The 144,179-nt window shown below is 42.5% G+C and overlaps 4 protein-coding genes across 11 annotated transcripts; 2 read left to right on the forward strand and 2 right to left on the reverse strand.

Annotated features, from left to right (window-relative positions):
- Positions 1-1,085: 1,085 nt before the first annotated feature.
- On the reverse strand, positions 1,086-15,775 carry mbtps2 (membrane-bound transcription factor peptidase, site 2). Its single transcript, XM_084340960.1, has 11 exons — positions 15,476-15,775; positions 13,865-14,013; positions 12,829-12,967; positions 11,997-12,100; positions 10,439-10,566; positions 7,306-7,424; positions 6,686-6,866; positions 5,923-6,029; positions 4,751-4,949; positions 4,224-4,299; positions 1,086-2,995 (listed from the first exon to the last, which is right to left on the reverse strand). Exons 1-11 carry the CDS (start codon positions 15,548-15,550, stop codon positions 2,773-2,775), a joined length of 1,500 nt encoding a protein of 499 aa, XP_084197086.1. The 5' UTR covers positions 15,551-15,775; the 3' UTR covers positions 1,086-2,772.
- A 2,808-nt stretch (positions 15,776-18,583) lies between these two features.
- On the forward strand, positions 18,584-33,246 carry smpx (small muscle protein X-linked). Of its 3 annotated transcripts, none has more exons than XM_084341307.1 (5): positions 18,584-18,690; positions 23,723-23,782; positions 27,894-27,980; positions 28,122-28,274; positions 32,556-33,246. In XM_084341307.1, exons 2-4 carry the CDS (start codon positions 23,747-23,749, stop codon positions 28,269-28,271), a joined length of 273 nt encoding a protein of 90 aa, XP_084197433.1. In that variant the 5' UTR covers positions 18,584-18,690; positions 23,723-23,746; the 3' UTR covers positions 28,272-28,274; positions 32,556-33,246. The 3 variants fall into 3 exon arrangements, with proteins under 3 accessions (XP_084197433.1, XP_084197434.1, XP_084197432.1); XM_084341308.1 differs by lacking the exon at positions 18,584-18,690 and adding an exon at positions 18,969-19,115; XM_084341306.1 differs by lacking the exon at positions 18,584-18,690 and adding an exon at positions 20,275-20,394.
- cnksr2a (connector enhancer of kinase suppressor of Ras 2a) lies at positions 23,905-95,259 on the reverse strand. 6 transcript variants are annotated; one of them, XM_084341305.1, is made up of 25 exons: positions 95,130-95,259; positions 81,084-81,247; positions 79,158-79,360; positions 72,338-72,425; positions 71,901-71,942; positions 69,836-69,955; positions 67,652-67,711; positions 67,335-67,403; positions 65,099-65,245; positions 64,102-64,214; positions 63,827-63,981; positions 62,371-62,460; positions 60,603-60,817; positions 57,522-57,573; positions 53,064-53,239; positions 52,711-52,784; positions 52,514-52,585; positions 50,525-50,592; positions 50,327-50,424; positions 49,564-49,782; positions 49,044-49,185; positions 48,528-48,755; positions 47,573-47,760; positions 45,110-45,160; positions 23,905-27,942 (listed from the first exon to the last, which is right to left on the reverse strand). In XM_084341305.1, the coding sequence occupies exons 1-24, from the start codon at positions 95,191-95,193 to the stop codon at positions 45,143-45,145; spliced, it is 2,865 nt and encodes a 954-aa protein (XP_084197431.1). In that variant the 5' UTR covers positions 95,194-95,259; the 3' UTR covers positions 23,905-27,942; positions 45,110-45,142. The 6 variants fall into 6 exon arrangements, with proteins under 6 accessions (XP_084197431.1, XP_084197429.1, XP_084197428.1 ...); XM_084341304.1 differs by lacking the exon at positions 23,905-27,942 and adding an exon at positions 43,582-43,719; XM_084341303.1 differs by lacking the exon at positions 45,110-45,160.
- klhl34 (kelch-like family member 34) lies at positions 36,466-38,265 on the forward strand (the record flags this gene model as incomplete). Its single annotated transcript, XM_084339953.1, has 1 exon — positions 36,466-38,265. The coding sequence occupies one exon, from the start codon at positions 36,466-36,468 to the stop codon at positions 38,263-38,265; it is 1,800 nt and encodes a 599-aa protein (XP_084196079.1).
- Positions 95,260-144,179: the final 48,920 nt, after the last annotated feature.

The raw sequence follows: 144,179 nt of genomic DNA on the forward strand, positions 1-144,179 counted from the left end.
AACACAAAAAGGCTCCATACAGCTCGTCATGTATGGCACAAGTCTCCAGAAGCCTCAAGATCTCAAACTGATTTCAGAGGATGTTATCTAAAGCGTTAACATGCATCCCCACTCAAGTGGGTGCACAAGCTCTACCGCGTGTTGCGGGTGTAAATAATGACTTTACAATTAAATTTGGGATCTCTGGTTTCCTGGAGACTTGGATTTTGCTGGACGAGCTGAACAGTATGGATCCATTTTATGTTTTTTTCAGTTGTTTTCTACTAAAGCAGGTCGTCATCTACATCGCTGTGAAGCTCCAGAAATATTTTTGTGGACTACGAAACCTCCCTCGACTTCCCATCAGCATGAGGGTCAGTGGATGACGACTAAATATTCACTTTTGGGTGAACTGTGAACTTATTTTTGTAATTTTACTACATAAATTCAATGTAAAGTCTCACATTTATGCAAAGATTAAATAAAAAAATGAATGCAGACTTTTTTCCATTATCACATATAAAGTTAAAGGTAATTTCTACATTGTTGTTCTACGTAAGTGTTTTCAGGTGTTTAATATTCAGTTATTATACGTTATGCATTTCAAATGGGTTATTCTGTCTGAGATCAATCACACGTCCAGTCATTTAATTTATTCATACTGACTCAACATGACAGAAAAATGTGCCCTCTTACATTGAATTAGATGCAAAAACATGTATTTAAAGTATTTAAAGTCACAGTTCTAGGGCTTATTAACAACATTTGATATGTCATTGATTATATCTTCCCCCTTGAAAGACATATTTGACATCATGATAACAGTAACAGTGTGAATCCTCTTTCTGTTTGCAGGCTCGCCTGCTCGAGGCGCCCTTTAAGGAACAAAGAATGTATTTTGTATTGAACTGAGCTGAGGTGTGACTGTTTGTCTAACAACATGTGTTACTGTTGATCTGTCCAGGATGTATCCTATGTCTTGGGTAACGTGAGCTGGGATAGGTATGTGAAAATCCCCACAGTGACCTTTTCAGTCCCGCCTGTTGCTGTAGGTGAGGTCGTTTTCTGCTCCAGTGCCTCAACAATACTGAAATATGACGATTCAGTTAATGAGACAAGAACAAAGTGTTTTATTAAGAGCTCCTCAATTAAATTAGACCTTTTATTCCACAGCTTTGACAAAACCACAGACAGTGACAGGCCGAGAGAAATAAAAAATGAAATTTACACTTTGAGAAAAGGTGAGAAAACGTTTCATTTTCTCACTACAATACCCGAGGAAGAGAAAAGACACTTGACTTGACTGAATAATGTGCAGGACACCGACCGAGGCAGTTTCTCTTTAAACATGAATGTTAGGTAGGTAGTTAAGTTTTTTTTTTCCAACGTAGATGTGGAGTCCAAGATCAAAGTATTGCCATGCATTTGCTGATAAATTGAAGGCTTATTTTTAGTCCAAACATGGCTTGGATTCATTTTGTTCCCTCTGCAACACGACAAAAGCCAAAACAGACACAAAACCTGACCGTTGATCCATCAAACCCTTCAAAACGCTTTATCGCCAACTTCAAACACGAACACAGTAATACGGAGGACCACATCTGCCAGAATCAAGAATCAAGTAGTTATATGATTCAAAAAATACATTAAAATGCACCAAAAATACTATTAAAAGTAAATGTAGGTATTCATTTATTCATAAAATGTGACATAAATTGATATTTGTGTAAATTTGCTTCTGTATTTAATTCCCTTATTTACTTACTTTTCCATTTTATTTATTAATTTATTGATGATTTATTGTTTGTGTATTGAGCCTGAGAGTTGATCCATCTACTCTGATGTCGATCAACCAATAGGCGACTTTGAATGACAGCCCCATCGTTTCCATAATGAAGCAGGAATGTTAAAAGAAAGTGAAGAAATAAATACATTTTGGGAAATGAATAAAAGGGATAAACACAAACAAACACTTTTTTTTTACGACTGTAAAGTAGAAAAAGTTGCTCATATTTGCTAATTATTAAATTCCCGCAAAGTTTGCCGTTACAGTGCACTGACGTGATTTTGGACGATAAAGTTTATTGCTTAACTGTAAAATATCATGCCTGTGTTACATTTCTTTGTTTTATAACCACATTAAAAGGGATTTAACGAAAAAATTGTGTGTATATCTGCTGATATATCAATACTGAAAGAGTCTTCTGGCCTATAAAAATAACACATAATTAATAAATACACAAATATACAGTTAAAAACGAACAGATTAATAAATAAAATGGAAAATTAAATGGCTATTTTTGTCACATTCTACAACTTAATTTTTTTCAATATTATTTCTTTGTGCATTTAATTTAATTTTTATTTATTGAGTCATTTATTCAGTTGTGTGTTTACTGTGTTTGGTGTTGGCAGTCTTGGTCCTCCGTACATTACAGGTATTAAGATTTGTAAAGATTGTGCAGTCTTTGTAAACAGTCACATGGGACGGTGCTTTACAGCAAGTGCATTCTTGTATATTGTATATGTGCTTTTGTGTGTATGGTGGCAACAAGGTGGAAGTCAGTTGTTTATTTATTTTTTTCCCCTGGTGGTCCAGTAAAGCCTTAAAAGCAGAGTAACATTCTGCTCAACAGTTTCCAGAAACAGGGCAGCACTTCTGGGTAATGTAGTCCTTTTTTCCTGCATGTTCACAGTTTAGTGGTCCACGCGTGTCAGACAGAGAACGACTCTCGGTCCACACGAGGATTTATTCATTCAGTGTTTTGTTTCCGGAGCGGCAGAGCGCTGAGGCTACCGCGCCGTGACCATCCACAGGCCCAGAGCCACATTCGCTGCCAGCAGGGCGCTGCCGCCCAGCAGCAGGAAGAAACCAATCAGCTCGCGCTTCTGTCGGTCCGTTACCACAGTGACGAGCGTGGCCTCCAGCAGGGCGTTCAGCATCCACTGACCGTCGAGAGCGAAGCACGGCACTGAGTTTACTACTGCCAACGCCCCGGAGAGGGACACCACATATCTGAGAGGCCGGAGGTTAAAGACAACATTGATTACACACATCACACACACACTTTACTGATCGCCCACCAAGTTACAGCTCATTCACACACATTTTATGCTTTTATATTGATATTAACATGATTATTATCATCTTTGTATTTTGTTATTATTACTTTACCATCACTTGTATGTAGTCCTGTTAGTTTCTGTGTGTTAATTTAGTGTTTTCTATAACTTCACCTCCTCTTCCTGCACTGTTTATTATTTCCATCTGCCAAGGAGATCAGTTTTCACCCATGTTCTTTTCTTTGATGATTTGTTAGCAGGATTACACAAAAACTGCACAGATCCAAGAATTATTTTTCTTTAACATTGTTTGATAGGGTGGTTTTTTAAATACATTTTGGGGGTTATTTTTGAATAATGCATGGATCTAGATAAAATAAAATCAGGCAGATTTATGTGGCTGGTATCTGTGAGTGAGTAAAATTTGATTGCCTAAATTATGGGTAAGCAGTAATGGGTTGAAAGAGACTGTATAATAAAAAACAACTACTCAGCGACTAGTAAAAAGACCAACAGATGAACTCAAACACAAAATGCACTAAGACGAACACCCTCTCTGGATTATTCAGACGATGATATCATGTGTATATCATTCACACAATATCAATATTTAATATCACGTTTATCGTGATTATCATGATTCTGCGACGCCCCGTAGTAAAAAAGTATTGAAGCTATAAAAAACAGATTTTATTGCCTTACAGTCTAACATACTGCTTTTGTCACAATCCTCAGTAAACCGTTAATTGTTTGGACCAGCCGATCACAAAATCCCCAAATCTTTTAATCACAACTCTGACCCCGTCACTGATGCAACGTAAGATGTGTGCCCCTGTTGTGTCAAAGTCGCTCTCCTGTTAGTATTGTGTCTCCTGCAATGCCGCCCGCTAACCTTTAACTACACCACAGGACGCAGGTGAAGGTCAGTATAGTTCCCATGTCAAACTGTCAACACAACACCAGAAAACAAACAGGTCGGACGAAAAGACAAACACAAAATAAAACGTTGTTTCATCAGTTCTGATCACGAGTTGAGTGTAAATATTTAATCATGAATATTTTATGTTGGTTTCATCTCAGCTGACTCGTTGGGTTGATGCCTGCACCTTTGGGAATCATTGATTTTGACAGTAGTGCTTCGTCAGCTGAGGACACACAGTCTTTTAACCATGAAAGGATACTTGCAGAAGGTCTCTAAGAAGATGGGCAGATCCAGGTGGAGGAAACCAAAACGGGGCACAAAGTTGGTGATACTCACTGGGAGAGAACAAAACACGGGAGGTGTCAGAGTCGCACTGCAGGGATTTATGCAAACACTGTGTGGTTGCGGAGTTCATCATTACAGAAAGATAACACTTTTGCAACTGTCTGAATCAGCAGCAGACACGACGACAAGCCTCTTCCTGCATATTTACTGTACGTCAATGAGGACTGGAGAGTCAGCTCGATGTCGACACTGTAAACAGTAATTATATGAATAATACAGACACAAGACGTCTTCCAGGGGGCAGCTGTGCTGCAGCTCACTGAATTATATGCAGTTTTTGCTTTAAAAGACCATTATTTCTGACTTTATAGGAAAAATTAAGATACTTTTACAATCACTCAGTTATTTTGTGCATCAAATTTACCTGGAAACACCTGATAACTTTTCAAAAACAACACTAAACAGTGAGAAGAACACAGAAGCACGACATCCCGTACGTACCAGAGTACTGAAGGTGAGGCGGATAACCCACAAACAGCATGTGTGTGTTGGGCGGGTGCGTGACGCGGATGAAGCGAGTCTGGTTCTCCAGAGACGGCGTGACGCAAACGCTGGGAGCGTTGGAGTGTGCGGCGCAGTCGGCGTCGCCACGACACACTCGCGTCCCCGTCACCATCTTACGCACCGGCATGCAGGCGTACTGCAGGCGACAAGGTCACAGAGGGAAGGACAGTGAGTAACAGGGAGGAGTTTATAGCTTTAGACTTCATTTATCTTTATCTGTCTTCATTTTTGTTTTCTTGTCCGTCTCTTTGTTCCTTGGCGATGTGCGCCATCTTGTTTTCTTTTTCGTGTATCTTCATTCATGATAAACCACTTTTAATGTCACACTTCTTACTCTTGTGTCCAGTTGTGACGTTGGTTATGTTCTTCTACGACCTTGAGCTGTTATTTTGCAGCCAACATACCGGAGGTGGAGTCATAGGAGCGCAATAAAAACTAATAAAGCTATAAAAGAATAACAAAATAAATGAGCCAATATAAAGAGAAATCAATAAAAGTACATAATTAAATAAGAAATGTGGAGATTTTAGGAGAAATTAATTAATAATAAATAAAAAGCGAAAAGCAAAAGAACGAGAAAAAAATAAGGGAAAAAATATTTGATTGTATTTTCGATGTAAAATATAAATAACCATGTTTTTAGAAAACATTAACAAACGGAAATATATAAATAAATGCAAAAAAAAAGGGAAATGCATTCAATTATTACTTATTATTATTTAGGCATTTGTCTTCATATTTCAACATTTTTTATTCCATTTATTTCTTTCTTTTTATATTTCATCATTTTCTCATTTACTTCCTGTACAATTTTTGTATGATGAGCAAAACATCAGTAAAACAAGGAGTACGTGTGCATTAAACTCATGTAGCTGCAAAACTAAGCAGCTCAAAAAAGATAAAAGGAAGTGAATGGAATAAAGGAAGAAGAAATATAAAAATGCTCGACGGTCTAAAAGGGTTGGAAAACTGCTCACATGCTGGAGCAGTCATTAAAAGTCCCAGCCGGCCTGTTACTGTGTCTGTGTTTGTATTCGTGTGTGTGTGTTTGTGTGTGTGTGTGTGTGTGTGTGTGTGTGTGTGTGTGTGTGTGTGTGTGTGTGCGTCACCTCTCTCTCTTTGCTGTTCCTGCCCTGTGGTTTGATGTAGGAGAAGCAGAGGTCTGTCAGGCTGTTGTTGCTGCAGCAGTCCATCGTTCCGTCCAGACGCTTGAAAGCTTGAAAGATAAGTAAAAAGGACAGAGAGTCACTGGGTGATTAGATTTTCTGTGTCAGGCTGGAACAAAGAGTCTCACAAAAACAACTTGTGTCACATCGGACACATGAAGATGGATGACGCTGAGGTTTAAAATCGCTTGACTCTCAGTTGGTGAATCTACTCGCATGATTAGACAAGAACAGCGTGTCAGACACTTTATGACATAACGGAGACGATTCCTGCCGACTCCTCGTACGTCACCGGGACCTCCGGCTGTGGAAACGTTAATAAAATGATATAAATTTAGTTCTCGCTGTGGTGAAAGTGTTTTTCTGTGTGAAGCTTTACGTGGTGAGGTAATGGAGGGAAGATGAGAAATTCTGTCTTTAATTTAGCTCAGCAAAATATATCATTTCTACCACTCGGGGTCTTGGAAACATTCAGGATAATGCAGGCACACAAATCAACAATATATAAAACAATGGTGTGGTCGTTTAAGACATTTTAATGCAGAAATTATACGTATTATACCTTTAAGATCAAATTAAATCCCTTTTCTCCTTATTCCTTAATATTCAAATTATTCTCAGACGCACACGACTGAGTCTTTACTGAACTACGATCAGCCACTACAGTCCGACCGATCCTTTGTGCGTGTCAATAAAGCACCCTCACCTCGCCCGTGGGCCCAGCTGGGCTGCAGGCTGGACACGGGGACGCAGTAACCCGTCTGTGGGGCGTGAGACAGGCGAGACATGCAGCTGCTCCAGTCCTCCACCCCCCAGACCGGACAGTCCTCCAGCCCCGTCACTATGTCCCCGACTGACAGACCCCGGGGACCGTCGGCCGCTGAGCCCTGCGCCAAAGACAAAGATATTAGAGACAAAGATATTTAAAACAAAAAATTGGTCTAATGCAAGACCAACTGCAGGAGTTCAGACCAAACTACTCCAGCGGCCGACTGTAGCTGATTTACTACGACGATGTGACGAATCATTTCCTGCTCTGTCAAACCAGCGCGGATTAATAAAGTTATTATTTATCGTGACATTGGAAAAAATGCTGCAGTGACTTCCATAATGACACACAAGCGTTAACACCCATCATGCATTATTACATTTTGTTGCATGAAGGTCAATCTGAAAATAAAATGTTCCTCCACAAACACATGAAGTACGGCTGAACAATATGCAAAACAAACTCACACTGGGATTATTTGAATAATGCACTTGGCAGTGATTATAATGATTTTAAGATTAATAGTTCAGCCGGACGTAAACACCTGCTGCGCTCACCTGGATGACCTCGGTCACCAGCGCTCCGGCACCGGTGTAGTAAACAGGAAACAGCAGGATGGGCAGCAGGAAGAGGAACGCCAACGCCGCCACACACAGAACGAAGTTGTGCCACACGCCTACAGAGAGGAAACACAAACATTTCTTCCTTTTACATTTTATTGATTTAGTTTACGCTCATGATCTGAATTAACTTAATGAACTTAAGACTTTTTAAGACAATAATTTGGGTGAAATAAAAACACTTACACTTATTGTTCAGTGAGTATTAAAGTGGGACTGATGCTTATCTAGTCCGTACACCCTCAATAGTACGTTAAGAATACGTACGAAAAATATTAATTAATGTCATTAAATGCACCTCGAATACAAAAAACTAAATGTTACATTAATTATTTCTATAAAATATGACATAAATTGGTATTTGTTTTAATCTGCGTCTGTATTTATTCCCCTTTTTTTGTATTTGCCACTTAATTTTCCATCTTATTTAGTACATGTATTCACTTCTTAATGTATTTATTATTTCTGAATTAATTTCTGTATTATTTTATCTTTGCATTTTTCTCCGTACTTATTTATATCTTTTTACATTTCACATCATGTTTCCTACCTACTGCTGTAACATGACAGCTACAGGTACAGTTATTTATGAGGCCTGGTGGTGTCACGATGCTCCGGTATTGACAGTAACTGTGATACTAAAATAAAACACTGATAATGTGATTTTAATACATCCTCACTTAAATTATTTCTGTCTTTCTGTTCTTTCTTGCTTTGTCATAGTAGGCCGCAATAACGCACGTTAATGCTGGTTGCCAACCGCCATAAAACAGAAAAATTCATTAAGTGTAATTGTTTTTTTTTATGTTTTTGTGCGTGATGGTTACAGACTCTCTCCACCTCCCTACACTAATAGTTTGAGTGTAAATAATTTGCCAAAAAAGAGACAAAACAAACAATAAACAAAGTTAAAGATGAGTTTGACTGAGCTTTATTTTTTCTATTAAATATCGACTTCATGAAAGCGCAGAACAAAGGCTTCGAATGTCACAAATATAACTTTGAAAACTTCAGAGATCATGACCCTTCAAACATGTGAGACTGAATCAACTGAAACAACCTTGTTTTCCACATGTAGTACGACTGTAGGATGTCGTGGCAGAGCAGAAACCACGGCTGACTAAAAATAACCCTCTATACCATCCGTCTCACAAAACCACATGAGGAAAAATGTCTCATTGCCTGATGAGGCCACGGCTCAACTTTTAGCTCTTATTTTTCCTGAAACTTAAAAAAAACAAGCCGCCATCAGTCAAACGTGGCGACAGCAGCATCAAGAGACAGGAAACACGAAGTCTCTGAGAAGAGGAAAATGAATAGCTGAAGGTTTGAGGAAACTCTTTTCTCTTGGGAAAAAAATGTAACGTCTGAAAAGTGTCGGCATTACTGGTTACTACATCCAAATTAAAGCGAAATAGTCTCTAATTTTAGGCCTAACGGGTGCATGTATTTCCCATTCTGACTTCATACAGTAAACAAACTATTAAAGTTGCATCACTTCCCTCTCCAGGAATAAATAATAAACATGTTATGTGCGAGAAACCTGCTGCGATCTCCACTGTGGAGCGAGAGAGACGCAGATAAATAAACACAGCATGCTCTTATGTCACCTCTCCCCTGATGGGAACAGCATCCCTCCCTCTCCAGTTTGTCACAGGAGTTGATTGGACGTCTCAGTTCGCTGCCTTCAGTCGCCCACTCCCGTAATTTTCTTGTCACATTGAGAAGAAGAGGGATTTTTTTTAACCTGGTCATAGATACTGTATATGTTTTTTTTTTTTACAGCAGCTCTTCACTGCCCTCTAAAGGCTCCCAGAGGAAGTACCACTCAGTGTTTGTTCATGCTCTCACACACTTTGACAGCTGATGAACACATTAGTACGTGTCGGGAGTTTAGCCAGCAAATCGTCCTGACGTCCGCTCCCCCTGTTTTTGGAGGATTAGCCCTGCAAGGAGCAGGAAGCAGTGAACTCCCTCATAGCTGTTTCCCAGCTTCTCATCAACAGGGACATTAATAGACCAAAATTAGCAGCTTAATGAAGATTTTTTTTAAAACAGTTTTTTATATCTTTTATTTTAGTCTCTCTTCAAACTCAACTCCTACTGAACGATGTCTGAGTGCTGCTTGAACGGAGACGGATACAAAACTATTTGCGCGTCGATGTCCAGAAAGAGGCAAAAATTATCTTTTCCATCTGAGTGTTGCGTTTCAAAACATGACTACTGAAGAGTCATTTGACCTGGGAATGAATGCCCAATCGTACCTTTTCCCACTGAAGGCGAAGCCAGATGTTAGTTTGTTGACAGGTGTGAAAGGGGTAACGTTAGCTTACTGGTCTCTGGTTAGCACAAAATAGGTATGGAAGAAGTGGATATCATCAACTGATTACAAGAGCAGCCCACTGAACGTCATTAGCAACAGTAAAACTGATTGAAATCAGTAAAAAGCAGAAACACCAACTAAAAATATCTTTAGGAATCTTTTGCTTTTTGATCTGAAGTCTACGCAGCATGTTGCTTCTTGTCAGGGTTCATTTTACGACACTGTTACACCAAACCTCAGCACATAAACGCTAAATTGCACCTGCTGTGATTAATTAATTCCTCTGTAATTAGTCAGAGAAAGAAGAAACCGTCCCTTTTCCTCCAACTGATCTTTTACCACTTGAGTGTTGACATTGTTTTCAGCAGTAACTCATATCATGAAGATTTTCTCTGCTGCCCTCTTGACCGCTTTCTCGTCAAAAACGGCAACATTCTTCTTGCACGGACCGCACTGAAAATAATCAGGCTTAAACTGGCTCCCTACGGTGGCTCGTAGGAGACATCAGTCACATTCATGCGTGAGTTACTGCCGGCTCCACCATCAATTCATTAAAATCTAATTTTCTTAATTGCAGAGTGAAATGATTTGATGTGAAGCAGCTGTCTGGTGTTCAGATATGAAAGACCTCAGGGTGACCTTTACTGGCAAAACACAAACCAGTATTTAACAAAAAATGCTTGAAATAACTGTGATTAATAGCTGTGATTACATTAGCCGGCAAAATAATCAGGATTATGATCTTACCGGCGCAGAAGATGCGGAGCTGCTGAGTGGGTGAAATGAGGTTGAGGTGTGTGGTGAAGAGGTCCACGAACGCCCCGGGATACACCACGAACACAAACATGCCGAAGCCGTTCACTCTCACCTGCTCCCTGCCAGGAGTAGAAAAGTACGACACGTTCAAAGAGGTCAGAGAAAGAGATATTAAAAACTTATTTTCTCTATCAGCTTCTTGCTGTTGGGGTCCTACATGAACACATCATGCTCTGTACTGCAGGAGTGAGTCCTCAAACCCAGAAATCAGTTTGCCATTTTTGCACATCCGGTTCCCTCGTCTCAAAGTCAATTAGTTTTTTTAATAGATTTTTTCGGTTGAGTGCCTGGAATAAGGTCTGTGGTTACCACAGGCTTAAGAGATTTTCACATTTTGTTCTACGGCATAAAATACGTCATTAAATGTCCCACAGTTCAATGATTGAGCACCTACATGTCTTAAAAAGGGTGGTTGCTAACAAGTGTCTAAATGAGACGACAGACGTTGTCACAGACATTAAACATCACCTACTCACTAGTCTGACTTTCATTACAAACTGTTCTAACTAACTTTACAACTTGTACATTGATCAATTCATAGTTAAGTGTAAATAGTAGGCTAAAATGTAGTAAGACACTTAGTGGTGGTGACGTTGAAGTCATGCGACATGCACAGTTTAGTCTGTTTATAGCCTAACGTTAGCTCTTTACTTCTTGTGATTTAATTTACGCTTCGAAAATCACAAAAGTTGTGTTGATCTGTGAAGATTACCAAAATCCAGTCCAAAGATCACGTTGTCGTTTTGTCGAGGGAACCAGGGCGATGCTAACTTCCAGGATAGCATCCAAAAATACGTCAGCTCTACACCACTATATAAGGATTTTTTTCCCTGTGCTCTTCTAAAAAGGTTCATAGTGTAGTTAATGTTACAGAGAGATTAGAAGCTGTGTGTACTGTTTAAGGGCCCAAACCAAAGATTACTCTCATTGTGGATTAATTAATTATTTCCACGGTTAATCAATCTGTTGTTTGGTCTATAAAGTGTCAGAATATGTAATTCAAGAAGCTGAAGTCAGAGAAGTTTGACTTTTTTCTTTAAAAAAATACTCTATACACTGTGCTGTTGTCACTGGTTTGTAGTGTAGTTAATGTTACAGACAGATTGGAAGCCACCTTTCTGGTCAGACACAGCCACTCAAACTCAGATAAAACACCTGTGTACAGCTACATGTACTAGTGTAACAAATAGGTTTGTGACTCTCGAGCCCTTAAAGCTGTATGTTATAAAACTGGTCAGATATTTGCAATTAAATCGATCAATACTGAGCCCTTATTGTATATCATTTAATAAAGAAAGAACAGGAGGAGCGAGATGAGGTAAAAACTTGTTGCTGAAAACACCCTTTAACCTCCTTGTGTCTCTACATGAGCTCACATTGGTCACCTCCCCATTTTCCCCCCTGTCTGAATAGCCATTGGATGCTCTTGGCTCTGCAGGTTGTCATGGTAACAGATGTGTGTGTTATGGCAACGTGCGTTCTGTCTCACCTCAATGCTGCCACGGCGTGGCCCAGCTCATGTATAACTCCGCTGAGCAGCAGGGCGATGAAGAAGTAGGCCAGCTGACTGGTGGGCAGATTGACACCAGGGACCTGAAGACGAAAAAAGAAGAAGAGCAACCACTGAAACAGAAACACAACAGGGTGTGAAATCAACTTGTATCTTTCATATTTAACCCTTTTTTAGGTGGTAATGTCGTTAAACTGTGGTGTAATAAATCTGTACCTCACATTTCTCACTGAGAAGTATCCAAACCTCCTCCCTGCTCTTTCTTTGTGTCCCTCTCCGTGTTAACTGCTTCATGTTCTGCTGAGGCTGTGCTTTTCTGTGTGGTCCGTTTGCTGTGTGATGCATTTTGTGCCGCTCCGGGCTGAATACGCAGTTATAAATGGCCTCCTAATAGCTTCCCATGAATCACCTGCAGTGGTCCACTGGGGATAGCGCTCACATTAATGCACGGCTATGTGACACCTCAATGAATAAAAAAGGAACAGGAGAAAAATGCTAAATAGGAGCCCTTCTCATAATGAGGGGCGTTTGTTGACCCTCATTTGAATAACACAGGCTTTGTGTGAACTTTCAAGGACATTTATGCTCCGAACTCGATTTAATCTCCGACCCTGTGTAACAACAAGAGATACACAATGCTTTTAATCTAATCTAAGTGAATATTTAAGTGAATACTACTGTCCTACTACTTGAGGACACTGAAACTTGGAGAAAAATCATCCATTTTCTGTGTACTGTGTTTAAATTTTAACTCCCCCTGGTGTGAACTACTTATAAAAGCTCACACATGTCCAGTTCAGTGTGTACATACCACCACCTGCAGGGCCTGCTGACCTCCCATCCGAGGGTTGTCCGTGGTCATCTGCGCGAGCGTCTGCTGCAGCGTCTTGATAAGCAGCACCACTGATCCCAGCATGGCGACTATACCGAACACCAGGCCACTGCTGAACCTGGGAGACATCGCGTCAATACAACAGAGAAATCATTTCAAGCGAAGCAATTTGGCTGCACAGTGTGAAAGCTGAACTGTGGTTAAAGGACAGATCAAGATTTTGGACGACTTGCCCACTTGTCCATTAGGTAATGAGAACGGACCCACAAAAAATCATCACTTCAGCAAACATTATGTTGAGCGATGGCTGAACACTGACATATTTGTCATAGTTGAGTGCTGAGTGATATTTCAACAAGTGGAATTTTAATGGGGAAATTGTCTTTTACAACTGGGAACCAATCAAATAATGCCAGTACAGGTACTTTTGGCATTGATACTGGGTCTGAAGTAATACTTATATCAATATTTTGTTTATTTTAATACAGAAAGTCATGTTTTTTGTTATGACTGTGAGCAAAATACATCTGAAGAGAACTATAAGCAGCCTCAGATGGATACAACAAACTTTAAGCTAATATTTTATATCCTGAAAGTGTGGACACGTTGACATTTGGCACATTAATATGAAACAAAATAATAAAACATCAACAAAGGCGGGCTGTACCAAAAAATCGTGTACAAAATGTTTTTAAAAATGATCTGCTAATGCTAAAAAAAAATCTATGCGTAGGTCAGTCACTTGCTTACATATCATATTTTTGTCTTAAGACTAACAACTGTTTGAGCCTACAGCTTCTTGACATCTCCTGTTTTATTTTTATTATCCGTTCAAATTCTGTTTGTATGAGAAAATAATAATAAAAACAAAATACAATCCAATAGCTTCAGTTGACCAAGTGCATTAACCTTTAAGAGCAGGATCATGAAGGCTGAGTGAGGAAAGTACAGAAATGATGCAGGAACAGAATAAGTGGTTAGTTAGTTAGTTAATGAATATAACATTAGTCCTCACCACAGGTAGAGGGCTCGGGGGTTGATGCGGGCGCAGTATGCAAACAGTCGGTTGAACATGGTGGTCTGCCATCTCAAGTGGAAAGGAGACAACATTAGCCCTCGACTCGCCAGCCATGACTCGTAGCTGATCCGATGTGTCGCTGATGTCTGCGGGAGACAATGGAAGAGTATAGGCAGTCATATCCCTTGATAATTTAACGAGCTGCGAGTGACATGCAAACAGCCAATCACTTAACAGATGTGTAGTTCAGTTGCACCATCGCTATGTGACAGATCACAACAGAGGAGCATGTCAGAGGTGTTATTATGGATCCCACCACAGTGCAGACCAGCTCTACTCTGCCTGTTAAACTGTTATATCACTCAGTGGCTGCGGCAATGTCTGCTTTTCTTGCGGTCTGCTACAGCGGCCTGCAAGCCGCAGCATCGTCAGCAAACACAATGACCCCTTCGGCCTCTTTCCCCGTCTTCTGCTGCTCGTTTCAGTGTTCGCCAAAGTGTCTCCGGGCTCGTAAGGTAGAGCAAACATGCCTATGAGCCCAGAGACATCGCAGCTGCGAAAGCCATCTCCATTTTCTTTTGAGTCAACTGTCAAACTTGACCAAACACTAATTTCTAGACTAACAGGTCATAGCCCATTACTCAATACAAAATGAATTGTGGAGACCTGGCTGAGTCAGGGCCTTTCTTTGCAGAGTTGTCATGTTCTCCCCGGGCTTCCTCCCACAATCCAAAGACATGCAGAAAAGTTAGGTTAATCAGTTACTCTAAATTGTCCATAGGTGTAAATGTGAGCGTGAATGGTTGTTTGTCTCTACATGTCAGCCCTGTGATGAACTGGTGACTTATCCAGGGTGTACGCTGCTGTCGCCCATTATCAGCTGGGATCAGCTACAGCCCCCAGTGACCCTGAAAAGAGTAAGTGGTTTCAGATAGTGGATGGATGCGTAGATTTATACTATAGTCTTCAAAATGTTCTCGATGGATGGCTGGGGGTGGGGGTGGGGGCGTGACCTCAGTATTTCTAAAATCCTGGCTACGGCCCTGGTTTGGTATTTAATATATTGATTACTGTGGTAAACTTTTCATGGGAACTTGGTGTTGATCTTTCACGAGTGATATTTTGTTTCTTCCATTTATTTTGCCATTAAAGACAATGTCACTAACTGGACAGTTAAGCTAGGCTAATTATACTTTTTTGAATCCAATATCTTTAACCAACTTTAATCTATTTTACATTATAACTAGTTTTTATCTTATTTCTTATCCAATACTGTTGCACAGTTTCACACCTACTACTATGGTCTTTTACAGATGTGTTAAGCTAGCTACACAGCTAAACACGTCCTGTGGTGTTTAGCTGTGTAGCTAGCTGTAGTTTTTTGCCTCTCATTTCAGTGCACAATGGCCACCGACACCGTCATTATGGTGAACCACAACAATAGCAGGAAGAAAGTGGGAGTTACAGCCTTAATCAACACGTCGTGAGGTTGTTGTGGTGTCCTGAGCTAACTGCTAGCTAGCTCCTTGTGCCTCTGCTAACGTTCATTTATCCCTACATGTTAGCCGATATCTGACTGAACACCAAGTGAAAAGAGTTTATATTTACCCTGAGCAGTGTGTCGGCGAGATAGACAGCGCACCAGGCTGCCATCACACACACCAGAAGAGGCACAGGGATCATAGTGCTGCATCAACAGACCCACCGGGGACAGGATGAAGCTAACTGCGCCGCCTCCATCACTCCGTCCGCCCGCTGTTTATCACGCAGCTAACCGCAGGTACAACACATGAGCGACACTATAAAAATGACACGTTTCCTGTAAAATATGAAGGGATAACGGGTTTGTTTCAGAGATGCTGTGGATGAAACGAATCGTCAGCACTGTGCGACAAACTTCCGGGTTGCTCTTCTTCGTCGGCTTTATTTAAGGTCAGCCAAACGGAGCACTACCGCCGCCACCTGGTGAACTTGAGAACTGCATTCATTTGGCTGGCTCAGAAAATGTTTTAAAGTAATCCTTTTTAATTTATTTACTTATTTACTCAAGCAGTCAGATAAAATACATACAAATATATTAGATATATTTCTAATTTCAATTTCAAAAAGCTTTATTAGCATAGGAAAGATGTTTACATTGTCAAACAGGTGAAAGAAACAATAACAAAGAAAAAAGTACACTGCCAAAATAAGTTAAATGAGAAATAAAAAATGTGTATTGCCAAATATAAGTATAAAATATAAGATAAAAAATGTATGTTGCCAAATATAAGTGTAAAATAAAAAACACAAAATATACATAAACAGAAGAAATGTTGTTTTGTTCTTAGAAAAATGTGCAGCCTATACGCCAGACATAACAATTTGCATTAATGCTTTCCCATTTAAATAAATACAAATTTACATTTATGTTATTAATCAGGCATAATCTGCTGCACCAGAGCTGTCAAGTATGCTGCGTTCAAGTGCTATGGGAAATGTGATAACTACGAGTTGAAAGCTGAATCATTTGAAAATGTTGTTCTTCTTCTGCAATATAATGTCCCCATGATGCATTTGATATAAAGCAAAATCATCAAAGTGCAATCCAAATATAGAATACAAGAATGCTAAGTTGATTTATTTGCCTTTGTGGGGAGATATCTCTCTGGGCTGTGCATTCAAAATGTCAAGTTTGGTAACGTTACATTACATTAAACACCATTTTAGTGGTCGTGTGAAGCTGTGAAGACGATGCTCGTACAATATGTGCAAGAAGAAAATCGCCTAAGTGAAAAGGAGAATCTCAGACACAGAGTGTGAGTGAAATAGTTAAAATATAGGAATCAAATTTATAAAATGAGAAAGAAAGAAATCTTTGCAACAGGACTTCCAGTGAGCACATTAAAGCAGCACCAGCCCCGTAAATGGAGCACTGAGAAATCGATTACGGCTCGTAGAGCTACTTTAGATGAGCTGCGGCAATAAAAAATGAAAGTGTGAGTCTGGGTATTGGATTTCCTCCTGCCGAAAGGTTAGGAAAGTAAATGGACACCAATAAATGTCGATGGTCTGACTCAGATGCAACAAGGAAACAAGCTCCCAGTCTGACTCATTAAGCCATAAATGTGGCCGAGGGAACATAAAAGTACTTGTGGATGAAGCCTTGTGTGAGGATGCTTCTCACGTCGATATCGCCACAATTCAGAGCCTCCAGCTCCTCAGTATGTTTTATTTCAGTTATGTGAAGGAAGAATAGATGAGACACCAAAACCAAGCTACCCATTGTCCGTCAATCAGGCAACTGCTCTCAACAAAAGTGAAATATTTTTGTCTGTTCTCTGGTGCTGTGACAACATGAGCAGCTCAAGCAGACAGACAGGACAGATGCCCTGATCTACATCCGGCCTTCATCCTGCCAACTCAAAAGCTGCTTGTGAACAAGAGGAGTGACGTGTTAGACGGTGAAAAGTATTATCTGTTCGCTCATCACACATCAGAGGGAGGGCCCGTCGGTCAGCTGACCTCATTCATCACTTTTCTGACTGAAACATCCAAAACTAAAACTTAACTAAAGTCTTACAAACACAAATTGTGAAAAGAAACTGGTTAAAATGGCCTCAGGAAGGTGAAGTCTATGTAGAAAATGAAAAGATAAAAAGAAATGAGGACAACAAATGTCTAAAAAATGAGAATAAATCCATCTAAAATGGAAATATATAAGATTAAAAATATATTTTCAATTAAAAGCACAGCACTCTTACGTTTTCTAACTTCATATATATATATATATATATATATATATACACATATATATAATATAAATATGTAATCTCTCTTCTGTTCGGGGAGCCACCTCACTTTATTGGACTGTACCATCTTGGACCGAGGGGAGGCCTCCATCTAGTGTGAGTTTCAATAGATTTAGTTTTGCTTTTTTACTTATTTTGGGGCTGATGTTGCAGTTTCATTATTTATACATTGTAAAGTTTGATCTTACAGAACTTTCACATCATTTTTGTTGTTGTTTTGTTTTGTTTTTGTGTTATTTTGAGTCAGTTTGGGCCGATTCTGCCTTTCATTTCACAGATCTTTACACCTCAGTGTCACTAGGATCTTTACATCCCCCTCAGTCTCTTTCTGTTTGTACCCAGGTCTCATGTACAGACTGCACGTGTGCTTCATTATACTCTGTCCTGATCCTTCCCTATAGGTTCGCTGCCAGCTCACACCTGTGCATATTGAGGAAGCACACATAAAAACATCACCCACACACCTGCCTTTACATTTCAACACAGCCTCGTCTTTATATCTATGAAGTTTGGCTCTTTTTACTGCAAAACATCTGCATGATATTCATCCTATATCATGTTGTTAACCACAATAAACACATTCAGCGATGAAGGCGTTTATCAGTGATAGGTAAGGGCTGCCCTCGCTAACAGGTGAGACCAGTGTGTGCCTGTGGGTTGTATTTGCATAGTCTGAATATATCAAACAAGCCCACAGTTCGAGCCTGTTCATTTTACTACCTGCACCCAAAGTAGATTAGTTTCACAGGTGAGGCCGGGTGCTGGAGGTGGACGACTCCATGTGAGGAGGAGCTGAGTGAATCCTGAGAGGAAAGGTGAGTGGAAACACACGAAAACACATCTATAGACAGAAACACACACACACACACAGGCTGAAAACTCATTCGACTTCTCTCATGATGGGTCGGGTTCCGCCAGGGGAGGAGTTTCGTGTGTCTCCGAGCCAATCAGGACGAGCGGAAACAGGTCAGGTAGCCGAAGAGGACCTCAGAGAGAGCGCAGGCAGGGCAGAGCAGCCACGCACGGCAGGAGGTAAGACAGCACACACACATTTACACACTTACACACTTACACACACACACACACACACACACACACACACACACACACACACACACACACCTTTAACTCTGTGAGATCACACTTCCCCTCAGGGCCTGTGGATGTGCATCAGCGTATAAATGTAGATATACCAGCATAACGACTGTGTGTGTGTGTGTGTGAGGGTGTATGAGTCTGAGTGAGTGTCAGAGCAGAAATAGGCCAGTGCCATTTTAGTCACTAAGATTAGAAGGAGTGTTTTGAGGACTCAAGTGTCAGAGTTTGATGAAGATGCACCAAAACTGACCTTATTTGGCTTCCTCAACATCTGTGAATGTCATATACGCAAGACAGGCTTCAGCTGGAAGGTGTCATGCTTAAATGTTCAACTTTTTGAATGAAGTTTGGTCTTGCAGGTAAATTATTTCCTTTGCTGAAATATTTTACTATAATTATAGACGAAAAACTTTAATAATATGTTGAAATTCAGGGGCATGCTTATTATTATAAACAATTGTGAATTTCATATGTGCAGACAGTTTTATGCTTAAATGTTCAATTTTTTGAATGAAGTTTGGTCTGCAGGTAAATTGTTTACTGGAACATTACTTTAATACTTTAATTATAGCTGACAAACCTTAAAATATGTTTAAATCAGGGACCGTACTTATCATTATAAATATTTGCAATTATCATATATGCAGACGGTTTACAGTTAAGTGTGCAGTGTGTTTCATGCTTAAATGTTCAATTTTTTTAATGAAGTTTAGTGTTGCAGGTAAATGATTTTCCCTAACATTTTACTGTAGTTATAGCCTAAAAACCTTTAAAAAGATGTTTAAATAAGGGAAACATACTGCAGACAGTTTTGTGTTTGAGTAGGTCATGCTTAAATGCTCATTTTTCTGAATGAAGTTTGGTCTGGCACGTAAGTTATTTTCCTTAATGGAGCATTTAACTGTTATTATAGCCTAAAAACCTTAAAACCATGTTTAAATAAGAGACCACACACATTATTATAATTTTTTTGTGAATTAATATAAGCAGACTGTTTTGAGCAGGACCGTTTCGTGCTTAAATGGTGAGATTTTTGAATGAAGTTTGGTGCTTCAAGTAAATGATTTCACTCACTTGAACATTTTACTGTAATTATAGCTGAAAAAATTTAAAATTAACCTGTCATCATGTACATTTGTCAATATTATATATGTGGACATTTTGGTGTTCCATGCTTAAACGTTCCATTTTTTTAATGAAGTCTGGTCTTGCAACATTTCGCTGTATTTCTAGAGTACAAATCTTAAAAAGATGTTCAAATCAAAGAGATTTAAGTCGTCGACGCTGCTGTTTGACAATGTTTTGGTCGGTCACTGTGTGTGTGTCCATGTGCTTCTATAAGAGTGTGTGTGAGTGTGTGTGGATAGAAAGCAGGTCCCTTCTGTGTATCACTCTTCTATTTATAGTGAGAACAAATCCCAGATATGAGAGGAATCCTTCTACCACTTACGAGGCGAGAGAGAGAAAGAAAGAGGGCGGAGAGGAGAGGAGAGGGAAAGAGAAAGAAAAAGAAAAGAGATGGACAGTCGTGAGTAAAACAAGTGTGTGAGAGATGGACAGAAAGTGTAACTGAACCAGCGACAGACGTCCAAGTTTAAAACCAACCATTAGTGATAAACAGGAGCGTGTCATCAACAGGTACGTTATGTCTGATTTATGTTTGCATAGGTGTGTTTTTAATGGCAGGTATCTGAAGCGTTACTGTAGTTTTAGTCCTCTTTGTACAAAAAGTAACTTTTATTCTTGAAGTGTGAGGCTGGAAATGTTTTTCTTCTCTTTTTAATACCTCTTTGAAATGTCCTCCCCCCGTCTGTGTCACTGGTTCATACTGAAGAGTAAATCTTTTCAGGAAAAGTTCATTAGTTTCTCCGAGAGTCATTCGAGAAGACTGCCACCGTATGCTAACTGTGAGGCTAAAGCTAAGACATGATTAGCTTAGCTTAGCAAACAGTGGCACTGCTTGACGTCCAGGACAAAAACTTTGTAAAACCACAACTTGTTTTTAGTATTTGTACAGACTGAACTAAGGAGATATAATGTGTTAAAAAGTAATCTTGGGGCTTCGAGGTTGGTTCAGTCCTGTCACCTTTGGACAGAGCCAGGCTAGCTGTTTCTCTCTGCTTCCATTCTTTATACTAAGCTAAGCTAATCGTCTGTTGTATCAATCATTTCATCTAAAATCTCGGCAAGCAAGAGAAAATGTGTCGCAAAATGTTGGACTATTCCTTCTGAAATAAGTCACAAATGTATATGTTGGCTTTTTAAACAAAATGGAGGTCATAAACGAACGAGGTTAATAAGGCTTCAGCTACACAATTAGCATTGCATCTTTGATTTTAGCAATTATAGCAGTAAAACAACAAGATTTACAGTGTACAGACTTGCTAGCTGCTCTGCTAACTTGTTAACATGCTCATGTTTAGCAGATTATATTAATATTTCTACCATCATTCTTTAGCCTGTTAGCATGCTAACATTTACTTATTGGCAATAAAACCAAAAAGTAGGCTACAGCTGGGGCTAAGTGTTTTTAGTTTACCAAAACAAATCGAAACATTGACCGAATAATGGTGCTGGATAAAAAGTTAAAGCTAGTGTTGTCGTTGTTTTAGCTAACTTCATGTCTGTTTTGCAGTAAGCAGTCCCTGATCTCTGTCCTGGTTGGATAAAGTGAGCTCTTAAACACTTATTTAATAAAAATATATCACTTACAGCAGCTTTAAGTGGAGATGTTTCACTCCAAAACCAAGAATATCCACCTCATGGTGGCGCCAGAGATGAGATCATGGGATCACCAGAGTCAGAAGGTTTCACTCTCTGAGGACCATCAGTGTGAAAACAATCCCTCCAACAGATTATGAGATATTCTGAGCGGACAGCTGCCTATCTTTTTTAGATTCATGCTACTGAACATGCAGCTGCAGCTCTCTAAACATCCCTCTGTCAGGAGTACAGTAATAATTAACACACACACACACACACACACACACACACACACACACACGCACAGTGTGCACCTCAAAGGCCCTTTTTGTCAGGTGTCTGCCCTGAGTGTTGCAATGTTTCAAGATTTGAATTATTTAAAGTATGAGGAATAATTGTACCTGTGGTTATAACCTGCGGTTATGTGTGTGTGTGTGTGTGTGTGTGTGTGTGTGTGTCTGTGTGTGTGAGTGCATATGTGTGTGTGTATGTGTGTGTGTGTGTGTGTGTGTGTGTGTGTGTGTGTGTGTGTGTGTGAGTGCAGAATGTGTGAAAGTGAAAGGGCTCGTCAGGCTTTGCAGCGTGGCGTCAGGGCAGCTGCTACTCGTGGGCCAACATAAATATCATCCCCTTGTGTAAGCACGAGTGTGTGTGTGTGTGTGTGTGTGTGTGGCTGTGTATTTTAGGGTGTCCAGGCTTTTGCTCTTATGTCAAGGACAGCAGAGCTCTCAGTGTGTGTTGTTGCACAAACAGCACCCTGGAAACGGTGCGTAAGCGCTGCATCGATGGCAGCAGCAGCAGCAGCAGCAGCAGGCGGAGGGCCGGGGGACTCTCTCTCTGGTCCTCTGCTCTGAGCCACTCGTAGATAAGATAAATAGGCCATGGAAACTTCTACGATTAGTAACCACTTGGGTCAGTGTTGATCTGCGAAACGGCAAAAAGGGGAGCGAGGAAGTTGAAAATTAAACACAACGGGCTGAGATGGAAAAACACTGCAGATACTCAACTTAACGTTATTTATCATTTTTGGAAAAATGACTTGTTGAAGGACAAAATCAGACTTCATGTCCAGCTGGCAACCATTGATTTTCTCTGGCTGACGTTTACTATCCCCTTCAGCCCCTTTTTAAAACAAGAATCTTGTATAATTGGTCTTAAATATGCTCTTAATGGTCACATTCATGATAACATGATGAAGCTTCATGTCCCATGTGAAGAGTCTGACATTCACATGACAACATTTATACAGAAATTATGTTTTTTGTTTATCTAATTAGGTTGTGGTGACTCATGTAATCGCTGCGTGAAAGCAAATGAAATATGTTGTTGTTGAACATTTTACTGATCTGTCCCGGGAGAAGGATCCATCCCTGTGGCTCTGACAAGCTTCTTACATTTATTTCCCTGTTAATGTCTAATTAAACTCAAGTTCGGTTCAATATGAACGTTTTTCATCGTGGACAAAACATTATTTAACGTTTCCTCATTTATATTGATTTAAAAATGAACTCCAGTTGCATTTCCAAAACATATTTGCTGTTACAGATTAGTTGTATGTGAACATTGATATTTTTCTTATTGTCAACAGATACCATTACAGGTGCTATTTGTAAGAAAAATAGATTTTTGAGTTTCGTACGCAACCACCGACAGTTTTTGACGAGTTGGAAGCATAACAATCGATGTTTCTTACAAATAGCACCTTTAAAGGACTAAATCAAATTTATACTGTAGTGCCCCAACAAAGGTGTTATTTACCTTCTGTTTGATGATTTTTAAATGAAACTATATATTTGTGACCCAGTTTTGAAAGGTTTTGGTCTTAAGGTGGGATCATTGAGCTTCGGGCTGGTTGTCACAGACAGGGAGATGGAAGATGGAAAGTATTAAAGACTCAACAACACATTATTGTCAATTGTTGAGATTCAAATTGAAGGTGAAATGCATTAAAATTCACATTTCCTTCCAGCTTCACAAACATCACTACTCCCAGACTCTCTCACACACTTTACTGAAATTACGGCGCTTTTATTTTGACATTCCCGGCCCGCCGTCTCCCTGCCTCCCTCTCATGAATGATTCAGAGCTCAGTCCCTCTACCTGCTTCTCTCTGTGAGAGTCGCTAAGCAACTGAAATGCTATCCCGGGCCTTTAAAACCACAGAAACAGAGTCCCAATGCCCCCAACATGCACACACACACAATGAAACACACTGAAACACACACACACAGCTGAATGTGTGTGTGATCTGTGCTTCCTGCAGGTCAGTGGACTCACCGGGGGGATTATGTCCAAACCTTCGTCCAACGTGAAGGCCCTTCAGGTAAAAAACTTTTTTAAGTTAACTTCTTGTTGCTACAATAACACTGCCAAGAGTTTGATTTCTACCCCGACAACCGTATTAACAAGAATAAATGTAACAATGACTCCAGATTACAGGCGACAGGTGTTTCCACATTTAAGTATTTATTGGCAAAGGCAAATACAGACTGTGCATATACAGTATCAAGGCTTTTTGTTAGTGCAGAGTTGTAGCGAGGCAAAGGATGAGGAGTCGTCTGTATCATTGTGTGTGTGTGTGTGTGTGTGTGTGTGTGTGTGTGTGTGTTTCAGTTATAATGGCTTCGTGAGTGCATGTCAGAGAGGGTTTCCTCCTTCGTCTCTCTCTCTCTTCTCATTGTGCTCATTGTCATGTCTAACCATGGGGTAGGCATCTGGACGGAGGAGTTTTTTTAAAACACCAGTACAGTACAAACGTGAGGTTCATCATTTCGTCTCCGTCTCAACACTTTAAATAATCACAAACGAAGAACAGCAGCGCGGCTTTACATCATAAATAATCTACATTTTCATTTAAAAAACAAAAACAAATCAGTTTCATGTCAGCAGGCCGATTTGTATTTGATCCACATATTCAAAAGCATATCATATCTTTCTTTCAGGCCATCGTCAGCACAAAAACAACCACACAGGCCGACTGTGAAAGCAGCTTATTACGACCCATATTTACGTTTCTTGTTAGGCAGCGACCTCTAGTGGCTGTGGTGATTATTACAGCAGCAAAGGAGGAAGTCAGGTGGAATAATATAAACGTCCGCATCGAGAGAAGGTCAGAGTTCGTGTCCAGTGTGCAACCAAAAATAACTAATGTAGGGAACTGAAGTTACGTAGGTAAAGTAGTTATTCTAACTCGAACCTCATTGTTTTTCTAAACTTAACCACTTTGATTTCTCGCCTAAACCCTAACCAAACTGCAAGTGTTTCGACGAAAGGTATCTCGTTTTGGAAATCCCTGTTAATTGACCTATTCTGTCATTTAGGTGTAAGAATGTGTTGCTCTGCTGAGGTTGAATTTTTATTATCCATTCAGCTGTAGACTCCCATTTAATTATGACTGTTTCAGGTGATGTAAACCCTCCATGTCTGTGTTTAACGTTGCTGCAAAATCCAATTTTTAACAATAATAAATAGAAATATAATCTTTTTATCGTGCAACCATAAACAGCTGTTTCTGTCGTCTTTGCAAGGAGATTATAACGACCCATTTTTAAGTTTATTGTTGGGCAGCGACCTCTTGTGGCTGTAGTAATTATGACGGTAGCAAAGGAGGAAGTCAGGTGACGTAGCATAAAAAGTGTCTTCATATGGAGGTAAGGTCAAACACACAGACTTTCATCCAGGAGACCAATGTTTGTGTGTGTTAACTTAAAATTACGTAACTTATTTAACTTAGAGTAAATCAGGGACATAACTTAGCTGATGTTAGCATGAGTATTTATCTTTTCCAAGTTACGTTTGCTCCTAAATTGCGACCATTTTACAAGTTTAACCACATGATTATGAAGGTCCGGTACGCCTGTCACTGGACTTCCTGTAACCGCCATTTTGGGAGTCTGCAATCAATTTATTAAGTCGTTCAGGTGTGAGGACGTTGTGGTTTTGTATTAGGGTTTGGCTGATGTTCAAATACTGGATGTTGCAGTGTTCGTAAAAGCATCATCAAGTGCACCACGCAGCGATAATTGGACAAAATGTATATGCTATACACCAGGAATGTGAATGTTACCACAGTTTTGCTTTGTGAGGCAGAATAGTACAACATTAGCTCTAGTGGGTAGAAGTACAGGTACTGATAAGAGACATTAAACATGAATATTACATTTTTCAAGAAATGCCTGTCTAAACTAATTAAAAACTGTCGTTATGCTTTCGACAATGGTGAGAAGACACAGAGATTATTTCTGACTTGTGGTTAAAGAACTAAACTTTGCACAAACACCAACATGGACCTTTAAAACAAATGATCTGTGCAGAGCTTATCTCTCTTCTGGCCACAGAGGATAATTGCTCCCATGATACAGGACGTTGTGTTTTATACCCAACAACTATAAAATACAAAACCACAACCAAACAGTGCCGGGTCGCTGCTGCTGTAATGGCTTCAGTCGACAAATGCACTAAACCAACACAGTTAATGATCGAAGGTGTTCGGTGTCTCACGTCTCAGACAAAAAGTGATCAACATATCAACACAGTTAGACCCTGTTGTTCCATCTCCTCCAAGAAGCAAATACAAATGTCTCCAAACAGCTTGTGCAGCTCAACTGAATCATTTTGAGTCCAAATGTTTCCTGTATGGGTCCAATATTTACGTCTCTAACTGATATCGTTCACTAACATTGCTCTGGCTGCATACTGTATGCACTCAGTGTGGAAAGCAGAATATAAAGATAATAAATAGTTAAATGTTTGGCCCTCCATGCAGATGTTTGTGCTGCACGGGCTGTTTGGAGAAGATTTAGTAGACTTCACTGTGCGCGACACATTTAAATGTTGATTTTTCTACTGTTTCATCCATTTGTTTCCATTCATGTCAGACCACTGGAGCCTGCTAAATGACTTATTCATCACAGTCTGCAAACATTTTCGTCAAAGTTACTTTCACTTTGCATTTAAAGGGGCTCTTGGTAACCATTTGTAGTAACTGTAGCTGCAGCAGCAGCTAACGACCGACTTCCACCACAACGCAGAAGTTTGCACAGAGCCCCTTTAAACTGCATGAACAACAACATATTTTCTTTGGACAGAGTTAAAGGAAGAGTTCAGCATTTTAGGAAACATGCTAATTCACTTTCCTGCCAAGACTTAAATGAAATGAGTGATACCAGTACGCAGGTATTAGCGATAAGCTTAGCTTAGCATAATGACTGAAAGTAGGCGGAAACAGCTCACTTGTCGAAGTCCGATTGAACACACAAGTAGAATTTATAAAGCTTTGGATGGATCCAGGCTAGCTGCTTCCTCTTGCTAACAGCCTTCACGCTTCACTTAAAGGTGCATTACGTAGTTTTGGGGAAGAGAAAGACCTTCATTGACTGATATTTTATGCCTAAACAAACAAAATAAACAAGCTGTGTTGGTTATCATGACTGAACAAACTGACCTTAAAGGACAACGCAGTTTCATACTGTTTTACTTTGTTTATATGTGGCGGACCCTGCCAGCTTTCTAGCTTCAAACAGTGTTCTGGGACCTTATTTTCCTCTGAGAGCAGCTTCTTTATTCAGTTATGGAAAAAATAAATATTTTTATATTGTAAACATTAAAATTATGAGCTTGAATCTGCAGTAATTTCTTCTGCAGTACCACACAGTGCCCCTTTAACAGACGGATGTGAGATCGGTATCAGTCTTTTCATCTTACTGACACTAAAGCGAGTTAGCCTGTTCCCTAAAAATGTCAAACAATGATTGAATTTTCAATTTAAAAATGAAATATTCCTTTAACCTTTGGTGGAATGTCAGAAGATGATTGCTAACAGCACGCTAAGCATAAGACAGTAAACAACAATCCCAGCCAAAGCAACAGTACAGTGATACAAATCGGAGCAAACATGCTGCGAATGAGGCGATTTATTTTACTTTCCAGAACTTTTCCGTCCCGTCTTTTAACCCTTCATCTGCGGGGAAAATAAATAAATAAATAAAACCAATCTTCTGTGACACACACACCACACTCCCTCTCTGTACAGCTGTACAATATGAGCGTATATACAAAACATTACAGTACGGGACAATGCAAAAAACACATCAAATCCAAGTGACAGGACGTCAGGGCAGGCAGCAGGAGAACATCGAGTTAGCAGGCAGATCTCTGGGCTCTGCATGTGTGTGTGTGTGCGCGTGTGTGTGTGTGTGCGTCCCAATTTTCATAAAGACGCACCGCTCTCTTAGGGAAGTGAAGATAACCAGGAAGTAGTGGTCATAATCAAAACGAGGGGATTTTGAGGAAACATGAGTAAACACAGACCAACACACACACACACACACACCCACACACACGCACACACACGTGTAGAGACACAGAGAGAGATGAAACTTAATTTGTTTTGAGTGTTGAAAGTGATCTGATTGGCTGTTCTCGCTGTCCGTCAGGCTAATTTGAACATCCCGATGGGAGCTCTGCGTCCAGGGGCGGGACATCCTGTCAAGAGGAGAGAGGAGACAGTAGAAACAGAAGAGGTAAGACACAAACCAACAAGCACATGTAGCAGGTGTAGCTAGCAGCTTAGAAGGAACATAAGGAAGTTTTTGGTCAAAGAAGATCAATCCCCACGTAGCTCACTCGCAGCTTCTACCTCTGTTCGTATTATTGTTTCTCAGGCTCTTTCACCGGACCAGCCGAGCGCCGCGGCCCAGACGCCGGAGGAGAAGAAGGCGTTGCCGGGTGCGGTGAAGCTGCCCGGTCCTGCTGTTAACCTATCAGAGCTGCAGAACGTCAAGAGCGAACTACGATGGGTCACCAAGGATTAACATGTAGGTGACCACCAGTCGAATAACCACCCCAGAATATCTTCTTCCTCGTTGTTTTGGGGCCCTTCCCTTCCCTCGGCTACAAACTGAGCTTGCACGTTTGACAAAAGTGATCATAAAGCATCGTCATTTCACATTTAATAAGTAGATATTTGAATAAATGTCTGATATGTTGTTCTATGTAGGACCTTTATTTATATTCCAGGCCAGTTGGACCCCACAGAGGTCTACATCTCTGTTAGAGGTCTTATGAACACCACTACCAGACACCAGAACATTTTAACCGTCACTAAGGTTTTATTTCCTGATGCGCTGCTGTATTTCACAGGTGTGTCTACTCAGCAGGTAATTTGAAACTCTTATTTGACTGTCGTGCAGCGCAGATGTGGTCGGGAATTAAAGGGTCCAGAGAGAAAATTCAAATCAGAACCAAAGTATGATGAGAAAGCACAAAGATGATATTACAAACCGAGTCACCAGTTTCTTTGTGAACGATGCAAATCCAGCCGGTGAGTCCGAGAAAACAGTAAACAACTATTTATATCTATAATTATAGGTCGGCGTATACAAATGAGGCAGCGTTTGTGCAGCGGTGGAGGAGGTACAGGTGAAATGCATCAGTGTGTAAGCAGCGTTTTACGGTTGTAGTTGTAGTTTTGGAGTTTTTGTTGTATGGACACATCTCGAGAAACGATTAACTGGTAAATACGTTGATAATCGTCAATGGTTGAATCAATTTTTCCAAATAAAAAGCCAAATATTTGAAGGCTCCAGCTTCTCAAACGTCAGGATTTGGTGGTTTTCTTCCACGAATGTGATAGAAGACTGACGATCTTTAGGGTTTTGGACTGTTGGTGGGATTAAAGTTATCAAAACAGATCCACTTGGGCTGTTCTGATATGTAACGGACAAAACAATGAATGGATTAATGGAGAAGTTGTTAGTTGCCGTACCAGATTAATCAGCTACATGTTTTCTTTGATCAATACATCATACGTCATTCAGAGCGAAACAAGCTTGTATTTTGAGTTTTGGTGGAGTGAGAACAGAAAGATCTGAGAGGTCCTACTGTTCAAGAATACAAGACGTTATATATTCTTAAAACTGTTGAAAAAAACATTTAGCAGTGACTTTTACTTTGTGTTTTCAGAAGCAAATTTAGTCCAAATATGTCTCAAATCATTTGTGTTACTTTGCTAAAAACATGCAGAAGAGTTGTTTATCTCATCCCCAAAAATCTCCACCTGACTCTGGGTACCTTGTATGTTGCCTGACAGTCAAAACTCACGGCTACTAGAAAGTCACGAACACTCGCTGCTGCTCGGTGAAAGCAACTCAGAGAGTGTGTCGACATTTTTACAGCCTTTGTCATGTGAACTCTTTACACTCATTTATCTCTTCTAGTTTCAAGTTCTCAGATGTGAGTCACCTTCACTTATTACACAAAGCAATGAGCCAACACGCAGGGCTGAAAACAGGTTCACCAAGTCTGTATCTTTATTTAAAGTTAATAATCTCTATCAAGAATCAATCAAAGACAAAAGGTCAAACAGCGATGCTTTAGCAGTAAAGATGCAAACACATTAAATCATCAAGTATCAGGTAACTTAAAAAAAGGAAACTAAAATACTCAGCTTCACATTATCATGAGCACAATAACGAATTTCATCCTAATTTTCTCATTTTCCAGATTGCCTGGAGTAAAAGTATTAATATTGCTATTAGTGTGCAACAAAAATCGAAAAAGCAAAAAAATCGAAAAAGCATCAAAAATGGAAATCTGTTGACCTGCACTGAATTGGGGTGGCAGCAGAAATCTTAATCCTGTGGTGTTTTTATTTGTGCCTCAATCCTGAGGCAAACTCGATTTTTAAATGAGTCTCTGCATGATGATAACATCTCTCAAAGCTTTAATTTATGTACTTGGAAAAAGTATTTTTCTGTGTTCGAAATGTGCCCATGGTTGAGACACAAACTTCATAAAAACCTGGACAAATTAGACCAAAATTGGTCTAAAATTCATGGTGTCCTGATCCATAATGTGTCCAAACCAGACAGTAATTATTAGACAGCAATGGCAGTTTAATTACGTCTTCGTAACAGTGAGATAAACCCTGACATCCTCCATGTAATCACTGATGAGACTGCAGTGTTGGGATCTCACCACCGGGGGTCAGTGTGTGCTGCACGGTCTCTGTTTGGGTCAAGCGGCGTGTGTGTTGATGCCTCTGTGTGTGTGTGGGCTGGAGAGGTTGAGTCAGGCTCTATATTTATACTTTCTGAAAGTGTGTGTGTGTTGTAGAAAGTGTGTGTGAGCACTGAGGGGCAGTCTGTGCTGTGACTTTCTCAGCGGGACACAGAAACCATGAAATCCAAACACTGTGAAACGCTGCTCCGCCCTGCCCGAAACCATGTGGGTGAGCTGTGGAGGAGATAAAACGAGAGCGAGGAGGAGAAGAAGAAGAAGAAGCTGGTTCGAGGTTCGGGTTACAAACACGTTTCTGTAATACTACGTGCTATTTATGAGCAGTGTTCAGAGTGTTTACGCCGGGAAAGTGACAACATAACTCTAATAAAACAGCAGCAGCCGACTGCATCCGTAGACACTCTTGTTCCCACAATGCAATGCACAAAGAAAACAAAAAACAGCTGCAAAAAAACAAACGATGTCTGAAGAAAGATCTCAGAACGCAGAAAATCAAGTGTGAAATGTTAGAAAATCATTTTGGTTTGAGTTTAACTAATGGTATGCAGCTTGATTGACACTACATGGCCAAAAGTAAGTGGACACCCAACACTAGGACCACTGCAGGGGACCAAGGTCTAAGTTTAGTTCCTAGGACCCCTCAAAAGTCCCTGCTCAGGTGGTTGTACTCTCCAAAAGTACAGGAACTTTGGGGGTGGGGCTTGCAGAAGGTTTTTCTGCCGCCATTTGAAAATCTTGTTCACTGTGCTTCAAAACATCAACATGGAGTTACAGAAGAAAACATAAGACAGACGGACCAAGAACTAAGTCCAGGCAGTTGGCGCCAAAATGACGCATTAAAACAGTCGTCACATCTCATTCGTCAGCGGACTGATTTGGTTAATCTTTACGAATCTTTACGCCGTGGTTGAATACGCAGACAGCAAAGGGCTGAAAAAATATTTTAGTTTCTTAGAAGCAGTTCAAACTAAAGCTGCATTTCCACTTAAGAAAACCTCTGTTAACTGTACCTAAAGGTCAGATCTGCTTTGCTTTTCCACTGCGGACAGAACTCTTAAATGTAGATGAGGTTGGTACCGGTTGGCTTTGGAAAAAACAACGGGAGAGACTGGTCTTAACTCTTAACAACACACATGTGTAGTAGTTTATTACAATGAGGAAATAAGCTTTTCTTTAAAAAAAGGCTGCAGGTAGTGAGACAGGAACCTGCTGAAAAAACAGGAAGTGAAATCCTACTTCTGAGCAGAGGACGAGACCACTCTGGTTGTTCAGACTGGCCAATCAGTGGGCTGCAGCGTTGAACTACTGGATCAGTGGTACCTCAACAGAAGGGTGACTTAAAAACTCCCTCACAGACTTGATGCCACCAGATGTTTGGAAGATTTAGTGAGGTCCAACACTGATGTTGGTTCATCCCAAATATGCTGAACGGAGTTGAGGTTCGGGCCCCGAAGTCCTTCACCAACAAACTGGGAAACATTTATTACTATAATTAATTCATGGAGTCTGTGCACGCTCGTCTCATAAATCATTCTTTGTCGTAGCATTAATAGATCATAAAGAGGTTCAGCCCAAACAATGACGAAGATAAAAAAGTGCCTGAAGGTAAAGTATGAGAGCAGAGTACAGTGATTTGTGCAACAAGATGCAAGTCCAATTCCTCATTTTATTAGCTTCTCTCTAATCTCTTTTACTTTTGGGCTTCAGTGTAACATCAGTTATACAACAACACTGCAGCTCCGTGGCTCCATCCACTGATGGTTAACCCGAAGCCTGAAGAGAAGTGCTTGTATGACTAAAAAGTCTTTGAGTCTTTGAGATGGAAATAAACAGAAAAAAAAAATGTGTCAGGCTGTGAAGAAGATCAAGACACAGAGAGAAGCAGAAATGGGAAAAGGTCAAGAGAGAGATAAGTACGTGGAGGAAGCAGGTGACGGATCAATCACGGCTGATATTTCCTCACGATGAACACGCCGACCCGGCCTTCTCCTCGTCGTCCCGGCCCCCTCCTGAGCGCTGATAGCACACGGTGAAAATCCCTCACAGTGTCTTTATCTGTCTTTTTCTTTTCCCTGCAGGATCCCGAGCCAGACGGAGAGGAAGGCAGATAATCTTCATACACACAGACTTGCCCACTGCCGATCACAACTCGCGAAAACAACAGTCCAGTCCCAACACGTTCAGAGACATTAACAGCTTTCTGTGACGCCAACGTCTGACCAACAGGAAACAGGCGACCATAAACTCTCTCTCGGTCAGAACTCTAATAGAAACACTAGTAATATCTGTATTTATCTTGCCATGTCAGTCCAGATTGATTTGTCTTTAGATCCAAATCATAATTTGTACAAAAAAAGTTAAGTGCTGTCGAGATAATGTGAGATATTCTGACTTGTTTCTGCTGCAGATAAGACTCAGCTTTACTTGGACTTTTAGAAGTAAACGAGTTGTGTTTTATTTTGCTTTCTGTTGTTTTAAGTCTGAAATAGCTGGTTCAGAAGGATTTTTTTCGTTGACGACTCTCCATCGTGACCAACTTGAAGACACGTCTTTTCCATTCTGTCAAAACTCGGAACGATTGAGCACTGATTTATACCGATGCTTTCTATTTAATGATTTGTTTTATCGATAGTGTCTACGTTCAACTGTATGAACCTTTTCTTCTTTGGGTGGGGTGGGGGCTTGTAATGTTTTTGTTGTTTCATTGTTTTAATTCCCAGAAACTCTTCAGAAAAATGTTGCAATAAATCAAGATGGTTATAAAAACGACAGACTGCTGTATTTATTACTGAATGCTGTTATAGTAACAGAGATTAGGGGTTGGGTTTCTTTTAAATTGGACTGAATCATCCACCCGCTGTACAAAAATGGCTGCCTGCCAATAGCGCTGCCATCTTGGCGTGGGGTTCAGCGAGGGTATCAAGTTCTCGCCCAAACACGCGCCTGATTCAATGACTAGCAGCTCATGTCTCTGTCTGTTTGTCACACAACCTTTTTATAGCAGCAAAAAACATTTAGCAGTGTGATGGCAGCTACCTCAAATATCAGAAGCCATCTTTGGGAGAAATGTATTTGACGTGTGCTGGGTTTTTTGTTTGGCCCGTGTAAATGTGTAATTACATTGTCACGTGAAGCACTGCGGCCAAAAAAAGACCTTTTCCTGTAAGCTAACAGTGTGAAATAATTGTTTTTGAGCATCACAAGGCCCCCAAATGACTTATTTGACTGACATAAATCAAACCATTCGGTCCAATAAAGTCTAAAAGAGCTGCAAGATTAAATCCTTTTATTCCCGTTCAAGTTAGCCGGGCGATAAACCTGAAGTTAGCCGTCTCGGTCGTGCACTCGCTCTATGGGCCTCACAACGCGGATCTTAGAGCTATTTTGGCTTCAAATGCCACTGAGCAGCTTTGAACCAACATTGAATCCAGATTTAATGTGACGTCTTTGGCTTCACTCTTGAGAAACTGTTGGTTCGTCCATCTTTAGATACAGTCAATGAGACAGTCATGCTGTTTGGTTGGTTGGTTGGTCCACCACTTTGGTCCAGACTGAAATATCTCAACAATAATGGAAGGGAGTACAATTAAAATTAGGACCATTGTCAATGGTTAGGTCAAACGGCACCAAAAGGTCAAATTTTCCACATATCCAGTGGAATATCTCAACATCTACAAGATAATCTTGTGCAGAGATTCATAGTTCCTAAATGATGTATCCCGTATTTTGAATTTGATATAGTGCTGGATCGGGCGCCACTCAGCATTACTTCCAAATTTGCTCAGTGAAACATGCCTCAACAACAAGGGGATGGATGGATTGCCATTACATTTTAGGACAGATATTGAAGGATAAATCTTACTAAATCCGGTGATCAGGTGAACCAGCAGGTCAAATTTTACACTTATTCAATGAAATAACAACAAGATAGAAAGGTACAAAGTTTTGTGCAGACATTCATGGTTCCCAGATGATGTCACTACAATTGGCGGTTGATTTGCAATGTGAAATTGGGAAACTTTATACATCTGTTGTTATTTTTAGCCATAACTGTAACATTTAAAGATATATAGTGAAATACAGTGGTCTGACCTATATTTCATGTAGCATGTTGCTTTGCTAGCATCTTTGATATCAACCCAACAGCGACATCTTGGACTAACTGGTACTCCAGTGAATGTGTTGTTCATCAAAACATGCTTTAATTAGATGCATGTAAATTGTATGGAAGCATCAACAGTCGGCTGTGTCAGCTAACAAAGACTCCCCGAATTAGACGACAGGGCGAGACTGTTCGGTTTTTGAGGTGACATGTTTAAAACGCAGAGACTTTCCTCCTCTCCTGAGGGTGTCGGGAGACTGACAGGAAACAGAGCGCGACATAATGTATGCGCTTATCGAAAAAAAACCACACTCCTGAATACTCTGACAAAAAGCTAATTAAAAGTGTGTGTTCACTGTGATGGAAAACGTAGCTCGGAGACTCATTTAGTGTCAGTCCTCACACGACTGATCCCCGATCGATCCAGCTGCTAATATTCTTGTATTATGTGCATATTTAATGACAATCGCTGTCGGTGTTAGGTGGTGAGTCAGGGGGCATCACTTTGATCCATACCCCTTCTTCATTACAACACACATCCATCACATCACCGCATCACATGTCTTCTTACACACAGAGCAGCTGTAGCTAAGTTTAGCCTCCATCAGGTCACGGTGGAATATTCAGCCGGGAGAGAAACACTGCTGGTGTTTTAACAACCATACGGGAGGATTTGACATCGTGTGGGTTCAGATTAAAAACACTCTCCGGTTTCAAAAAAAGGCGTGAGTCTGTTTTCTTTTTGCGAGTAGCCTGTGCGATGAATCCTGAACTAGTGTAACTCTAAAACAAACACACCCACACACACACACACACGAACACACACTTATCTCTGAGTGCGAGCCAGCATCCACTCGGAAAAGATCATAACTCACTGCAAAATGCGGAGAATGCTGCAAGAACTTGTAAGGGTGCAATAAAGCGGTGTTGTTTGCATATTGATGCGTGTGTGTGTCAGGCAGACAGTAGCGCACACACTCAGGCAGTGGGCTCGACATTAATCAGACGCCTGTAAACACGTCCGACAACTCGGAGCCTGATATCGAAAACAAATCCTTTTCCTTTTATTATTTCTCTCTCGCCCACGCCTCCTCCTCCTCCTCCTATCTCTGCATAAAAATAATAACGTGACATCAATCCGCGTGATTTTCAAGCAGGTCGTTATGAGGTTAACCGCCTTCCCCAAAAAGGCCACGGCTCACTGCTTTGCTCCCACTTTTGACACTCGTAACATCTTTGACAGCTTGGCAAAACTTCCTCGGGTTTGACATGAACCTCCGCCGTCTGTGTTTCTATTCTCGGGCACAGATAGGTGCCCTGGAATCTTGGTTCGCAGACTATAGCAGCTGTATTTACCCATGAGTTCATCCGCCGGGATAGACACTGAAAGCCCTGCCAGGCGTCCCGGTCGGTGTGTGTGTGCATGTCGGATGCATATACTTGGGTGATACTCCCTCCCGGACGAAAAGGAAAGGGCAGCCGACGATCACAAAGCCAGGACATCATAGGAACAGACAGGAGGCTTGGATGGAGCAAGGGCCAAAAAAAAATAGGAGGGGGGGAGGTACAGGGGATTGTGTGTGTGGATGTCGGGGGTAGTTGTTAACCTTCCTATCACGGTGTCACATGCAGACAGAGCAGGACAACAACACAGATGGAGAGACCACGACTAAGGACGTACTTTACTCTTCTTCTCCCTTCATTTCCTGCTTCTGTCATCCTTGTCTCTGGCTGACGTCTGACTCTCTTTTTGTCAAACGTTCTCTTGTGCATCTTGTCTGTTTCATCTTACTTCCTACCTCGTACCTTCCTGACAAAGCTTTTTTCTCTGCAGCTAATCCTCTTTCTTTTTCTCTCCAACCTCTGGTCTTCCTCTTATCTCTTGGATGGATACCTACTCCCTCCTCTACAGTTCCTCCCAAAGAACCGGACTTCTCTCCGGCTTCCAGCGGCTTCGCTCCCAGAGAAAGATGTGTGATGTCGTCCTCGAGGCCGGCGGTGTGTCCTTCCCGTGTCATCGCGCCCTTTTGGCCAGCTCCAGCGAGTATTTTTGGGCTTTGTTTGGAGAGAATACCTCGGAGAGATTAGCAGGCTCCATTAGCCTTCCGGTGCTAACATCTGAGGGTTTAGACGCCATTCTGGACTTCCTGTATTCGGGCTGGCTCAGCGTGTCACCGCCGACACTTCCTGTTGTCTTGGAGGCAGCGAGGTACTTGCAGGTTGAGTCGGCTGTGTCGATATGCGAGCAGTTTATCACTGATGGTTTGAGCACCGATAACTGTTGTTGCTACGCTAACATAGCCGAGCATCACTCCCTCGCTGATGCACTTGAAGCTGCCAATCAAACCATCGCCATGGAGATGGGGACACTACTACAGGAGAGCAGGGACGACCTCCTCAGGCTGAATATCCAATCACTGATGGCGGTGCTCGATGCTGACGAGATACCAGGTATCAAGGAGGTGGAGCTCATAAAGCTGGCTCTGGATTGGCTGAACGAGAACGGGCCCCTCCCTCTCCTGAAGTCAAATCTTCTACTGAGTCGCCTGCGCTTCGGATTGGTCGCCCCGTCTGACCTCACCGATCTCAGCCGTGCCCACAAAGCCATGGCCACGCCTCTGATCAGAAGTCAGCTGACACGAGCGCTGGAGTACCACGTATTGGGTTCAGCTCAGCCAATCAGACAGAGCAGACAGAACACGCTCAGGGCGTCGCCCAATCGTGTGCTGCTTGTCGGCGGAGGATCCAGCCCTGATTGGCCAGAACAGCAGATGCTGGCGTTTGATCCTCGAAGCAGGAAGTTTTCATCTCTGTGCTCCAGCCTCCCGCTGCGACTGAGAAATCACTGCGTGTGCTCGGTGGGAGGTTTCCTCTTTGTGATCGGGGGCGAAGAAGTAAAAGAGGGAGAGGATGATGGGAAAAAGTCTGTCACCGTGGAAACATCTAACCAGGTGTGGCGGTACGATCCTCGCTTCAACTGCTGGGTGAAGGTGGAGTCCATGCTGGAGAGGAGGGCGCAGTTCACCTGCTGCGTGGTGGAGGACGTGATTTACGCCATCGGGGGTCGACACACACGTAAAGACACCAACGCACACGTCTCTGTAGCTTCTGTTGAGTTTTATGACATGGCGACAGTGGCGTGGAGAAGAGGAGCGACGATGCCTCGCTCTCTTTACGGCCACGCTTCTGCCGTGCTCGACGACAACATCTATGTGTCGGGAGGTCTGCCAGGAAACATCCATGATAGTCACCACAGTGAAAACCAGGGCGACCACAGAGAAAGCAGCAGAGAAGTCATATCCTGGGACCTGAAGGGCAGAGCGTGGGAAAAGCGAGCGTCCATGTCCATCGCCAGGTTCAGCCACCGCCTCGCAACCGTCCACGGACACATCTACGCCCTGTTGGGGATGTACGAGCCCTTCTGCGACATCGAACGGTACGATTCACAGGCGGACCACTGGACCCGCCTTCGACCCCTTCTCATCGGCTCCTTCAACTACGGGATGGCGTCGACGCCGTCCGGCAATCTGCTGGTGTTCGGAGGGAGGAGATGGAGCGACGGACAGGAAGTGATAGTGAAGAGCGTGTTGGAGTACGATACGAAGCGAGATCGCTGGAGAGAGATCTGTCAGCTTCCCAGACCTCTCACCGGGACGGAGTGCACTCTGCTGCCTCTGCCCGACTAAAGGGCACAAGAGTGAGACAATTTCACAACCCTCACAGTCGAAGGCTTCACTCCCAGTGTTGGGAAATGAAAGTAGGGTGTCAAGGATTAGATATTCACCACCATCCCAACCTCAACAATATTATTTTCCACGTTACAGTGGTCCTGCCTCATTTGATGAGAACAGTTTCAGGATATTTGCAAAATTTTTCCAGTACATAAATTCAAAACAAGTGAAAATGTTAAATATAGTTGGACATTATGCAAAATACATTTATTCTTCCTCACTGAGAAATAGAAGATTGATAGCAGGTTATACTATCAAGCTAATAGCAGGAGATGGTTGGCTTTGCTTAGCATGAAAAAACAGCCCATAACTTGACATTTTTAGACGTTGGTTATTGTATGCATTACAAATCACATAAACCTCATTCTGGTGCTAGGAGTTAGATGTTAAATGTTAGCCCATTAGCTTAAATTAGCATACAGCATTACCTCAAGTAAAACCCTGATTTGTCAGTTTAAACTGTTTTTGATAGGATAAAACAAACAACATATCATATGTTAAAAGTGAGCCAAGCTAGCTGGTTTCCCTTATTACCAGTCTTTATGCTAAGCTAAACTACTCTACTACATCTCATTGTAGTAGTTAATCATTTTGGGACATAGCCTACACTTATTCTTGTTGTTGCGGAGAGTTAGATGAGCAGATCAATATCAGTCTCGTGTCTGGGCGCTGAATTATTACGACATAACAGTAGAAAAATCTTAAAGTCCCTTTACCACTTGCGAGAGGTGAGATACATTGTGTTTTGTGATTGGTATTCCTGTGACTGAATGTGGCAAAAAAGGAGAAATCAGACAAGAGCTAAGGACGGAGATAAAAAGGGGGATTTTGAGAACAAGTAGAGGCGAGGTAAAGAGATTTAGTGGGGGAGAAGGTAATTCCTGCGCAGATTAAATTTCGTGAAGAGGCTGAGCCAGACTGTGGAGGAGGCTATCACACATAAGAGGGAACAGAGAAGAGGTCGAAACAGGAGATAAGGTGGAGGAAGGTGGAGGAGGACATCTTTGAAATAAAAACAACAGAAAAAGCCAAGTTTAATATTTTATAGAAGTTGTAGATATGCATGTGACATTCCTGTTGATCGACTAGCGATGAATAATTTAAGTTTTCTAAAAGACAGATAGAGAAATAGAGGCAAACCAAAGATATTGAGTGACCTTTTTTCTGTCTTGTTTTCTTGTTTCATCCATTTTCCATCAGCGCTGACAACCAAAATGGACAAAATAGGTTTAGAGCTGCATAGTAGAAGAAGCATTATCAGGAAATCATATGCATGATTTGTGTGTAATAGCTAGGTAACCTGCGAGGAGTTCATTATTCATGGACTACTTCCATTTAATCCTGAATGCCTCCTTGTGCTGTTGGCATAAACATTATTTATTTAACAGGTTTGGAGCTGATGTCGGATTCAAAATTAATTGGGTGTCTCACTGTAACCGGTAGTGATTTCCTGTTCTGGGCTAACAAAAGTTATACAGTACATACAGTTCAGACACCTTCAAATAGTTTATATACAAATATATAAAAAGGTTGTTTCAGTCATCTATTATTGTCGAAACATTGATTTTTTTTGCAGCAGTTTACAATTAAACATTCCTATTGGTATGTAAGTATCACAAATTTTGATCATGAACCACTGAAAATAAATCTGATTGTGCATTTATTCAATTACTATTAGGAACCAATAAACTGAATTGTAAAAGTGATTAGCTCTGGTGTCTTTTTACTTTATCTAGCTAGAGTTTTCTACGTTAGCTGCTTTATCATAGAAACTGAATTTGGTTAGCTAACGTTAACTAACGTTTCTGAAGAACCAGATTAGCTAAGACGAGGTAACCGTAACAAGTAGGCCTGTGTGTTTTGATAACAATGTAAGTCTTTAATATTACTTTTAATTAATCACTATTGAATCTCTAAACTTTTAATTTAACCCCTTTCTACATGAACACTTCTATAGCTCTACAGAAGCTACAAGTTTAACTGACGTTATGGTAACCATTTTGTATTTGTATTCGTATGGTAGTGAATGGAGACATATGTTTTCTCAATTTCTAAGATAATTTTCCAAGTTGAGAAAGTCACAATTTGTCGTAATCAAAGGTAAAATATGATCCAGTTTGGTGTTAAACGTCAACAACATCAACATGGCCGCCAACTCGGCAAAGAAAAGGTACTAAAAAAAGATAAAAATCACAATAAATCTGCTCACATTGACAACTGCAGTTATGTGAAAGGGTAGTTTGTCAGTTTTGTGAGCTGCTAATATACAGGAGCAGCTCTACTAGGATTAAATAAAGGGTTTGGTGACAGTTGACGTCACTAGCACGACTATCGGCTGTATAGTTTTTATATTTACGCACGTTCACTGATGATATTCCACTGTGCTGATTCATTTTTATATTTGTTTACAGTCTCTCATCTCCTGACTTGTACCCTGACCTCTAGCATAGAGTTTGTTGTACAATACCTGCTGTAGAGTAGCCAGGTTCTCATCCATATGTAATTCAAATTTTAACCAAATCAGCAAAAGAAAATGCAAATCAATGTGCATCTACTACTACAATTACTACTACTATGTTATGTAAAGGAGTTGGTCCATCAAGATAAACAGTTGGTGACGATAATTCTCCAGTTAGTTACATTACATCAGTGAGGGGAAACATGATGAAAATATGCCCTTTCTTTGTGTTTCATGTATTAATTTAGGGGAACGATATGGTCTCCTTTAGGTCTCCAGTTATTCAGCAAATCTGTTTGCATCGTCATGTTTTTGTTTTTAACCACCGCAGCCGAGTGGAAACAACAAATTTAAAGTTTTTCTGAATTTACAGTGTTTCCAATCTGCTGTTCTTTCAAGTGCGAATTAAAAAAGTGCATAAAACAGGTGGCTGGAAACACCGAATGTAACAACGCTGCAACTGAAAACCCCAACTGCTGTTGTCAGATTATCCTCCTGCAGGAGAGTTGTTTGAGTTTTTCCTCAGATGCGATTGTAGCACGAAGGCACACGGGCAGGGATTAGGACCGGTCAGCTGGGAGAAGGAACGTGGACTCTCTCCGGCTGCCTCCTCATGTTGACAAGAGCCGGTGCAGCAGCTGTTACCGGTGCTCATCATCCCGTCGGCCTCGTCCCCTCTCTTTCCTCAACCGTGAAAACAAAACCACAAACACACCTTCATCCAAATGACCACACTTTATTGATCCAACCCTCTTCTTCCGAAACAGAACACGCAAGAATGATCACGTAAAATAAATACTGTTATTTTTTTAACCATAATTTAATAGATTGAACATTAAACAATCTTTACTCAAAAAACCTGATAGAATTAGAGAACATTATCCGAGACACTTAGTATGCACTCTATAAAGAGAGATCTACTGTATCTAGAGATTTCAAACACAAAAACAGGAAAAAGGAATATTGTGTTTATCTACAACAAAGACATGCTACTACAACCAACCACGGGCGGCAGCATAGAAAGAGCATTCAAAACTGTTGTTTATTGTGTCCGTGTGTGTGTATCTGTGTGTACGATTGCTTTCATAGATTTGTGCAGTGTCTCTGAGTATTAAGTCATTTGCCAGCAGCGTACAAATAACAAACTAATATATCTTTATTAGATCCATATTTCAAATCTTATGTAAATATTTCCTCATATCTTCTATGTGGCATGCAGGATACAGAGAGCCTCAGAGGAAGAATCCACCCCTGAGAAACTTTTAACACCGTTTTATAAAAGATAATCAATCAAGGACGTTTGAGTTATTTTGCGATTATGTGAAGCCTCTCTGTGAGGACCAGAACAACCTTTATTACAGTTGCCATGGTGACCAGGTGACTGTATCTCAGGTACTTACGTAAGGACGAACTATGAGTAAAAGTCAAAGGGGGAAAAAAAGGAAAACAGGTGAAGACAAGGCAATAGAAAAAGATGTATGGAGGACCGTAAGTGCCAAAATTAAGAATAAATGAATAAATAATTAAGTGAATAAATTGCTCAATAAATAAATGATATGCTATTAAAAGCACAAAACATTATACTCATAGTAAATATAGGCATAAGTTAATTTATAAAACGTGACATTACTTGATATTTCTGTACAATCTATACATTTTCCTGTTTAATTTCCCATTTTATTCATACATTTATCCATTTATTTACTCATGTATTCATTTCTATTTATTTCTGTATTCTTTTCAATGTAATACGTAAGTAAATATGTAAATACATACATAAATAGATGAATTAATTAACAAATAAATATATTGTAAAACAAATTAAATAAACGGGGGGAATGAAACAAGGTAAACAAATACAGAAGCAAATTAAAAAACAGAAATATGAATTAATGCAACATTTTTTTAATGCCTATATTTATTTTCAGTATTCTTTGGTGCATTTAATGGCTTTTAAACTGCGAGACTTGACAGGGAAACTGGCATCATCTCAGTTTTGTGCAAATACAACAAAAAATACAACAACCTGGGCTCGCTAGCTGTTTGAAAACAGTGTTAAAGTGTTTTTTCAGGGTGGACTTTTCCTTTAAACCGGTCCTATATTCCAGGAGTGTGCATGCTTCAGGTCCAGCCCAGCACAGTACGTAATTCTACCAAACCAGCACGAACAAAAAGTCTCTAAAACTAGATAGAAACTGAGACTAGTTGAGTTAAAAAAAGACTTGTGCTAATTGTTCTCTGCTGTAACACCAACTGTACAGAAAATATCATCATAGACATCAAGTATAAGGCTTGATAGGATACAATATGTTGGCTATTAGGCTGTCTATGAGACACTGTGCAGTCAGTATAAACATGGCACAACAAGCAGGATGAAATGCTGTTAATGAAGATACTATTCTGAGACCTCTGTCCACGTGAGGAGGAGCACACTGATGTCCAACGGGAGTTTTGTGGCGTATCAAAGAGCACAAAAGCTGACATGTAATACTTAAGAATCAGAGCATCGTCCGCCCCCGAGCCAGCTGGAGTGGCATAACCAATCAGCTCGTAGATCGATGTGACGTGATAGCCACACGGGCGTCTCCTCAGAAAGCTGTCATGTTGCACTTGTACACAGCGGCTGCCGAAAGCGTATCGGGATGAGAAGTCAAGTTGTCCATCACTGATCGCAACCAAAACCTCTTGTTCGACTCTTTCCAGAACCAGGAGAGCAACTTAAGCGTGCATGAGTGTGAGCGTTGTACTCGTCAGACGTGGGTCTCGATGTAGGAGTGTGTGTGAGAGAGCGAGGGGGTGAGAGGGGGCGGGCCCGGGTCGGGTTCAGCGGTCGAGTCTGGCTCCTGAGAGAACAGCTCCTGATAGGCTCTTTTCCACTCCTGGAAGTCTGCCGACGACAGCTGGGGATTGGCCAACAGCCTGTCAATCAACGCTAGCTCCCCCTCCCTGTCCTATGAGGGATGCAGAAACACAGGAGGGTCTCCGTCACTTCTTTAGATTTTTTAGAAATTTAAACGACTAAGCTTTTATAACGCAGACACACGAGAAGCAAGACACACACTTAAGGGGATACACTAAGTTTGGGGGAGGTTTCACACTTTTTATTGTTCTTGGTGGATTATTTGTTCTGGTTTTTAAGACTCTTACTCTCACAGCTACTCTAAAACCCCATGGTAAGTAAGGACACTTTTAAAAAGGGCTCAGATGTAGTAGCAAATGGCATTATGAAGATATGAAGCAGTAATAGGAACAATGTTGGGTTGCCAGGTTGTAAAAAATGCCCTTGGGTAGTGTTCGAGCAAAGACTGTTTGATCTCATTCTGGAAAAGGGCCAAAGCCATTAAAATGGTAAATGGACGGCATTTATGTAGCACTTTCCTCGTCTTATCGACCACTCAGAGTGCTTTACAACACAACACAATTGTTAACAACACACGAATATTTAGAAATAAGAAGAAAATGTGATTGACTTAATTGATTGAAGGGGACTTACTGAACCTGTTTGTTAAGAAATGTAACACCGTGTCCACTAATAAACTCTAAAAACATCCAAATTTGGGGATTTGGATTCTTTTTTTTAATAATAAAAAGTTATTTTATGTGTTGAGAAACTTCTCAGACTTCCTAAATGTACTGAACTATTTAAAATTGAAGCTAAAACAGGCTGTTTTCTGGAACATGACATGCTGACATTTTAGTTACATACATAGTTTTCACAGGACAGCAGTTAGTGCAGACTTATAAAAGCCCATTTTCACCAATGTGATAAAAAAAAAGAAAGAATATCCCATAAGTCACAGATAGCATCATTAAAGACTATATCTTAGACATGGATTCACAAATCGTGATATTGTAGTGGTTTTTGGAGGAAGTGCATGATATCAAACTATGTTTCTCATTATTTTGAGATACTAAGTCATCTTAACTTGAGATACTAAGTCATTACTTTGGATACTAAGTCATTACTTTGGGTAACTAAGTCATTCATTTGAGATACTAAGTCATTATTTTGGGATAATAAGTCATTAATTTGGGATACTAAGTCAATAATTTGGGGATACCAAGTCATTATTTTGGGATATGAAGTCATTATTTTGAGATACGAAGTCATTATTTTGGGATATGAAGTCATTATTTTGGGATAATAAGTCATTAATTTGGGATACTAAGTCATTGTTTTAAAATACTAAGTCATTATTTTAAAATACTAAGTGATTAACTTTCTCATCCTAATGACTTACAAGATATTTTTTGTCATCACATTGGCACAAATGGGCTTCCATACAGATCGTATGGTTTGTTAGGTAGTAAGAAACACATGACTGTTAATTAATAACTTACTATAAGTGCAGACTTGATGGCTTGAGTTGTTCTTCATGGCTTATAATTGATCTATGAAGCATAAGTAAGAATTAGCAAATTATAAATTGACCATTAATAATTATAAACAGTGTCTTAACAGTGAAGTTTAGATGAAATATTTCCTTTATTTTCACAGGAACTGAGTGTTAATGTGACATTGTGACAGTCAGATTTACACTATTGATATTTCAAGGCTGCATTATGTGAACAATCAATACATTTTGATCACTAAAAAGTAAGTTCTTACTTTAAGAAGCTAATTGGTCTTATTGGATTGACCAGAATAAAATGATTTAATATGCTGCATCAGACAAATTCTGCATCACCACTGCTATAAAGAGCAAACGTGCTCATCTTCATTTGTCATCTAGACTGTAGCTAGTTTCAGTACAATTCTGATGCATAAAGATACAGAGGAAATATCAATGTCTTTGTTGTTTCCACAGCAACCACTGCAGATGAGTCGATGCTGCCTGAACACACAAATACAACCTGATTTAAGGTCCACCTGGGTCACAAGGATGACTTTGATGTCTACTGAATGCTCTCATTCTTTGACAAGAGGTACATTTCATCCAAACTCCCCCCCAGAAAAACCTGGTGTATTCCTTTAAGAGACGCCAGACAGAGAAACAAACATGAAAGCTCCTCCACCCAACCTGTAACCAGCAGACACGGGCAGCCAAAGCCACAGACCTGCGATAACAAGCTACTGTAGCGACACGCAGAAGCACCCCGACGCCCTCGCCGACCATCCCCGCCCACGAACACGGAGGAAGCAACAAAGATACAAACTCCAGAGACAGAAAAAAAACAAAAACAGCCACAGCAAAAGAGCCATTCACAGAGGCGCCCAGCCCAGAGACATAACCACTGCTCATACAGCATACAGCCACAGATGGCTGCTTAACAAAGCTCAAACCAAAACCGAGGAGACAGACTGGGACAGATGACGGCACTCAAACTAACAAGACAGAGACAGTTTCCAGCGTAGATGTGTTTATGTTTGTGTTTTCAAGGTGTATTAGAGTATAAAATTGCACATGAGCGGTTCCAAGTCTCCCTCCAGAAAAATAATTAGCAGTAACGTTTTATCCATTTCACCCCGCTCACATTTAATGTGGTGAGAGGGCATTCATGTGTGGATGTGATTATTGTAACCCAATGGGCCAAGACAAAAAAATAGACTGTGAGAAAGGTCATTCTTTCAGTCCACAGCGGACGAGAAGAAATAGAGGATTTTCATCTGAAAATGGTGTTCGGCAAACGTTAGCAACACCAAGTGAGTTGTATGAGAAAATGCCAACCTTTAACCAGACTAAAGCATTTATAACTCTAAAGGTTGGAAGGATGGCTTGTGAACAAGAAGAGAGATGGTCTACAAGGGTGGGTACAGAGGAGTGGGACCAGAGTTATGACTGAGGTATACTGCAGTTTAAAGTTACAATCCTTAATATTTTCATGAAATCAAGTCCTGTTTTTGTTATCAACGGTAGACGTCAACCAACATTGCTTTATTATTAGAAATCTAGGCGACTGTGAACAGATATTTGGGATCGATATTCATTTGCAGTAAAAATTAAAATCTTGGTGTTAAAGTACCGTTCGTAGTACACTTTTCAGATACTTGAGTACCACTACTCTACTTTCTCTCTCTCAACCTGACCAGTCGAGGCAGATATTGTGTGAGAAGATGCTGCATCAGAGCCTCCGCTGATCGGTGCTGCAGTCAGGTTGATAAACAGGAGTGAAGATAAATCCACATTCAATCCAGAAAGTTAAAAACTAATCTCTGAGCTCTCCTCCCGTCGGTAAACGGCTCCATATCCGAGCAGGATCTGATGTGACTGTGTTTTGTTTTGTTTGGTTAGAGAGCCCCCTGGAGGCAGAAGTTAGATATTGTAAATCTAAATAAATAGGCGATCTAAAAGCGTTAAAAAAATAAGGCCTTTTTCATTTCATCTCGATTTTATAAGTGTCAAACTGGTGAAACATGATTGTTTTCTTTCCAAAGAACTCAGGAATTGCTTTATATTCGTTGCCAAGATTGGCGCTGACAGCAATTGTTCATCCAAAAATGTGTCTACAAAGCGAGACAACTATGATTTACAGCTCAGCTTTGGATATAAAAGCAGGTAATGAAAGAAGAAGGAGCAGCCACTTCCAACTCTTCCTCCTGCTACCTTCTCCTGCGTTTATCAGGGATTTTGACCGACTTCTTTATGAAAACAAAGTGAAGTAGTTTTAAACCGCACTTGGTGTCACCAAATCATCCAGGACGAAAATGTTAAGGATTATAACTTTTACAAAAAACAAATAGTGATGTGCTGACATATCTTTTAATCCTCTATATGTGTGCATGATATGGATGTGTATATGCATTTGTGTGTTCACATTTATGCCTACATTTTTTCCTGAATGTCCGTCTTTGTGTGAACCAACCTTCAGCGTGGACGTCAGTATGCGGAGGCGGTGCAGTCGGTCGTTGAGCTGAGGGTCGGCGGCCCGTCGCAGGAAGGACTGCCTGAACTCGGACTGATCTTTCCCCTCCGACCCGCGGCCGAGAGGACACACCCCGCCCTGCTCGCAGGCACGAAACAGGTCGCCCAGGGAGGCACCCTCGCTGCCGCCTTCACACAGCCGGAGAGAAATACAGTCGCACAGTTAATGATGATTTAAACCCTTGTTCGCTCTCCAGATATGAAGTAAAAGAGCTGTCAGACACTTGAGTTACCACTGGAGGACAGCAGCACACACCTCAACACGTGTACGATACAGGATAATGACTCCTATTAGTCATAGGGAGATTATTAATGATGATAAAGTCCTGTTCTCTCTTTCCTGTCAGCCGCAGGGATATTTCTCCACTCTGGCAGTTTTATTTCCTCCGACGAAATTAAAAGAGAATTGACGTGATGATTATTCTTACATCTCATTGTTGATGTCTTTGTTTCTCTCTCTCTTGTTTACTATTTCAGTTTGTCACTTTTGTGTCTGGACACCGCTGGGCTCACCTTGGCAACCGGCGCACCATTGTCTCATTAGCCTCATTAGATGGCTGTTAGACTGGAGTGTGTGTGTGTGAGACTTAAACGCTGATGATTTAAATGGAAATGTGTCTGCCTGAGAGCGTTTTTTATTTCTGGCACATGTACTGACGTCAACGTCTTCACCTCGGAAAGAAACAATCTTCTTTTTTTTTTTTTTCCCGGTCTCTGGTGGCTGTCATTCAATGTGAGCCACAGTTTTTCCTCCCTGCTCTTACCTAACATCCAACATCCGCCCACACACACACACACACACATTACAATACAACATGTATCTGTTGCTCGGTGCAGCTTCACCTCTCGCCCGTGTCCACGTGTTTTGTGCACGCATGTTCCTGGCTGAAACTCACCGTTGCGTGTTTGCTGTTCTTCTTTCGCAGGGGGCGTGAGGAGTGTGTGTAGGTTGCTGTCTCGTGGCAGCGTGAAGCTGCGGGGTTTCCCTCCCTGGGTTGCCATAGGAATCAGCCTCTGCATCGCCATGGGCAACGGGACATTCCTCTGTGCAGGAAGAGTGTAAACGGCTCCGGCCATCATGGTCCCGCCGCCGCCTGGACCGGGCTCGGCGAAGACGGCGTCCTCTGTAGCAATAAGAGCACAAGACGAGGGAGAACAAACATCATGTGGTGGCTTTAAAAATCAATATGTTACTCAGTTTAACAGAACATAAAGATGTTCAGTGTCCAACCTAAACCTCTCCAGCAACTATGATTGGTCTTCAATTATTATTATTATTATTTTGATGTTCGACTCATATTTCCTTCTAAAATGTAAAGAATTGTTTTTCTTTGTCATTTATAAATATAAATGAACAATCTGAGTATTTATGCAAAAAACTGGGGCTGTGTATCTGATTCACTGTGTGTTACCGAGCGGTCCGGTTTGAAGGTAGTGCAGTCCGGCCTCGGTCAGCGGTGTCTCGATCAGGTCCTGCCAGGAACGTCTCTGCGACGAGGAGGAGCGGCCCGGAGACCCCGTCTCACTGCTGCCCCCCGCCGGACTGGACCGGTACTACAGGTAACAACAAAAGACAAAACAGAAGTATTTTTCAGCAACATTACTCATTCATTTATGTTTTTGGAGAGTTTTCCCATCGACCAGAGGTGAGAAGAGCCTTAGCCATCCTCGGAAAGGAAATACATCTACTGGCTTGACAGATATGAGTCGTAAATCTCTAGAAGAAATAAGATAAACATCCAACTAGAGGGTGTCATTTCACTTTTGGATTTTAAAGCAGGTCTAATTGCTTGTTTACACTGCTCAGGCTTGTGACCGCTGACCAATCAGAGCAGACTGGGCTTTTCGAAAGGGGGTCTTAAAGAGACAGGCAAAATTAACATTATACGGGACCTTAGTTTGTTAGATATCTTGCTTTGAACTGACACTTACCTCCACAGGATCACATCTGTACTGCACGTCGCTGCTGCTGCTGCCCCCCGGCTTCCTCCCGCTGTGCGTGGTGCCTCCCCCTAGAGGACCGGGGTGGTACTGAGGCTCTGCAGCCACCATGGGGGGATCGCCGCAGAGGAAGTCCTCCTGGGAAGAGCGAGAGCGAGACGTCTCCGTGGATGACAGACGAGTGGTCCGGCCTTCCATGTAGGCACTCATCTGACAGAGAGAGGAAAGAGTGAAAAACCCTGGCAGACGTGGAACCGATCGACCGGCCTCATTCAAAACGTAATGACACACTTCAAAACAAGATTCGATCCAGAGAGGCAGCCAGATGTCTTCCAAGGGTGCAGGGTGATTGTTGAATAAAGATGTGAGAGAAAGGAAGAAGGAGAGTGTTCGGCAGCGAGGAGAAACGAGTGTTTGTCGAAACACAGGAGACTCTTCATTACGAGGATTATTATCTTAACAAGTTAGCAGCCTGAGAAAAGGTGTTGTAAAAGCTGTTGTTGTTCTCGCTTTTTCATTTTATCACGGGCTAAAAAAACACACACGCCCAAAGACAAAGACATTTAATGTGGAGCAAAGCAGCATGAGGGACAATTATAGCATCAATTATACCAATTTTAGCCCGACTGCTCCCTGTAGGCTAAATTGGCGATAACTTTAACTGTTGAGATGGACTGCGGAGGAGCACCCAGCGTGATTTTTTTGCCTTCATGAGTGTGTGATACAGTCATGTGAGTGTGTGTGTGTGACTCACTGATGGAGGCCGTGGGTAGGTATCGTATGGAGGTGGGGGACTGTCCTGTTTGGGGCTGGAGGTGGTGTCATCCTCATGCTCACTCTCACTCCAGTAATCTGCAGGAAACCCACACAAACACAGTCAGAAACACTGAATCCATCTATGATCACAAAAGGAGTATCAGCGAGAATATTAATCTTCCAGCGAACGCCTCACCTTGCTCCTGGCGTATCCTCTCTCGCTCGGCGTAGCCCACGGCGGCCATGTTGAGACGACTCAGCCATCTAGCAGAAAGGGAGGACCGTATTTATGGATTCATGACATTAAACAAAAAAGAAGGAATAAAGAGAGAAATGAAGACACACAGCAAGACAAATGAACCACGCACACCCTCCAGATATCACGACCGACCCAAAGGAAATACATAATGAAAAACAGCACGACATCACCGCTGAGCACATTAAGAGAAAATGTCTCAAATTCACAGATTTGATTTCACTCCTACGACATCGTCAGTCACCACAGACAGATAAAAAAAATAAATTAATGAAAATTAATGCAGAGGAAGCAGAGATACCATTTATTATTATTATTATTCGCATTTTTCCTCCCTGTCAAAACCCAGTGCCTACATTACCCACAATGCACCTCACCCCACAACAGTTCCATTGGAGATTTAGGGTAGCAGAGATGAGGCATCAGCTCGGGGAGGTCTTGTTAGGTTACTTAACGCCAGATGTTTTTCATTTTAAACTTGTAATCCTCAGATGCAGAGTGATGTCACCTAATGCTAAGCTAACACAGCTTCCAGTGGCTGTGTCTGTTACCAGCATACAAGCAGGCAGTTTCACATTATCAGTACAAGAATACTCCTCGCTGCCCACGGATCACAATCCGCTCTCTCACCCTTTCGTTGTAAATCAGCGCACAAACAACCTGGACCGTTTGGATCACATGATGTGTCACATCTCGTGTGTGTGTGTGATCCCGTAATGTGTGACCCCCTGCCGCTGATCAGCCATGTAGTGCGAAAACCATGACAGCAAGACTCACGAATACAAGACAGGAAGTTGAGATGCCTGAGCGGTACAGCGATCTGACAACTCTGAAAGTCGTGTAGTGTGACCGAGGCACAAGGCTTTGTGTTTCACGAAATTTGGGAAAACTAGTTTATTTGCTTTCTTGCAAAGAGTCAGATGATACCACTGATATCTGTCTAGTTTAGCTTAGCTTAGCATTAATGCTAGAAAACATGTGCTAGCCTGCTCTGTCTGAAGGTAATATCTTGTTTATCATCTCTGCAGAGGAGGTTATATTTCTACCCGTGTCTGTTGGTTTGTCAGCAGGATTACACAAAAACTATTGAAAAGATTTCCATGAAACTTTGATGGACGATCAGTCCAGAATAGACCCATTAACTTTCTGTGTGGGTCCAGATCCAGAAATGTGTTCTCACTTTCTTTAACAATGCTTAATAGGATTTTTCCCCCAACATTTTCATTAATTTTGGGAATCTTGATGAAAAAAATCAGGTGTATTTAGGCTGGTATCTATGAGTGGCTACAGTTTGATGTGGATCCAGATAAAAATCCAGATGTAGCAGATTTAAATATGTTTTATTTGATACTTGATTAGGCTTGATTGAATTAAAGTGGACTGCTGTGCTGTGGAGGATGCATGCTATTCTAGTTTAATCTGTAAACAAGAAGTTGAGCCTGGCTAGCTGTCAGTCTTCATGCTAAGCTAAGCTAACTGGCTGCGTCTTCGCATTCAACTCTTGGCAAGAAAGTGAACTTTTCCCAGAAATCTCAAACATACTCATAAAGTAACTCACAAATAAGTTTTTAAGAAAGGTCTTAAGGACTTATTACTTCCTTTTGCCACTGCAATTCAACCAATTACAGGATATTTTGTTAATATTTTCATTATTTATACTCACTGGAAACCAGTGAAACCAACTGTATTAAGGGATGATTATATAAAGAACAACAAAGCTTGGAGAGCCTCTGCACAGAAATATCTCACAAACGATGTTCTTCCTTCGCATCACTTGGCAGATAAAAGCATCTTTCTTTGTTTTATCAAATAAAAACATATTTGTTTTGTGCCTGGGGACAGTAAACAGGAAGCTGCACTCTCGCCACCCAACAGGGAGTCTGCCCTCACTGCATAACCTTCATCAGTGTGGAGCACACGCTGCTTTACCTGTTCATGTCATCCACTCCATCTGCCGCGAAGTAGAAACTCTTGACCTTGGGGTGACATGCTTTGAAAGCACTACAGAGACACGAGGGGAAACAGAGGGAGTTATTTTTGCAGCCAAACATTTATTCGCAAGAGCATGTACGCTGCACATGCACGAGTTTACACGCTTAAAAGTTAAAAGGCTGTCGTGCACTTACTACTTCTTGCGACATTCACTGGCCCGGTCGATCTTAAACTCTGGAAGACTGACGAATCCCTCCGCCTTCTCATCCTGAACAGGAACAGAAATAATATCATGAGCTAATGAAATCTGCTGGAATGGAAAATGTTGGTTTATGTCAGTCTGGTGTATTTCCCACAAATGTGGCTACTGCGACTCCGTGGACCTCCAAATATACAGAATCATTTCAAACCATTAAGTCAAATTTCATCATTTGTTTCTGGCCTCTACTTTCCGGCTTCTTAAACACTATGAAACACGTTACACATGTTGGGAAACTGCCACTTGAAATACTGGAAAAGGAGAGGACGAGTATAGAAAGAGACTCGCCTCCTCGTTGATGTACCAGTACAGGCAGTTGTCCTTCAGAACAAACCAGTACTTCTTCCACTTCTGAGAAAAGTAACCCTTCGCATCTCTCTTTCTCCACAGCCAGCCCTCGCAGTCTCCTCTGCCCAACGCCTTGCAGGAAACACGCCTCCGACTCAGGGAGGCCAAACTTCGTCCTGGAACGACACGAAAGAAACATGAAGGCGGTGTTGACAAACAGAGAATATAAATCAGAAAAACTGAGGGAAAGTTGGGTCGAATACAAGAAGAACTGTCAGTCAAACGGCAGAGCGTCGTACTAATGCTGCTTGTAAGCGCTCACTCTTTCATCGTAGTGTGAAGTAAGAGCATTCACAAAGTGCCACATCCTGATGTAGCAATAATTCCTGGCAGGAGTTCAGCCTCCGGATTTGACAGAACGCTGCTGCACTGCAGTAAAAGTAAGAGGTGTTTAATAAGAATTGCCTTTTTTTTTTTCTTCCTTCTGGCATAAAAAGCCCCGTAACATTTTTCACAGCGGGCTCCTCATTAGAGATTACCAGGCAAACTTTAGCTCCCAGTCGAGGGGGACGCCAAGAAACTTCTTTTTGTGCTGTATCAAAGGTCTCACAACTTTAAACAGGAGGGATACAATTCAATATTCTCTTCAAAGTGCAGCGTTCAGCGTGTCTTTACACAAAACAACTTCCTCCACTGTGATATAAACAAGAAAACTACAGTTCAAACATGCAGCGTGAAAAGGTTTGAAGGTTCAGAGAGACTTTGCAGGTAATCAAACCTTTAAACTCTCCGATAGAAATGGCCCGCCTGTGCGTACGTTGGTATTTTTGCTTCATGGATTATCTTTAAATATCCCAAAAATCTGTAAAACCTGAGCTCAAATGCTATATAAGTTAATGACCAATTATTATTTAGAAAAGTATTGTGATTGTGATTGTGTTTGATTGTGAACACAGCTTATTACGACCCACCTTCACGTTTCTCTTTAGGTGGTGACCTCTAGTGGCCGTAGCGATTATTACATCCGCAAAGGAGGAAGTCAGGTTGAGAGATATATAGAGCAACAAAGTCAGCATAAGGAAGAAGCGGAGGTGAACGGTTGGGTTCAACATACACAGGACTTTCACGCAAGCCTGGGCGATAAAACGATAGCAATATGTATCGGCGATAGACACGTCGTCGATAGAAAAATGGAAATAGTTTGATACATTTAGTTACTACTTACTTTGCAGATTCAGATTCAGTGTTAACAGGCTGTTAATTCTGACCAATCAGATGTTGTTGTGGGCGGGACATGCAGTGAGATGACTTTGCACATGTTTAATTTAGTTAATTTTATCGTCAGTCTGACAGAAGTGTCACCGATACAGATGCTGAAATATTGGCCGCATAGTAGATAGCATATATAACTCCATTTATTCATGTTGAATTAAACAAGAATAAGAGTCTGAAACCACGCTAGCTGCTTTGTTCTTGATGCTAATGACACCATACACCGTACAGACTTGTTCATATCCCTAAATCTGCACAACCGAAGCTAAAAAGCTGTTAAAGTCAATAAATTATTAGAACTGTTTGAATGTGTCACTCTCTGCTCTCGTAACGTAACGTAACTTAATGTGGCGTAACGTAGGACAGGATGAGACAGAAGACAAGAGCCTCAGCTATATAGTTATACACTCAGACAGAGAGGACACTGAACATCCTAATAATGTACAGAAGTTCACATCTTTAACTTTTAATTTAATTTCTGAGCAGCAGCTCCACTGAAGCTCTGGCCTGATACCATCACCAATTTGAGTTCTGGCTTCAGGACAGACCAGAGTCAGTAACTAATATTTCATAACGTGTCTGATGAGGGCGCAGCGCTTTTTAAAAAATCATTAAATGATTTTACTACAGAAATAATTCTTGAGTCTGCTTCTTTACCTGCTATTGATTAAGGAGATGAAGGCAGATTAAAATTAAAAATCATTATCATCGCATCCATTTTCAGACTTTGGTTTAATTGCTGTAAACAAACAAAGCCTGAGAGAAAGTGCAGACGGAGCTTAAGCTTTTCAGAGCCTTCTCGCGATGGCAGATGGTGAAAGGAGCGACAGAATCACTTCCAACATGTTGATCCTCGTTAGTGTGGTGAGAGGAAGAGAAAGCTTCGGTCAGAGAGAAGAAACCGATACCAGAGAGCTGGAGAGAGGACGACGAGGGAGAGAAATCATCTGAACTACAGGAAACGAAAGGATTTTTAAGGATATATCACCTGGCTTTTTTACTTTATGTTACACTCTTAATGCCATTAAAAGTAGTTTTCAGCTCTACTATCCTGCCCTATATGAAGAAGTGCTGAATCACTGCATTTTCATATGTAAATGTTGATGTGGACTAAGTGCAGAGTGTATAGCTAACAGACTGGAAACTGCCTCGCCTGCAGTCCAGTCTGAAAATCTGCAAAATCATCATGATGTGTTAAAATGCAAATACAGTCGTCTCTCTGCAACAAGAAGGGAGGAAAAATGTTTTTTTCTCCAGACTCTAAACCGACTCTGTTGTGGGGACTCAACTTCAAGCAGCTGTTAATTTGGCAACTCCAGTCGGATAAATCCCAAACTTACAGGATAGTTGAGTTATATATTTATATCTGAGCAGATGAAACAAACAAGAAGATGCGGGTTTGCTTTGGCATCTTTTCACCAGCACAGTATAAATATTAATAAATGACCAATACAGCATAAATCATTAATCATTAAAGCCTTTAATTAAGCAAATGTGTCACATACTGGCAGGTTGCACCTTCTCAAATGTGAAGATTAATGACTTTAATGTGTTTTATATCTATGTAAATTGATTTTTTTGTACGTTTTTGATTGATTTTTATAGCCATTTATCACTTGTGTGGGCTGATTTAGAGAAAGGCTAATCAATTCATCAAAAATCAATTAAAAGAAATCATTAGTTTCAGGCCGAATCCTGAGAATACATGACAAAGACAATCATCACTTACTTAAGTAATAAGTTTAAGTAAATATCCAACTTATTTTCAGCCATTGTTTTTGAGCAAACTGTCAGATCAGCAAGTGGAGGGGATGTTGGATGAGTTTTGCGACTGCGTGTTGACATTTGTAAGCGTGAAACAACTGGATAAAACTCGGGTCAGTTTATTACCATGTTTGTGGCAAGAAAACCAGGTGTTCATCGTGCAACCTTGTGACATTTTTAGCCCCGTTTAAGGTGTTTTAAGACAAATCAAGATCTTTTCCTGAACCTAACCAAGTGAATTTTGTGCCAAAAACCTAACCAGAGCATCAGCACAGCGTTCTCACAACATAAATAGAAAACAGAGCATAAAGAAATGTTAAGTTTCAACATATTCTGTGCTTTTCCAGGATTCTGGGTTTGGGTTGATAGTTTCCCAGAACTGAAGTGTTATCAAGCTGTAAATTCATAGCAAAGTTCCTGGAAAGGAAACTGCAGACGCTGTGTTCAGTGATGCCTTTCTAATTATTTGCTCCCTAATTAGCTGCTACCATTAGAGAGCCTTCTAGTAAGTGCACAGCAGCTGCTAATACAAAAATATTGCAGTTTCTTGCTACTTCACTCAGATGTTTGAGCTTCACTGTGCAGAGTTTCACACTGATGTTGATGCTAATTCTGATTACGCTGCTGTGGCTGGACGATTTCAGTGATGTGTTTTAAATTCAGATTGTCTTGCTGGTCATACTTTATTCAGGGTGATGGCAGGATATACAGTATTGGATTGTTTGTATTTATGTCCTGATGGTTATGCTTGTTCAAACAATATCTGCTTATATTTGAGCATAGAAACCATATTGGACTCAAAATTATGACGCAAAGGAGAATATTGTTTTGTCTTGAATCATTTCTATGAGGGAAATACGTCCACAGGTGAGCATACAATTGATTATTACATTTTAATTGATTAAATGGCCGTGTGTTTGTGTTGTTATTTCATTAATTTCCTGATCTTTCTGTACTGGTCTTGTTTAAATTAGATTTTTTGTTTGTGACTGACTGTGAATAAGCACCCCGGGAAGACTATCAACCGCTCTGTGAAACCTAGTTCAGTTCCATTAAAGATTCATTTGGGTGGAAATTGATGGAAATCGCTCTGCAAATGACAAACTGTTTGTAAACACAGTCTAACTAATTAAAGTCTCGGTATTTTGTCTCTATTCAAACGAAAAATTGGTTCCCAAAATACATATTTTTTGCCCAAATTTCAGGGAAATTATTAGCCAATTACAGACCTGCGAATTAAAGTGTTACTGAGATAATTGGTTCAATGGAAGCAGCAGCTGTTCTCACATTTTTTGTTCACCGTCCATTAGCTCGACGTCCCTCAGAGAGAGAGTGAACGAATGAACGACCACGGCGGGGCGAGTGTCGGACTGTGACGGCGGCTCCTGCCTGAAAAACCGAACAGGTGGCGTCTCTGCTTACCTCGATTCTTCTTCCTGGTCTTTGACTGCAGAGAGGAGGACTGTTGGTATGTCTGAGAGCATGTTGGAAAAGGAAGAGAGAGGAGAGGGAGCGTGAGCAGGCTGTCAGGATGAATCAGTGGCCTTTGTTTGCTGCAAAGAATCCTGGGATATAAAAGATGACAGATCACAGGGAGCAGAGCAGAGGAGGCAGTAGGCGCACAGATTCGGAGGGAAGCTCGCTCATTATCTCTTTCTCACACACCGGGTGGAAAAGTCAACCTCATGGAGGACTTCAGCAGCGCTCACACCTCTAAACATAGAACAGAGGGACAGGATGGGAGGGGAGGCGAGCGGCAGCACAATAGGATGTCCAGGTGACGAGGAAATGAGGGAAAATAGAGCGCAGGGGCCTCGTGGGATTACACTGAAATATCAGTAAGCAAAACATGAAGGACAAACATCTAGAAGAGAGGCTTCAAGGTCTGATACTGAGTCTGTTCGTTAGCTGTGAACCACAAAGCCTGTGTTTGTTAACTGGCTCCTTTGAAAGTCATGCCGAATTAATTATTAGCTCTTCCTGTTGGCAGCGTACTCACTGATGTACAGACGACTGTCACTGGATCGCTTTGATGCTGAGGAAAACTTAAAAACGTGACTATTCTAAGGCAAGTTCTGCAGTCGTGAGAAGCATCTTTTCTTCTATGGTTTCCAGTAGTGGAATAAAGCTAATCACACCCTTTGAAGGGTTGTTTGACTATTCAGAGCCACCGTAGTTTAATAAAACAGTGTGATAAAAACAGACTGATCACAAGACGACTATTGACCATGAGCTTGTCTGAATATCTGCAGATCCAGGTGAAACTAGCACATTTTAACATGCAATATGTAAGAACACACTTATATCATGTTGTATGTGTATATGGGCAATGTCTACTGAAGTTAGCATCCTAACCAGTTAGCCCCAGCCTGTACCGGTCACTAACACTCCTCTAATGCTCCGAGTTCACAGTCCGGACCGCTGGCTAGCTAACTCAGTTAACTATGACTATGAAGTGGCCAATTCCTAGATATTGCACCTTGCTCAAGTAATTATACATCAATAAAAACACAATAATGATTTTTGAATTTCATTCCTGCCAATAAGTCCCCTACATCCCACAGACTGGTCCTGTAATTTAGAAAATAAATCAGCCGCTCAATCCATTATAACATTAATCATTAGTTGCGGTCCAAAAACATGCAAATAGTTCAAAATCATCTCCACTTCCACCAACTTCAACCATAAAATCCTGCTTTTACATTAATGCATGAGTAATAAAAACCTAATGATATACTATAAATACTATAACAGTCACACAAGACCTTTTTCTGCATTGGAAACTTTTACTTTTACTACTTTAAGCACATTTTCCTAACTGAATTAGCATATTTTGACTTAAAGCTGGAATAAGGAACTCAGAGGATATTTGCTGTAGTTGATTTTGGCGACCCCTGTGGACAAAAGTGATTGTGTTTCCACCGTTACAACCCAAAATATGATTGTTAATCTACTCACTCGCATTCTTATTTGCTTATGTAGGTCATGAGAGGCATCGTTATTCAATCGAGGGAAGGATCTGAATACTTCCTCTCGCACTAATGATTTCTAAGCTGATTCATGGATGTTTATTTCAAGATCGCAGTACTTTCACCTTGTGTATCTCCACCTTAAACCTCACACAAAACCTCTGATCTACAACATTCACCTCCAGCTGGCATATATCTGAGATGTGACCTCTCTCGACAGGTCAGCCGGGGCGACACACACCGGCTCTGATGTCACTATATTACACATGTCAGAGCCTGGAGCTCGGCCACTCACGGCCCCACGCTCAGCAAGACAGATGACATGGTCCCGCCCACACCCACTGACACGCCATCTGCCATCGCAGCAGCCATGCACACTGTAAACACTCACGCAAAACACGGGCACGCACACACACACACACACATGCAAACACATTTAATTTACAAAGAGATGCTGTCAGGACGTATAAGGTCGCCGCCGGCCAGGCTGACTGTCTGGACGTGGGAGCGGCGAGCTCAGACGGACAGGCAGGGCAGACAGATGTCATGGAAGTGACAGGGGGGTAATAAGGAGTCAGCATTCGCTCGGATCACACTCCACTGCTGCGCTTTTTCACCGCAGGGGGAAAAGCTTGAATGTTTTCTCTTTTCCCCTCAAACGTCTGAGTATCAAAACAAATCAGAGAGGAGACACATCGTTACGTCATTCAACTTGTCTTTACTCTGAGGAGGCAACTGAGGGGAGAAGACAAGAAGACAAGTTTCATGACCTGGTTTGATCACAGTTATGCAACTACATAACGCAATGTGCAAGCTACAACCTGCAACTCCAGGTAGAAATAACTTTATTTCTAACCTTTCAAATGCTGGTACTTCTGTCTTTATCAGCTTTAGCAACATGGATGCTAAGACTTCTCTTAAAAAAAGTTTGACAGTTTGCTTTCTTGACGTCAGTTAGATGAAAAGATTGATACCACTCTTACATTTATACTGCAGCAATGAACCTGGAAAAAGCAGCCGTTAGCTTAGCTTACCTTAGCTTAGCTTAATGACTAGGAATAGAGAGGAACAGCTAGCTTAGGGAAACAGCTAGTTTGGCATTTTGGAATATACACTTTTTAGCTTTTTGTGCTGATAGTTAGATAAGTAGATTGCTACCAATATTACATCTGTGTTCTATGAAGATGGAAAAGCAGCTGTTAGCTCAGCTTAGCTTAGCTTGGCCTAAAGACTGAAAATAGGGAAGAACAGCTTTCCCTACTGCACTTAACGTGTTTAATCTGACAAATAATGATCAAATCACAACATCTGCTAACGTTAGCTGTTGTTTAACCGTAACTGCAGTCATCAAATACATGGTTTTATGTTAGCATACATTAGCTAATGATAGCTAATCAATCAGGATGCTGTGAAATGATGATTTGTCAGATTAAATACATACACTATTAGCTATTAGTTTACCCACCCTGAGCGTTACATCAGAAGAAAATGGCCGCCGTGTGAATGTGGTCTACAGATAAATTAACTGACTCACGTGATAAATGGAGGCGGGGTCTCTCGGCGGAGAATCTCTCTGACTAGTCTGGAGGACGTAGTGGGAGGGGCTTTGGCTGTGGTGGCTCCGCCTCTTGGCGCGTTTGGCCGTCTCATTGGACCGTTTGCCCGGACGAGCTGTGTGGGAGGAGTAGTCGTCAGGGCCGGTCCTGTCGTCGATGCTGGACAGTCCCACGTAACGCATCAGTGTTGCTTCTGTGGAATTAACCAAAGTCAAATGCATCAAATTCACATGCAAACACATTTTTCTCTACAGTATTGATCTTCACCTGCTACAGAAGAATTAATCTTAATTAATCTCAGTGAGGTTTTTCTACGTTAATTTGAGACTAAAATTAAGAAATATTTATATAAAACACAATGCAAAAATGGTCACATCACTCAAAGATTCATTAAAATCAGACTAGTGTTTAAAATAATAAATAATTATTCAGTTACAGACTTTGACCTTTAATCACAGCATCATTATTGAGCTAATCAGTCATTAGGAGCAAGTAAACATGATGCAATCACTACATAATTCAAAATATTTTGAAAATCATCATCATAATAAATGTTTTTAATATAACTTTTTTTTGTGAAACAACAACACACTCCACACACACACACACACACACACACACACACACACACTTATATGGAAAGTATGCTGCTAGCTAGCCCCAGTTTGTGTCGGTAACCATCTGTTTCAACCAGCAACGTTCTGAAAGTATTTCCTGAATTCTCAAAGATAACATGAAACCGCTATTTTTTTAAAGATGTTAGGTGAATTAAAAGACGCCATAAGCTAATGTGTACATGCCATAAACCTTCATTTATTTCTAATGGCCTAAAGGGGGGGACTCCACTGCTTGTCTACAAAAAGAAGTCAGCTTGTATGTAAGCTTATGAGAAAACGGCCCTTCTTCTCATGGTCTCAATCTCTAGTTTCAAGTCGTCTTCAACACAGCATGATGTTCGTTTAGTAAGTTATGGTCTAAAGCATGGTATACTTTAGGGCGTGGCTACCATTATGCCAAACTCACAACCGACGTGTGACGGCATGTCAGCTCCATCCAGTATTTACCACACAGTCTCTAAGTTGACGATGAAGCCGTATTCCAGCACCTTCTGTTACAGCGTGCGGGACAATAACGCCGTTGTGTGTTTATCGGATTAGTTCAGGGGTTCGCGTTCTCTACATCTCTTCCCCACCAACTTCCTCCTCACCTCGGGGAGGAAAACTCAGGTCTCACTCCCTCTCCTCCCGCCCGCCCTGTCCTCCCCCTGGTTGCTAGGCAGCGGCCGGAGGAAAGTGAGACACCGAGAAGAGCTGCTGTCAGCGTCGCCATGGCAACTGCGTGAGTGATTCAGGTGGAGGTCAGGGAGAATAGTCTTTTTTTTTTTTTTTCTCTCCCTGTTCCTCCCTCCTCCTCCTCCTCACTCCCTCCTCTCTTCCTCTCGCTTTTTATTCTTCCTCCCTTTCATTTTCTCTGCCTTTGTGCCAACTGTCTACCTTTTTTTTCCCCTCTCTCTCACCCCCTCTCATCCCCTCTTATTTCGTTTCTCTGTGATGCTAATCAGAGGGGGAATTAGAGAAAGGAATGGAGGCGCATTGATCTCACACACACACACACACACACACACACACACGCACACACACACTGATCTGGTCTTAATACAGAGCGAAGGGAACATTAAACTGAATCTAACAGGCTCTTCAGGAGGTGCACACACACACATATGCACTCCACACGCCGGCAACTCACCTCTGCGGCTCTCTCTGTTAAGCTTGGCTGGGTCTTCATAGTCGCCCACCCAGTTACACTCCACAGGCATGGAGATGGGCCTCAGCCTGCCTACAAGTACACACACACACACACACATACACAATTATAAAACTTAATATTCTCCTTGGAGAGGATTAGGTTTCTGGCTCCATTTTTAGACTCTGAAATGTGAAGATTTAGGGATTGTTGCAAAGTTTTTGTTTACTTCATCCACGATTTATACGAGGTCCATTAATAGCAATAACAAAACTGCGCATCGGTTTCACTTTATTGCGTTAAATGAACACCATGAAGGCACTTAACGGACACACGCTGGCTTTCAAACAGCCTATCAAATCTAGAGCTGCAACAATTAATAAATTATTAAATGAATCTACAACTATTTTATTTCTTTGGATTCAACAGGAAAAAAGAGCTTAGGTGGAAAAACGGACAGTGGGTCTCATGCCTACGAGATCACTTGTTGGCTGTTGTAGGCTCTAGGGCGGGCATAGAAGCTCATATCTGTTGAAATGAGGTGTCAATCTATAGGTCACAGGTTGGCGATCGTCTTAGTATTCATTAAAGCTGCATTAATATCAATTGTTCATTAGTTTTACTTTATTGTGTTTAATGAACACCATGACCGCACATAACAGACCCACATAAAAAGCCTATAAAATCCAGAGCCGCAAAAATTAATCAATAAGTAGTCAACAATTAAATTAATCTCCAACAATCAAATTTCTCTGATTCCAGCTTGTGCCATGAGAAAATGAGCGCACAACTGTGGGTGATCTTGAGCAACCAGTTCATGATGTCTGCAAAGAGACACTGCTGTCGAGTTTTTCCAAATGTTTTCTTTGAAACTCTGAGCACCACAAGCCGAGAGCCATCCAGCTCCATTATATTCAAGAGAAGGCAGACATCTCCACGGCTGATATCTCCAAAACCCGACAACTCACACCAAAACAGTCTGGAGGCATAAATAGCACAACAGGAGAGAGGTAGAATATGTTGATTTTGGGGTGAACTCGCACTTATTTTATCCCTTCAGGCGCTTCCACCCGCCAGAGGCTTGCCACATGACGTCAGTCACGACCTACATCTGCTACATCTCAAGAAACAACTCGCAAACAGTCCATGACAGAGAGGTTAAATTATTACCTGTGTGTTTTAATACATAAAGTTGTTAAAGTCTTAATAAAAGCAGGTCGTTAAACTTATTAAAACGGACTCAAATGAAACATTTTATCTGTATACATTCTTCAGCTCTATCTCCCAGCCCTCCTCGCTCACTTCACAAACTTTTCTATCAACAGCCTCGGGGTGGCAGGTGGACTCTCGGCCCCATGATTGTTTCTTGTGAAGTGGTTCAATACAACAGAATGAGACTGAACCCAGTAATCTCTCTCATTTTCTCTCTCACACACACACTTTCATCACAAGAGCGTACCATATGTAGGCGTGGTGCAGTACACGGGCTCCTCCTCTTCTCGCCGGCGAGACTCTTGATCCAGGAAGGAGTTTGGTGACTCAGAGCGCTTAGCGACGCTGACGCCACCGTGGTTGCGTGATGCCTCATCTCCAGACAAGGCTCCTGTCTCATCCCTATGGCAACAGCAGAGGTGGCAAACGAATGGTCGTCAGAGTCAGAGCCCCTCTCTGCTGTCACCGGTTTTACTTTCTTATCAGCTGAATTTTTTTTCCCCCCAGACAAAGACACTGTACCTGGGTGCGTATGGCTCAGCAGGTGGAGGGGGGATGTGGAGGTCCTGGAGGGCGGAGTTCTTGGTGGGTGTGCCTGAGGGTGTGGCCGAACCGCTGCCAGGACTTCTGGTTGGCTGAAGAAAGGAAAAGTGGATCAGGTTTCTCAAATATTTTACATGTAAATATCTGTAAAGTCACTATCTATCGCTGAATGAGGTAACACAATGTAGACTGAGCCTCTGATCCATTGATGGAATTTCTTGCACTTGTAGTATTACGAACTGTTTGTGACGCATTTTCTATCGACAGACATCGGTTGGACCACCGTATGTGGTCCAACCGATGTCTGGTTGGTCCACCGGAAAGAGTAGGTGGAACGGACACAACAGACGAAGCAGCTCTATTTTCCATGTTCAAGGGTTATATCCCAATATCCCGCCATTACATGAGACCAAGCTGTCGTTTGAGGAAATATTCACTCTCTTTTAGCTCGCCTTTGGTCTCCACCAACTCCGACAAAATCTATGCAAAGATGTGACTGGAAAATCTGTTGCTGGTCAACATATTTGCAGGCAGGAATTACATTTCCAAAGACAATTAAAAGCAAATTAGTAATATAGCCTGTAGACATGATGTCCAGGAGACAAGAGATGTGAAAAATTATCCTTTAGAAGTCATAACTGAAGTGTTCCCACAAAACAAAACAGCGATGGAGGGAAAGGAAAACTGTTTTGCTTCGTGCTTCCTCCTGATTGTGTAGATAATCAGTGTTAATTAGGGAGATGTATTTCATAATTTGCTGGAGCAGTGGGAATGTGGGTGGATGGTGCCATCAATTCTCCCTTCCAGTCATTCCAGTTTGTCTCAGCTGGCAAACAAAACCCTGCTGAGCCACAGTACCCTGACCTAATTACGCGCTTTGGCTGCAGTCGTAGAGGGAGTGTGGGAATGCCGTGGGGAATTATGTGGGCCAGTGCGGTGTTTTAATAAAGTCTATAAAAGGTAGAGCCGGTCCCACCTGCAGAGCGAGGGGTTTCCAGCGCATGTTCTTCAGCAGAGCGGGGGCGGAGCTGAGCGTGCTCTGGGGACGCTTCTTCAGGGTCAGGGACACGACGCCTTTATCGGCCCTCAGCGAGCCGACCAGGTTACGTAACTGCCAGCCCACCTGTGGACGAGAGACGCCAGAGGGTCAGAGCACTCGCTGTCCTGCTGGTGAGTTATCATCATCTGGATAATGAACAATCACGGCATTACATTTATATTCAGCATGTAGTTTGAATTCGGTCCACGTCGTGATTGGACCTCGCTTGTTGAGCCTTCTGTGCAAAGGCAAGTGGGTGTGGAGGTGGTAAGTCTATCTATAGAGCTTTCATGTGATGTAACCTGCCCTCAATTTCAAAACAAATGCATCTTATCATACATCTCTCTACATTTTTAGCTACTGTTTTTCACAAAACTCTGCCAGGACATTTGTGAACAAAAAACAGCTACTATTTGCTCACCAGAACTTTATTTTTTCTCGCTGTTCGTGCCTCTTTCGTCTGTGCTCATTTTCTAATTAAGGCGAACACACTATCTTAATTGCATTTAGTGGATTGACCTGAGATCTGATCGTAATGCAAGAGGAGGTGCAGGATCTGATTACACTAATTGCAATGCAAGCTGCGTTCATTTGCACCTTGTAAAAGTGTGGTACAGTCTGCAGTAAAGCTGTAAACAGACGGGTCGTCCTGCTACCAAAATTCAAGACGCATAATTACAACTGGCTTGAACTCCTAATTCGATTGAGAGGTCTTAATATAATATCAGACCACACCCAGTGAAAACAAGATGCTGAATCTCACTGGGTTTCTCCTGATGTCAAGTCAAGTCAATGCAGTTTTAATTATAAATCCCTAAACCACAAATTACATTGCTTCAGTGAGCTTTGTAATCTGTATAGTGTACAACACCTTCTGTCCTCAGACCCACGATTAAAGTGAGGAAAAACAAGACACAACAAATTGGACATAAGATAACAACAAAATCTTACTGAAAAGTTACTGTTCATATCATTTTTTTGGCCGCTTGGGGCCAGCCGTGAACACAACACTGTTATATTTTCAGTTGTTAAGTTGATATGGCAAACTTGTTGCCGACGTAACAAATGTTTTTGCTCTGTTTTTGGTCTCCACCACCTCATCCACAAACTTCGGAGAGATATACACAGTATATCTGTCTCTTTAGCTATTAAATACTCCACTATGTTCACCAGCTAGATACTGTCTGGTGTTTGGTGCTGGGCAGGTAGAGTACCGTGGGTTTTCCCAGCTGTTTTTGTATTTTTTTGCTAAAAACAGCAGCAAATGTTGCAGCATAATGAGTGGTGAGACGGGACCAAAACAGTAAAGTTGCAAGCCAATTACTGGAGTAAAAGTTTGCAATGTAAGTTCTGCAAACTACAGATAAGTTGAGACTTTTCTTGAACATTTTTTCATGTTGCATCTTCCAGCCTTTTTGGGTTTGTTTAGGTACAAAACCCACTTGGTTAGGATTCGGAAAAGATGTTGTTATTGTTTTAAATACCTGCTTTGGTAACCAAAACACAGCTGGAAAATGTTCCCAACTTCTTGTAAAGAAAACAAAAAAAAAACTGTTGTTGCCACAAACAAAGCTGGATATTGTCCCAAGATCTCCTTAAAAATATCCAGCTGTTTCACACTTACAAATACTGAAACACCTGGGTGCAACGCTAGCTAATACCTTTTAATGTAAACCTGGCGACTGGATTTGGGCCTGACAACCAAAACAATGAGCTGAAAGATCCTGAAATAATCCGAAGAGCTGATCTTTGGATTCATCACTACGAGTATACCCTTTAACATTACACACTGTCATTTGATTTATTTTTATCACAATAATTTTCATTATAGCTGCTTTAAATGTTTGTTTACATCTGCAATATCTGTAAAAACAGGCATCTTCATAGTCATACTATTAAATCATTTTAGAAACGTACAAAATTACAATTCTTCAATTATATAAGGTGGATACACAGGGTTTAAAAAAGACGAAATGGTCCTTTAACATGCTTTTTACCCAATCCAGTTGAGATATTTGGATTCACTCTTAATTTAAGCTAATTTCAAGAAGATTTAAGTGTATTTTCCTGCTCTCATATAGAAAACCTATAAATAAACACCTGCATAAACACAAGACGATATATTTAGCACATATAGACACACACACACACGCAGACAGAATAACAAACCCACCACAGTCTGGTGATTGACTTGAATGACTTCATCTCCTGCATGGATCTTCTTACAGCGGTCAGCTGGAGACTACAGACACAGAGAAGAGAGACAGAAAGAAAAACAGAAGACTATGAATTGATCTGAGTTTATTGATCGTCTGTACACCGATGCGGGCAAGTGGTCCAACGTACTGTACTCGAATACAGAGGGAGAGCCGTGCAGAGTCATTCCCTATGGAAGCTGATATTCTGCTATAGATCTGTTATGTTCTGAGTAAGGGCTTTCACCGCTCGGCTGAAGTTTGGTGTGTGTGAATGTGTGGAAATGATTTTTACCCCTTCAGTAGTTCCTGTGATCACATGGAGGCCGTCGTAGGTCGACTTGATGTACATTCCCTGATGGAGAGAGGAAAAAAGTCAGTTTCAAATCCTAAAAACTACAACTCCCATGAGCCTTATCACCTTTTTTTTTGCTGGTAAGTCAGACACACTACAGTTTTCAGTGGCAGCCTAATTAATGTTGATAACCCGAAAATGAGATGAGCAGCAGAATATGTGAAATGTTCATTAAATTAAATCTGCCACTTTAATGTAACAGCTGTAGTCTTCTGTATATCAGGAGCTACTCACTCCCTCATTCAGAAAAATGAAGATAATGTTAAAAAATGACTCGAGGTCACTAAAATCTTTTGGCAGAGCACAGACACCAGCTGCAGCGAGCACAATAACCAGACAGCAGCCAAACTTTTCTTGAGACAGTCTAAAAAATGTTAATGTCATAATTCTGGTCGCTTCCAGCAGCCTGACAGGAGCGAGCGAGAGCGTGACTGATAGACGAGCTCCAGTAATGTGGCTTTTTGAATTCTGTTTAAATGGTTTTCACTTTAACGAGACAAAAGGCTTCAGGGATGAAGACTCTCTTCTCTTTAAATTGTCTAAAAACTTTCCCTTCATGATTGATGAAATGTGTGAAGTGTCTTCAAAGAGTCCTTTTCCCAAAACAGCTGAAGAAGAAAAGAGACTCGTTTTACATTTAGGCTGATGGGATATTTCAAACCCTGCTGATATGCATGTAATCATTATGAGTAGAAGACGAGCTCAGATCTTTTATTTACGTATCGGGTGCAGAGTCAGACCTTCTGGAGGAATGAACACCCGGAGTCACACTGGATCTTCAGAGAGAGGTCGGACATTACTTTTAATCTTTAGGGATTAAAACAGTGGATTTATCTTCACTCCTGTTTATCAACCTGACTGCAGCAGCCATTTTTTTGTTCGTGTTAAGTTTAGTCTCGTTCGCCGACTTCCTGAAGTAGCAACGGGCGACCAAATGAGATGAACCATTAGCTTCAGAAAACGTGGATTTCTCTGGTTTGAACATTGTTGGAAACATCTGGGATAATGTATTCACACAACTCAACAACATATATAACAAAGACCTGGCCGCATATATTTAAGTAAAAGTATTAGCATCAAAATCTACTTAAAGTACCAAAAGTGGGTTCTCACTACACAAAATGCAAAGATAGTGATTTTTTATGGATTAATGTTGCAGCTGGCTTATTTTTAATTATACTTCTTGTGAATTTCATGTAAGAATCAATAAAGTTTTAACGTTGTCTATAATAAGTCATCATGATTTATTTGTTCATTATATTGTTGTTTGTTTCCAAGGAACTTATCAACACACAGCAGAGCAAGAAATACACTTTTTATGAAATAGTGGAGTAATAGTACTGCGGAAGCCCTGAGGGGCCAATGAGAAATATTTTTTTCTGCTGATCCATTCGTCTGATTGATGACAAGATCCAAGTCTGATCTAAATGGGTTTTTTCTCCTGTTTTATGACTTGTGAACTGTTAGGAAAAAAAGTTTGTTCAGTATAATTTAGTTAAACACGTGAATTTGTATTTTATTTTCCAGAAGATTACATTTTGAAATGTGAAACTATGCATTTATTTTTGTTTTTTAAAACATTTTTCAGGAGTAATTTGGGAATTATCATCGCCAAAAAACACAAATTAAAAAAAATTCTGCTTGAAAAATGTTTTTTCCTCTCAGTTTCACACACACACACAATAAAAACTCCTGGAATTTTTTTTTTTCACTTGGTTTCACACATGAAAAAACATTGTTTTCTTCTGCAAAACAACAAACAAACAAAAAATAATTTGTTTTCACAGATTAAATAAAAAAATTGAGGAACTTAAAAAGTCAAAGTCATTAACACAGAAGAGTAAACAACTTAGATCAGATGTCATTTGTCATTTGTCCCTCTGGGCTTCCGTATTTTACTGCATAGAGCAGCATAACATCAGTACCTCAAAATTGTGCTTAAGCGCAGTACTTGAGTAAATGTACTGAGCTACAGATCATGCTGTTGTACATGTTGAAAGATTTGTTGACACTTCAACCTCAAATACACCCATGCACACAAACAAAAAACAGGTACCAGTTAATAACTACACACAAAAGCCCAGCACACACACACACACACACACACACACACACACTCATTACCAGGCCTTCAGAGGGTTTGATGTTGGTGAGGTGAACCAGCTCGAGGTGGGCCGACTGAGATACCAGCGGGTCCGATGACACACAAACAATGTGCTCACACACCTCCGACAGAGTTTTGCACTACAGAGAGAAACAAGAGAGAACGAATAATAACACACACACAGCTTTTACAGAACAGCTTCACCTGTGGAAACACTGAAAACAGGTGAAAACAGAAGAGAAAACAACCTGCGCGCCGTGTTTGTCAGCTTCGTGTTGCTGCTTTTGTCTTTTATTAGAGCTTTTTTCTGAGAAAACAAACAGATTTCCGGTCCAAATGTTTAATAGAACGGTTTAGAATGGACGTTGTAAGAGGCTGCAGACATTAACACACCTCTGTGGCTTCCTGTCTCACTTTAAAGGGTCAGTTCACATAAGTGACTATTAGAGAACATATTTTCTCTCTCACCTCAGGGAGCATCCATGCAGATCATTTTTGGTTTATTTGTCCAGGGTCTCTAAAATGATCTGCCTCCACATTGATATAATGGAGGTGAATTTAATTTTCTGGGTCCACGGCGTTCACAAATTACATTAAAAAGCGAATGCAGGGCAAGAAGAACAGAAGACTCCAGACAACATGCCAGACAGAGGACATTTCCACTTGTCATAGCAGGTAAAGCACAGGTGGAACTAATAACATTAATGTCATTGAAAGCTGCGTTCCAGCAATTACTGCGATGGCGTGCCGCAATTAGCACATGTATTAGTAACACTCGTGTTTGACAAGTCAAAACGCCTGCTGGGAAAAACGGTCAATTAAACTGTAGCAGCCCCTCAGTTTGGGAGCAGCTGATCCAGATCTTGTTTTTTCTGGAAGGAGATGTTGCTGCTGAATTATTTATTTTTTTTCGATGCTGTGAGCACCTCGGGAGTAAGTTGGACCAAAACCTTTTGAAGGATCTTGCCAAGAGTTGGATGAAAAGATTAAATCTACTCTCGTGCCTGTGACCTCAGCGAACCACGGTGACGAGCAACCAATTCGAAAAAAACCCATTAACATCAAACTCCGAGTTGTAATTAAGAGTCAGAGAGTCTCTGACAGACGTCGACATCACTGGAGCTGAAGCTGCATTTAAATTCATGTTTAAATGTTTTCATTAGGAGTATTTGAGAGTTTGAAACTTCTCAGAGAACGATATAAATTGTTGATGACTCATCCTGTACTCGGAGGCGTATGATAATTTTTTCTCCAATAAATGTTTTTTTAATCTTTGTAACGCTGCCGTGGATGAATAAAGAGAAGGACACGGAGTGTTTCTGGGGTTCATGCCATGGATTACTATGCAAAAGTACAATCAACTTGTACAAAGTCGAGCTGTGGTGTTGAACAATAGGCCAGAATTTTTTTTGCAGGATATCATGATGTCACAGTGGATTAAACCTCTGACCTTTTAGATTTAAAATATCATAACTTCATCATTTTATCATAGTAGACATTTATACATGCAGCTAGCCTAGCTTAGCATGAAGACCGGAATCAGAGGGAATCCAAAGATCAAATATACAACTACCAGCACCTGTAAAGGTTTGAAATGGACACATATTTTGTATTTACACTAACAAAAAAGTAAAAACAATAGTTTTTGGTTTTCATCACATCCTCACTGATGGCCTAGCAAGTTACGGCTACGTAACGGTTACGGTTGGGAAGTTACTGTGCTTTGCTGTAATTGGTGTGTTTTTAAACTTTGGACAGAGCCAGGCGAGTTGTTTCATTTGCTTCCTGTCTTTATGCTAAGCTAAGCTAATCACTTCTTGGCTGGCAGCCTTGTATTCAACAGACAGATGAGCTTTTCATCCATCTCTTGGCAAGAACGCAACAATGCACGCTTCCCAAAACGTCTCCAAAATACTGCAGGATGCGCTGTTGTGATTTAGTCACATATCCAGCTGGAGCTGGAGTTTTCTGTGTTTGTGGAGCAGCGTGTGAGCCTGTATGAAGGGATAAAGACACACAAAAAAAGGACGCTACCCATCAACACAGAGCAAATACGCGACAGCTGGACGAGGAAGCAAGACTCACCACATGAAGGATTTTGTTCTCCGTCTCAAACACCGTACAGTCCTGAGGGAGAAGCAGAATTTAATGTAGCGCGAGCAGAACATCCTGTCTTGCAAAAAAAAACCTCAAGAAACACACACAGCATTCCCGGTGTCTGGGCCTCACGTTACTGAACCCGGCACCTGCACAGCGTATATACCCTCGCAGATAGGAAGCACGCCCACGCAAGCAGGCACATTTATCTTTTATTTACACACACATCAGTCATACAAAAGACAGACTGTAAGGACGTAAATAGCAAAGAAATCGAGTCTCGCTCAAGGATGCAGAGAGCAGAGTCTGCTGCATCCCACCCACACACACACACACTGTTTCTTAGGGGGATATGACAACCGCGGCAGAATACGATCTTTCAGCCTCACATAAACACACACACACTCACAAACAATTCAACACACCTGCTGTACAATGGTGGTGAGCTCCAGGCAGAGCTGAATGACATTATTTCGGGTTACTGAGTAGTCTGCCACTGCAGCAAAGGGAGACCTGGGAGGAACAGATAACACACAGCGGCACGTCTTAAAAATGTTTCTGCTGCATTAGATAATGTACAGAGGAGACGGACGGGAGCATTGTTACAGACACAGACACTGTGTGTGCGTGTGCGTGTGTGTGTGTGTGTGTGTGTGTGTGCGTATACAGGTAAAAACATTTACAAGAAGCAGGTTCAGGACTTAATCTGCAGTATATACTGTATGTAAAGTGACAAATGAGTCGCTCAAAAAATGATGCTGATGTCATTTCTCTTCAGATTTGTTTGTGTTTCCTTGTATTGTTTTTGCTATAGCCACATAAAACAAGTTAGATAATCAGAATATCTATTTCCAAAACTTTATTTTTATCTCAAAAGACCACTGAGGAGATATCCAGACAAAAACAAAACAGCCAACAATACAAACTACAATGTTTGACAGCTGAAAGTTAAAGAACAGAATAAAAAACATGCTATGAAGTGGAGAAATGTGATTAAAACAACTATATTCATATGGTTAATGAAGTGGGTGATCCATACAGAGCTGCGACTAGTGACTGTTCACATTATCTATCAATCATTATTGGATTGATTTATGTTTACTCTGTTAAATGTCAGAAAATGGTGAAAATACTTGTCAGATTTTCCCAGTAGCGTCTTTGAATTGTTTGTTTTGTCCATCAAACGGTTGTCACAGCAACAGGTTGTTGATTGTCAATGATTGGTTGCAAAACGTCAAGAAGGCGGGTCTTATCTTACAGATCATTACCCTGTTCCCTGAAGTATTTTTGGTTTAGTTTCTTGGGAAAGATCCATGTATATCACAGTGTGTATGTTCCCTTATCAATGCCATTGATTAAAAGTGTTATTATAAAAAATAAAGCATTTGTTCAACCAATCTATCTGTGAACATAAATCAATTAAAAATCAACGCCAATCTTTTCTTGTTGCCACCCGAAGCGTTTAGATGTACTCTTCCTGTGATGTGAAATCGAGGGTATTCAATTTCCAGACGAAGCCCATTTCACACATGCACTGCAGCTCTGGGTTCATCCAGAGTTTACCCAGAGGAGCTGTATGTGTGAAAACAAACGTCTGCATTATTTCCCCTGGACTTTATCCTGCCAGCTCCCAAGTGCTATATCCAAGTGAGCCACATGTGTGAATAGAGCAGACAACTGTCTCAGTGCAGGTTTCATCAGCTGTAACACAAACGAAAACGGCGTTTAAACTGCTCATCGTCAAAGATCTGAGAAATATCTGCCCAGAAGATTTCCCCCGGCTCTGGTGGGATCTTCGTTCGAGGATAGCATATTGCGGATACGTCGAAATACTTTGATATCAACGCAAAAACAATCTGTAGCCTCCTACCCTACCCTGCCCTAACCATATGGATTATTTCCATCATGTGTGAACACGGACAATCTCCTATTGGGTTCTGCATGTGTGAACAAGCAAATGTGGACGTTATCCTGATCTGATTCTTTATATATTGTCCGGAGTTCATGTTAAACAGATAAAAGCAGCAAATCCTCACATTGAGGAAGTTGGAAACGCAATATAACCCCTAAATTCCACCAGGTCCATGTTCGGTCCGTCTCTGATCCACCACAGCAGTCCAGACCCTTCTGTAGCAGATATGCATGGCTTCTTTTTCTACAGGATGCCGGAGCACGGTGCCGCAATTCAGCCGAATTCAGAACAGAGCCGACAGGAAGTCGGACACTGAAACATCAACATTTTCATAATACATTTTCATAATACTAATTATCGCGGGAACTCCTCGGTTCGTAGCAAAACTGTAGCGGAGCCGTTCCGCGACGTACATGCAACCAGTGGATTTCCCGGGTAAGTGTGTGGCCTTTCTGCTTGACAAATTACTTCAACGATTAACTGATTCAAAGTTTTTTGTGACGATGATCAACTGTGATAGAAAAGAACACAAACACCCCTCGAAACCAGGCATAAATGCATCCTGTAGTTAATTTTGCAGAGAGAGAACGAGCTCAAAACTAAGACAACATCGTGCACGAACACAAACTAGCTCAGAAATCCAAACCAGTACAGGTGCGTTCAGGGGACACTGGAGAAAACAGCCCATGACGTCTGGCTTCCTTAATATACATCTCCACAGAGAAACGAGCACACAGCTCCAGTGGACAGATGAATGAAGCTGCATCAGAGAACAAGGTAAATAGGCCATTGTGCTCTGAGTGCACCAGTTTACACACCTCACACCGACTACTTGTCATTTCGGTCCAGGCTTCAGAAACAGACGAAGAAAAAAGGCAGTTTAAAGCCGGTTGTTCTTTTTAAAATAAAAAAACAGCTGTGTGAGGAGGGTTATTAGACCACTGTGGGTTTACTATGCCACCACAATCAAGTCTCCCACATGTTTTTATGCATAATCAGAGTTTCCAGAGAAGTGAGCTCATTCTGCTGTCAAGTTTGTTTTACCGAAAAGCCTTTATTTTCAGTGAGAAGAGGGTCTTTAAAGCCCCTTTTGCGCAAACACAATGTTTATAAAATGAGGCCCGAGGTGTGCTGCAACATAACGGACTGTTCAGGTGTGAACGAGGTGTTGAGGATGAGGAACATGCTGCAGCTAATGGGGTGCTAATGACCGCAGACAGACACAAAGAGAGAACCAGAACTACCGCTGATATACAGCAAAGTCATTATAATAACACACACACCATTACTTTGCTTCATTGTTCTAAAGACCCAGATTAAAATCCGGCCACAGCCTCTAGTGGATGATGTATCTGTGGTGTGTGTGTGTGTGTGTGTGTGATTTGGGTCATCAGTATTGAGGCTGTGTGCTATATATACGCAGGACCTAAGGCTACACAGACTGTTTGCTAACCGTCAGCCTCCAACACTCAAACAACGCTCACAAAACACTTTTTTTTTTCGAGCTCAGAGTCAGATTGCGGCAATTAAGGAAGTTTAAGGCGCTAACAACTTCTCAGAGTTATAACTCAGTCAGATGTGACGGCACAGACCTGATACAGATATTTTTGGATTCAGTCTGACTTAGACTTTCTTAAGGAACACCAACGTCACACGATAACTCAAACAAACTAACAGATCGAGGCCATGGTGGACCGCCAAATGTTCTGCGAGGTAAAATTGCTGTTTTTGTCAATGGAGTCTGGTGGATTGGAACAGAGCGACGTAACGGCTGTTTCTGGTTAAACAAATACAAAGATACGCAGATATGTCTCTGTGGGATCCTTTCTGTAATGTTATGAGACAATGGCCAGCAGGGGCCGACTCCACTGGTTGCAAAAAGATCCGAATGTACGTAAGCTTATGAGAAAATGACCCTACTTCTCACTCGCTTTACCACCACAGTTAAGTTAGTAAAGATGAGTTCATGGTCTCAATCTGTAGATTAAAGTCTTCTTCAACTCAGCATGATGTTCATTTAGTAAATTATGGTTCAATAGAGTAAAATAGACGAGAATGAGGGGGATGCTTTAGGGCACGGCTACCAAAACTAAGCGCCCGAGGCAGCTGGAGACCAGCAACAAGTGGTCTCGTCGGTAAACGTCTACTCATTCACTCCTTTGGTTAAAAATAGAAATACAACAAAAGGAAAGACCCACTGCTGCATTTTTAGGCTATCAGCAAAACACATCACATAAACTGTAGTCTCTGAGGCCATGTTATTAATTCATGGTAAGGTGCTTCCAAATGTGCATATAAAGAGGAAATGAGGAGTTCAAAGAGAGAGAAATACTGCAAATTTCAGTTACCGTTGGATAATAATTTCACTTTTTCTCCCTGACAGATTCAAAGGGGAATAGCTTGGCTCCTGCACTCTCTGTCAGTTTGATGAAAATGGTGTTTGTCGCCACAGACAAAGAGAAAAGTGTTATCGGAGGAAGGAGAAAAAAAAGATGATCCGTGTCGAACCCACGCTGTTATTTCATCCACGGAAAAGGTTGCGAGAGTGTCTTCACAAGTCATTTACAGAGAAACTACAAAGTGCTTTACATTCGCTGCCTGAGCGCTGAACCGATGTTGCACTTCTCCTCCGTCCCCTGAGAGGTCTAATAACTCACAATCAGGGAGAAGATGAAAGTTCAGTTTTAACACGATTTATGCTAATTTGGAAACCCTTTTAGGAAAAGAGTCATCTGTCGGGTACGAGTACAAGACAGAGCGTAGCCAAACATGCTCGGGAATCGTAACCTTTTCCAGATCGTTAGGGTCTACTAATGAATTCAACACATCAACCCACCACGCAGCCTGTTTTTACTCGCTCATTTGTTATTCGGTGGAAATCAATTTTTAGAAATAAAAGCTCCACTGGGATCATATGCATGTCAAATCTATCAGCGTGGCCTCACACAGCTGGAAAATGCTCTTTCTTTCACGTTAGCTGTGCAGGATAAAGGCATAAAAAGGAGTGTTTGACAACGCCTGAACACCGAGTTATGTCTCCGAGACGGGGGAATAGAGAGCGTGAAGCGCCGGCTCTGCTGAGTCTATCCCTTTCTCAATGTCGCTTTGCCATTTACAGTTGCATCACCGTGCGTGGGCGAACGCGTGCGCGCTTGCATAAGTGTGTGTGTGTGTCGGTGCGTGCGGACGTGGGTGTGTGTCTGCCAGTTGTGTGTTTGTGCGTGGGCGTTCTCCACGGGTCTGTGTTTCTATATGCTTCTGCGTGTCTGGATGGCCTCGGGACAGATGTGGGTGGGTGGCCGGCATTTTCAAGACGCGGATGTCAAAGACCTTTAGTTGTGTTTTGTGATGTGTGTGTGTCGTGTGCGGGGAGATCGAGTCGAGTCATGAATAAATGAAGTGACAGGGAGGACAAGAGAGCGAGGGAGAGACGGCGAGACGTTGGTGAGAAAAAAGGTCTGACATTATCCCGTTGGATGGAAAAGAAACAGATTTCTGAAAAGATGTCAACGACCGATGGTTGCAGCAGAGAGAATGTTTTGCAGATTGGAGCTTTAGTTCTGCAAAATGGAGAAAAGTAGAAAACTTCAAAGACTTCAACTTCAGGGGACGATCTATAACTGAAGGCCGCAAATTGTGTTTATTTTATTATCTAACTTTGATTGTGTCTTTAAAATGTCAGAATCATTTTCTTTGAGCACAAGAAGGTGAGATATTCAGCTGTCTTGTTTTCTAAAGACGGTGGTCTCACCTGTCTGATGCGTCTGCTGTGCTTGTCTTCTGTGCTTTTGTTGCTTTCCTAACATCTTTGTTATCTAAACTATGGCGACGTCTCGGTCTGACAGCTAGTTTCGGGGTAAACTCTTGTTTGTCTTCATGTCGAATGTTTCTCGTTATATTTTATCTGAGGTGCACTAAAGTTGATCCCTGTAAATCTTCTCCTCAAGTGTTAAATGTTTTAAAACATTTAGAGAAGAGGCTGTTTGTACCTTTGCTCAGACTAAACCTCTTAAAAAGTGTCTGCTGTTTCATGTTTTGTAGTAGTCTTATTTCAGGTTAATAAAACTTTCTTCCTGAAGTTATTGTCTTCTACTTCCCAATCATTATCTGCTGAATGTATTCTCTTTCTTGTTATTGATGTATTGTGTATTTTTTTTTCCTTTATGTGCAATAAAAAGAAGTAAATAAAAGGTCATTGCTGTCCTTTTCTTCACTCTGTGGCCCAACAGGTACATTCAGCCTCCGAAATAACGTTAGTGAATCAGAGAGAAAAGCATCAAACATGTATTTCAGATCGATTAGATGTATACAACAGATAAATATCATGGAAAAACAACCATTAAAATGCATGTAAGCTCTGTAAGCATGATGGTTATTGAGTTATTGTAAGCGACAGTGTTTCCCACACATATACTTCACTTGGTGCAGTCCGCCTCGGTATATTCACGGCCAAGTACATTTGGCAAACCCATTTTAGCACTTTGTACTTATACCGAGAGGAAGATGCCGTCCACAGTCGACTGACTAGGTGACAGACTGTCCTCGCTCTCCCCCCCATCACCTGTCAATCACACATGCGCTGCAGAGGTAGACTCACTCTCAGGTGTGACATCCTTCCTGTTAACACACTGATCGTGATGCGACCTCTCTTATTTAACGGAGGCCTACTTATGTCGTTATAAGTGGTTGTTTCAATGTCGTTTGTTGCAGAACCAGTTAATTTTAGGCCTTTTTTGCTTAAAAAATGACTTGAATGACGTCATTATGTCACAGTACGTCACTATTAAGTTGATTTTATGTTAATTTTGCATTTAATTGCTTTTGTACAGTTTCGTTTTCTATTTCTCTTTATTATTTTTCTTTTCATGTACTTCTAACTTTTCTTTCTTCATCTGTATTGATTTCTGTCCTTGTGAGTGAAGCCTTATCGTATCTTCAGTGATCAATTAACGATTTAAAATTGTTGCCAGAACATTTCACTATTCATGTTGACACGTAATTTTCTCAATGGACTGTAATTATTCTGACGCAAACATAATAAAAATATGTATTATATTTATATAAAATCAAATATTAAGACTAATACAACTAATTCAGCTCATTTAAAAGAAGCTACCAACTGTTTGTCTCTGGTATATATTCTGATATGACCAAAATAACCCATGTCAAACTAACGGGAGGTCTTTCTGTTCCTTGTTTCTGGATGCAGCTGATGATTTCTCTATTACTTGTGGAGGACATTTTGACATGTCAGAGTCACACAGTCACATCTGTGTACAAGAGAAACAGAGCGTATCTCAGAGAAAGAGTCAGAGAGGTGAACTCATCATTACCTGTCCAGCCAGGCTAGCAGGCTCTTGGCGGCGGTGATGAGGTCGACCACGGAGGTCAGCAGGTCGTTGGGGAGCCGCCGCGAGGACCTGCTCTCCGATTGGCTGCTGCGACGGCGGCCGGAAATGAAGTTCTGCAGGTTCTTGGCCGAGGCACCGAGTTTGTGCGCCAGAGTCCTGACACTCTCCGTCTCCAGACCCGAGTTCTGCACACACACACACACACACACACACACACGTAAACAAAGATTAGCCCACAGACGGTGAAACACCATGAATACTAAACAGCATCTTAATTGTCAACATGTTTATCAGATTTTCGCGAAGGAGCCTGGTGTATAGTAATGACTCACGTTACATGGTCTGTTGAGAGAAGGTCATCAAAATGTTTGAACACCTCAGATCTTCATTATTTATTCATAATTAAATACATTTTGAGGAAAAATTAAAGCTAAACCTCTAGTGGCCGAAGTCATAATTACGGTAGCAAAGGAGGAAGTCAGGTAAAGTAGTATAAAGAGCGAAGATGTTTTGGTAAGACAAGCACACAACTTTCATCCAGGAAACTTTCCAACTTTTCATGCTGCTTTCTTTGATTTAACTGTCTCAAATGCAATTAATTACAAATCTCTAACTATTAATTGCGTATTTTTGCTTTTTGTTTTTCTTGCCTGCCTTGTGTCTGAATGGTGCTTCATAAATAAACTTGCATGGCCAAACCACAATGTCTTCCTAAACCTAACCATGTGGTTTCATTGCCTGAATCCAACCAACCGATTTTTTGAACAGACAATAATGACCCAAAAAAAGACAGATAGAAGGGAGAAATTCTTCAAGAAGGCACCTAGTTGACATGTCACATTCGGCTAATCAGAATTAAATAACACAGTTAATTTCCTTACTAGTTTAGCCATTGAAATAAAACTTAAAGGTCTGGTTTGTAGGATTGAGTGGCATGTCGCGGTGAGGCTGTAGACTCGCTCCCTCAGTAGATTTAAACAGACTAGAGCCCGACTGATACTGTGTATCAGTTGGCCAATATCATAGATATTGCAGTATCAGCTAATATTTTGCCTGATGTGTCGATATGAAAACCTTATTTTACAGAACATGATGCAGGAAAACATGCATAGGGAAATGTATAATTATTACATTTCCAATTAAGTTTGATGTCATTTTGGACGATTAAGTTTATTGTTGAACTCCAGTACATACGTACCTTCGTCCTAGGTGTTCGATAACCACATTTATGTGTATTTGTTTATGTTTTCTGTGAATATCCACTATCGGTCGTGCTCTATTAAAGACTCTAACATAACAAAAACACAACCATTTTCAGTTCAGGCCATTATACTCTGATGAAAATACAATTAGTTATATTAAATTAAATTTCTGCCCCTACATCCTTCACACTGGACCTCTTAGGAAGAACTGTTTCCTAATCGAGGCCTTTAATTTCCTTTGTTTACTTTTCTTATATTCTCCAGAGTTACATGCAATTAAGACTTTATTCAATTATTTTTAATCCCAAACCAATTGCTTGTGTTTTATGAGCAGGGAATAAGATTCAACTTCAACTTTATCCGATGGGGTGTAGTTTGTTTACTCTCCCTCAGTCGGCAATAATTCCTCTCCTGTCTCCCCACAGACCATTTAGTCAGTTCGACTTTATGGTGTCGGGCCACTTAAGGAATTTAAGAAGCGTATTTCATAATACTTCTGTTATTACAACTGGAAAAAAAGAGATTTAAGGTGCCATTTTGAAACTACTTTCTCAGTTTGTGATTGTGACAATGCCAGGAGATGAAATGCAACGATGTGATGCAGTGACGATTTACTGCATATCTATTATATTGTGCGTCGGAGCAGAACATGAATACATTAACAGCTGCAGTCTGTAACGACGGCTGATGAAGGTCCAGGACTCACCAGAGCGCAGAGCAAGTCCACGGCCTCCAGAATGAGCTCCTGGTGCCCGATGCGAGAAACTCCCAGCTCCTCCAGCTCGGCGTGGCTAATCCTCAGCAGCCTCTCGCCGCACACACCTCCGCGCTCAAACACACACACGTATTGCTGCAAGCAGTCGTCCAGACCTGCGGCAAACACACACACATATTACGAGGGTTACTCACAGTAAATAATCTCACAATGAAAAATCATTTTTTCTTCTTCTTCGCCGGGACTGAGAACAAAACGTGATGTTTGTGTGAACAGTAAACTGGGTAGACTTTATTAAATCTACACCGCAAACATTTAACAAGTCGGTCCATCTATAATTTAGTTAACAAAAACATATTTCAACGTGTTTCAAGAGATGTTGAATCTTTGGCTGCTGATTTAGAATCAAAAAAATACTTTGAAACACCTTTTTTCTTTGGGATGCCATCCTTAACTGGCAGATCTCAAGAAAATAACACTTTAAATCTGCTAAAACCTGTGATTTCTGCCAATCTGGGGAGGGAGGAACACAACACTGGGCTGCCATCACCTTTTACTGTAAGTTAACTTGGTGTTTACACATCCAGCAGTTATGGAGCAACATTAGCATTCATTTGGCATTTGGTTTGTGTCCACCGGTTGAATATAAGTCCAGTATTCACTCTCTTTTAGCTCTGGTTTTGGTCTCCACCAACTCCTGACATCCCATTTTCCCGTGAAGGACAGCAAAGATCCTCTCCGTGACACTTCTGCAACGTAATCTTTGTATTTACATAGTGTAATTATTGCTACGCGACAAACCAAACAGAGCGCTAACCACAACTTACTCTTATCATGCTGTTATCATAGTTATGCTCACTGGCTGGCTACTAGCAAGAACTAGCTTACAAAATGTTTAACGTGCCTGTTCCTTGATAATGCTACATTGTGAACAACAAATCCGTGTTTGAATCAATAGGAGGAGAGCTAGTTAGCTGTTCGTAGCCAGCTGGCAGCAGAGTCGTGTGGTTCGTTTGGCTAACGGAGCTAACAGGTAGCAGGAACTACCTTACAGCAGAGCTAAAAATAGAGGCCATGTTGTTTTATGAACGGTGATGTCATTGGCAATCAACCTACTCAATCGTTTCGGTACAAAGATATGACATATTTATACTCTCTTTCGTCCGATTGTTGAACAACATACAATAATGGCAAATAGTCATGCAGTGTGTTTGGCTAATGGAGCTAACAGCTAACGGAGCTAACAGCTAACAGAACTACCTTTGTTGTTCTGGGAACGGTGAGGTAGCCACTGGCAATTGACCTAAGAGAGCTTGTTTGATATTCGCAGCTAGTAGGCAGCATAGTCCTGTGGTGTGTTTGGCTAACAGAACTAGCAGCTAACGTAACAATCTTACAGCGGAGCTAAAAAACGTAAAAAACGACCAATTCAGACATCTCGGTATGCAGATGTGTTGATATTTTATCTATTTTGTCCGATTGTTGAACAACATACAAAAAGTCAAAAAGTCCTGCGGTGTGTTTGGCTAACTGAGCTAACAGCTAACAGAACATTGCATGTAGTCATTTGAATTATCGCTGACGTAGAAATATTAAGCAGTGCAGCTTTAAGGACAATAACAAATGACTTAGGAAGGAAATGAACTGCAGCAAACTTATTTATCAGCAAACTTTATCTCATAACAGTCTTTCAGTACCATGAGGGATTTTCTTTTAGCCTTCTGAAACATTATTACACCGCTAAATCAAGGTAAACTGTTGGTGGAAGGTGTTCATCTTTATACTGCCTGTAATCATATCTGTTTTATGGCAGCTATGAAAGCACACATAAGGTAGATAGAAATAATAGACCCTGGGCACAGGAGGAGGATTTCATCCCAACAACACCATCACTCCTGCTGACCTGTCCACCGCCAAGACTCTCTTCAACACATTCGGTCTCCTGATCGATGACCGCAAACGACCCTACTCGAAAATTATAGGTATCGGGCTGCACTCCAGAAGAACTAATCAGCTTTCCTTGCCATACTTTTTCACCGGCGGTTTCCCTCTTCAAAGTCAGCCTATAGGGAGGACAGATTTCTTTTCAGTCTGCACAGGAAAATGCAAGACACGTTTTTACTTATTCCTGTTTGTCTCGGATAATACCACAGCTGCTGGGTCGTGTTTTGCAGACGTTTGAGCTTGTTTTGCAGTTTTGTAGACGCTGTTTCAAAACCTCGGTAGCACACGAGTATAAAATACAGCTTGTTTTGAGAGACGACTGAGGCATAAGGTAGAAAACATTTTGTTCCTGTCCATTTATGAGCTAAATGTTCGACACCGTGACCCGTTTCAGCATAAAATGAGGGTGAACAGAGAGGGAAAAAAAAGAAAAAGACAGACTGTTTTTCTCTCTCCTACAGTGTGAAAGGGAGAGATGATCAACAATATCTGGACTTGTATCGTGGCCAGAAAACGCTTCAACCCACAAGTGTAACAAAGCTCTCAACAGCACTTCAGAGCAGCGTGCCAGTGTGTTTGCGAATTTTAGCACATAGCTGCAAATCGTGTGTTCTCGACACCATTTTTTCCAAATGGTTTACATGGTGGACGGATTCATTTCTCTGCAGCGTGGAAATCAACTTGTAGGCTCTTGTAAATCCATCGCAGTAAACATCTATACTGCAGTAAACATGTCAAGCTTTTATTGTCATTGCATGCTAAGTGAGAGCTCTGCATTGCATTACCTTCGGACAACGATGTAAATACACTGTGGTGGATTACACATGCTAATTATTCTTTATTCTGGAGACAAGTGAACGCAACAAGTCCAGTTGTCAATTTAAAAGATACATTTCCAAGTCAATAAAGTCGCAGTTTGTCGTAAAACTAACGAAATATAAGTGAATGTACGTAAATATAAAGACTTCACAGCCAACAGTCGCGTTGGTGACATCGTCTCGTTAAACGGTCGCCAAAACCCGTAAATTAAACCTTGTAGAGCTGCTCACAAAACTGACAAACTCTCCTTTCACATAACTGCAGTTGTCAATATGAGCAGATTTATTGTGATCTTCATCTTTTTTGTACCTTTTCTGAGGCGAGTTGGCGGCCATGTTGGTGTTGGTGACGTATGCTGAGCGAGACGATGTAGTTCACTGAACGTTTAACACAAAACTAGATGATATTTTAAAAAATTCTCTTTGAAATTGACAAACATATGTGTGAATCACGGCACAATTCAACTGTGATCATAAAAATCATTCTCCCTTACCAAAGGTTTTCTAAAAATAAGGTCCCATGGGCTCTTTATAAGGTACGTTAGCTGCCTCCATCAGAGGTCGGCACTGTCAAGACAGCCTGCTGCTGGTAAACGGCCCAAATTCGTGGGTCGCAGTCGGACCACAGCAGAACTCAGCATGAAAAATTAGTGCAAATTTACTCTCCGAAGGACCAAATATAAACTCTGTTACCTGAAACAAGAGTCAAGAGACTGGAATGAAGGAGGTAATGGATGGGCAATCAGGCAGCCACCCAGGTAAGACTTCAGTCTCTGCTGGATTGTGTAACGTCTGTGTTGTGAGTGGGACGGTCTCTCTAGATCTGAGTGTGTGAGCGTACAAGTGGGTGGGTGTGTTGTTAATGTGTGTGTGTGTGCGTGTGTGTGTGTACTGTCTGGCCTGGCCGGGTTTGCTGAGTCAAAGGAAAGCAGATCAAGACAGAGCAGCTCAGCTGCAGCCCCTGGCTCCCAAAACAATGAATGTATCCAGCTCCTAACCTCTTAACAAACAGCCGACCGGCAAACACACACACACACACACACCTCTGAGGAATGAGCATTGATTTCCCCCGCTTCAAGTCCCAGCGTTATAATACACTCATCTATCATAACCACACTAACAAAGATGGGGGGAAAAAAAAAACTGGGAAGAGTGCGGAGGAAGAGTCTGGGAGGAAAGAGGAAGAATAAGGCAAAAGGAAGCTCGTGAGCCAGCTGCTAAATTGCATTCGAACTATTTAACACACACACACACACACACACACACACACACACACACACACACACATTCCTTCTCTCATCAGCGGCGAGCAAACAGCATTTGTGGCTTTCTGCACCCTCGCATTGCTTCCTCCCCTCCCCTCAGCCGCCACATCTGAAGTCTAAATGAAGCGTTCGGCTCCAAAATGCCAGAACATCCAGACATCGGAGGCTGAAATGCACAAAAAACACATCAATTAATCCTTTAAAACTTAAATAAACAAGTCTTAAAAATGAAATACTCATGCTCGAAGCGTCGCCTGTTGCACCATTATCTGATCCAGACGAATTGATTTCACTATCTGGACCCCGAAACACTTCAAGTCGATGAGCGATATATCTTCGGCTCGCAGCTTCCACTGACGAGCATGAAAGGACCTGATAAGAACAAAGATGTCAACGCGCTCTGATGTGATTTGTGTGGATATTCCCAGTTTTTAAGGTCTTGTGGGGACACGGGACGGATTTTGACGAGAGGTTGCTGAGGACATACGTGTCCATTGTGTTTAAAGCAATGTGGAGGAAGCTGACAGGCCCTGACTTCAACCCCCATCACACACCGACTGTGAGGCTTATCGCCCAGCATCAATGGCCGACTTCCCCTCTAATGCTCTTACGGCTGAACGGGATCAAGTCCCAGCAGCCAGGTTACAAAATTTTATCGCCGAGATCCTTCCTAGAAGAGTCGGGGCAGCAGATAATACTCACAGTTTTGGAGTAAGACGTCCAGCGGTCACATTTTCAGTGTATTTTTTACTCACATAAGGCGTCTGAGCACCCGTTCTCAGTGAAACTTGTCTGTGTGTTTTTTTTAATGAGTGTTAATAGCAGCTGATTTTCTAATAGACGTGAAGCTGATTAAAACAATGTTGGCTCTCGCAGGCAAAGTGTTACTATCGCTGAGAGAGCTGAGAGCGAGGCACAGAAGCAGAAGGGGGAAGATGAACGCTGTGCAGCGAAAGTTCACTGATAATCAGCGCCGCTTATCACTGGCAGTGAGGGAGAGCGTGAATGCCCTGAATACTGATGAGTCAAATTGTTAGTGACATCAGTGAGCGAGCACACACACCCCCGCAGACTGAACAAGAAACTAAAACAGTGTTATGCAGTTCATATGTATGTGCAGTTTAATGACTGCAGCACTGGATTCACTCTTTTTCCCAAACTTTTCTGTAAAACATGCCTGTACCGCCTCGTTAGCTGCCACTTAGCTAATAATTTCAACCAATTACCCCAAGCTAACCAGCGTTTAGGTTATTAATTTCATTTAGTTAACGTTTCCAACTATTAGCTAGCTATTAAACAATGTTCAGCTGTTTCATTTCTAGCTTTAGTTATTTAAACCATTTATCCACTACTTTAAAATAACTATTTGAACTGTAAATCTAATACTTTTAACAGTTTCAACTGTTTATCTTTCAGCTAACTATCAACTATCTGTTAAGCTACTTTTTATCCACTATTATCTAACTAATTGAACAGTTTATCCATTAATTAGCAAACTAGCCTGAAGTTTCAACCATTTATCTTTTAGCTAACTACCATTTATCTATTAGGCTACTTTATCTATTACTTATAGCTAGCTATTTTGTTTATCCATTACTTAGCTAGCCCACAACTAAGTTTTAACTGTTTATCCATCACTTTTAGCTAACTATTTAGTTCATCCATTACTTAGCGAACTAGCCTTATGTTTCAACAGTTTATCTTTAAGCTACCTAGTGTTTATCCATTACAATATGCTAAGTATTAACGGTATATCTATTAGGCTACTTTATCCATTATTTAGCTAACTAGCCTACAGTTTTAACTGTAGTACTTTTAGCTAACTATCATTATTCGGTTACTTAAAGCTAAGTAGTAACCATTTATCCATTTCTTTAAGCTAACTACTTACCATTAATTAGCAAACTAGCCTTAAGTTTAAACCATTTATCTTTTAAGTAACTACTATTTATCTACTAGGCTACTTTATCCATTACTTAGCTAACTAGCCTTAAGTTTAAACCATTTATCTTTAAGCTAACTACCTTTTATCGATTACATTATGCTAAGTATTAACAGTTTATCCATTACTTTCAACTATTTAAACCATTTATCTGCTAATCAGCTAACTAGCCTTAAGTTTCACCCATTTATCTTTTAACTTATTACGGATTACTAATTAATTTTAGAAAACTGTTTCCACATAAGGCTTCTTACACTACTTAGATATGCTAACCAACAGTGTATCTGTTGCTTCTAGCTATTTTTTAAAACTGTTTTTCAATGACCTTCAGGTAACTTTTCAAGCTCTCTCCTTGCTTGCAACCTGATTTTCACCCATTCTCAACTGCTCACAGTGTTTTCTTTTCAAACTAAAGATAATTTCTTTTTTTTTTTTAATTATAGTCCTACCCCTAGCAGCTACCCTGTGTGCAGAAGTGCCGTCTTGGGAAACAGGCACCCCTGTTTTGTATTCAGGTTTCTCCTGCATATCCAATAAAAATGCTAAAATGTACCTTGCTCACGTTTTTTTTTTCTATAAATTGACTATCATCTCGGTATATCTCGGTGTATATCTCTCTATATCTCGGTGTAAATGCCCGTGTGGGTTTGTTGTATAATGGTGTCTAATCTGTATAATCATGCACTCATATCTCTGCGTACAGTATGTGCTCATGTGCGATGGAGAGCTTGTGTGTGCGCATGTGTTCGACTGATACAGAAAAAGTGTGATTCATAGCTGACTCACACACTTAACTCCCACAGAGGCACACTTTTCACAACAGCAGGCGAGCCAAAACTCCCACAAACACCTTCTTTCTCTCTGTCGCACACACACGTCTAATAAAACGAGATTTTGCGGGTGACTACTGGGATGTTTGAGAGTCCTATAAAAGATCCGGCCCTCCCGGTCCAGTTATGTGTCATCTGTGCCAAGAACTGTGCAGCGTCGGTAACAATAAAAAAGTTAGAGGGAACGTTCGCTGTGTTTCCTGGGATTTGTAAATGCAGAATGTTTTTTCGAAGCCCAGCGGTTATCAGAAGTGAGTTTATGGCCGGTGGGGTTGCCGGTGTAAATCCCAGTGTCGTCTGGGAGGATTTTGCATGGGAGGAATAAAATGGGAAAACTATATTCCTGCATTAAAAACAGTTATTTGAGCTTTTTATCTGTCTTTTCTAAACTAAAAGGTCGTATATTTCTTTCCTCTCCCTGACAGTCTAATTCTGATATAATTAGGTGAGCTAAAAACAAAAAACAGAAAAAGTCAGAAGAAATATTGGCCCCAGGGGACTGCAAAGAAATGTACAACTGAGTTTTCATCTTGGAGTTCAGATATGTCAATTAGTCATAAAAAACAATTTATGTCAGGAAAGATTAAACCCTGGTGGCTGTAAATCTCCGCTCCCGTCTGGTATTTAACTGGAAAAATGTACGTTACATTTCTACCAAAGCCACAGACACACAAGCCTGTTAATGGATCTAATAACAGAATACAATATCATGTTTTTTAAACCCTGAAATGGCAAAAACATTGATATCTCTCAGTTTATTTGAATAAAAACAAATATAAATATTGGTTGACTAATTGTAACATGAACGTGATGAACGCACACAGAATAATCAGCCAATTCTGCAGTTCCTCTCAACTATATTGTGTTTTAGCGACTTTAAGCTAATTGTTTTGGGGTCACAATTTTACTGTTTTGGTTTAGTCTCACTGTTCTTTTAATCATATTTTGTTTTGCTACAGCAGGAAGCAACAAGACAGCAGACAGTAACAGTTAGCATCTAGTTGAGTGGAGAATTTAGCAACTAAAGAGCCAGATGTGTCCGTCAGAAGTTGGTGGAGACCAAAAACTGAGTTAAAATAATGTGAATAATGGTCTGAATGTCATGAGGGAACCGGAAACATGACTTCAAATGAATGTTTCTTGCTTTCAGTCTGCTTTTTAATTACTCAAGCTGACTTGTTTAAAAACAAAACCCTGTAAAAGGCATCTTGCTGATAACCTACATTGTGCTAGAAGACTGATGCTAAAGCTAACAGGTACCAGGCAACAAGTTAGCATCCTCACGAGTTGATGATCCATGTAGGAGACATCTTGTGTTGCAGTTAAAGCTGTATGAACCTGGACTGGACAACGTCATCTCTGAGAGGGCAGTAAGCTACTGATGTGGTGTTGGTGGCTTAGACCGCTAGCTAGCAAACGCTAACTACACCACAGTTAGTGCTTACTTTAGCATCAAACCTACTTGTATCTGTCAATAAATCACCCCAGTACTGTCACTACCCTCCATCATCATTTTCAGAGGCTGTATACGTCCCCAGCTGCTGCTAGCAAATTAGCTAACAGCAGTTACAATTAGCAGCACTTAGCACTTACGTTAGTAACAAAGCTACCAGTAGAAGTCCATCAGAAAAGTCTATAAATCATCTAGATACTGTAACTGGCCTCTGTCGTCATTTTTGGAAGGCTGCTCATTTGGAGGCAGGTGGTTAGCACTAGTTAGCAGTTGCTTTAGCAACAAGTAAAGCTAACTGTCCAGGCTTGCAGCAGACCAGCGAGGACATCGAAGCAGAATCCAGCAAATACTTCATACATTCATGGCAGTGTCATAAAAGTTAGGAGAGTTTTTATTGGATGAAAAATGAATACACGCCTCCAAGTGCAGGATGAGTCATCAACATTTTCAGCATTTTCCAGGAAGTTACACACTAAAATGCCACTGAGAATATCTACAAAATGACTTTTTTTTGCCATTTTTGTGCCTGAAACTGTCGTGTAGGTGAAATATGGAGTAATAAAAAACATTTAAACGTCATTTTGACTTCATGGGAACTTTAATAGCCTAATTGAATCCACTTGTCTGTAATAAGAAGACTTTTTAAGCCTCTTACCTCGACTCTAATAATTCTTCCTGTTATATAAGTGTCGTGTTGGACATTAACTGATGCATTTAAAAAACGCTGAGCTTTATCACTGCAGTATGTAAATGCCTTAAGCCGGAGCTCAACACGCTGGAGTGACTTTTACAGGCCTCGCTTGGACTCTTTGGCCTCCGAATGACCGAACCTAATTCCCTTATGCGCCACTTGTTTGCTCGGTGCACGCAAATCTGACATTTCTGATGCAAACTGGTGAATATTTTAAGTAATCTCAACCCTCACGAGCCTAAAAAAAGAAAGAGTCTAAACAGATCAAGCACCCCAAATCCTCTGATCCTAAAGGCTGTGACTATCACCCCGGCAGTGTTGTCATCAGATGTTGCTCCTATGCCTGGCGCGCCAATTTCCCTGCTGATTTTTCCAGCCTAGCAATCAAGTTCATGCAAGGGAAATGAGGCACAATTATGCCCTTTCTGCAATCGAAAATATGACAAGAGGCTGCAAAAATTCACCTCATTCCCAGCGACGCACGGTAAAGTTCTCACATTACCACTGAAGTGCACCGCTCCCCATATTGTTTTAGCCTCAGGCGTGCCAACGCAACGCTGTCGCCAAGTCAACAAAGCCGAGACCTTTTGGCCCTCGAACGCCTGTGGGCATATGTGATGTGTATATATTATTGTACACACACACAGACACACAAATACAGTATATCATGTTGCCCTCTGTCGCCACCGACACGCCCAAGAGACCCAGCGTGAGCGGAATACCACACTAAGGCATGCCACGTGCGTTGTGTGTGTGTGTGTTTTTCTGTGTGTGTGTGTGTGTGCACAAATGTCCGAGGGCCCGGGTGGAGCCTTCTGTTCAGAGCCGGTGTGTGTGCATGTGTGTGTGTGTGTGTGTGTGTGTGTGTCTGTCAGCTGTTCTGCACAGACGGTCTGAGACGAACAAGTCACCATCCACCCACACACACACACACACACACCGACTACACACACACATAGACACACGCCATATGCACACAACCCAGTCCAACGACGAGGCTCTGAGAAAACCGACACTGTGCATCATGTAAATAAAATCTCATGTCACGATTTTTCTATTTTGCATTTTTATCGAAGCGCGTGAGTCAATAAAAATTCCCTGACCTGCTTTTTATGCATCAAACAGACAGAGAGAATAACAAAGATCGCTAATATCAGAATATCAGTGTTTGTGAGTCACGTTCCTCTGGTTGATGAAACACGGAGCGATGATGCATCTTCGGGCGCCGCGATCCAGTACGAGGAAAAAAATGTAATTGATTGTGTTAAAGGGCAAAAACTCGTCACTTAGTCGTTGGCAGAGGTGGAAATGACGTCACAATAAACACAAAGACGAGATGTTTTTCTACAGTTTCGGAGGAAGACGAGATGATTGCGAGAGAGAAAACACATTCAGAGTGTTTCTGGTACTTCTTCTTTGCTCATGACGCCTTTCTTACCTTGTTACCTTTCAAATTAAAGATTTTACACATCAAATGATCCGTTGATAAAATATGATCCAGGCCGTCTTCATCAGAAAAATTATCATATCAGTCATAAGTAGCTTATACGACCCGTTATGTTTCTTCTTAGGCGGCGACCTCTAGTGGCCATATTGATTATTATAACAGCAAAGGAAGAAGGTCCTGCCGCTGAGCTTTAAGGTCATTTATAAGGTTTTTACTGCTAAAACAACTGGTCAGAAATAGCTGAACCTCTTGAAACTAGTTAAATATCCTTCCGAAATTGTAGTTTTACCCTGATTTTATGACACTACGAGATAAACATCATTTGTAAAGTGACAGTTTTAGCATGATATTAGCGATATGTTCGTCTGGACTTGGTTTACTCAATTAGTTTAAAGGCCACAGCTACAACAAACTATGTCAGGAATGTGAGAAGCAACAGCAGAACACAATGTTTTCATCCTCTCCGGCGTCCAGTCGAGCAGGTGGAGCGCCAGAAATGCCGTGAAGGGGAGAGTTCAACAGCTGATGTGAAGTCGGAAACAAACCACACAAGCTGCGCTATGAAATGACTGACACATTTTTCAGTGTATCGTACTCTCATGAATATATTTTAAATAAAGAACATGTCTCTGAGTCTATAATCTCACACAGGAGGGAATAATTTTCTGTTTTCTTTCACCTCAGTTCTCCAAAAACTATAAACTTTTCACGACCACCCATTTGTCCCGTAAGCGACCGAGCGTTTATTGCTAAAAATAGAGATTCTGGGGGGTGTAAAACTTTATTGTTTTCAATTCCTCACGTTGTTTTTGTTGTCCAATAACGCCTCCAAATCCAATAAAATGTACTTGAAACTCAACTGTGAGGTGTGCTGAGATTCAAAAACACCAAACAGCTGGAGAACTGAGAGGAAAAGTCACTGAAAATCAAGATTATTATATTTATTTAAGCCCAAAATAATGTTTCAAACTGGAATATTGAATATAAAGTTCCTCATGACCTTCACTTCGTCCCTTTTTTTGGCCAAACTACACATATATATCCTTTTTAATGTATCTTGCACTCTTGCCAGATTTGGCATCATAGCTTAAAACTCTCGCTGCTAATTTCGTCTAAATTAGGTTTGATAATAAATCTGATTAATAGACCCGTCTTTCCCGTGGCAGTTCTCAGTTTTGGCAGGTGGTTTCTGGGGAAGGCCTGAGCCAAAAACGAGCCGTTACCAACCAGAAATGTGTCGGCCAGCAACTCATATCGAATGTTTGCTGTGCTTAGAAAAAGGTAAATAAGATGGCAATCGAGCAAAATGCAGGAGAACATCATGATCGTCAACACCGGCTCGTTATAGAGCAGAAAATCTCTGCCAAACATCAGTGTGGAAGCCGGAGAGCACGACGTATCTGCGAGGGCTGTTTCTTTTTTTAATGTGTGAGAGAGTTTTACAGTGTTCACACAGGCTCCTGGGTACAGACCTAATCAGCCTGCCTCCTGAATTATGCATGACTGTAATCTCCAGTCTGATCACTGCAACGTCTCACAAGCATTCATGTAAACAAAACTCAATTACATTTTCAGATAAACACTCATTTAGGTGTTTTTGTGTGTGTCTTTTCTTTAAAGGCTCCGGTGGAGTGGCTCCTCAATCCCCCAGATCTCCGTCTGACAGCGCTTCAGATGACATTATTTGACATCTTTTAAGACTATTGTCAAACTGAAAAGGACGAGTGATTTGAGCTTAATCCTGTCGGTTAGTCCTCAGATGTCAAGAGTCTCTCTAAGAGCCACCGGCGTGGTCGGCCTCCCAGGAATCTGATTACCTCCCCGCATAATGAACACCAAGAGAGACAACCTCACAGCCGGGCAGCCAGAATAAAACGATGGCATTGTATCAGCATTTCTTCAGATTATATGTTTATGAGCTGAGTTTTGCATGGTGAGGAGCAGGGGATGGAGGTGTGACAGGTAGCAGATCGCCATTCAAGGCCGACTAACAGCTGGATATGTTTTAAGGAGATGTGTTTTTGTTTTTTTAAGCCAAAACATGGTCGTTTTTGTACCTCAACCTAACCAGACTATAAGCACAGGGGTTTTCATGACATAAACTTTAAATGTAAAGAAATGTACAAATGTAATATATCTATGGTTTGAATAAATACAGTACAATGCCAAAATAACAACCATAAAACTGGCCACTAAAGGCCCGAGTTGGCCAACGTTGGGGCGGTCAGTAAGCGTCAGCGGCTCTAGCTGTTGCATGTGTCGACTAGGGCTGCACGATATCGGAAAAACGTGACATTTTTTAGTCATGAAAAATGAGAACTGTGGCAATTTTGTTTGGTGTCAAGCAGCGAAAAAGCTGAAGCACGTTGTGTTTGAGTAAACCTGCATCGATGCTGAAACGATACATTGTTCCCTGTAGTCTGCGAGTTTTGGGCCGTTTGAGCGAGTATTCTGATCAGTATCAGTGAGCAAGAAGGGAAACTAAAAGAAAAGGGAAAGCCTCTCGAGCCTGTTGCTGTAGTTTCCATGATTACAACCATTTAGCGCAGTTTCTCCTTATTTTGCCTTCGTCTTCTCGTCATTTTCAACTTTTTATCAGACATATTCTCTATTATAAGACGTTATTTTAGCAAGAGTGGTGTGAAAAGGGGAACGTACAAGCCAATTAGTCAGCGGTAGTCCTTAAGTGTGTTAAAGTGCACTTTTTTGGCCGAGACACAAGCGACTCAAGGCCAAACAACAACCCGGCTTTGTTGCAGCTACTTCTTTTGGTATCAGTTTGGTGTGTCAGGGCCAAGGACGTTATATTAAATCTTGACTCCCGCAGACCGAGTCGGCTAACTTAAATGGGGATAAAATAAGTTAATCGTGCAGCTCTTCTAGACTTTCCGAATGTTATTGGACTGAATGGCTCAAATAATGACAGTGAAACAAGTTGTGACGCTCAGAAACATTCACACTGTTAGCTTATGGAAAAAAGTCTTTTTGGGCTCCTTTGCATCACGTGACGATGTAATTACACTGTCTGACCACTATGAAAACAGACTTCACAGCCCGGCGCTCTTCCTGGGGGCTTGTTCTGGACCACAAGAGACATAAAATGACCCAAGACGATTCAATCGTGTCACTGAGAAACACAAGATGTTTCCTGTCTCTTTCAGTCTGGACATCTTCCTCATATGTTGGAGAGGGTTCGTTGCCTTATGTCTGTTGATCCGACTATAGCTGTAGGATGCTTGAAGTCACAATTAACTAAAATTAACGTCACTCTCTAACGTTCCCCCAGGGGCACCCTCACATCCCCCCGGTCCATAAAGTTTCTCAGCCCGGCCCTGCTGAAGTTCTCCTCCTGTCACTCACACATTACATCATCTCCCACTGATCATCAGGTGCCAGGATGATGCATGAACACACACACGCGCGCGCGCACACACACACACACACACACACACACACACACACACACCTCCCACGCATCATCATCACATCTCTCCAGCCTCTGTCTCCCCCTGCACCGATCACACCAGTCGTGATCACTCACCGTGCGTGTGTGTGTGTGTGTGTGTGTGTGTGCGTGTGTGCGCATCCAGGGGAGATTTTTGTCGTCTATAAACTGATCAGGTGTTGAAGTCAGTGTGTCCTCTTACCTTTCATCCAGTCCACCACCTGGCTCGTGCTCCATTTGCTCACCGGCTCCATCACCAGCGCCATCGAGGAAACTTTGCGCCGACTCTCCGTTGCGCGCAAGCGGTGTTGTCACCAAAACAAAAGATCTGCTCCCCCCCCCTGCGACCCTCCCGCCCTCCTCCCTCCCTCCTTCCTTCCTTCCTTCCTTCCCTTCCGCGCAGCCAGGTGACTCCTCTCCTCTTCACACTATCCCGGTCCGGTGCTCCAGCCCGGTGTCGCGTCCCGTTAACGCAGCGCAGCCCTCAGTGCGGGGCAGCACTGATCCGGTACATTCCCCTGCGCGATCCGGTCTGACATGCGTCTCTTTCTCCTCTCTTCCCTCCCTTCTTCTTCTTCTTCTTCCTCTTCCTCTTCTTCTTCTTCTTCTTCCCAGTGCGCCACTCCGGTCCTCCTGGTGTGCGTGTGTGTGTGTGCGTGTGAGTGAGAGAGGAGTGTGTGTAGGTGTGTGCGCAGCCGGTCCGTTACCGACAGCAGCAAAGTAGGATAGATAAGTCACACCGGACTCAACACCCGACAGCATCTCTCTCTCTCTCTCTCTCTCTCTCCCTCTCTTTCTCTCTCTCTCTCTCTCTCTCTCCACAGATATGATTAACCCGTGCACGCGCTCCGTGGGTGGCTCCGCGCGCACATGTCGGCGTATTTCCCTGCGGAGCGACAGAAACATGCAGCGATGATGGGGGGGATATAGTCCCAGAGGATGTTTAATCAGGCCGTGCGTGCGTGCGTGTGTGTGTGTGCGCGTGTGTGTCCTCTGCCTACAGAGAAACATGGGGTACCCTTCCCCCCCCCCCCCCCCCCCCCACACACACACACACACACACACAAACACACACACACACTGTGCCTCCTCCACCATGTGAGGAAACTTAATGAATCCTCAGTCCACCTCTCCACCTCTTCTCCACCCTCAAACCATTTCTTTCCTTCACTGTTGCCTCATTAGTCAGCTCATTTAGAAGCTCTACCTGTTTTCCTATAATGCAACCTTGTTTTTCCACTTTTGGCCACTTGGGGGCAGCAACATTGACGCATGTGCATATGCAGGTTACGGCACAGGGGCGCAGAGCCATTATCCGAGTGCTGCCATTCATCCAACAACCGAGCGGTGCAGTTTGTGGTCCTAAGGTCAGAAATCAATTAGCTTTTTAGCACATCCCTCGTCTCAAAGTCTTTTAATTGGTTTTCGGTTAAATGCCCAAAATGACATGAAACACATCATTAAATATCCCACGTGTCTTAAAAACAGCGGTTGCTACAGTAACAAGTGGCTAAATGAGACTAATGATTCGACACTTTCGACCCTGAGTGTGATGTCAGAGGAAAATGGCTGCCTTGTGAATATGGTCTACTGGCGACAAAGGCCAGATGTTAGTGGGTTTTCTTGAAAGGAGTTTTCATCCATTATTCCCTCTCTTTTAGCTCTATTTTTTCTCTCCACCACACTCTTTAGCAGCTAAATGCTCCACAGTGTCCACCAGCTAGTCTCTTACCGTGTCTGTCTGCTGTGTGGTGATAAGCAGGCAGTGTACTGTTGGATTTTAAGAGCTTATTTGCTGGAAAAAACAGCTGCCTGCTGTGGCCGATCACGACGTTAGGAGATCAGCGAGAAAGTTGTGGACCAGACGGATAAACAATGAGCTGAAACCCACTTTAAAGCTCTGCAAAGCTGAGGGGAGAGCTGCTGATTCAGGTGATAACAATATTCACTCTGCTGCAAATGTATGTTCATATACAACTGCTGGAAAGTCCAGACTGAAACTATTAAATGAATTGCTATAAAATAAAAACACATCCATCTGTAAGTCCACCCGACACTGAGCTTAACGGCCTCACAGAGCCACTAATGCGGCTGCAGACGAGTCTCATCAGATTACCTTTTCAGCATTCTGTCTCAGGCCGGAGACGTTATAGTTACACTCAACCGAGACGAACACCGCTTTCCCTTGCTTTTCATTTGTAATATTGTGTTGTTTGTCTTGTTTCTTTCTGGCTCGCACTAACGAACAAACTTGGACAGATTCGTGCCCCGCCAAGCCAAACAAGTGCTCCGACTGTGAGTCACATAAATTGTCTGTGCAGAAAATAACTCCCTGTCAACTCAGAAGACAAAGTTCAGAAACGTATGGCAGTTGAGTGAGACGCACGGTCGATGCAACAGGCCTTTTCTTGACAGCAGACATTTTGACGTGTTATAATAGGAAAAGGCACAGGTGTTCCCAGTGTGACAGCTTGACAGCAGGCTGAAAGTGAAGCGGCCAAATGAATTCCACCATTGTGCATTTCATTATTTACACTTTTCCCCCGACTGCGACGTGTCAAAATACAGCTAATCCATAAGGAGTTATTTGATCTGTAAAGGAGCTGATTGGCTGCAGGGTGTCGGAAAAAAACCTCTGGACACGGTCTGTTCACTGTTCTGAATCAATGAGCTATAGCCTGAATTTAAAATGACTGGCAGTGGCATCAGCTGGCTGCAGACACCTCAACAGAAGAAATACATTAAACATGGATATCTTACTTACAGCACTAAATGTAGTCCTTCAGTACAACATCCTCTGAACAACACAAGATGGCAGCCGCAAGACACAAGCTGACTTTATGTGTTTACCCCTTGTACTGTCCTACAGCTCACTGCTATCAAGCGATTATCTCACACCCTGTCTGCTGCCGCTGACGGCACACCCTAACCCTAACCTCAGCCTTAAGCCAGCCTCATGAAACATTGTCCCTTTTCACTAAAATATTCACAAAAAATACAAATTCCACCCGAATCCAATGGGGACTGCTGTGTCTCGTTCAGCCAGTATAGGGCCACATCTGGGAGAAATTTCGAGTCAATTGGTGTAAAGACCTGGAAGCTATTGAAAAAATCGGCCGACGTTTTCATGAAAAAGGCAACTTTTTTCATTAAAAAAATCACCAAAAATACAAATTTCACTTAAATCCAATAAAAACTGCTGGACTTTCTTTTGCCAGTATGGACAACATGTGTGTGTAATTTCGAGTCAATCGGTCAAAAGACGACCGTAGCCCTAACCCTAGCCCCATAACCCTAACCGTAACCCCAGCCTTAAGCCAGCCTCATGAAACATTGCACCTCTCACTAAAATATTCACCAAAAATACAAATTCCACCCGATTCTAATGGGGACTGCTGTGTCTCGTTCAGCCAGTATAGGGCCACATCTGGGAGAAATTTAGAGTCAATTGGTGCAAAGACCTGGAAGCTATTGAAAAAATCGGCCGACGTTTTCATGAAAAAGGCAAGTTTTTTCATTAAAAATTCACCAAAAATACAAATTCCACCCGATTCCAATGGGGACTGCTGTGTCTCGTTCAGCCACTATAGGGCCACATCTGGGAGAAATTTCGATTCAATCGGTCCAAAGACCTGGAAGCTATTGAAAAAATCGGCCGAAGTTTTCATGAAAAAGGCAACTTTTTTCATTAAAAAATTCGCCAAAAATACAAATTTCACTAAAATCCAATAAAAACTGCTGGCCTTTCTTTCGCCAGTATGGACAACATTTGTGTGCAATTTCGAGTCAATCGGTCAAAAGACGACCGTAACCCTAACCCTAGCCCCATAACCCTAACCCTAGCCCCATAACCCTAACCCTAGCCTCAGCCTTAAGCCAGCCTCATGAAACATTGTCCCTCTCACTAAAATATTCGCCAAAAATACAAATTTCACCCGAATCCAATGCGGACTGCTGTGTCTCGTTCAGCCAGTATAGGACCACGTCTGGGAGAAATTTCGAGTCAATCGGTCCAAAGACCTGGAAGCTATTGAAAAAATCGGCCGACGTTTCCATGAAAAAGGCGACTTTTCTTTAAAATATTCACCAAAAAGACAAATTCCACCAGAATCCCATAAAAACTGCTGTTCTTTCTTTCCCCAGCATGGTCAACATTTGTGATCAATTTCGAGTCAATCGGCCAAAAGACGACCGTAATCCGAAACCCTAGCCCCATAACCCTAACCCTAGCCCCATAACCCTAACCCCAGCCTTAAGCCAGCCTCACTAAAATATTCACCAAAAATACAAATTCCACCCGAATCGAAAGGGGACCGCTGCGTCTCGTTCAGCCACTATAGGACCACGTTTGGGAGAAATTTGGAGTCAATCGGCCCAAAGACCTGAAAGCCGTTTTTTTGAAATATTCATAAAAAATACAAATTGCGCCGGAATCCAACCAAACCGGCGAGCCTCATTTCCACCGGTGAGGAGGACATGCGTGATCGATTTCGAGTCAATCGGTTGAGCCGAATCCGTAACCCTAACCCTAACCCTAACCCCAGCCTTAAGCCAGCCTCAGGAAACATTGTCCCTCTCACTAAAATATTCACCAAAAATACAAATTCCACCCGAATCCAATCAAACCGGCGAGCTTCATTTCCACCGGTGAGGAGGACATGCGTGATCGATTTCGAGTCAATCGGTCCAGCCAAATCCGTAACCCTAACCCTAACCCTAACCCTAGCCTCAGCCTTAAGCCAGCCTCATGAAACATTGTCCCTCTCACTAAAATATTCGCCAAAAATACAAATTTCACCCGAATCCAATGGGGACTGCTGTGTCTCGTTCAGCCAGTATAGGACCACGTCTGGGAGACATTTCGAGTCAATCGGTCCAAAGACCTGGAAGCTATTGAAAAAATCAGCCGACGTTTTCATGTAAAAGGCCATTTTTTCTTTAAAATATTCGCCAAAAATACAAATTTCACCCGAATCCAATGGGGACTGCTGTGTCTCGTTCAGCCAGTATAGGACCACGTCTGGGAGAAATTTCGAGTCAATCGGTCCAAAGACCTGGAAGCTATTGAAAAAATCAGCCGACGTTTTCATGAAAAAGGCCATTTTTTCTTTAAAATATTCGCCAAAAATACAAATTTCACCCGAATCCAATGGGGACTGCTGTGTCTCGTTCAGCCAGTATAGGACCACGTCTGGGAGAAATTTTGAGTCAATCGGTCCAAAGACCTGGAAGCTATTGAAAAAATCGGCCGACGTTTTCATGAAAAAGGCCATTTTTTTCTTTAAAATATTCACCAAAAATACAAATTCCACCAGAATCCAACCAAAACCGGCGAGCCTCATTCCACCAGTGAGGAGGACATGCGTGTGCAATTTCGAGTCAATCGGTCAAAAGACGACCGTAACCCTAACCCTAGCCCCATAACCCTAACCCTAGCCCCATAACCCTAACCCTAACCCTAACCCTAGCCTCAGCCTTGAGCCAGCCTCATGAAACATTGTCCCTCTCACTAAAATATTCGCCAAAAATACAAATTTCACCCGAATCCAATGGGGACTGCTGTGTCTCGTTCAGCCAGTATAGGACCACGTCTGGGAGAAATTTCGAGTCAATCGGTCCAAAGACCTGGAAGGTATTGAAAAAATCGGCCGACGTTTTCATGAAAAAGGCATTTTTTTCTTTAAAATATTCGCCAAAAATACAAATTTCACCCGAATCCAATGGGGACTGCTGTGTCTCGTTCAGCCAGTATAGGACCACGTCTGGGAGAAATTTCGAGTCAATCGGTCCAAAGACCTGGAAGCTATTGAAAAAATCGGCCGACGTTTTCATGAAAAAGGTCATTTTTTCTGTAAAATATTCGCCAAAAGTACAAATTTCACCTGAATCCAACCAAAACCGGCGAGCCTCATTCCACCAGTGAGGAGGACATGCGTGTGCAATTTCGAGTCAATCGGTCAAAAGACGACCGTAACCCTAACCCTAACCCCATAGCCCTAACCCTAGCCCCATAACCCTAACCCTAACCCTAACCCTAGCCTCAGCCTTAAGCCAGCCTCATGAAACATTGTCCCTCTCACTAAAATATTCGCCAAAAATACAAATTTCACCCGAATCCAATGCGGACTGCTGTGTCTTGTTCAGCCAGTATAGGACCACGTCTGGGAGAAATTTCAAGTCAATCGGTCCAAAGACCTGGAAGCTATTGAAAAAATCGGCCGACGTTTTCATGAAAAAGGCAATTTTTTCTGTAAAATATTCGCCAAAAATACAAATTTCACCCGAATCCAACCAAAACCGGCGAGCCTCATTCCACCTGTGAGGAGGACATGCGTGTGCAATTTCGAGTCAATCGGTCAAAAGACGACCGTAACCCTAACTCTAGCCCCATAACCCTAACCCTAACCCTAACCCTAGCCTCAGCCTTAAGCCAGCCTCATGAAACATTGTCCCTCTCACTAAAATTTTCGCCAAAAATACAAATTTCACCCGAATCCAATGCGGACTGCTGTGTCTCGTTCAGCCAGTATAGGACCACGTCTGGGAGAAATTTCGAGTCAATCGGTCCAAAGACCTGGAAGCTATTGAAAAAACCGGCCGACGTTTTCATGAAAAAGGCAATTTTTTCTTTAAAATATTCGCCAAAAATACAAATTTCACCCGAATCCAATGCGGACTGCTGTGTCTCGTTCAGCCAGTATAGGACCACGTCTGGGAGAAATTTCGAGTCAATCGGTCCAAAGACCTGGAAGCTATTGAAAAAACCGCCCGACGTTTTCATGAAAAAGGCAATTTTTTCTTTAAAATATTCGCCAAAAATACAAATTTCACCCGAATCCACTGGGGACTGCTGTGTCTCGTTCAGCCAGTATAGGACCACGTCTGGGAGAAATTTCGAGTCAATCGGTCAAAAGACCTGGAAGCTATTGAAAAAATCGGCCGACGTTTTCATGAAAAAGGCCATTTTTTCTGTAAAATATTCGCCAAAAATACAAATTTCACACGAATCCAACCAAAACCGGCGAGCCTCATTCCACCAGTGAGGAGGACATGCGTGTGCAATTTCGAGTCAATCGGTCAAAAGACGACCGTAACCCTAACCCTAGCCCCATAACCCTAACCCTAGCCCCATAACCCTAACCCTAACCCTAACCCTAGCCTCAGCCTTAAGCCAGCCTCATGAAACATTGTCCCTCTCACTAAAATATTCGCCAAAAATACAAATTTCACCCGAATCCAACCAAAACCGGCGAGCCTCATTCCACCTGTGAGGAGGACATGCGTGTGCAATTTCGAGTCAATCGGTCAAAAGACGACCGTAACCCTAACCCTAGCCCCATAACCCTAACCCTAACCCTAACCCTAGCCTCAGCCTTAAGCCAGCCTCATGAAACATTGTCCCTCTCACTAAAATTTTCGCCAAAAATACAAATTTCACCCGAATCCAATGCGGACTGCTGTGTCTCGTTCAGCCAGTATAGGACCACGTCTGGGAGAAATTTCGAGTCAATCGGTCCAAAGACCTGGAAGCTATTGAAAAAACCGGCCGACGTTTTCATGAAAAAGGCAATTTTTTCTTTAAAATATTCGCCAAAAATACAAATTTCACCCGAATCCAATGCGGACTCCTGTGTCTCGTTCAGCCAGTATAGGACCACGTCTGGGAGAAATTTCGAGTCAATCGGTCCAAAGACCTGGAAGCTATTGAAAAAACCGCCCGACGTTTTCATGAAAAAGGCAATTTTTTCTTTAAAATATTCGCCAAAAATACAAATTTCACCCGAATCCACTGGGGACTGCTGTGTCTCGTTCAGCCAGTATAGGACCACGTCTGGGAGAAATTTCAAGTCAATCGGTCAAAAGACCTGGAAGCTATTGAAAAAATCGGCCGACGTTTTCATGAAAAAGGCCATTTTTTCTGTAAAATATTCGCCAAAAATACAAATTTCACACGAATCCAACCAAAACCGGCGAGCCTCATTCCACCAGTGAGGAGGACATGCGTGTGCAATTTCGAGTCAATCGGTCAAAAGACGACCGTAACCCTAACCCTAGCCCCATAACCCTAACCCTAGCCCCATAACCCTAACCCTAACCCTAACCCTAGCCTCAGCCTTAAGCCAGCCTCATGAAACATTGTCCCTCTCACTAAAATATTCGCCAAAAATACAAATTTCACCCGAATCCAATGCGGACTGCTGTGTCTCGTTCAGCCAGTATAGGACCACGTCTGGGAGAAATTTCGAGTCAATCGGTCCAAAGACCTGGAAGCTATTGAAAAAATCGGCCGAAGTTTTCATGAAAAAGGCAACTTTTTTCATTAAAAAATTCGCCAAAAATACAAATTTCACTAAAATCCAATAAAAACTGCTGGCCTTTCTTTCGCCAGTATGGACAACATTTGTGTGCAATTTCGAGTCAATCGGTCAAAAGACGACCGTAACCCTAACCCTAGCCCCATAACCCTAACCCTAGCCCCATAACCCTAACCCTAGCCTCAGCCTTAAGCCAGCCTCATGAAACATTGTCCCTCTCACTAAAATATTCGCCAAAAATACAAATTTCACCCGAATCCAATGCGGACTGCTGTGTCTCGTTCAGCCAGTATAGGACCACGTCTGGGAGAAATTTCGAGTCAATCGGTCCAAAGACCTGGAAGCTATTGAAAAAATCGGCCGACGTTTCCATGAAAAAGGCGACTTTTCTTTAAAATATTCACCAAAAAGACAAATTCCACCAGAATCCCATAAAAACTGCTGTTCTTTCTTTCCCCAGCATGGTCAACATTTGTGATCAATTTCGAGTCAATCGGCCAAAAGACGACCGTAATCCGAAACCCTAGCCCCATAACCCTAACCCTAGCCCCATAACCCTAACCCCAGCCTTAAGCCAGCCTCACTAAAATATTCACCAAAAATACAAATTCCACCCGAATCGAAAGGGGACCGCTGCGTCTCGTTCAGCCACTATAGGACCACGTTTGGGAGAAATTTGGAGTCAATCGGCCCAAAGACCTGAAAGCCGTTTTTTTGAAATATTCATAAAAAATACAAATTGCGCCGGAATCCAACCAAACCGGCGAGCCTCATTTCCACCGGTGAGGAGGACATGCGTGATCGATTTCGAGTCAATCGGTTGAGCCGAATCCGTAACCCTAACCCTAACCCTAACCCCAGCCTTAAGCCAGCCTCAGGAAACATTGTCCCTCTCACTAAAATATTCACCAAAAATACAAATTCCACCCGAATCCAATCAAACCGGCGAGCTTCATTTCCACCGGTGAGGAGGACATGCGTGATCGATTTCGAGTCAATTGGTCCAGCCAAATCCGTAACCCTAACCCTAACCCTAACCCTAGCCTCAGCCTTAAGCCAGCCTCATGAAACATTGTCCCTCTCACTAAAATATTCGCCAAAAATACAAATTTCACCCGAATCCAATGGGGACTGCTGTGTCTCGTTCAGCCAGTATAGGACCACGTCTGGGAGACATTTCGAGTCAATCGGTCCAAAGACCTGGAAGCTATTGAAAAAATCAGCCGACGTTTTCATGTAAAAGGCCATTTTTTCTTTAAAATATTCGCCAAAAATACAAATTTCACCCGAATCCAATGGGGACTGCTGTGTCTCGTTCAGCCAGTATAGGACCACGTCTGGGAGAAATTTCGAGTCAATCGGTCCAAAGACCTGGAAGCTATTGAAAAAATCAGCCGACGTTTTCATGAAAAAGGCCATTTTTTCTTTAAAATATTCGCCAAAAATACAAATTTCACCCAAATCCAATGGGGACTGCTGTGTCTCGTTCAGCCAGTATAGGACCACGTCTGGGAGAAATTTTGAGTCAATCGGTCCAAAGACCTGGAAGCTATTGAAAAAATCGGCCGACGTTTTCATGAAAAAGGCCATTTTTTTCTTTAAAATATTCACCAAAAATACAAATTCCACCAGAATCCAACCAAAACCGGCGAGCCTCATTCCACCAGTGAGGAGGACATGCGTGTGCAATTTCGAGTCAATCGGTCAAAAGACGACCGTAACCCTAACCCTAGCCCCATAACCCTAACCCTAGCCCCATAACCCTAACCCTAACCCTAACCCTAGCCTCAGCCTTAAGCCAGCCTCATGAAACATTGTCCCTCTCACTAAAATATTCGCCAAAAATACAAATTTCACCCGAATCCAATGGGGACTGCTGTGTCTCGTTCAGCCAGTATAGGACCACGTCTGGGAGAAATTTCGAGTCAATCGGTCCAAAGACCTGGAAGGTATTGAAAAAATCGGCCGACGTTTTCATGAAAAAGGCATTTTTTTCTTTAAAATATTCGCCAAAAATACAAATTTCACCCGAATCCAATGGGGACTGCTGTGTCTCGTTCAGCCAGTATAGGACCACGTCTGGGAGAAATTTCGAGTCAATCGGTCCAAAGACCTGGAAGCTATTGAAAAAATCGGCCGACGTTTTCATGAAAAAGGTCATTTTTTCTGTAAAATATTCGCCAAAAGTACAAATTTCACCTGAATCCAACCAAAACCGGCGAGCCTCATTCCACCAGTGAGGAGGACATGCGTGTGCAATTTCGAGTCAATCGGTCAAAAGACGACCGTAACCCTAACCCTAACCCCATAGCCCTAACCCTAGCCCCATAACCCTAACCCTAACCCTAACCCTAGCCTCAGCCTTAAGCCAGCCTCATGAAACATTGTCCCTCTCACTAAAATATTCGCCAAAAATACAAATTTCACCCGAATCCAATGCGGACTGCTGTGTCTTGTTCAGCCAGTATAGGACCACGTCTGGGAGAAATTTCAAGTCAATCGGTCCAAAGACCTGGAAGCTATTGAAAAAATCGGCCGACGTTTTCATGAAAAAGGCAATTTTTTCTGTAAAATATTCGCCAAAAATACAAATTTCACCCGAATCCAACCAAAACCGGCGAGCCTCATTCCACCTGTGAGGAGGACATGCGTGTGCAATTTCGAGTCAATCGGTCAAAAGACGACCGTAACCCTAACTCTAGCCCCATAACCCTAACCCTAACCCTAACCCTAGCCTCAGCCTTAAGCCAGCCTCATGAAACATTGTCCCTCTCACTAAAATTTTCGCCAAAAATACAAATTTCACCCGAATCCAATGCGGACTGCTGTGTCTCGTTCAGCCAGTATAGGACCACGTCTGGGAGAAATTTCGAGTCAATCGGTCCAAAGACCTGGAAGCTATTGAAAAAACCGGCCGACGTTTTCATGAAAAAGGCAATTTTTTCTTTAAAATATTCGCCAAAAATACAAATTTCACCCGAATCCAATGCGGACTGCTGTGTCTCGTTCAGCCAGTATAGGACCACGTCTGGGAGAAATTTCGAGTCAATCGGTCCAAAGACCTGGAAGCTATTGAAAAAACCGGCCGACGTTTTCATGAAAAAGGCAATTTTTTCTTTAAAATATTCGCCAAAAATACAAATTTCACCCGAATCCACTGGGGACTGCTGTGTCTCGTTCAGCCAGTATAGGACCACGTCTGGGAGAAATTTCGAGTCAATCGGTCAAAAGACCTGGAAGCTATTGAAAAAATCGGCCGACGTTTTCATGAAAAAGGCCATTTTTTCTGTAAAATATTCGCCAAAAATACAAATTTCACACGAATCCAACCAAAACCGGCGAGCCTCATTCCACCAGTGAGGAGGACATGCGTGTGCAATTTCGAGTCAATCGGTCAAAAGACGACCGTAACCCTAACCCTAGCCCCATAACCCTAACCCTAGCCCCATAACCCTAACCCTAACCCTAACCCTAGCCTCAGCCTTAAGCCAGCCTCATGAAACATTGTCCCTCTCACTAAAATATTCGCCAAAAATACAAATTTCACCCGAATCCAACCAAAACCGGCGAGCCTCATTCCACCTGTGAGGAGGACATGCGTGTGCAATTTCGAGTCAATCGGTCAAAAGACGACCGTAACCCTAACCCTAGCCCCATAACCCTAACCCTAACCCTAACCCTAACCCTAGCCTCAGCCTTAAGCCAGCCTCATGAAACATTGTCCCTCTCACTAAAATTTTCGCCAAAAATACAAATTTCACCCGAATCCAATGCGGACTGCTGTGTCTCGTTCAGCCAGTATAGGACCACGTCTGGGAGAAATTTCGAGTCAATCGGTCCAAAGACCTGGAAGCTATTGAAAAAACCGGCCGACGTTTTCATGAAAAAGGCAATTTTTTCTTTAAAATATTCGCCAAAAATACAAATTTCACCCGAATCCAATGCGGACTCCTGTGTCTCGTTCAGCCAGTATAGGACCACGTCTGGGAGAAATTTCGAGTCAATCGGTCCAAAGACCTGGAAGCTATTGAAAAAACCGCCCGACGTTTTCATGAAAAAGGCAATTTTTTCTTTAAAATATTCGCCAAAAATACAAATTTCACCCGAATCCACTGGGGACTGCTGTGTCTCGTTCAGCCAGTATAGGACCACGTCTGGGAGAAATTTCGAGTCAATCGGTCAAAAGACCTGGAAGCTATTGAAAAAATCGGCCGACGTTTTCATGAAAAAGGCCATTTTTTCTGTAAAATATTCGCCAAAAATACAAATTTCACACGAATCCAACCAAAACCGGCGAGCCTCATTCCACCAGTGAGGAGGACATGCGTGTGCAATTTCGAGTCAATCGGTCAAAAGACGACCGTAACCCTAACCCTAGCCCCATAACCCTAACCCTAGCCCCATAACCCTAACCCTAACCCTAACCCTAGCCTCAGCCTTAAGCCAGCCTCATGAAACATTGTCCCTCTCACTAAAATATTCGCCAAAAATACAAATTTCACCCGAATCCAATGCGGACTGCTGTGTCTCGTTCAGCCAGTATAGGACCACGTCTGGGAGAAATTTCGAGTCAATCGGTCCAAAGACCTGGAAGCTATTGAAAAAACCGCCCGACGTTTTCATGAAAAAGGCAATTTTTTCTTTAAAATATTCGCCAAAAATACAAATTTCACCCGAATCCAATGGGGACTGCTGTGTCTCGTTCAGCCAGTATAGGACCACGTCTGGGAGAAATTTCGAGTCAATCGGTCCAAAGACCTGGAAGCTATTGAAAAAATCGGCCGACGTTTTCATGAAAAAGGCCATTTTTTCTGTAAAATATTCGCCAAAAATACAAATTTCACCCGAATCCAACCAAAACCGGCGAGCCTCATTCCACCAGTGAGGAGGACATGCGTGTGCAATTTCGAGTCAATCGGTCAAAAGACGACCGTAACCCTAACCCTAGCCCCATAACCCTAACCCTAGCCCCATAACCCTAACCCTAACCCTAACCCTAGCCTCAGCCTTAAGCCAGCCTCATGAAACATTGTCCCTCTCACTAAAATATTCGCCAAAAATACAAATTTCACCCGAATCCAACCAAAACCGGCGAGCCTCATTCCACCTGTGAGGAGGACATGCGTGTGCAATTTCGAGTCAATCGGTCAAAAGACGACCGTAACCCTAACCCTAGCCCCATAACCCTAACCCTAACCCTAACCCTAGCCTCAGCCTTAAGCCAGCCTCATGAAACATTGTCCCTCTCACTAAAATTTTCGCCAAAAATACAAATTTCACCCGAATCCAATGCGGACTGCTGTGTCTCGTTCAGCCAGTATAGGACCACGTCTGGGAGAAATTTCGAGTCAATCGGTCCAAAGACCTGGAAGCTATTGAAAAAACCGGCCGACGTTTTCATGAAAAAGGCAATTTTTTCTTTAAAATATTCGCCAAAAATACAAATTTCACCCGAATCCAATGCGGACTGCTGTGTCTCGTTCAGCCAGTATAGGACCACGTCTGGGAGAAATTTCGAGTCAATCGGTCCAAAGACCTGGAAGCTATTGAAAAAACCGCCCGACGTTTTCATGAAAAAGGCAATTTTTTCTTTAAAATATTCGCCAAAAATACAAATTTCACCCGAATCCACTGGGGACTGCTGTGTCTCGTTCAGCCAGTATAGGACCACGTCTGGGAGAAATTTCGAGTCAATCGGTCAAAAGACCTGGAAGCTATTGAAAAAATCGGCCGACGTTTTCATGAAAAAGGCCATTTTTTCTGTAAAATATTCGCCAAAAATACAAATTTCACACGAATCCAACCAAAACCGGCGAGCCTCATTCCACCAGTGAGGAGGACATGCGTGTGCAATTTCGAGTCAATCGGTCAAAAGACGACCGTAACCCTAACCCTAGCCCCATAACCCTAACCCTAGCCCCATAACCCTAACCCTAACCCTAGCCTCAGCCTTAAGCCAGCCTCATGAAACATTGTCCCTCTCACTAAAATATTCGCCAAAAATACAAATTTCACCCGAATCCAATGCGGACTGCTGTGTCTCGTTCAGCCAGTATAGGACCACGTCTGGGAGAAATTTCGAGTCAATCGGTCCAAAGACCTGGAAGCTATTGAAAAAACCGGCCGACGTTTTCATGAAAAAGGCAATTTTTTCTTTAAAATATTCGCCAAAAATACAAATTTCACCCGAATCCAATGGGGACTGCTGTGTCTCGTTCAGCCAGTATAGGACCACGTCTGGGAGAAATTTCGAGTCAATCGGTCCAAAGACCTGGAAGCTATTGAAAAAATCGGCCGACGTTTTCATGAAAAAGGCCATTTTTTCTGTAAAATATTCGCCAAAAATACAAATTTCACCCGAATCCAACCAAAACCGGCGAGCCTCATTCCACCAGTGAGGAGGACATGCGTGTGCAATTTCGAGTCAATCGGTCAAAAGACGACCGTAACCCTAACCCTAGCCCCATAACCCTAACCCTAGCCCCATAACCCTAACCCTAACCCTAACCCTAGCCTCAGCCTTAAGCCAGCCTCATGAAACATTGTCCCTCTCACTAAAATATTCGCCAAAAATACAAATTTCACCCGAATCCAATGCGGACTGCTGTGTCTCGTTCAGCCAGTATAGGACCACGTCTGGGAGAAATTTCGAGTCAATCGGTCCAAAGACCTGGAAGCTATTTAAAAAACCGGCCGACGTTTTCATGAAAAAGGCAATTTTTTCTTTAAAATATTCGCCAAAAATACAAATTTCACCCGAATCCAATGCGGACTGCTGTGTCTCGTTCAGCCAGTATAGGACCACGTCTGGGAGAAATTTCGAGTCAATCGGTCCAAAGACCTGGAAGCTATTGAAAAAACCGGCCGACGTTTTCATGAAAAAGGCAATTTTTTCTTTAAAATATTCGCCAAAAATACAAATTTCACCCGAATCCAATGGGGACTGCTGTGTCTCGTTCAGCCAGTATAGGACCACGTCTGGGAGAAATTTCGAGTCAATCGGTCCAAAGACCTGGAAGCTATTGAAAAAATCGGCCGACGTTTTCATGAAAAAGGCCATTTTTTCTGTAAAATATTCGCCAAAAATACAAATTTCACCCGAATCCAACCAAAACCGGCGAGCCTCATTCCACCAGTGAGGAGGACATGCGTGTGCAATTTCGAGTCAATCGGTCAAAAGACGACCGTAACCCTAACCCTAGCCCCATAACCCTAACCCTAGCCCCATAACCCTAACCCTAACCCTAACCCTAGCCTCAGCCTTAAGCCAGCCTCATGAAACATTGTCCCTCTCACTAAAATTTTCGCCAAAAATACAAATTTCACCCGAATCCAATGCGGACTGCTGTGTCTCATTCAGCCAGTATAGGACCACGTCTGGGAGAAATTTCGAGTCAATCGGTCCAAAGACCTGGAAGCTATTGAAAAAACCGGCCGACGTTTTCATGAAAAAGGCAATTTTTTCTTTAAAATATTCGCCAAAAATACAAATTTCACCCGAATCCAATGGGGACTGCTGTGTCTCGTTCAGCCAGTATAGGACCACGTCTGGGAGAAATTTCGAGTCAATCGGTCCAAAGACCTGGAAGCTATTGAAAAAATCGGCCGACGTTTTCATGAAAAAGGCCATTTTTTCTGTAAAATATTCGCCAAAAATACAAATTTCACCCGAATCCAACCAAAACCGGCGAGCCTCATTCCACCAGTGAGGAGGACATGCGTGTGCAATTTCGAGTCAATCGGTCAAAAGACGACCGTAACCCTAACCCTAGCCCGGTAACCCTAACCCTAGCCCCATAACCCTAACCCTAACCCTAACCCTAGCCTCAGCCTTAAGCCAGCCTCATGAAACATTGTCCCTCTCACTAAAATATTCGCCAAAAATACAAATTTCACCCGAATCCAATGCGGACTGCTGTGTCTCGTTCAGCCAGTATAGGACCACGTCTGGGAGAAATTTCGAGTCAATCGGTCCAAAGACCTGGAAGCTATTGAAAAAACCGGCCGACGTTTTCATGAAAAAGGCAATTTTTTCTTTAAAATATTCGCCAAAAATACAAATTTCACCCGAATCCAATGGGGACTGCTGTGTCTCGTTCAGCCAGTATAGGACCACGTCTGGGAGAAATTTCGAGTCAATCGGTCCAAAGACCTGGAAGCTATTGAAAAAATCGGCCGACGTTTTCATGAAAAAGGCCATTTTTTCTGTAAAATATTCGCCAAAAATACAAATTTCACGCGAATCCAACCAAAACCGGCGAGCCTCATTCCACCAGTGAGGAGGACATGCGTGTGCAATTTCGAGTCAATCGGTCAAAAGACGACCGTAACCCTAACCCTAGCCCGGTAACCCTAACCCTAGCCCCATAACCCTAACCCTAACCCTAACCCTAGCCTCAGCCTTAAGCCAGCCTCATGAAACATTGTCCCTCTCACTAAAATATTCGCCAAAAATACAAATTTCACCCGAATCCAATGCGGACTGCTGTGTCTCGTTCAGCCAGTATAGGACCACGTCTGGGAGAAATTTCGAGTCAATCGGTCCAAAGACCTGGAAGCTATTGAAAAAACCGCCCGACGTTTTCATGAAAAAGGCATTTTTTTCTTTAAAATATTCGCCAAAAATACAAATTTCACCCGAATCCAATGCGGACTGCTGTGTCTCGTTCAGCCAGTATAGGACCACGTCTGGGAGAAATTTCGAGTCAATCGGTCCAAAGACCTGGAAGCTATTGAAAAAATCGGCCGACGTTTTCATGAAAAAGGCCATTTTTTCTGTAAAATATTCGCCAAAAATACAAATTTCACCCGAATCCAACCAAAACCGGCGAGCCTCATTCCACCAGTGAGGAGGACATGCGTGTGCAATTTCGAGTCAATCGGTCAAAAGACGACCGTAACCCTAACCCTAGCCCGGTAACCCTAACCCTAGCCCCATAACCCTAACCCTAACCCTAACCCTAGCCTCAGCCTTAAGCCAGCCTCATGAAACATTGTCCCTCTCACTAAAATATTCGCCAAAAATACAAATTTCACCCGAATCCAATGCGGACTGCTGTGTCTCGTTCAGCCAGTATAGGACCACGTCTGGGAGAAATTTCGAGTCAATCGGTCCAAAGACCTGGAAGCTATTGAAAAAACCGCCCGACGTTTTCATGAAAAAGGCAATTTTTTCTTTAAAATATTCGCCAAAAATACAAATTTCACCCGAATCCAATGGGGACTGCTGTGTCTCGTTCAGCCAGTATAGGACCACGTCTGGGAGAAATTTCGAGTCAATCGGTCCAAAGACCTGGAAGCTATTGAAAAAACCGCCCGACGTTTTCATGAAAAAGGCATTTTTTTCTTTAAAATATTCGCCAAAAATACAAATTTCACCCGAATCCAATGCGGACTGCTGTGTCTCGTTCAGCCAGTATAGGACCATGTCTGGGAGAAATTTCGAGTCAATCGGTCCAAAGACCTGGAAGCTATTGAAAAAACCGGCCGACGTTTTCATGAAAAAGGCCATTTTTTCTTTAAAATATTCGCCAAAAATACAAATTTCACCCGAATCCAATGGGGACTGCTGTGTCTCGTTCAGCCAGTATAGGACCACGTCTGGGAGAAATTTCGAGTCAATCGGTCCAAAGACCTGGAAGCTATTGAAAAAACCGCCCGACGTTTTCATGAAAAAGGCCATTTTTTCTGTAAAATATTCGCCAAAAATACAAATTTCACCCGAATCCAACCAAAACCGGCGAGCCTCATTCCACCAGTGAGGAGGACATGCGTGTGCAATTTCGAGTCAATCGGTCAAAAGACGACCGTAACCCTAACCCTAGCCCCATAACCCTAACCCTAACCCTAACCCTAGCCTCAGCCTTAAGCCAGCCTCATGAAACATCGTCCCTCTCACTAAAATATTCGCCAAAAATACAAATTTCACCCGAATCCAATGCGGACTGCTGTGTCTCGTTCAGCCAGTATAGGACCACGTCTGGGAGAAATTTCGAGTCAATCGGTCCAAAGACCTGGAAGCTATTGAAAAAACCGGCCGACGTTTTCATGAAAAAGGCCATTTTTTCTTTAAAATATTCGCCAAAAATACAAATTTCACCCGAATCCAATGGGGACTGCTGTGTCTCGTTCAGCCAGTATAGGACCACGTCTGGGAGAAATTTCGAGTCAATCGGTCCAAAGACCTGGAAGCTATTGAAAAAACCGCCCGACGTTTTCATGAAAAAGGCATTTTTTTCTTTAAAATATTCGCCAAAAATACAAATTTCACCCGAATCCAATGCGGACTGCTGTGTCTCGTTCAGCCAGTATAGGACCATGTCTGGGAGAAATTTCGAGTCAATCGGTCCAAAGACCTGGAAGCTATTGAAAAAACCGGCCGACGTTTTCATGAAAAAGGCCATTTTTTCTTTAAAATATTCGCCAAAAATACAAATTTCACCCGAATCCAATGCGGACTGCTGTGTCTTGTTCAGCCAGTATAGGACCACGTCTGGAAGAAATTTCAAGTCAATCGGTCCAAAGACCTGGAAGCTATTGAAAAAATCGGCCGACGTTTTCTTGAAAAAGGCCATTTTTTCTTTAAAATATTCGCCAAAAATACAAATTTCACCCGAATCCAATGAGGACTGCTGTGTCTCGTTCAGCCAGTATAGGACCACGTCTGGGAGAAATTTCGAGTCAATCGGTCCAAAGACCTGGAAGCTATTGAAAAAATCGGCCGACGTTTTCATGAAAAAGGCCATTTTTTCTGTAAAATATTCGCCAAAAATACAAATTTCACCCGAATCCAACCAAAACCGGCGAGCCTCATTCCACCAGTGAGGAGGACATGCGTGTGCAATTTCGAGTCAATCGGTCAAAAGACGACCGTAACCCTAACCCTAGCCCGGTAACCCTAACCCTAGCCCCAAAACCCTAACCCTAACCCTAACCCTAGCCTCAGCCTTAAGCCAGCCTCATGAAACATTGTCCCTCTCACTAAAATATTCGCCAAAAATACAAATTTCACCCGAATCCAATGCGGGCTGCTGTGTCTCGTTCAGCCAGTATAGGACCACGTCTGGGAGAAATTTCGAGTCAATCGGTCCAAAGACCTGGAAGCTATTGAAAAAACCGCCCGACGTTTTCATGAAAAAGGCATTTTTTTCTTTAAAATATTCGCCAAAAATACAAATTTCACCCGAATCCAATGCGGACTGCTGTGTCTCGTTCAGCCAGTATAGGACCATGTCTGGGAGAAATTTCGAGTCAATCGGTCCAAAGACCTGGAAGCTATTGAAAAAACCGGCCGACGTTTTCATGAAAAAGGCCATTTTTTCTTTAAAATATTCGCCAAAAATACAAATTTCACCCGAATCCAATGCGGACTGCTGTGTCTTGTTCAGCCAGTATAGGACCACGTCTGGAAGAAATTTCAAGTCAATCGGTCCAAAGACCTGGAACTATTGAAAAAATCGGCCGACGTTTTCTTGAAAAAGGCCATTTTTTCTTTAAAATATTCGCCAAAAATACAAATTTCACCCGAATCCAATGAGGACTGCTGTGTCTCGTTCAGCCAGTATAGGACCACGTCTGGGAGAAATTTCGAGTCAATCGGTCCAAAGACCTGGAAGCTATTGAAAAAATCGGCCGACGTTTTCATGAAAAAGGCCATTTTTTCTGTAAAATATTCGCCAAAAATACAAATTTCACCCGAATCCAACCAAAACCGGCGAGCCTCATTCCACCAGTGAGGAGGACATGCGTGTGCAATTTCGAGTCAATCGGTCAAAAGACGACCGTAACCCTAACCCTAGCCCGGTAACCCTAACCCTAGCCCCATAACCCTAACCCTAACCCTAACCCTAGCCTCAGCCTTAAGCCAGCCTCATGAAACATTGTCCCTCTCACTAAAATATTCGCCAAAAATACAAATTTCACCCGAATCCAATGCGGGCTGCTGTGTCTCGTTCAGCCAGTATAGGACCACGTCTGGGAGAAATTTCGAGTCAATCGGTCCAAAGACCTGGAAGCTATTGAAAAAACCGCCCGACGTTTTCATGAAAAAGGCATTTTTTTCTTTAAAATATTCGCCAAAAATACAAATTTCACCCGAATCCAATGCGGACTGCTGTGTCTCGTTCAGCCAGTATAGGACCATGTCTGGGAGAAATTTCGAGTCAATCGGTCCAAAGACCTGGAAGCTATTGAAAAAACCGGCCGACGTTTTCATGAAAAAGGCCATTTTTTCTTTAAAATATTCGCCAAAAATACAAATTTCACCCGAATCCAATGGGGACTGCTGTGTCTCGTTCAGCCAGTAGAGGACCACGTCTGGGAGAAATTTCGAGTCAATCGGTCCAAAGACCTGGAAGCTATTGAAAAAACCGCCCGAAGTTTTCATGAAAAAGGCCATTTTTTCTGTAAAATATTCGCCAAAAATACAAATTTCACCCGAATCCAACCAAAACCGGCGAGCCTCATTCCACCAGTGAGGAGGACATGCGTGTGCAATTTCGAGTCAATCGGTCAAAAGACGACCGTAACCCTAACCCTAGCCCCATAACCCTAACCCTAGCCCCATAACCCTAACCCTAACCCTAACCGTAGCCTCAGCCTTAAGCCAGCCTCATGAAACATCGTCCCTCTCACTAAAATATTCGCCAAAAATACAAATTTCACCCGAATCCAATGCGGACTGCTGTGTCTTGTTCAGCCAGTATAGGACCACGTCTGGAAGAAATTTCAAGTCAATCGGTCCAAAGACCTGGAAGCTATTGAAAAAATCGGCCGACGTTTTCTTGAAAAAGGCCATTTTTTCTTTAAAATATTCGCCAAAAATACAAATTTCACCCGAATCCAATGAGGACTGCTGTGTCTCGTTCAGCCAGTATAGGACCATGTCTGGGAGAAATTTCGAGTCAATCGGTCCAAAGACCTGGAAGCTATTGAAAAAACCGGCCGACGTTTTCATGAAAAAGGCCATTTTTTCTTTAAAATATTCGCCAAAAATACAAATTTCACCCGAATCCAATGGGGACTGCTGTGTCTCGTTCAGCCAGTATAGGACCACGTCTGGGAGAAATTTCGAGTCAATCGGTCCAAAGACCTGGAAGCTATTGAAAAAACCGCCCGACGTTTTCATGAAAAAGGCATTTTTTTCTTTAAAATATTCGCCAAAAATACAAATTTCACCCGAATCCAATGCGGACTGCTGTGTCTCGTTCAGCCAGTATAGGACCATGTCTGGGAGAAATTTCGAGTCAATCGGTCCAAAGACCTGGAAGCTATTGAAAAAACCGCCCGACGTTTTCATGAAAAAGGCCATTTTTTCTGTAAAATATTCGCCAAAAATACAAATTTCACCCGAATCCAACCAAAACCGGCGAGCCTCATTCCACCAGTGAGGAGGACATGCGTGTGCAATTTCGAGTCAATCGGTCAAAAGACGACCGTAACCCTAACCCTAGCCCCATAACCCTAACCCTAACCCTAACCGTAGCCTCAGCCTTAAGCCAGCCTCATGAAACATCGTCCCTCTCACTAAAATATTCGCCAAAAATACAAATTTCACCCGAATCCAATGCGGACTGCTGTGTCTTGTTCAGCCAGTATAGGACCACGTCTGGAAGAAATTTCAAGTCAATCGGTCCAAAGACCTGGAAGCTATTGAAAAAATCGGCCGACGTTTTCTTGAAAAAGGCCATTTTTTCTTTAAAATATTCGCCAAAAATACAAATTTCACCCGAATCCAATGAGGACTGCTGTGTCTCGTTCAGCCAGTATAGGACCACGTCTGGGAGAAATTTCGAGTCAATCGGTCCAAAGACCTGGAAGCTATTGAAAAAATCGGCCGACGTTTTCATGAAAAAGGCCATTTTTTCTGTAAAATATTCGCCAAAAATACAAATTTCACGCGAATCCAACCAAAACCGGCGAGCCTCATTCCACCAGTGAGGAGGACATGCGTGTGCAATTTCGAGTCAATCGGTCAAAAGACGACCGTAACCCTAACCCTAGCCCGGTAACCCTAACCCTAGCCCCATAACCCTAACCCTAACCCTAACCCTAGCCTCAGCCTTAAGCCAGCCTCATGAAACATTGTCCCTCTCACTAAAATATTCGCCAAAAATACAAATTTCACCCGAATCCAATGCGGACTGCTGTGTCTCGTTCAGCCAGTATAGGACCACGTCTGGGAGAAATTTCGAGTCAATCGGTCCAAAGACCTGGAAGCTATTGAAAAAATCGGCCGACGTTTTCATGAAAAAGGCCATTTTTTCTGTAAAATATTCGCCAAAAATACAAATTTCACCCGAATCCAACCAAAACCGGCGAGCCTCATTCCACCAGTGAGGAGGACATGCGTGTGCAATTTCGAGTCAATCGGTCAAAAGACGACCGTAACCCTAACCCTAGCCCCATAACCCTAACCCTAACCCTAGCCTCAGCCTTAAGCCAGCCTCATGAAACATTGTCCCTCTCACTAAAATATTCGCCAAAAATACAAATTTCACCCGAATCCAATGCGGACTGCTGTGTCTCGTTCAGCCAGTATAGGACCACGTCTGGGAGAAATTTCGAGTCAATCGGTCCAAAGACCTGGAAGCTATTGAAAAAACCGGCCGACGTTTTCATGAAAAAGGCATTTTTTTCTTTAAAATATTCGCCAAAAATACAAATTTCACCCGTATCCAATGCGGACTGCTGTGTCTCGTTCAGCCAGTATAGGAACACGTCTGGGAGAAATTTCGAGTCAATCGGTCCAAAGACCTGGAAGCTATTGAAAAAACCGGCCGACGTTTTCATGAAAAAGGCATTTTTTTCTTTAAAATATTCGCCAAAAATACAAATTTCACCCGTATCCAATGCGGACTGCTGTGTCTCGTTCAGCCAGTATAGGAACACGTCTGGGAGAAATTTCGAGTCAATCGGTCCAAAGACCTGGAAGCTATTGAAAAAATCGGCCGACGTTTTCATGAAAAAGGCCATTTTTTCTGTAAAATATTCGCCAAAAATACAAATTTCACCCGAATCCAACCAAAACCGGCGAGCCTCATTCCACCAGTGAGGAGGACATGCGTGTGCAATTTCGAGTCAATCGGTCAAAAGACGACCGTAACCCTAACCCTAGCCCGGTAACCCTAACCCTAGCCCCATAACCCTAACCCTAACCCTAACCCTAGCCTCAGCCTTAAGCCAGCCTCATGAAACATTGTCCCTCTCACTAAAATATTCGCCAAAAATACAAATTTCACCCGAATCCAATGCGGACTGCTGTGTCTCGTTCAGCCAGTATAGGACCACGTCTGGGAGAAATTTCGAGTCAATCGGTCCAAAGACCTGGAAGCTATTGAAAAAACCGGCCGACGTTTTCATGAAAAAGGCATTTTTTTCTTTAAAATATTCGCCAAAAATACAAATTTCACCCGAATCCAATGGGGACTGCTGTGTCTCGTTCAGCCAGTATAGGACCACGTCTGGGAGAAATTTCGAGTCAATCGGTCCAAAGACCTGGAAGATATTGAAAAAATCGGCCGACGTTTTCATGAAAAAGGCCATTTTTTCTGTAAAATATTCGCCAAAAATACAAATTTCACCCGAATCCAACCAAAACCGGCGAGCCTCATTCCACCAGTGAGGAGGACATGCGTGTGCAATTTCGAGTCAATCGGTCAAAAGACGACCGTAACCCTAACCCTAGCCCCATAACCCTAACCCTAACCCTAGCCTCAGCCTTAAGCCAGCCTCATGAAACATTGTCCCTCTCACTAAAATATTCGCCAAAAATACAAATTTCACCCGAATCCAATGCGGACTGCTGTGTCTTGTTCAGCCAGTATAGGACCACGTCTGGAAGAAATTTCAAGTCAATCGGTCCAAAGACCTGGAAGCTATTGAAAAAATCGGCCGACGTTTTCTTGAAAAAGGCCATTTTTTCTTTAAAATATTCGCCAAAAATACAAATTTCACCCGAATCCAATGAGGACTGCTGTGTCTCGTTCAGCCAGTATAGGACCACGTCTGGGAGAAATTTCGAGTCAATCGGTCCAAAGACCTGGAAGCTATTGAAAAAATCGGCCGACGTTTTCATGAAAAAGGCCATTTTTTCTGTAAAATATTCGCCAAAAATACAAATTTCACGCGAATCCAACCAAAACCGGCGAGCCTCATTCCACCAGTGAGGAGGACATGCGTGTGCAATTTCGAGTCAATCGGTCAAAAGACGACCGTAACCCTAACCCTAGCCCCATAACCCTAACCCTAGCCCCATAACCCTAACCCTAACCCTAACCGTAGCCTCAGCCTTAAGCCAGCCTCATGAAACATCGTCCCTCTCACTAAAATATTCGCCAAAAATACAAATTTCACCCGAATCCAATGCGGACTGCTGTGTCTTGTTCAGCCAGTATAGGACCACGTCTGGAAGAAATTTCAAGTCAATCGGTCCAAAGACCTGGAAGCTATTGAAAAAATCGGCCGACGTTTTCTTGAAAAAGGCCATTTTTTCTTTAAAATATTCGCCAAAAATACAAATTTCACCCGAATCCAATGAGGACTGCTGTGTCTCGTTCAGCCAGTATAGGACCACGTCTGGGAGAAATTTCGAGTCAATCGGTCCAAAGACCTGGAAGCTATTGAAAAAATCGGCCGACGTTTTCATGAAAAAGGCCATTTTTTCTGTAAAATATTCGCCAAAAATACAAATTTCACGCGAATCCAACCAAAACCGGCGAGCCTCATTCCACCAGTGAGGAGGACATGCGTGTGCAATTTCGAGTCAATCGGTCAAAAGACGACCGTAACCCTAACCCTAGCCCGGTAACCCTAACCCTAGCCCCATAACCCTAACCCTAACCCTAACCCTAGCCTCAGCCTTAAGCCAGCCTCATGAAACATTGTCCCTCTCACTAAAATATTCGCCAAAAATACAAATTTCACCCGAATCCAATGCGGACTGCTGTGTCTCGTTCAGCCAGTATAGGACCACGTCTGGGAGAAATTTCGAGTCAATCGGTCCAAAGACCTGGAAGCTATTGAAAAAAACGCCCGACGTTTTCATGAAAAAGGCATTTTTTTCTTTAAAATATTCGCCAAAAATACAAATTTCACCCGAATCCAATGCGGACTGCTGTGTCTCGTTCAGCCAGTATAGGACCATGTCTGGGAGAAATTTCGAGTCAATCGGTCCAAAGACCTGGAAGCTATTGAAAAAACCGGCCGACGTTTTCATGAAAAAGGCAATTTTTTCTTTAAAATATTCGCCAAAAATACAAATTTCACCCGAATCCAATGGGGACTGCTGTGTCTCGTTCAGCCAGTATAGGACCACGTCTGGGAGAAATTTCGAGTCAATCGGTCCAAAGACCTGGAAGCTATTGAAAAAAACGCCCGACGTTTTCATGAAAAAGGCATTTTTTTCTTTAAAATATTCGCCAAAAATACAAATTTCACCCGAATCCAATGCGGACTGCTGTGTCTCGTTCAGCCAGTATAGGACCATGTCTGGGAGAAATTTCGAGTCAATCGGTCCAAAGACCTGGAAGCTATTGAAAAAACCGGCCGACGTTTTCATGAAAAAGGCCATTTTTTCTTTAAAATATTCGCCAAAAATACAAATTTCACCCGAATCCAATGGGGACTGCTGTGTCTCGTTCAGCCAGTATAGGACCACGTCTGGGAGAAATTTCGAGTCAATCGGTCCAAAGACCTGGAAGCTATTGAAAAAACCGCCCGACGTTTTCATGAAAAAGGCCATTTTTTCTGTAAAATATTCGCCAAAAATACAAATTTCACCCGAATCCAACCAAAACCGGCGAGCCTCATTCCACCAGTGAGGAGGACATGCGTGTGCAATTTCGAGTCAATCGGTCAAAAGACGACCGTAACCCTAACCCTAGCCCCATAACCCTAACCCTAGCCCCATAACCCTAACCCTAACCCTAACCCTAGCCTCAGCCTTAAGCCAGCCTCATGAAACATTGTCCCTCTCACTAAAATATTCGCCAAAAATACAAATTTCACCCGAATCCAATGAGGACTGCTGTGTCTCGTTCAGCCAGTATAGGACCACGTCTGGGAGAAATTTCGAGTCAATCGGTCCAAAGACCTGGAAGCTATTGAAAAAAACGCCCGACGTTTTCATGAAAAAGGCATTTTTTTCTTTAAAATATTCGCCAAAAATACAAATTTCACCCGAATCCAATGCGGACTGCTGTGTCTCGTTCAGCCAGTATAGGACCATATCTGGGAGAAATTTCGAGTCAATCGGTCCAAAGACCTGGAAGCTATTGAAAAAACCGGCCGACGTTTTCATGAAAAAGGCCATTTTTTCTTTAAAATATTCGCCAAAAATACAAATTTCACCCGAATCCAATGGGGACTGCTGTGTCTCGTTCAGCCAGTATAGGACCACGTCTGGGAGAAATTTCGAGTCAATCGGTCCAAAGACCTGGAAGCTATTGAAAAAAACGCCCGACGTTTTCATGAAAAAGGCCATTTTTTCTGTAAAATATTCGCCAAAAATACAAATTTCACCCGAATCCAACCAAAACCGGCGAGCCTCATTCCACCAGTGAGGAGGACATGCGTGTGCAATTTCGAGTCAATCGGTCAAAAGACGACCGTAACCCTAACCCTAGCCCCATAACCCTAACCCTAGCCCCATAACCCTAACCCTAACCCTAACCCTAGCCTCAGCCTTAAGCCAGCCTCATGAAACATTGTCCCTCTCACTAAAATATTCGCCAAAAATACAAATTTCACCCGAATCCAATGAGGACTGCTGTGTCTCGTTCAGCCAGTATAGGACCACGTCTGGGAGAAATTTCGAGTCAATCGGTCCAAAGACCTGGAAGCTATTGAAAAAACCGCCCGACGTTTTCATGAAAAAGGCCATTTTTTCTGTAAAATATTCGCCAAAAATACAAATTTCACCCGAATCCAACCAAAACCGGCGAGCCTCATTCCACCAGTGAGGAGGACATGCGTGTGCAATTTCGAGTCAATCGGTCAAAAGACGACCGTAACCCTAACCCTAGCCCCATAACCCTAACCCTAGCCCCATAACCCTAACCCTAACCCTAACCCTAGCCTCAGCCTTAAGCCAGCCTCATGAAACATTGTCCCTCTCACTAAAATATTCGCCAAAAATACAAATTTCACCCGAATCCAATGAGGACTGCTGTGTCTCGTTCAGCCAGTATAGGACCACGTCTGGGAGAAATTTCGAGTCAATCGGTCCAAAGACCTGGAAGCTATTGAAAAAACCGGCCGACGTTTTCATGAAAAAGGCATTTTTTTCTTTAAAATATTCGCCAAAAATACAAATTTCACCCGAATCCAATGGGGACTGCTGTGTCTCGTTCAGCCAGTATAGGACCACGTCTGGGAGAAATTTCGAGTCAATCGGTCCAAAGACCTGGAAGCTATTGAAAAAATCGGCCGACGTTTTCATGAAAAAGGCCATTTTTTCTGTAAAATATTCGCCAAAAATACAAATTTCACCCGAATCCAACCAAAACCGGCGAGCCTCATTCCACCAGTGAGGAGGACATGCGTGTGCAATTTCGAGTCAATCGGTCAAAAGACGACCGTAACCCTAACCCTAGCCCCATAACCCTAACCCTAACCCTAACCCTAGCCTCAGCCTTAAGCCAGCCTCATGAAACATCGTCCCTCTCACTAAAATATTCGCCAAAAATACAAATTTCACCCGAATCCAATGCGGACTGCTGTGTCTCGTTCAGCCAGTATAGGACCACGTCTGGGAGAAATTTCGAGTCAATCGGTCCAAAGACCTGGAAGCTATTGAAAAAACCGGCCGACGTTTTCATGAAAAAGGCCATTTTTTCTTTAAAATATTCGCCAAAAATACAAATTTCACCCGAATCCAATGGGGACTGCTGTGTCTCGTTCAGCCAGTATAGGACCACGTCTGGGAGAAATTTCGAGTCAATCGGTCCAAAGACCTGGAAGCTATTGAAAAAACCGCCCAACGTTTTCATGAAAAAGGCCATTTTTTCTGTAAAATATTCGCCAAAAATACAAATTTCACCCGAATCCAACCAAAACCGGCGAGCCTCATTCCACCAGTGAGGAGGACATGCGTGTGCAATTTCGAGTCAATCGGTCAAAAGACGACCGTAACCCTAACCCTAGCCCCATAACCCTAACCCTAGCCCCATAACCCTAACCCTAACCCTAACCCTAGCCTCAGCCTTAAGCCAGCCTCATGAAACATTGTCCCTCTCACTAAAATATTCGCCAAAAATACAAATTTCACCCGAATCCAATGCGGACTGCTGTGTCTCGTTCAGCCAGTATAGGACCACGTCTGGGAGAAATTTCGAGTCAATCGGTCCAAAGACCTGGAAGCTATTGAAAATACCGGCCGACGTTTTCATGAAAAAGGCATTTTTTTCTTTAAAATATTCGCCAAAAATACAAATTTCACCCGAATCCAATGCGGACTGCTGTGTCTCGTTCAGCCAGTATAGGACCACGTCTGGGAGAAATTTCGAGTCAATCGGTCCAAAGACCTGGAAGCTATTGAAAAAACCGGCCGACGTTTTCATGAAAAAGGCATTTTTTTCTTTAAAATATTCGCCAAAAATACAAATTTCACCCGAATCCAATGCGGACTGCTGTGTCTCGTTCAGCCAGTATAGGAACACGTCTGGGAGAAATTTCGAGTCAATCGGTCCAAAGACCTGGAAGCTATTGAAAAAATCGGCCGACGTTTTCATGAAAAAGGCCATTTTTTCTGTAAAATATTCGCCAAAAATACAAATTTCACCCGAATCCAACCAAAACCGGCGAGCCTCATTCCACCAGTGAGGAGGACATGCGTGTGCAATTTCGAGTCAATCGGTCAAAAGACGACCGTAACCCTAACCCTAGCCCGGTAACCCTAACCCTAGCCCCATAACCCTAACCCTAACCCTAACCCTAGCCTCAGCCTTAAGCCAGCCTCATGAAACATTGTCCCTCTCACTAAAATATTCGCCAAAAATACAAATTTCACCCGAATCCAATGCGGACTGCTGTGTCTCGTTCAGCCAGTATAGGACCACGTCTGGGAGAAATTTCGAGTCAATCGGTCCAAAGACCTGGAAGCTATTGAAAAAACCGGCCGACGTTTTCATGAAAAAGGCATTTTTTTCTTTAAAATATTCGCCAAAAATTCAAATTTCACCCGAATCCAATGGGGACTGCTGTGTCTCGTTCAGCCAGTATAGGACCACGTCTGGGAGAAATTTCGAGTCAATCGGTCCAAAGACCTGGAAGCTATTGAAAAAATCGGCCGACGTTTTCATGAAAAAGGCCATTTTTTCTGTAAAATATTCGCCAAAAATACAAATTTCACCCGAATCCAACCAAAACCGGCGAGCCTCATTCCACCAGTGAGGAGGACATGCGTGTGCAATTTCGAGTCAATCGGTCAAAAGACGACCGTAACCCTAACCCTAGCCCCATAACCCTAACCCTAACCCTAACCCTAGCCTCAGCCTTAAGCCAGCCTCATGAAACATCGTCCCTCTCACTAAAATATTCGCCAAAAATACAAATTTCACCCGAATCCAATGCGGACTGCTGTGTCTCGTTCAGCCAGTATAGGACCACGTCTGGGAGAAATTTCGAGTCAATCGGTCCAAAGACCTGGAAGCTATTGAAAAAACCGGCCGACGTTTTCATGAAAAAGGCCATTTTTTCTTTAAAATATTCGCCAAAAATACAAATTTCACCCGAATCCAATGGGGACTGCTGTGTCTCGTTCAGCCAGTATAGGACCACGTCTGGGAGAAATTTCGAGTCAATCGGTCCAAAGACCTGGAAGCTATTGAAAAAACCGCCCAACGTTTTCATGAAAAAGGCCATTTTTTCTGTAAAATATTCGCCAAAAATACAAATTTCACCCGAATCCAACCAAAACCGGCGAGCCTCATTCCACCAGTGAGGAGGACATGCGTGTGCAATTTCGAGTCAATCGGTCAAAAGACGACCGTAACCCTAACCCTAGCCCGGTAACCCTAACCCTAGCCCCATAACCCTAACCCTAACCCTAGCCTCAGCCTTAAGCCAGCCTCATGAAACATTGTCCCTCTCACTAAAATATTCGCCAAAAATACAAATTTCACCCGAATCCAATGCGGACTGCTGTGTCTCGTTCAGCCAGTATAGGACCACGTCTGGGAGAAATTTCGAGTCAATCGGTCCAAAGACCTGGAAGCTATTGAAAAAATCGGCCGACGTTTTCATGAAAAAGGCCATTTTTTCTGTAAAATATTCGCCAAAAATACAAATTTCACCCGAATCCAACCAAAACCGGCGAGCCTCATTCCACCAGTGAGGAGGACATGCGTGTGCAATTTCGAGTCAATCGGTCAAAAGACGACCGTAACCCTAACCCTAGCCCCATAACCCTAACCCTAACCCTAACCCTAGCCTCAGCCTTAAGCCAGCCTCATGAAACATTGTCCCTCTCACTAAAATATTCGCCAAAAATACAAATTTCACCCGAATCCAATGCGGACTGCTGTGTCTTGTTCAGCCAGTATAGGACCACGTCTGGAAGAAATTTCAAGTCAATCGGTCCAAAGACCTGAAAGCTATGGAAAAAATCGGCCGACGTTTTCTTGAAAAAGGCCATTTTTTCTTTAAAATATTCGCCAAAAATACAAATTTCACCCGAATCCAATGCGGACTGCTGTGTCTCGTTCAGCCAGTATAGGACCACGTCTGGGAGAAATTTCGAGTCAATCGGTCCAAAGACCTGGAAGCTATTGAAAAAACCGGCCGACGTTTTCATGAAAAAAGCATTTTTTTCTGTAAAATATTCGCCAAAAATACAAATTTCACCCGAATCCAACCAAAACCGGCGAGCCTCATTCCACCAGTGAGGAGGACATGCGTGTGCAATTTCGAGTCAATCGGTCAAAAGACGACCGTAACCCTAACCCTAGCCCCATAACCCTAACCCTAGCCCCATAACCCTAACCCTAACCCTAACCCTAGCCTCAGCCTTAAGCCAGCCTCATGAAACATTGTCCCTCTCACTAAAATATTCGCCAAAAATACAAATTTCACCCGAATCCAATGCGGACTGCTGTGTCTCGTTCAGCCAGTATAGGACCACGTCTGGGAGAAATTTCGAGTCAATCGGTCCAAAGACCTGGAAGCTATTGAAAAAACCGGCCGACGTTTTCATGAAAAAGGCATTTTTTTCTTTAAAATATTCGCCAAAAATACAAATTTCACCCGAATCCAATGCGGACTGCTGTGTCTCGTTTAGCCAGTATAGGACCACGTCTGGGAGAAATTTCGAGTCAATCGGTCCAAAGACCTGGAAGCTATTGAAAAAATCGGCCGACGTTTTCATGAAAAAGGCCATTTTTTCTGTAAAATATTCGCCAAAAATACAAATTTCACCCGAATCCAACCAAAACCGGCGAGCCTCATTCCACCAGTGAGGAGGACATGCGTGTGCAATTTCGAGTCAATCGGTCAAAAGACGACCGTAACCCTAACCCTAGCCCGGTAACCCTAACCCTAGCCCCATAACCCTAACCCTAACCCTAACCCTAGCCTCAGCCTTAAGCCAGCCTCATGAAACATTGTCCCTCTCACTAAAATATTCGCCAAAAATACAAATTTCACCCGAATCCAATGCGGACTGCTGTGTCTCGTTCAGCCAGTATAGGACCACGTCTGGGAGAAATTTCGAGTCAATCGGTCCAAAGACCTGGAAGCTATTGAAAAAATCGGCCGACGTTTTCATGAAAAAGGCCATTTTTTCTGTAAAATATTCGCCAAAAATACAAATTTATCGCGAATCCAACCAAAACCGGCGAGCCTCATTCCACCAGTGAGGAGGACATGCGTGTGCAATTTCGAGTCAATCGGTCAAAAGACGACCGTAACCCTAACCCTAGCCCGGTAACCCTAACCCTAGCCCCATAACCCTAACCCTAACCCTAACCCTAGCCTCAGCCTTAAGCCAGCCTCATGAAACATTGTCCCTCTCACTAAAATATTCGCCAAAAATACAAATTTCACCCGAATCCAATGCGGACTGCTGTGTCTCGTTCAGCCAGTATAGGACCACGTCTGGGAGAAATTTCGAGTCAATCGGTCCAAAGACCTGGAAGCTATTGAAAAAACCGGCCGACGTTTTCATGAAAAAGGCATTTTTTTCTTTAAAATATTCGCCAAAAATACAAATTTCACCCGAATCCAATGGGGACTGCTGTGTCTCGTTCAGCCAGTATAGGACCACGTCTGGGAGAAATTTCGAGTCAATCGGTCCAAAGACCTGGAAGCTATTGAAAAAATCGGCCGACGTTTTCATGAAAAAGGCCATTTTTTCTGTAAAATATTCGCCAAAAATACAAATTTCACCCGAATCCAACCAAAACCGGCGAGCCTCATTCCACCAGTGAGGAGGACATGCGTGTGCAATTTCGAGTCAATCGGTCAAAAGACGACCGTAACCCTAACCCTAGCCCGGTAACCCTAACCCTAGCCCCATAACCCTAACCCTAACCCTAACCCTAGCCTCAGCCTTAAGCCAGCCTCATGAAACATTGTCCCTCTCACTAAAATATTCGCCAAAAATACAAATTTCACCCGAATCCAATGCGGACTGCTGTGTCTCGTTCAGCCAGTATAGGACCACGTCTGGGAGAAATTTCGAGTCAATCGGTCCAAAGACCTGGAAGCTATTGAAAAAACCGGCCGACGTTTTCATGAAAAAGGCATTTTTTTCTTTAAAATATTCGCCAAAAATACAAATTTCACCCGAATCCAATGGGGACTGCTGTGTCTCGTTCAGCCAGTATAGGACCACGTCTGGGAGAAATTTCGAGTCAATCGGTCCAAAGACCTGGAAGCTATTGAAAAAATCGGCCGACGTTTTCATGAAAAAGGCCATTTTTTCTGTAAAATATTCGCCAAAAATACAAATTTCACCCGAATCCAACCAAAACCGGCGAGCCTCATTCCACCAGTGAGGAGGACATGCGTGTGCAATTTCGAGTCAATCGGTCAAAAGACGACCGTAACCCTAACCCTAGCCCCATAACCCTAACCCTAACCCTAACCCTAGCCTCAGCCTTAAGCCAGCCTCATGAAACATCGTCCCTCTCACTAAAATATTCGCCAAAAATACAAATTTCACCCGAATCCAATGCGGACTGCTGTGTCTCGTTCAGCCAGTATAGGACCACGTCTGGGAGAAATTTCGAGTCAATCGGTCCAAAGACCTGGAAGCTATTGAAAAAACCGGCCGACGTTTTCATGAAAAAGGCCATTTTTTCTTTAAAATATTCGCCAAAAATACAAATTTCACCCGAATCCAATGGGGACTGCTGTGTCTCGTTCAGCCAGTATAGGACCACGTCTGGGAGAAATTTCGAGTCAATCGGTCCAAAGACCTGGAAGCTATTGAAAAAACCGCCCAACGTTTTCATGAAAAAGGCCATTTTTTCTGTAAAATATTCGCCAAAAATACAAATTTCACCCGAATCCAACCAAAACCGGCGAGCCTCATTCCACCAGTGAGGAGGACATGCGTGTGCAATTTCGAGTCAATCGGTCAAAAGACGACCGTAACCCTAACCCTAGCCCGGTAACCCTAACCCTAGCCCCATAACCCTAACCCTAACCCTAACCCTAGCCTCAGCCTTAAGCCAGCCTCATGAAACATTGTCCCTCTCACTAAAATATTCGCCAAAAATACAAATTTCACCCGAATCCAATGCGGACTGCTGTGTCTCGTTCAGCCAGTATAGGACCACGTCTGGGAGAAATTTCGAGTCAATCGGTCCAAAGACCTGGAAGCTATTGAAAAAATCGGCCGACGTTTTCATGAAAAAGGCCATTTTTTCTGTAAAATATTCGCCAAAAATACAAATTTCACCCGAATCCAACCAAAACCGGCGAGCCTCATTCCACCAGTGAGGAGGACATGCGTGTGCAATTTCGAGTCAATCGGTCAAAAGACGACCGTAACCCTAACCCTAGCCCCATAACCCTAACCCTAACCCTAACCCTAGCCTCAGCCTTAAGCCAGCCTCATGAAACATTGTCCCTCTCACTAAAATATTCGCCAAAAATACAAATTTCACCCGAATCCAATGCGGACTGCTGTGTCTTGTTCAGCCAGTATAGGACCACGTCTGGAAGAAATTTCAAGTCAATCGGTCCAAAGACCTGGAAGCTATGGAAAAAATCGGCCGACGTTTTCTTGAAAAAGGCCATTTTTTCTTTAAAATATTCGCCAAAAATACAAATTTCACCCGAATCCAATGCGGACTGCTGTGTCTCGTTCAGCCAGTATAGGACCACGTCTGGGAGAAATTTCGAGTCAATCGGTCCAAAGACCTGGAAGCTATTGAAAAAACCGGCCGACGTTTTCATGAAAAAAGCATTTTTTTCTGTAAAATATTCGCCAAAAATACAAATTTCACCCGAATCCAACCAAAACCGGCGAGCCTCATTCCACCAGTGAGGAGGACATGCGTGTGCAATTTCGAGTCAATCGGTCAAAAGACGACCGTAACCCTAACCCTAGCCCCATAACCCTAACCCTAGCCCCATAACCCTAACCCTAACCCTAACCCTAGCCTCAGCCTTAAGCCAGCCTCATGAAACATTGTCCCTCTCACTAAAATATTCGCCAAAAATACAAATTTCACCCGAAATCCAATGCGGACTGCTGTGTCTCGTTCAGCCAGTATAGGACCACGTCTGGGAGAAATTTCGAGTCAATCGGTCCAAAGACCTGGAAGCTATTGAAAAAACCGGCCGACGTTTTCATGAAAAAGGCATTTTTTTCTTTAAAATATTCGCCAAAAATACAAATTTCACCCGAATCCAATGCGGACTGCTGTGTCTCGTTCAGCCAGTATAGGACCACGTCTGGGAGAAATTTCGAGTCAATCGGTCCAAAGACCTGGAAGCTATTGAAAAAATCGGCCGACGTTTTCATGAAAAAGGCCATTTTTTCTGTAAAATATTCGCCAAAAATACAAATTTCACCCGAATCCAACCAAAACCGGCGAGCCTCATTCCACCAGTGAGGAGGACATGCGTGTGCAATTTCGAGTCAATCGGTCAAAAGACGACCGTAACCCTAACCCTAGCCCGGTAACCCTAACCCTAGCCCCATAACCCTAACCCTAACCCTAACCCTAGCCTCAGCCTTAAGCCAGCCTCATGAAACATTGTCCCTCTCACTAAAATATTCGCCAAAAATACAAATTTCACCCGAATCCAATGCGGACTGCTGTGTCTCGTTCAGCCAGTATAGGACCACGTCTGGGAGAAATTTCGAGTCAATCGGTCCAAAGACCTGGAAGCTATTGAAAAAACCGGCCGACGTTTTCATGAAAAAGGCATTTTTTTCTTTAAAATATTCGCCAAAAATACAAATTTCACCCGAATCCAATGCGGACTGCTGTGTCTCGTTCAGCCAGTATAGGACCACGTCTGGGAGAAATTTCGAGTCAATCGGTCCAAAGACCTGGAAGCTATTGAAAAAATCGGCCGACGTTTTCATGAAAAAGGCCATTTTTTCTGTAAAATATTCGCCAAAAATACAAATTTCACCCGAATCCAACCAAAACCGGCGAGCCTCATTCCACCAGTGAGGAGGACATGCGTGTGCAATTTCGAGTCAATCGGTCAAAAGACGACCGTAACCCTAACCCTAGCCCGGTAACCCTAACCCTAGCCCCATAACCCTAACCCTAACCCTAACCCTAGCCTCAGCCTTAAGCCAGCCTCATGAAACATTGTCCCTCTCACTAAAATATTCGCCAAAAATACAAATTTCACCCGAATCCAATGCGGACTGCTGTGTCTCGTTCAGCCAGTATAGGACCACGTCTGGGAGAAATTTCGAGTCAATCGGTCCAAAGACCTGGAAGCTATTGAAAAAATCGGCCGACGTTTTCATGAAAAAGGCCATTTTTTCTGTAAAATATTCGCCAAAAATACAAATTTCACGCGAATCCAACCAAAACCGGCGAGCCTCATTCCACCAGTGAGGAGGACATGCGTGTGCAATTTCGAGTCAATCGGTCAAAAGACGACCGTAACCCTAACCCTAGCCCGGTAACCCTAACCCTAGCCCCATAACCCTAACCCTAACCCTAACCCTAGCCTCAGCCTTAAGCCAGCCTCATGAAACATTGTCCCTCTCACTAAAATATTCGCCAAAAATACAAATTTCACCCGAATCCAATGCGGACTGCTGTGTCTCGTTCAGCCAGTATAGGACCACGTCTGGGAGAAATTTCGAGTCAATCGGTCCAAAGACCTGGAAGCTATTGAAAAAACCGGCCGACGTTTTCATGAAAAAGGCATTTTTTTCTTTAAAATATTCGCCAAAAATACAAATTTCACCCGAATCCAATGGGGACTGCTGTGTCTCGTTCAGCCAGTATAGGACCACGTCTGGGAGAAATTTCGAGTCAATCGGTCCAAAGACCTGGAAGCTATTGAAAAAATCGGCCGACGTTTTCATGAAAAAGGCCATTTTTTCTGTAAAATATTCGCCAAAAATACAAATTTCACCCGAATCCAACCAAAACCGGCGAGCCTCATTCCACCAGTGAGGAGGACATGCGTGTGCAATTTCGAGTCAATCGGTCAAAAGACGACCGTAACCCTAACCCTAGCCCGGTAACCCTAACCCTAGCCCCATAACCCTAACCCTAACCCTAACCCTAGCCTCAGCCTTAAGCCAGCCTCATGAAACATTGTCCCTCTCACTAAAATATTCGCCAAAAATACAAATTTCACCCGAATCCAATGCGGACTGCTGTGTCTCGTTCAGCCAGTATAGGACCACGTCTGGGAGAAATTTCGAGTCAATCGGTCCAAAGACCTGGAAGCTATTGAAAAAATCGGCCGACGTTTTCATGAAAAAGGCCATTTTTTCTGTAAAATATTCGCCAAAAATACAAATTTCACGCGAATCCAACCAAAACCGGCGAGCCTCATTCCACCAGTGAGGAGGACATGCGTGTGCAATTTCGAGTCAATCGGTCAAAAGACGACCGTAACCCTAACCCTAGCCCGGTAACCCTAACCCTAGCCCCATAACCCTAACCCTAACCCTAACCCTAGCCTCAGCCTTAAGCCAGCCTCATGAAACATTGTCCCTCTCACTAAAATATTCGCCAAAAATACAAATTTCACCCGAATCCAATGCGGACTGCTGTGTCTCGTTCAGCCAGTATAGGACCACGTCTGGGAGAAATTTCGAGTCAATCGGTCCAAAGACCTGGAAGCTATTGAAAAAACCGGCCGACGTTTTCATGAAAAAGGCATTTTTTTCTTTAAAATATTCGCCAAAAATACAAATTTCACCCGAATCCAACCAAAACCGGCGAGCCTCATTCCACCAGTGAGGAGGACATGCGTGTGCAATTTCGAGTCAATCGGTCAAAAGACGACCGTAACCCTAACCTTAGCCCGGTAACCCTAACCCTAGCCCCATAACCCTAACCCTAACCCTAACCCTAGCCTCAGCCTTAAGCCAGCCTCATGAAACATTGTCCCTCTCACTAAAATATTCGCCAAAAATACAAATTTCACCCGAATCCAATGCGGACTGCTGTGTCTCGTTCAGCCAGTATAGGACCACGTCTGGGAGAAATTTCGAGTCAATCGGTCCAAAGACCTGGAAGCTATTGAAAAAATCGGCCGACGTTTTCATGAAAAAGGCCATTTTTTCTGTAAAATATTCGCCAAAAATACAAATTTCACCCGAATCCAACCAAAACCGGCGAGCCTCATTCCACCAGTGAGGAGGACATGCGTGTGCAATTTCGAGTCAATCGGTCAAAAGACGACCGTAACCCTAACCCTAGCCCCATAACCCTAACCCTAACCCTAACCCTAGCCTCAGCCTTAAGCCAGCCTCATGAAACATTGTCCCTCTCACTAAAATATTCGCCAAAAATACAAATTTCACCCGAATCCAATGCGGACTGCTGTGTCTTGTTCAGCCAGTATAGGACCACGTCTGGAAGAAATTTCAAGTCAATCGGTCCAAAGACCTGGAAGCTATGGAAAAAATCGGCCGACGTTTTCTTGAAAAAGGCCATTTTTTCTTTAAAATATTCGCCAAAAATACAAATTTCACCCGAATCCAATGCGGACTGCTGTGTCTCGTTCAGCCAGTATAGGACCACGTCTGGGAGAAATTTCGAGTCAATCGGTCCAAAGACCTGGAAGCTATTGAAAAAACCGGCCGACGTTTTCATGAAAAAAGCATTTTTTTCTGTAAAATATTCGCCAAAAATACAAATTTCACCCGAATCCAACCAAAACCGGCGAGCCTCATTCCACCAGTGAGGAGGACATGCGTGTGCAATTTCGAGTCAATCGGTCAAAAGACGACCGTAACCCTAACCCTAGCCCCATAACCCTAACCCTAGCCCCATAACCCTAACCCTAACCCTAACCCTAGCCTCAGCCTTAAGCCAGCCTCATGAAACATTGTCCCTCTCACTAAAATATTCGCCAAAAATACAAATTTCACCCGAATCCAATGCGGACTGCTGTGTCTCGTTCAGCCAGTATAGGACCACGTCTGGGAGAAATTTCGAGTCAATCGGTCCAAAGACCTGGAAGCTATTGAAAAAACCGGCCGACGTTTTCATGAAAAAGGCATTTTTTTCTTTAAAATATTCGCCAAAAATACAAATTTCACCTGAATCCAATGCGGACTGCTGTGTCTCGTTCAGCCAGTATAGGACCACGTCTGGGAGAAATTTCGAGTCAATCGGTCCAAAGACCTGGAAGCTATTGAAAAAATCGGCCGACGTTTTCATGAAAAAGGCCATTTTTTCTGTAAAATATTCGCCAAAAATACAAATTTCACCCGAATCCAACCAAAACCGGCGAGCCTCATTCCACCAGTGAGGAGGACATGCGTGTGCAATTTCGAGTCAATCGGTCAAAAGACGACCGTAACCCTAACCCTAGCCCGGTAACCCTAACCCTAGCCCCATAACCCTAACCCTAACACTAACCCTAGCCTCAGCCTTAAGCCAGCCTCATGAAACATTGTCCCTCTCACTAAAATATTCGCCAAAAATACAAATTTCACCCGAATCCAATGCGGACTGCTGTGTCTCGTTCAGCCAGTATAGGACCACGTCTGGGAGAAATTTCGAGTCAATCGGTCCAAAGACCTGGAAGCTATTGAAAAAATCGGCCGACGTTTTCATGAAAAAGGCCATTTTTTCTGTAAAATATTCGCCAAAAATACAAATTTCACCCGAATCCAACCAAAACCGGCGAGCCTCATTCCACCAGTGAGGAGGACATGCGTGTGCAATTTCGAGTCAATCGGTCAAAAGACGACCGTAACCCTAACCCTAGCCCCATAACCCTAACCCTAACCCTAGCCTCAGCCTTAAGCCAGCCTCATGAAACATTGTCCCTCTCACTAAAATATTCGCCAAAAATACAAATTTCACCCGAATCCAATGCGGACTGCTGTGTCTTGTTCAGCCAGTATAGGACCACGTCTGGAAGAAATTTCAAGTCAATCGGTCCAAAGACCTGGAAGCTATTGAAAAAATCGGCCGACGTTTTCTTGAAAAAGGCCATTTTTTCTTTAAAATATTCGCCAAAAATACAAATTTCACCCGAATCCAATGAGGACTGCTGTGTCTCGTTCAGCCAGTATAGGACCACGTCTGGGAGAAATTTCGAGTCAATCGGTCCAAAGACCTGGAAGCTATTGAAAAAATCGGCCGACGTTTTCATGAAAAAGGCCATTTTTTCTGTAAAATATTCGCCAAAAATACAAATTTCACGCGAATCCAACCAAAACCGGCGAGCCTCATTCCACCAGTGAGGAGGACATGCGTGTGCAATTTCGAGTCAATCGGTCAAAAGACGACCGTAACCCTAACCCTAGCCCGGTAACCCTAACCCTAGCCCCATAACCCTAACCCTAACCCTAACCCTAGCCTCAGCCTTAAGCCAGCCTCATGAAACATTGTCCCTCTCACTAAAATATTCGCCAAAAATACAAATTTCACCCGAATCCAATGCGGACTGCTGTGTCTCGTTCAGCCAGTATAGGACCACGTCTGGGAGAAATTTCGAGTCAATCGGTCCAAAGACCTGGAAGCTATTGAAAAAAACGCCCGACGTTTTCATGAAAAAGGCATTTTTTTCTTTAAAATATTCGCCAAAAATACAAATTTCACCCGAATCCAATGCGGACTGCTGTGTCTCGTTCAGCCAGTATAGGACCATGTCTGGGAGAAATTTCGAGTCAATCGGTCCAAAGACCTGGAAGCTATTGAAAAAACCGGCCGACGTTTTCATGAAAAAGGCCATTTTTTCTTTAAAATATTCGCCAAAAATACAAATTTCACCCGAATCCAATGGGGACTGCTGTGTCTCGTTCAGCCAGTATAGGACCACGTCTGGGAGAAATTTCGAGTCAATCGGTCCAAAGACCTGGAAGCTATTGAAAAAACCGCCCGACGTTTTCATGAAAAAGGCCATTTTTTCTGTAAAATATTCGCCAAAAATACAAATTTCACCCGAATCCAACCAAAACCGGCGAGCCTCATTCCACCAGTGAGGAGGACATGCGTGTGCAATTTCGAGTCAATCGGTCAAAAGACGACCGTAACCCTAACCCTAGCCCGGTAACCCTAACCCTAGCCCCATAACCCTAACCCTAACCCTAACCCTAGCCTCAGCCTTAAGCCAGCCTCATGAAACATTGTCCCTCTCACTAAAATATTCGCCAAAAATACAAATTTCACCCGAATCCAATGCGGACTGCTGTGTCTCGTTCAGCCAGTATAGGACCACGTCTGGGAGAAATTTCGAGTCAATCGGTCCAAAGACCTGGAAGCTATTGAAAAAATCGGCCGACGTTTTCATGAAAAAGGCCATTTTTTCTGTAAAATATTCGCCAAAAATACAAATTTCACGCGAATCCAACCAAAACCGGCGAGCCTCATTCCACCAGTGAGGAGGACATGCGTGTGCAATTTCGAGTCAATCGGTCAAAAGACGACCGTAACCCTAACCCTAGCCCGGTAACCCTAACCCTAGCCCCATAACCCTAACCCTAACCCTAACCCTAGCCTCAGCCTTAAGCCAGCCTCATGAAACATTGTCCCTCTCACTAAAATATTCGCCAAAAATACAAATTTCACCCGAATCCAATGCGGACTGCTGTGTCTCGTTCAGCCAGTATAGGACCACGTCTGGGAGAAATTTCGAGTCAATCGGTCCAAAGACCTGGAAGCTATTGAAAAAATCGGCCGACGTTTTCATGAAAAAGGCCATTTTTTCTGTAAAATATTCGCCAAAAATACAAATTTCACCCGAATCCAACCAAAACCGGCGAGCCTCATTCCACCAGTGAGGAGGACATGCGTGTGCAATTTCGAGTCAATCGGTCAAAAGACGACCGTAACCCTAACCCTAGCCCCATAACCCTAACCCTAACCCTAGCCTCAGCCTTAAGCCAGCCTCATGAAACATTGTCCCTCTCACTAAAATATTCGCCAAAAATACAAATTTCACCCGAATCCAATGCGGACTGCTGTGTCTTGTTCAGCCAGTATAGGACCACGTCTGGAAGAAATTTCAAGTCAATCGGTCCAAAGACCTGGAAGCTATTGAAAAAATCGGCCGACGTTTTCTTGAAAAAGGCCATTTTTTCTTTAAAATATTCGCCAAAAATACAAATTTCACGCGAATCCAACCAAAACCGGCGAGCCTCATTCCACCAGTGAGGAGGACATGCGTGTGCAATTTCGAGTCAATCGGTCAAAAGACGACCGTAACCCTAACCCTAGCCCGGTAACCCTAACCCTAGCCCCATAACCCTAACCCTAACCCTAACCCTAGCCTCAGCCTTAAGCCAGCCTCATGAAACATTGTCCCTCTCACTAAAATATTCGCCAAAAATACAAATTTCACCCGAATCCAATGCGGACTGCTGTGTCTCGTTCAGCCAGTATAGGACCACGTCTGGGAGAAATTTCGAGTCAATCGGTCCAAAGACCTGGAAGCTATTGAAAAAATCGGCCGACGTTTTCATGAAAAAGGCCATTTTTTCTGTAAAATATTCGCCAAAAATACAAATTTCACCCGAATCCAACCAAAACCGGCGAGCCTCATTCCACCAGTGAGGAGGACATGCGTGTGCAATTTCGAGTCAATCGGTCAAAAGACGACCGTAACCCTAACCCTAGCCCCATAACCCTAACCCTAACCCTAACCCTAGCCTCAGCCTTAAGCCAGCCTCATGAAACATTGTCCCTCTCACTAAAATATTCGCCAAAAATACAAATTTCACCCGAATCCAATGCGGACTGCTGTGTCTCGTTCAGCCAGTATAGGACCATGTCTGGGAGAAATTTCGAGTCAATCGGTCCAAAGACCTGGAAGCTATTGAAAAAACCGGCCGACGTTTTCATGAAAAAGGCCATTTTTTCTTTAAAATATTCGCCAAAAATACAAATTTCACCCGAATCCAATGGGGACTGCTGTGTCTCGTTCAGCCAGTATAGGACCACGTCTGGGAGAAATTTCGAGTCAATCGGTCCAAAGACCTGGAAGCTATTGAAAAAACCGCCCGACGTTTTCATGAAAAAGGCCATTTTTTCTGTAAAATATTCGCCAAAAATACAAATTTCACCCGAATCCAACCAAAACCGGCGAGCCTCATTCCACCAGTGAGGAGGACATGCGTGTGCAATTTCGAGTCAATCGGTCAAAAGACGACCGTAACCCTAACCCTAGCCCCATAACCCTAACCCTAGCCCCATAACCCTAACCCTAACCCTAACCCTAGCCTCAGCCTTAAGCCAGCCTCATGAAACATTGTCCCTCTCACTAAAATATTCGCCAAAAATACAAATTTCACCCGAATCCAATGCGGACTGCTGTGTCTCGTTCAGCCAGTATAGGACCACGTCTGGGAGAAATTTCGAGTCAATCGGTCCAAAGACCTGGAAGCTATTGAAAAAAACGCCCGACGTTTTCATGAAAAAGGCATTTTTTTCTTTAAAATATTCGCCAAAAATACAAATTTCACCCGAATCCAATGCGGACTGCTGTGTCTCGTTCAGCCAGTATAGGACCATGTCTGGGAGAAATTTCGAGTCAATCGGTCCAAAGACCTGGAAGCTATTGAAAAAACCGGCCGACGTTTTCATGAAAAAGGCCATTTTTTCTTTAAAATATTCGCCAAAAATACAAATTTCACCCGAATCCAATGGGGACTGCTGTGTCTCGTTCAGCCAGTATAGGACCACGTCTGGGAGAAATTTCGAGTCAATCGGTCCAAAGACCTGGAAGCTATTGAAAAAACCGCCCGACGTTTTCATGAAAAAGGCCATTTTTTCTGTAAAATATTCGCCAAAAATACAAATTTCACCCGAATCCAACCAAAACCGGCGAGCCTCATTCCACCAGTGAGGAGGACATGCGTGTGCAATTTCGAGTCAATCGGTCAAAAGACGACCGTAACCCTAACCCTAGCCCCATAACCCTAACCCTAGCCCCATAACCCTAACCCTAACCCTAACCCTAGCCTCAGCCTTAAGCCAGCCTCATGAAACATTGTCCCTCTCACTAAAATATTCGCCAAAAATACAAATTTCACCCGAATCCAATGCGGACTGCTGTGTCTCGTTCAGCCAGTATAGGACCACGTCTGGGAGAAATTTCGAGTCAATCGGTCCAAAGACCTGGAAGCTATTGAAAAAAACGCCCGACGTTTTCATGAAAAAGGCATTTTTTTCTTTAAAATATTCGCCAAAAATACAAATTTCACCCGAATCCAATGGGGACTGCTGTGTCTCGTTCAGCCAGTATAGGACCACGTCTGGGAGAAATTTCGAGTCAATCGGTCCAAAGACCTGGAAGCTATTGAAAAAATCGGCCGACGTTTTCATGAAAAAGGCCATTTTTTCTGTAAAATATTCGCCAAAAATACAAATTTCACCCGAATCCAACCAAAACCGGCGAGCCTCATTCCACCAGTGAGGAGGACATGCGTGTGCAATTTCGAGTCAATCGGTCAAAAGACGACCGTAACCCTAACCCTAGCCCGGTAACCCTAACCCTAGCCCCATAACCCTAACCCTAACCCTAACCCTAGCCTCAGCCTTAAGCCAGCCTCATGAAACATTGTCCCTCTCACTAAAATATTCGCCAAAAATACAAATTTCACCCGAATCCAATGCGGACTGCTGTGTCTCGTTCAGCCAGTATAGGACCACGTCTGGGAGAAATTTCGAGTCAATCGGTCCAAAGACCTGGAAGCTATTGAAAAAATCGGCCGACGTTTTCATGAAAAAGGCCATTTTTTCTGTAAAATATTCGCCAAAAATACAAATTTCACCCGAATCCAACCAAAACCGGCGAGCCTCATTCCACCAGTGAGGAGGACATGCGTGTGCAATTTCGAGTCAATCGGTCAAAAGACGACCGTAACCCTAACCCTAGCCCGGTAACCCTAACCCTAGCCCCATAACCCTAACCCTAAGCCTAACCCTAGCCTCAGCCTTAAGCCAGCCTCATGAAACATTGTCCCTCTCACTAAAATATTCGCCAAAAATACAAATTTCACCCGAATCCAATGCGGACTGCTGTGTCTCGTTCAGCCAGTATAGGACCACGTCTGGGAGAAATTTCGAGTCAATCGGTCCAAAGACCTGGAAGCTATTGAAAAAATCGGCCGACGTTTTCATGAAAAAGGCCATTTTTTCTGTAAAATATTCGCCAAAAATACAAATTTCACCCGAATCCAACCAAAACCGGCGAGCCTCATTCCACCAGTGAGGAGGACATGCGTGTGCAATTTCGAGTCAATCGGTCAAAAGACGACCGAAACCCTAACCCTAGCCCGGTAACCCTAACCCTAGCCCCATAACCCTAACCCTAACCCTAACCCTAGCCTCAGCCTTAAGCCAGCCTCATGAAACATCGTCCCTCTCACTAAAATATTCGCCAAAAATACAAATTTCACCCGAATCCAATGCGGACTGCTGTGTCTCGTTCAGCCAGTATAGGACCACGTCTGGGAGAAATTTCGAGTCAATCGGTCCAAAGACCTGGAAGCTATTGAAAATACCGGCCGACGTTTTCATGAAAAAGGCATTTTTTTCTTTAAAATATTCGCCAAAAATACAAATTTCACCCGAATCCAATGCGGACTGCTGTGTCTCGTTCAGCCAGTATAGGACCACGTCTGGGAGAAATTTCGAGTCAATCGGTCCAAAGACCTGGAAGCTATTGAAAATACCGGCCGACGTTTTCATGAAAAAGGCATTTTTTTCTTTAAAATATTCGCCAAAAATACAAATTTCACCCGAATCCAATGCGGACTGCTGTGTCTCGTTCAGCCAGTATAGGACCACGTCTGGGAGAAATTTCGAGTCAATCGGTCCAAAGACCTGGAAGCTATTGAAAAAAACGGCCGACGTTTTCATGAAAAAGGCATTTTTTTCTTTAAAATATTCGCCAAAAATACAAATTTCACCCGAATCCAATGCGGACTGCTGTGTCTCGTTCAGCCAGTATAGGACCACGTCTGGGAGAAATTTCGAGTCAATCGGTCCAAAGACCTGGAAGCTATTGAAAAAATCGGCCGACGTTTTCATGAAAAAGGCCATTTTTTCTGTAAAATATTCGCCAAAAATACAAATTTCACCCGAATCCAACCAAAACCGGCGAGCCTCATTCCACCAGTGAGGAGGACATGCGTGTGCAATTTCGAGTCAATCGGTCAAAAGACGACCGTAACCCTAACCCTAGCCCGGTAACCCTAACCCTAGCCCCATAACCCTAACCCTAAGCCTAACCCTAGCCTCAGCCTTAAGCCAGCCTCATGAAACATTGTCCCTCTCACTAAAATATTCGCCAAAAATACAAATTTCACCCGAATCCAATGCGGACTGCTGTGTCTCGTTCAGCCAGTATAGGACCACGTCTGGGAGAAATTTCGAGTCAATCGGTCCAAAGACCTGGAAGCTATTGAAAAAATCGGCCGACGTTTTCATGAAAAAGGCCATTTTTTCTGTAAAATATTCGCCAAAAATACAAATTTCACCCGAATCCAACCAAAACCGGCGAGCCTCATTCCACCAGTGAGGAGGACATGCGTGTGCAATTTCGAGTCAATCGGTCAAAAGACGACCGAAACCCTAACCCTAGCCCGGTAACCCTAACCCTAGCCCCATAACCCTAACCCTAACCCTAACCCTAGCCTCAGCCTTAAGCCAGCCTCATGAAACATCGTCCCTCTCACTAAAATATTCGCCAAAAATACAAATTTCACCCGAATCCAATGCGGACTGCTGTGTCTCGTTCAGCCAGTATAGGACCACGTCTGGGAGAAATTTCGAGTCAATCGGTCCAAAGACCTGGAAGCTATTGAAAATACCGGCCGACGTTTTCATGAAAAAGGCATTTTTTTCTTTAAAATATTCGCCAAAAATACAAATTTCACCCGAATCCAATGCGGACTGCTGTGTCTCGTTCAGCCAGTATAGGACCACGTCTGGGAGAAATTTCGAGTCAATCGGTCCAAAGACCTGGAAGCTATTGAAAATACCGGCCGACGTTTTCATGAAAAAGGCATTTTTTTCTTTAAAATATTCGCCAAAAATACAAATTTCACCCGAATCCAATGCGGACTGCTGTGTCTCGTTCAGCCAGTATAGGACCACGTCTGGGAGAAATTTCGAGTCAATCGGTCCAAAGACCTGGAAGCTATTGAAAAAAACGGCCGACGTTTTCATGAAAAAGGCATTTTTTTCTTTAAAATATTCGCCAAAAATACAAATTTCACCCGAATCCAATGCGGACTGCTGTGTCTCGTTCAGCCAGTATAGGACCACGTCTGGGAGAAATTTCGAGTCAATCGGTCCAAAGACCTGGAAGCTATTGAAAAAATCGGCCGACGTTTTCATGAAAAAGGCCATTTTTTCTGTAAAATATTCGCCAAAAATACAAATTTCACCCGAATCCAACCAAAACCGGCGAGCCTCATTCCACCAGTGAGGAGGACATGCGTGTGCAATTTCGAGTCAATCGGTCAAAAGACGACCGAAACCCTAACCCTAGCCCGGTAACCCTAACCCTAGCCCCATAACCCTAACCCTAACCCTAACCCTAGCCTCAGCCTTAAGCCAGCCTCATGAAACATCGTCCCTCTCACTAAAATATTCGCCAAAAATACAAATTTCACCCGAATCCAATGCGGACTGCTGTGTCTCGTTCAGCCAGTATAGGACCACGTCTGGGAGAAATTTCGAGTCAATCGGTCCAAAGACCTGGAAGCTATTGAAAATACCGGCCGACGTTTTCATGAAAAAGGCATTTTTTTCTTTAAAATATTCGCCAAAAATACAAATTTCACCCGAATCCAATGCGGACTGCTGTGTCTCGTTCAGCCAGTATAGGACCACGTCTGGGAGAAATTTCGAGTCAATCGGTCCAAAGACCTGGAAGCTATTGAAAATACCGGCCGACGTTTTCATGAAAAAGGCATTTTTTTCTTTAAAATATTCGCCAAAAATACAAATTTCACCCGAATCCAATGCGGACTGCTGTGTCTCGTTCAGCCAGTATAGGACCACGTCTGGGAGAAATTTCGAGTCAATCGGTCCAAAGACCTGGAAGCTATTGAAAATACCGGCCGACGTTTTCATGAAAAAGGCATTTTTTTCTTTAAAATATTCGCCAAAAATACAAATTTCACCCGAATCCAATGCGGACTGCTGTGTCTCGTTCAGCCAGTATAGGACCACGTCTGGGAGAAATTTCGAGTCAATCGGTCCAAAGACCTGGAAGCTATTGAAAAAAACGGCCGACGTTTTCATGAAAAAGGCATTTTTTTCTTTAAAATATTCGCCAAAAATACAAATTTCACCCGAATCCAATGCGGACTGCTGTGTCTCGTTCAGCCAGTATAGGACCACGTCTGGGAGAAATTTCGAGTCAATCGGTCCAAAGACCTGGAAGCTATTGAAAAAATCGGCCGACGTTTTCATGAAAAAGGCCATTTTTTCTGTAAAATATTCGCCAAAAATACAAATTTCACCCGAATCCAACCAAAACCGGCGAGCCTCATTCCACCAGTGAGGAGGACATGCGTGTGCAATTTCGAGTCAATCGGTCAAAAGACGACCGAAACCCTAACCCTAGCCCGGTAACCCTAACCCTAGCCCCATAACCCTAACCCTAACCCTAACCCTAGCCTCAGCCTTAAGCCAGCCTCATGAAACATCGTCCCTCTCACTAAAATATTCGCCAAAAATACAAATTTCACCCGAATCCAATGCGGACTGCTGTGTCTCGTTCAGCCAGTATAGGACCACGTCTGGGAGAAATTTCGAGTCAATCGGTCCAAAGACCTGGAAGCTATTGAAAATACCGGCCGACGTTTTCATGAAAAAGGCATTTTTTTCTTTAAAATATTCGCCAAAAATACAAATTTCACCCGAATCCAATGCGGACTGCTGTGTCTCGTTCAGCCAGTATAGGACCACGTCTGGGAGAAATTTCGAGTCAATCGGTCCAAAGACCTGGAAGCTATTGAAAAAATCGGCCGACGTTTTCATGAAAAAGGCCATTTTTTCTGTAAAATATTCGCCAAAAATACAAATTTCACCCGAATCCAACCAAAACCGGCGAGCCTCATTCCACCAGTGAGGAGGACATGCGTGTGCAATTTCGAGTCAATCGGTCAAAAGACGACCGTAACCCTAACCCTAGCCCGGTAACCCTAACCCTAGCCCCATAACCCTAACCCTAACCCTAACCCTAGCCTCAGCCTTAAGCCAGCCTCATGAAACATTGTCCCTCTCACTAAAATATTCGCCAAAAATACAAATTTCACCCGAATCCAATGCGGACTGCTGTGTCTCGTTCAGCCAGTATAG

Source organism: Pagrus pagrus, assembly GCF_965226575.1.
Source record: "Pagrus pagrus genome assembly, chromosome: 20".
NCBI classification, from domain to species: domain Eukaryota; kingdom Metazoa; phylum Chordata; class Actinopteri; order Spariformes; family Sparidae; genus Pagrus; species Pagrus pagrus.

Bases quoted from the DNA above. Each gene is read 5' to 3' on its own strand.
- mbtps2 (XM_084340960.1), bottom strand. From the start codon at position 15,550: ATGATCCCTGTGCCTCTTCTGGTGTGTGTGATGGCAGCCTGGTGCGCT. The intron at 12,101-12,828 runs GTATGTACACAC...TTTCGTCTTCAG, and splicing joins AGCAGGCCCTGCAGGTGGTG to GTCCCTGGTGTCAATCTGCC. The intron at 6,867-7,305 runs GTGAGCGCAGCA...TCTTTGGCGCAG, and splicing joins TGGTGACCGAGGTCATCCAG to GGCTCAGCGGCCGACGGTCC.
- smpx (XM_084341307.1), top strand. From the start codon at position 23,747: ATGTCCAAACCTTCGTCCAACGTGAAGGCCCTTCAG. The intron at 23,783-27,893 runs GTAAAAAACTTT...GCTGTCCGTCAG, and splicing joins CCAACGTGAAGGCCCTTCAG to GCTAATTTGAACATCCCGAT. The intron at 27,981-28,121 runs GTAAGACACAAA...ATTGTTTCTCAG, and splicing joins AGACAGTAGAAACAGAAGAG to GCTCTTTCACCGGACCAGCC.
- cnksr2a (XM_084341300.1), bottom strand. From the start codon at position 95,193: ATGGCGCTGGTGATGGAGCCGGTGAGCAAATGGAGCACGAGCCAGGTG. The intron at 65,246-67,334 runs GTGGGTTTGTTA...TCTCGTCCACAG, and splicing joins AAGTCAATCACCAGACTGTG to GTGGGCTGGCAGTTACGTAA. The intron at 50,593-52,513 runs GTAAAGCAGCGT...CCTTTCTGCTAG, and splicing joins GGAGTGGATGACATGAACAG to ATGGCTGAGTCGTCTCAACA.